This window comes from Kogia breviceps (genome assembly GCF_026419965.1).
Source record: "Kogia breviceps isolate mKogBre1 chromosome 9 unlocalized genomic scaffold, mKogBre1 haplotype 1 SUPER_9_unloc_2, whole genome shotgun sequence".
NCBI lineage: Eukaryota > Metazoa > Chordata > Mammalia > Artiodactyla > Physeteridae > Kogia > Kogia breviceps.
This window is the reverse complement of record NW_026711556.1, coordinates 3,765-147,943: the sequence shown is the minus strand read 5'-3', so window position 1 is coordinate 147,943 and position 144,179 is coordinate 3,765. Positions and strand designations below refer to the sequence as shown.

At 50.2% G+C, this 144,179-nt stretch overlaps 1 protein-coding gene across 1 annotated transcript; it reads left to right on the top strand.

The window, feature by feature from the left end:
* The first annotated feature begins 132,941 nt into the window (after positions 1-132,941).
* Positions 132,942-133,425, top strand: LOC131749177 (small ubiquitin-related modifier 1-like). Its single transcript, XM_059051533.2, has one exon. It carries the CDS (start codon positions 133,057-133,059, stop codon positions 133,423-133,425), a length of 369 nt encoding a protein of 122 aa, XP_058907516.1. The 5' UTR covers positions 132,942-133,056.
* Positions 133,426-144,179: the final 10,754 nt, after the last annotated feature.

Here is a 144,179-nt window from a genome sequence, read left to right as displayed (position 1 = left end):
TCACCATTAGCACTGTCACCATGAGCACTGTTACCATGGGCACTGTCACCATGAGCCCTCTCACCAAGGGAACTGTCACCGTGAACTCTGTCCCAATGGGTACTATTACCATGCGTACTGTCAGCATGGTATATTTCACTAAGAGCATTATCACTGTGAGCATTGTGACCATGAGCACGGGCACCTTGAACACTGTGAGAAAGTACACTGGCTCCATGAACACTCTCACCATGAGCACTGTCACCATGGGCTCTGTCACCATCAGAACTGTCACCATGGGCACTGTCAGCATTGCCGCTGTCACCATGAGCACTGTCACCATGGGCCCATTTACCATGGGCACTATCAACTTGAGCATGGTCACCATGAGCACTTTCGCCATGGGCACTGTGACCATGAGCACTATCACCATGAGAACTGTCACCAAAGGCATTGTCATCATTGGAACTCTCACCATGGGCACTGTCACCATGAGCACTGTCACCATGGACACTGTCACCATGGGCACTGTCACCATGGGAACTGTCACCGTGAAAAGGGTCACAAAGGGTACTATCACTATGGGTACTGTCACCACAGTATATTTCACTAAGAGCACTTGCACTGTGAGCATTGTGACCATGAGCACTGTCACCATGAATACTGTCACTATGGGCACTATCACCATGAACACTGTTGACAGGGGCACTCTCACTATGGGCACGGTCGCCAAGAGCACTTTCACCATTGCCACTGTTACCATGAGCACTGTCACCATGAGCACGGTCACCATGGGCACTATTTCTGTGATTGCGGTTACCATGGAGACTATAGGCATGGGAATGTCACAATGGGCACCATCACAAAGGGCACTGTGACCATGAGCATTGTAACCATAGTCACTGTCACCAAGAGCACTGTCACATTGGGCAGTGTAACAATGGACCCTGTCACCATGGGCTCTGTCACCATGAGCAATGTCAACATGGGCAATGTTACCATGAGCACTACCACCATTAGAACTGTCACCATGGGCACTGTCCGCCTTGGAACTATCACCATGGGCTCTGTCACCATGAGCACTGTCACCATGATCACAGTCACCATGGCCACTCTAACTGTGATTGCGGTCACCATGGAGACTATAACCATGTGCAGTGTCACAAGAGGCAGTATCACCATGAGCACTGTCACCATGGACACTTTCACCATGGGCATTGTCACCATGGGCATTCTCAACATGGGTACTATCACCATGAGCAGTTTCACCATGGGCACTATCACCATGAGCACTGTTGCCATGGGCACTGTCGCCATGAGCACTGTCACCATGGGCACTATTTCCGTGATTCCACTTACCATGGAGACTATAAGCATGGGAATGTCACAATGGGCACTATCACCATGAGCACTGTGAGCCTGGTCACTGTCACCATGAGCACTGTGACATTGGGCAGTGTCACAATGGAAACTGTCACCATGGGCACTGTCACCATGAGCACTATCAGCATGAGCAATGTCACCATGGCCACTTAACCATGAGCACTGTCACCATTGGCACTGTCACCATGACCACAGTCACCATGAACACTATTACCATGTGCATTGTCACCATGACCACAGTCACCATGAGCACTATTACCATGAGCATTGTCACCATGGGAATTGTCAACAGAGCACTGTCACCATGAGCACGGTCACCATGGGCATTATTACCGTGGTAGCGGTTACCATGGAGACTATAACCATGGGACTGTCACAATGGGCACTATCACCATGGGTACGGTTACGATGGGCACTATTACCGTGATTGCAGTGACCATGGAGATTATAACCATGGGACTCTCACACCGGGCACTATCAGCATGAGCACTGTCACCATGGGCACTTTCACCCTGAGTACTGTCTCCATGGACACGATCACCATGAGCACTGTCACCGTGGCCACTGTCACCATGGTTAGTGTCACCATTCGCACTACCACCATGAGCACGGTCACCGTGTGCACTATAACAGTGAATGTGGTCACCATGGACAGTATAAACATGGACACTGTCACAATGGGCACTGTCACCTTGAGAACTGTCACTATGGGCACTGTCGCCATGAGCACTGTAACCATGAGCACGATCACCATGGGCACTATTTCCGTGGTTGCGGTTACCATGGAGAATCTAAGCATGGGAATGTCACAATGGGAACTATCACCAGGAGCACTGTGACCATGATCACTGTGACTATGGTCATTGTCACCATGAGCACTGTCACATTGGGCAGTGTCACAATCGGCCCTATCACCATGGGCTCTGTCACCATGAGCACTGTCACCATGGGCACTGTCACCATGGGCACTGTCAGCATTGGAACTGTCACCATGGGCTCTGTCAGCATGACCACTGTCACCATGATCACAGTCACCATGCGCACTATTACTGTGATTGCGGTCACCATGGAGACTATAACCATGGGCAGTGTCACAAGAGGCAGTATCACCGTGAGCCCTGTCACCATGGACACTGTCACCATGGACACTGTCACCATGGGAACTGTCACCGTGAAAAGTGTCACAAAGGGTACTATCACTATGGGTACTGTCACCACAGTATATTTCACTAAGAGCACTTTCACTTTGAGCATTATGATGATGAGCACTCTCACCAAGTACACTGTCACCATGAACACTCTCAGCATGAGCACGGTCACCATGGCCATTGTCACCATGAGCACAGTCACCGTGTGCACTATTACCTTGATTGCGGTCACCATGGAGACTATAACCATGGGACTGTCAAAATCGGCACTATATCCTTGAGCACTGTCACCATGAGAACTGTCACCAAGGGCACTGTCACCATGGGAACTATCACTATGAGCAATATCACCATGAGAACTGTCACCATGGGCAGTGTCAGCATTGCCACTGTCAACATGGGGTCTGTCACCTGGAGCACTGTCACCATGGGCCCAGTCACCATGGGCAATATCACCTTGAGCAGTGTCACCATGACCACAGTCACCATGAGCACTATTACCATGAGCATTGCCACCATGGGAATTGTCACCATGAGCACTGTCACCATGAGCACGGTCACCATGGGCACTATTCCCGTGGTAGCGGTCAACATGGAGACTATAACCTTGGGACTGTCACAATGGGCACTATCACCATGGGTACGGTTACGATGGGCACTATTACCGTGATTGCAGTGACCTTTCAGATTATAACCATGGGACTCTCACATCGGGCACTATCAGCATTAGCACTGTCACCATGGGCACTGTCACCCTTAGCACTGTCACCATGGACACTATCACCATGAGCACTGTTACCATGGGAACTGTCACCATGAGCACTATCACCATGGGCACTGTCACTATGAGCAATATCACCATGAGAACTGTCATCATGGGCACTGTCAGCCTTGCCACTGTCACCATGGGCCCTGTCACCATGGGCACTATCACCTTGATCAGTGTCACCATGATCAGTGTCGCCATGGGCACAGTCAGCATTGGAACTGTCACCATGGGCTCTGTCACCATGAACACTGTCACCATGATCACGGTCACCATGGGAACTATTACTTTGATTGCGGTCACCATGGAGACTATAACCATGGGCAGTGTCACACTGTGCAGTATCACCATGAGCACTATCACAATGAGCACTGTCACCATGAGCAATCTTTCCATGAGCACTGTCACCATGAGCACTGTCACCATGGACACTGTCACCCTGGGCACTGTCACCATGGGAACTGTCACCGTGAAAAGTGTCACAAAGGATAATATCACTATGGGTACTCTCACCACCGTATATTTCGCAAAGACCACTTTCACTGTGAGCATTGTGACTATGGGCACTGTCGCCATGCGCTCTGTCACTATGAGCACTGTCACCATGGGCAATATCACCATGAGCACTGTGACCATGGTCACTGTCACCATGAGCACTGTCACACTGGGCAGTGTCACAATGGGAACTGTCACCATGGGCACTGTCACCATGAGCACTATCAGCATGAGCAATGTCACCATGGGTACTGAACGATGAGAACTGTCACCATTGGCACTGTCACCATGACCACAGTCACCATGAACACTATTACCATGAGGATTGTCACCATGGGAATTGTCACCATGAGCACTGTTACCATGAGCACGGTCACCATGGGCACTATTACCGTGGTAGCGGTCACCATGGAGACTATAACCATGGGACTGTCACAATGGGCACTATCACCCTGGGGACGGTTACAATGGGCCCTATTACCGTGATGGCAGTGACCATGTAGATTATAAGCATGGGACTCTCACATCGGGCACTATCAGCATGAGCACTGTCACCATGGGCACTGGCACCCTGAGCACTGTCACCATGGACACTATCACCATGAGCACTTTCACCGTGAACACTGTCACCATGGTTATTGTCACCATTAGCACTATCACCATGAGCACGGTCACCGTGTGCACTATAAGAGTGAAAGCGGTCACCATGGACAATATAAACATGGACACTGTCACAATGGGCACTGTCACCATGAGTACTGTCACTTTGGGCACTGTTGCCATGAGCACTGTCACCAGAGGCACTGTCACCATGAGCACTGTCACCATGAGCATGATCACCTTGGGCACTATTTCCGTGGTTACGGTTACCATGGAGAATATAAGCATGGGAATGTCACAATGGGAACTATCACCAGGAGCACTGTGACCATGACCACTGTGACCATGGTCATTGCCACCATGAGCACTGTCACATTGGGCAGTGTCACAATCGGCCCTGTCGCCATGGGCTCTGTCACCATGAGCACTGTCACCATGGGCACTGTCACCATGACCACTATCACCATGGGCACTGTCACTATGAGCACGATCAACTTGGGCACTATTTCCGTGGTTACGGTTACCATGGAGAATATAAGCATGGGAATGTCCCAATGGGAACTATCACCAGGAGCACTGTGACCATGAGCACTGTGACAATGGTCATTTTCACCATGAGCACTGTCACATTGGGCAGTGTCACAATCGGCCCTATCACCATGAGCTCTGTCACCATGAGCACTGTCACCATGGGCACTGTCACCATGAGCACTGTCACCATGTGCCCAGTCACCATGGGCACTATCACCATGAGCACTATCACAATGAGCACTGTCACCATGAGCACTGTTTCCATGGGCACTGTCACCATGAGCAGTGTCACCATGATAACGGTCACAATGGGCACTATTACCGTGATTGCGGTCACCATGGAGATTATAACCATGTGAACTGTCACAATGGACACGGTCACCATGGGCATTGTCACCATGGGCATTTTCACCTTGGGTACTGTCACCATGAGCAGGTTCACCATGGGGACTATCACCATGAGCACTGTTGCCATGGGCACTGTCGCCATGGGCACTCTCACTATGGGCACTGTCGCCATGAGCACTGTCACCATGGGCACTATTTCCATGACTGTGGTTACCATGGAGACTATAAGCATGGGAATGTCACAATGGGCACTATCACAATGAGCACTGTGACCATGAGCATTGTAACCATAGTCACTGTCACCATGAGCACTGTCACATTGGACATTGTAACAATGGACCCTGGCTCTGTCAGCATGACCACTGTCACCATGATCACAGTCACCATGCGCGCTATTACTGTGATTCCGGTCACCATGGAGACTATATCCATGGGCAGTGTCACAAGAGGCAGTATCACCATGAGCACTGTCACCATGGACACTGTCACCATGGGCACTGTCACCATGGGAACTGTCACCGTGAAAAGTGTCACAAAGTGTACTATCTCTATGGGTACTGTAACCACAGTATATTTCACTAAGAGCACTTTCACTTTGAGCATTATGACAATGAGCACAGTCACCATGAACACTGTCACCAAGTACACTGTCGCCATGAACACTCTCAGCATGGTCACGGTCACCATGGCCATTGTCACCATGAGCACAGTCACCGTGTGCACTATTACCTTGATTGCGGTCACCATGGAGACTATAACCATGGGACTGTCAAAATCGGCACTATATCCTTGAGCACTGTCACCATGAGAACTGTCACCAAGGGCACTGTCACCATGGGAACTATCACTATGAGCAATATCACCATGAGAACTGTCACCATGGGCAGTGTCAGCATTGCCACTGCCAACATGGGCTCTGTCACCTGGAGCACTGTCACCATGGGCCCAGTCACCATGGGCAATATCACCTTGAGCAGTGTCACCATGACCACAGTCACCATGAGCACTATTACCTTGAGCATTGCCACCATGGGAATTGTCACCATGAGCACTGTCACCATGAGCACGGTCACCATGGGCATTATTACCGTGGTAGCTGTTACCATGGAGACTATAACCATGGGACTGTCACAATGGGCAATATCACCATGGGTACGGTTATGATGGGCACTATTACCGTGATTGCAGTGACCATGGAGATTATAACCATGGGATTCTCACATCGGGCACTATCAGCATGAGCACTGTCACCATGGGCACTTTCACCCTGAGTACTGTCTCCATGGACACGATCACCATGAGCACTGTCACCGTGGCCACTGTCACCATGGTTAGTGTCACCATTCGCACTACCACCATGAGCACGGTCACCGTGTGCACTATAACAGTGAATGTGGTCACCATGGACAGTATAAACATGGACACTGTCACAATGGGCACTGTCACCTTGAGAACTGTCACTATGGTCACTGTCGCCATGAGCACTGTAACCATGAGCACGATCACCATGGGCACTATTTCCGTGGTTGCGGTTACCATGGAGAATCTAAGCATGGGAATGTCACAATGGGAACTATCACCAGGAGCACTATGACCATGAGCACTGTGACCGTGGACATTTTCACCATGAGCACTGTCACATTGGGCAGTGTCACAATCGGCCCTATCACCATGGGCTCTGTCACCATGAGCACTGTCACCATGGGCACTCTCACCAAGAGCACTATCACCATGGGCTCTGTCACTATGAGAAATATCAACATGAGAACTGTCACCATGGGCACTGTCACCATGAGCACTGTCAACATGTGCCCAGTCGCCATGGGCACTATCACCATGAGCACTATCACAATGAGCACTGTCACCATGAGCACTGTTTCCACGGGCACTGTCACCATGAGCATTGTCACCATGATAACGGTCACAATGGGCACTATTACCGTGATTGCGGTCACCATGGAGATTATAACCATGTGAACTGTCACAATGGACATTCTCACCATGGGCATTGTCACCATGGGCATTCTCACCATGGGTACTGTCACCATCAGCAGTTTCACCATGGGCACTCTCACCATGAGCACTGTCGCCATGGGCACTCTCACTATGGGCACTGTCGCCATGAGCACTGTCACCATGGGCACTATTTCCGTGATTCCACTTACCATGGAGACTATAAGCATGGGAATGTCACAATGGGCACTATCACAATGAGCACTGTGACCATGAGCATTGTGACCATAGTCACTGTCACCAAGAGCACTGTCACATTGGGCAGTGTAACAATGGACCCTGTCACCATGGGCTCTGTCACCATGAGCAATGTCACCATGGGCACTGTTACCATGAGCACTCTCACCATTAGAACTGTCACCATGGGCACTGTCAGCATTGGAACTGTCACCATGGGCTCTGTCACCATGAGCACTGTCACCATGATCACGGGCACCATGGGCAATATTACTGTGATTGCGGTCACCATGGAGACTATAACCATGGGCAGTGTCACAATGGGCAGTATCACCATGAGCACTATCACAATGAGCACTGTCACCATGAGCACTGTCACCATGGACACTGTCACCATGGGCACTGTCACCATGGGAACTGTCACCGTGAAAAGAGTCACAAAGGGTACTATCACTATGGGTAATATCACCACAGTATATTTCACTAAGAGCACTTTCACTGTCAGCATTGTGACCATGCGCACTATCACCATGAACAGTTTCACCATGAGTACTGTCACCATGGGCACTATCACCATGAGCACTGTTGCCAGGGGAACTCTCACTATGGGAACTGTCGCCATGAGCACTGTCACTGTGAATACTATCACCATGGGCACTGTTACCATGAGAACTGTCACCATGAGCACGGTCACCATGGGCCCTATTTCGGTGACTGTGGTTATCATGGAGAGTATATACATGGGAATGTCACAATGGGCACTATCCCCAATGAGCACTGTGACCATGAGCACTGTGACCATGGACACTGTTACCATGAGCACTGTCACATTGGGCAGTGTCACAATGGGAACTGTCACCATGGGAACTGTCACCAAGAGCACTGTCACCATGAGCACTGTCAGCATGAGCAATGTCACCATGGGCACTTAACGAGGAGCACTGTCACCATTGGCACTGTCACCATGACAACAGTCACCATGAGCACTATTACCATGAGCATTGTCTCAATGGGCACTGTCACCATGGGAACTGTCACCGTGAAAAGTGTCACAAAGGATAATATCACTATGGGTACTGTCACCACAGTATATTTCACAAAGAGCACTTTCACTGTGAGCATTGTGACCATGAGCACTATCACCATGAACACACTCCCCATGAGCACTGTTTCCATGGGCACTGTCACCACGAGCACTGTCACCATGGGCATTGTCACCACGGGCACTATTACCATGATTGCGGTCAACATGGTGAATATAACCATGGACACTGTCACAACGGGCACTCTCACCATGAGCACTGTCACCGTGGGCACTGTCACCATGAGCACTCTAACCATGAGCACTATCAAAAGGGGAACTATCACTGTGATAATTGTCACCATGGGCACTGTCACCGTAGGCAATATAACCATGGGTAATGTCACCATGAGCACTGTCACCTTGGGAACCGTCACCATTGGTACTATTACCATGAGCACTATCACCATGAGCATGGTCTCCATGGGCATTTTCACCGAGATTGCGGTCACCATGGTGACTATAACCATCGGCACTCTCACAAAGGGCTTTATCACGAGAACTATCACCATTAGCACTGTCACCATGAGCACTGTTACCATGGGCACTGTCACCATGAGCCCTCTCACCAAGGGAACTGTCACCGTGAACTCTGTCCCAATGGGTACTATTACCATGCGTACTGTCAGCATGGTATATTTCACTAAGAGCATTATCACTGTGAGCATTGTGACCATGAGCACGGGCACCTTGAACACTGTGAGAAAGTACACTGGCTCCATGAACACTCTCACCATGAGCACTGTCACCATGGGCTCTGTCACCATCAGAACTGTCACCATGGGCACTGTCAGCATTGCCGCTGTCACCATGAGCACTGTCACCGTGGGCCCATTTACCATGGGCACTATCAACTTGAGCATGGTCACCATGAGCACTTTCGCCATGGGCACTGTGACCATGAGCACTATCACCATGAGAACTGTCACCAAAGGCATTGTCATCATTGGAACTCTCACCATGGGCACTGTCACCATGAGCACTGTCACCATGGACACTGTCACCATGGGCACTGTCACCATGGGAACTGTCACCGTGAAAAGGGTCACAAAGGGTACTATCACTATGGGTACTGTCACCACAGTATATTTCACTAAGAGCACTTGCACTGTGAGCATTGTGACCATGAGCACTGTCACCATGAATACTGTCACTATGGGCACTATCACCATGAACACTGTTGCCAGGGGCACTCTCACTATGGGCACGGTCGCCAAGAGCACTTTCACCATTGCCACTGTTACCATGAGCACTGTCACCATGAGCACGGTCACCATGGGCACTATTTCTGTGATTGCGGTTACCATGGAGACTATAGGCATGGGAATGTCACAATGGGCACCATCACAAAGGGCACTGTGACCATGAGCATTGTAACCATAGTCACTGTCACCAAGAGCACTGTCACATTGGGCAGTGTAACAATGGACCCTGTCACCATGGGCTCTGTCACCATGAGCAATGTCACCATGGGCAATGTTACCATGAGCACTACCACCATTAGAACTGTCACCATGGGCACTGTCCGCCTTGGAACTATCACCATGGGCTCTGTCACCATGAGCACTGTCACCATGATCACAGTCACCATGGCCACTCTAACTGTGATTGCGGTCACCATGGAGACTATAACCATGTGCAGTGTCACAAGAGGCAGTATCACGATGAGCACTGTCACCATGGACACTTTCACCATGGGCATTGTCACCATGGGCATTCTCAACATGGGTACTATCACCATGAGCAGTTTCACCATGGGCACTATCACCATGAGCACTGTTGCCATGGGCACTGTCGCCATGGGCACTCTCACTATGGGCACTGTCGCCATGAGCACTGTCACCATGGGCACTATTTCCGTGATTCCACTTACCATGGAGACTATAAGCATGGGAATGTCACAATGGGCACTATCACCATGAGCACTGTGAGCCTGTTCACTGTCACCATGAGCACTGTGACATTGGGCAGTGTCACAATGGAAACTGTCACCATGGGCAGTGTCTCCATGAGCACTATCAGCATGAGCAATGTCACCATGGCCACTTAACCATGAGCACTGTCACCATTGGCACTGTCACCATGACCACAGTCACCATGAACACTATTACCATGTGCATTGTCACCATGACCACAGTCACCATGAGCACTATTACCATGAGCATTGTCACCATGGGAATTGTCAACAGAGCACTGTCACCATGAGCACGGTCACCATGGGCATTATTACCGTGGTAGCGGTTACCATGGAGACTATAACCATGGGACTGTCACAATGGGCACTATCACCATGGGTACGGTTACGATGGGCACTATTACCGTGATTGCAGTGACCATGGAGATTATAACCATGGGACTCTCACACCGGGCACTATCAGCATGAGCACTGTCACCATGGGCACTTTCACCCTGAGTACTGTCTCCATGGACACGATCACCATGAGCACTGTCACCGTGGCCACTGTCACCATGGTTAGTGTCACCATTCGCACTACCACCATGAGCACGGTCACCGTGTGCACTATAACAGTGAATGTGGTCACCATGGACAGTATAAACATGGACACTGTCACAATGGGCACTGTCACCTTGAGAACTGTCACTATGGGCACTGTCGCCATGAGCACTGTAACCATGAGCACGATCACCATGGGCACTATTTCCGTGGTTGCGGTTACCATGGAGAATCTAAGCATGGGAATGTCACAATGGGAACTATCACCAGGAGCACTGTGACCATGATCACTGTGACCATGGTCATTGTCACCATGAGCACTGTCACATTGGGCAGTGTCACAATCGGCCCTATCACCATGGGCTCTGTCACCATGAGCACTGTCACCATGGGCACTGTCACCATGGGCACTGTCAGCATTGGAACTGTCACCATGGGCCCTGTCAGCATGACCACTGTCACCATGATCACAGTCACCATGCGCACTATTACTGTGATTGCGGTCACCATGGAGACTATAACCATGGGCAGTGTCACAAGAGGCAGTATCACCGTGAGCCCTGTCACCATGGACACTGTCACCATGGACACTGTCACCATGGGAACTGTCACCGTGAAAAGTGTCACAAAGGGTACTACCACTATGGGTACTGTCACCACAGTATATTTCACTAAGAGCACTTTCACTTTGAGCATTATGATGATGAGCACTCTCACCAAGTACACTGTCACCATGAACACTCTCAGCATGAGCACGGTCACCATGGCCATTGTCACCATGAGCACAGTCACCGTGTGCACTATTACCTTGATTGCGGTCACCATGGAGACTATAACCATGGGACTGTCAAAATCGGCACTATATCCTTGAGCACTGTCACCATGAGAACTGTCACCAAGGGCACTCTCACCATGGGAACTATCACTATGAGCAATATCACCATGAGAACTGTCACCATGGGCAGTGTCAGCATTGCCACTGTCAACATGGGGTCTGTCACCTGGAGCACTGTCACCATGGGCCCAGTCACCATGGGCAATATCACCTTGAGCAGTGTCACCATGACCACAGTCACCATGAGCACTATTACCATGAGCATTGCCACCATGGGAATTGTCACCATGAGCACTGTCACCATGAGCACGGTCACCATGGGCACTATTCCCGTGGTAGCGGTCAACATGGAGACTATAAACTTGGGACTGTCACAATGGGCACTATCACCATGGGTACGGTTACGATGGGCACTATTACCGTGATTGCAGTGACCTTTCAGATTATAACCATGGGACTCTCACATCGGGCACTATCAGCATGAGCACTGTCACCATGGGCACTGTCACCCTTAGCACTGTCACCATGGACACTATCACCATGAGCACTGTTACCATGGGAACTGTCACCATGAGCACTATCACCATGGGCACTGTCACTATGAGCAATATCACCATGAGAACTGTCATCATGGGCACTGTCAGCCTTGCCACTGTCACCATGGGCCCTGTCACCATGGGCACTATCACCTTGATCAGTGTCACCATGATCAGTGTCGCCATGGGCACAGTCAGCATTGGAACTGTCACCATGGGCTCTGTCACCATGAACACTGTCACCATGATCACGGTCACCATGGGAACTATTACTTTGATTGCGGTCACCATGGAGACTATAACCATGGGCAGTGTCACACTGTGCAGTATCACCATGAGCACTATCACAATGAGCACTGTCACCATGAGCAATCTTTCCATGAGCACTGTCACCATGAGCACTGTCACCATGGACACTGTCACCCTGGGCACTGTCACCATGGGAACTGTCACCGTGAAAAGTGTCACAAAGGATAATATCACTATGGGTACTCTCACCACCGTATATTTCGCAAAGACCACTTTCACTGTGAGCATTGTGACTATGGGCACTGTCGCCATGCGCTCTGTCACTATGAGCACTGTCACCATGGGCACTATCACCATGAGCACTGTGACCATGGTCACTGTCACCATGAGCACTGTCACACTGGGCAGTGTCACAATGGGAACTGTCACCATGGGCACTGTCACCATGAGCACTATCAGCATGAGCAATGTCACCATGGGTACTGAACGATGAGCACTGTCACCATTGGCACTGGCACCATGGACACTATCACCATGGACACTATCACCATGAGCACTGTCACCGTGGACACTGTCACCATGGTTATTGTCACCATTAGCACTATCACCATGAGCACGCTCACGGTGTGCACTATAAGAGTGAAAGCGGTCACCATGGACAATATAAACATGGACACTGTCACAATGGGCACTGTCACCATGAGTACTGTCACTTTGGGCACTGTTCCCATGAGCACTGTCACCAGAGGCACTGTCACCATGAGCACTGTCACCATGAGCACGATCACCTTGGGCACTATTTCCGTGGTTACGGTTACCATGGAGAATATAAGCATTGGAATGTCACAATGGGAACTATCACCAGGAGCACTGTGACCATGACCACTGTGACCATGGTCATTGTCACCATGAGCACTGTCACATTGGGCAGTGTCACAATCGGCCCTGTCGCCATGGGCTCTGTCACCATGAGCACTGTCACCATGGGCACTGTCACCATGACCACTATCACCATGGGCACTGTCACTATGAACAATATCACCATGAGTACTGTCACCATGAGCACGATCAACATGGGCACTATTTCCGTGGTTGCGGTTACCATGGAGAATATAAGCATGGGAATGTCACACTGGGAAATATCACCAGGAGCACTGTGACCACGGTCATTGTCATCATGAGCACTGTCACATTGGGCAGTGTCACTATGAGCAATATTACCATGAGAACTGTCTCCATCGGCACTGTCAGCATTGCCACTGTCAACATGAACACTGTCACCATGTGCCCAGTCACCATGAGCAGTATCACCATGAGCAATATTACAATGAGCTCTGTCACCATGAGCAGTTTCCATGGGCACTGTCACCGTGAGCATTGTCACCATGATAACGGTCACAATGGGCACTATTACCGTGATTGCGGTCACCAATGAGATTATAACCATGTGAACTGTCACAATGGACACGGTCACCATGGGCATTGTCACCATGGGCATTTTCACCTTGGGTACTGTCACCATGAGCAGGTTCACCATGGGGACTATCACCATGAGCACTGTTGCCATGGGCACTGTCGCCATGGGCACTCTCACTATGGGCACTGTCTCCATGAGCACTGTCACCATGGGCACTATTTCCATGACTGTGGTTACCATGGAGACTATAAGCATGGGAATGTCACAATGGGCACTATCACAATGAGCACTGTGACCATGAGCATTGTAACCATAGTCACTGTCACCATGAGCACTGTCACATTGGACATTGTAACAATGGACCCTGGCTCTGTCAGCATGACCACTGTCACCATGATCACACTCACCATGCGCGCTATTACTGTGATTCCGGTCACCATGGAGACTATATCCATGGGCAGTGTCACAAGAGGCAGTATCACCATGAGCACTATCACAATGAGCACTGTCACCATGAGCAATCTTTCCATGAGCACTCTCACCATGAGCACTGTCACCATGGACACTGTCACCCTGGGCACTGTCACCATGGGAACTGTCACCGTGAAAAGTGTAACAAAGGATAATACCACTATGGGTACTGTCACCACTGTATATTTCACAAAGACCACTTTCACTGTGAGCATTGTGACTATGGGCACTGTCGCCATGAGCTCTGTCACTATGAGCACTGTCACCATGGGCACTATCACCATGAGCACTGTGACCATGGTCACTGTCACCATGGGCACTGTCACACTGAGCACTGTCACCATGGAAATGATCGCTATGAGCACTGTAACCGTGGACACTGTCACGATGGTAATTGTCACCATTAACACTATCACCATGAGCACGGTCACCGTGTGCACTCTAACAGTGATGGCGGTCACCATGGACAATATAAACATGGACACTGTCACAATGGGCAATGTCGCTATGAGCACTGTCACTATGGGCACTGTCGCCATGAGCAATGTCACCATGAGCACTGTCACCATGAGCATGATCACCATGGACACTATTTCCGTGGTTACAGTTACCATGGAGAATATAAGCATGGGAATGTCACACTGGGAAATATCACCAGGAGCACTGTGACCACGGTCATTGTCATCATGAGCACTGTCACATTGGGCAGTGTCACTATGAGCAATATTACCATGAGAACTGTCTCCATCGGCACTGTCAGCATTGCCACTGTCACCATGAACACTGTCACCATGTGCCCAGTCACCATGGGCAGTATCACCATGAGCAATATTACAAAGAGCTCTGTCACCATGAGCACTGTTTCCATGGGCACTGTCACCGTGAGCATTGTCACCATGATAACGGTCACAATGGGCACTATTACCGTGATTGCGGTCACCAATGAGATTATAACCATGTGAACTGTCACAATGGACACGGTCACCATGGGCATTGTCACCATGGGCATTTTCACCTTGGGTACTGTCACCATGAGCAGGTTCACCATGGGGACTATCACCATGAGCACTGTTGCCATGGGCACTGTCGCCATGGGCACTCTCACTATGGGCACTGTCGCCATGAGCACTGTCACCATGGGCACTATTTCCATGACTGTGGTTACCATGGAGACTATAAGCATGGGAATGTCACAATGGGCACTATCACAATGAGCACTGTGACCATGAGCATTGTAACCATAGTCACTGTCACCATGAGCACTGTCACATTGGACATTGTAACAATGGACCCTGGCTCTGTCAGCATGACCACTGTCACCATGATCACAGTCACCATGCGCACTATTACTGTGATTGCGGTCACCATGGAGACTATATCCATGGGCAGTGTCACAAGAGGCAGTATCACCATGAGCACTGTCACCATGGACACTGTCACCATGGGCACTGTCACCATGGGAACTGTCACCGTGAAAAGTGTCACAAAGTGTACTATCACTATGGGTACTGTCACCACAGTATATTTCACTAAGAGCACTTTCACTTTGAGCATTATGACAATGAGCACAGTCACCATGAACACTGTCACCAAGTACACTGTCGCCATGAACACTCTCAGCATGGGCACGGTCACCATGGCCATTGTCACCATGAGCACAGTCACCGTGTGCACTATTACCTTGATTGCGGTCACCATGGAGACTATAACCATGGGACTGTCAAAATCGGCACTATATCCTTGAGCACTGTCACCATGAGAACTGTCACCAAGGGCACTGTCACCATGGGAACTATCACTATGAGCAATATCACCATGAGAACTGTCACCATGGGCAGTGTCAGCATTGCCACTGTCAACATGGGGTCTGTCACCTGGAGCACTGTCACCATGGGCCCAGTCACCATGGGCAATATCACCTTGAGCAGTGTCACCATGACCACAGTCACCATGAGCACTATTACCATGAGCATTGCCACCATGGGAATAGTCACCATGAGCACTGTCACCATGAGCATGGTCACCATGGGCACTATTCCCGTGGTAGCGGTCAACATGGAGACTATAACCTTGGGACTGTCACAATGGGCACTATCACCATGGGTACGGTTACAATGGGCACTATTACCGTGATTGGAGTGACCTTTCAGATTATAACCATGGGACTCTCACATCGGGCACTATCAGCATGAGCACTGTCACCATGGGCACTGTCACCCTTATCACTTTCACCATGGACACTATCACCATGAGCACTGTCACCATGGGAACTGTCACCATGAGCACTATCACCATGGGCACTGTCACTATGAGCAATATCACCATGAGAACTGTCATCATGGGCACTGTCAGGCTTGCCACTGTCACCATGGGCCCAGTCACCATGGGCACTATCACCTTGATCAGTGTCACCATGATCAGTGTCGCCATGGGCACAGTCAGCATTGGAACTGTCACCATGGGCTCTGTCACCATGAGCACTGTCACCATGATCACGGTCACCATGGGAACTATTACTTTGATTGCGGTCACCATGGAGACCATAACCATGGGCAGTGTCACAATGTGCAGTATCACCATGAGCACTATCACAATGAGCACTGTCACCATGAGCAATCTTTCCATGAGCACTCTCACCATGAGCACTGTCACCATGGACACTGTCACCCTGGGCACTGTCACCATGGGATCTGTCACCGTGAAAAGTGTAACAAAGGATAATACCACTATGGGTACTGTCACCACTGTATATTTCACAAAGACCACTTTCACTGTGAGCATTGTGACTATGGGCACTGTCGCCATGAGCTCTGTCACTATGATCACTGTCACCATGGGCACTGTTACCATGAGCACTGTCACCATGAGCACGGTCACCATGGGCACTATTTCCGTGATTGCGGTTACCTTGGAGACTATAAGGATGGGAATGTCACAATGGGCACTATCACCATGAGCACTGTGAGCCTGGTCACTGTCACCATGAGAACTGTGACATTGGGCAGTGTCACAATGGAAACTGTCACCATGGGCACTGTCACCATGAGCACTATCAGCATGAGCAATGTCACCATGGCCACTTAAGCATGAGCACTGTCACCATTGGCACTGTCACCATGACCACAGTCACCATGAACACTATTACCATGTGCATTGTCACCATGACCACAGTCACCATGAGCACTATTACCATGAGCATTGTCACCATGGGAATTGTCAACAGAGCACTGTCACCATGAGCACGGTCACCATGGGCATTATTACCGTGGTAGCGGTTACCATGGAGACTATAACCTTGGGATTGTCACAATGGGCACTATCACCATGGGTACGGTTACGATGGGCACTATTACCGTGATTGCAGTGACCTTTCAGATTATAACCATGGGACTCTCACATCGGGCACTATCAGCATGAGCACTGTCACCATGGGCACTGTCACCCTTAGCACTGTCACCATGGACACTATCACCATGAGCACTGTTACTATGGGAACTGTCACCATGAGCACTATCACCATGGGCACTGTCACTATGAGCAATATCACCATGAGATCTGTCATCATGGGCACTGTCAGCCTTGCCACTGTCACCATGGGCCCAGTCACCATGGGCACTATCACCTTGATCAGTGTCACCATGATCAGTGTCGCCATGGGCACAGTCAGCATTGGAACTGTCACCATGGGCTCTGTCGCCATGAACACTGTCACCATGATCACGGTCACCATGGGAACTATTACTTTGATTGCGGTCACCATGGAGACTATAACCATGGGCAGTGTCACACTGTGCAGTATCACCATGAGCACTATCACAATGAGCACTGTCACCATGAGCAATCTTTCCATGAGCACTGTCACCATGAGCACTGTCACCATGGACACTGTCACCCTGGGCACTGTCACCATGGGAACTGTCACCGTGAAAAGTGTCACAAAGGATAATATCACTATGGGTACTCTCACCACCGTATATTTTGCAAAGACCACTTTCACTGTGAGCATTGTGACTATGGGCACTGTCGCCATGCGCTCTGTCACTATGAGCACTGTCACCATGGGCACTATCAACATGAGCACTGTGACCATGGTCACTGTCACCATGAGCACTGTCACACTGGGCAGTGTCACAATGGGAACTGTCACCATGGGCACTGTCACCGAGAGCACTGTCACCATGAGCACTATCAGCATGAGCAATGTCACCATGGGTACTGAACGATGAGCACTGTCACCATTGGCACTGTCACCATGACCACAGTCACCATGAACACTATTACCATGAGGACTGTCACCATGGGAATTGTCACCATGAGCACTGTTACCATGAGCATGGTCACCATGGGCACTATTTCCGTGGTAGCGGTAACCATGGAGACTATAACCATAGGACTGTCACAATGGGCACTATCACCATGGGTATGGTTACGATGGGCACTATTACCGTGATTGCAGTGACCATGGAGATTATACGCAGGGGACTCTCACATCGGGCACTATCAGCATGAGCACTGTCACCATGGGCACTTAACGAGGAGCACTGTCACCATTGGCACTGTCACCATGACCACAGTCACCATGAGCACTATTACCATGAGCATTGTCACAATGGGCACTGTCACCATGGGAACTGTCACCGTGAAAAGTGTCACAAAGGATAATATCACTATGGGTACTGTCACCACAGTATATTTCACAAAGAGCACTTTCACTGTGAGCATTGTGACCATGAGCACTATCACCATGAACACACTCCCCATGAGCACTGTTTCCATGGGCACTGTCACCACGAGCACTGTCACCATGGGCATTGTCACCACGGGCACTATTACCATGATTGCGGTCAACATGGTGAATATAACCATGGACACTGTCACAACGGGCACTCTCACCATGAGCACTGTCACCGTGGGCACTGTCACCATGAGCACTCTAACCATGAGCACTATCAAAAGGGGAACTATCACTGTGATAATTGTCACCATGGGCACTGTCACCGTAGGCAATATAACCATGGGTAATGTCACCATGAGCACTGTCACCTTGGGAACCGTCACCATTGGTACTATTACCATGAGCACTATCACCATGAGCACGGTCTCCATGGGCATTTTCACCGAGATTGCGGTCACCATGGTGACTATAACCATCGGCACTCTCACAAAGGGCTTTATCACGAGAACTATCACCATTAGCACTGTCACCATGAGCACTGTTACCATGGGCACTGTCACCATGAGCCCTCTCACCAAGGGAACTGTCACCGTGAACTCTGTCCCAATGGGTACTATTACCATGCGTACTGTCAGCATGGTATATTTCACTAAGAGCATTATCACTGTGAGCATTGTGACCATGAGCACGGGCACCTTGAACACTGTGAGAAAGTACACTGGCTCCATGAACACTCTCACCATGAGCACTGTCACCATGGGCTCTGTCACCATCAGAACTGTCACCATGGGCACTGTCAGCATTGCCGCTGTCACCATGAGCACTGTCACCATGGGCCCATTTACCATGGGCACTATCAACTTGAGCATGGTCACCATGAGCACTTTCGCCATGGGCACTGTGACCATGAGCACTATCACCATGAGAACTGTCACCAAAGGCATTGTCATCATTGGAACTCTCACCATGGGCACTGTCACCATGAGCACTGTCACCATGGACACTGTCACCATGGGCACTGTCACCATGGGAACTGTCACCGTGAAAAGGGTCACAAAGGGTACTATCACTATGGGTACTGTCACCACAGTATATTTCACTAAGAGCACTTGCACTGTGAGCATTGTGACCATGAGCACTGTCACCATGAATACTGTCACTATGGGCACTATCACCATGAACACTGTTGACAGGGGCACTCTCACTATGGGCACGGTCGCCAAGAGCACTTTCACCATTGCCACTGTTACCATGAGCACTGTCACCATGAGCACGGTCACCATGGGCACTATTTCTGTGATTGCGGTTACCATGGAGACTATAGGCATGGGAATGTCACAATGGGCACCATCACAAAGGGCACTGTGACCATGAGCATTGTAACCATAGTCACTGTCACCAAGAGCACTGTCACATTGGGCAGTGTAACAATGGACCCTGTCACCATGGGCTCTGTCACCATGAGCAATGTCAACATGGGCAATGTTACCATGAGCACTACCACCATTAGAACTGTCACCATGGGCACTGTCCGCCTTGGAACTATCACCATGGGCTCTGTCACCATGAGCACTGTCACCATGATCACAGTCACCATGGCCACTCTAACTGTGATTGCGGTCACCATGGAGACTATAACCATGTGCAGTGTCACAAGAGGCAGTATCACCATGAGCACTGTCACCATGGACACTTTCACCATGGGCATTGTCACCATGGGCATTCTCAACATGGGTACTATCACCATGAGCAGTTTCACCATGGGCACTATCACCATGAGCACTGTTGCCATGGGCACTGTCGCCATGAGCACTGTCACCATGGGCACTATTTCCGTGATTCCACTTACCATGGAGACTATAAGCATGGGAATGTCACAATGGGCACTATCACCATGAGCACTGTGAGCCTGGTCACTGTCACCATGAGCACTGTGACATTGGGCAGTGTCACAATGGAAACTGTCACCATGGGCACTGTCACCATGAGCACTATCAGCATGAGCAATGTCACCATGGCCACTTAACCATGAGCACTGTCACCATTGGCACTGTCACCATGACCACAGTCACCATGAACACTATTACCATGTGCATTGTCACCATGACCACAGTCACCATGAGCACTATTACCATGAGCATTGTCACCATGGGAATTGTCAACAGAGCACTGTCACCATGAGCACGGTCACCATGGGCATTATTACCGTGGTAGCGGTTACCATGGAGACTATAACCATGGGACTGTCACAATGGGCACTATCACCATGGGTACGGTTACGATGGGCACTATTACCGTGATTGCAGTGACCATGGAGATTATAACCATGGGACTCTCACACCGGGCACTATCAGCATGAGCACTGTCACCATGGGCACTTTCACCCTGAGTACTGTCTCCATGGACACGATCACCATGAGCACTGTCACCGTGGCCACTGTCACCATGGTTAGTGTCACCATTCGCACTACCACCATGAGCACGGTCACCGTGTGCACTATACCAGTGAATGTGGTCACCATGGACAGTATAAACATGGACACTGTCACAATGGGCACTGTCACCTTGAGAACTGTCACTATGGCCACTGTCGCCATGAGCACTGTAACCATGAGCACGATCACCATGGGCACTATTTCCGTGGTTGCGGTTACCATGGAGAATCTAAGCATGGGAATGTCACAATGGGAACTATCACCAGGAGCACTGTGACCATGATCACTGTGACCATGGTCATTGTCACCATGAGCACTGTCACATTGGGCAGTGTCACTATCGGCCCTATCACCATGGGCTCTGTCACCATGAGCACTGTCACCATGGGCACTGTCACCATTGGCACTGTCAGCATTGGAACTGTCACCATGGGCTCTGTCAGCATGACCACTGTCACCATGATCACAGTCACCATGCGCACTATTACTGTGATTGCGGTCACCATGGAGACTATAACCATTGGCAGTGTCACAAGAGGCAGTATCACCTTGAGCCCTGTCACCATGGACACTGTCACCATGGACACTGTCACCATGGGAACTGTCACCGTGAAAAGTGTCACAAAGGGTACTATCACTATGGGTACTGTCACCACAGTATATTTCACTAAGAGCACTTTCACTTTGAGCATTATGATGATGAGCACTCTCACCAAGTACACTGTCACCATGAACACTCTCAGCATGAGCACGGTCACCATGGCCATTGTCACCATGAGCACAGTCACCGTGTGCACTATTACCTTGATTGCGGTCACCATGGAGACTATAACCATGGGACTGTCAAAATCGGCACTATATCCTTGAGCACTGTCACCATGAGAACTGTCACCAAGGGCACTGTCACCATGGGAACTATCACTATGAGCAATATCACCATGAGAACTGTCACCATGGGCAGTGTCAGCATTGCCACTGTCAACATGGGGTCTGTCACCTGGAGCACTGTCACCATGGGCCCAGTCACCATGGGCAATATGACCTTGAGCAGTGTCACCATGACCACAGTCACCATGAGCACTATTACCATGAGCATTGCCACCATGGGAATTGTCACCAAGAGCACTGTCACCATGAGCACGGTCACCATGGGCACTATTCCCGTGGTAGCGGTCAACATGGAGACTATAACCTTGGGACTGTCACAATGGGCACTATCACCATGGGTACGGTTACGATGGGCACTATTACCGTGATTGCAGTGACCTTTCAGATTATAACCATGGGACTCTCACATCGGGCACTATCAGCATGAGCACTGTCACCATGGGCATTGTCACCCTTAGCACTGTCACCATGGACACTATCACCATGAGCACTGTTACCATGGGAACTGTCACCATGAGCACTATCACCATGGGCACTGTCACTATGAGCAATATCACCATGAGAACTGTCATCATGGGCACTGTCAGCCTTGCCACTGTCACCATGGGCCCTGTCACCATGGGCACTATCACCTTGATCAGTGTCACCATGATCAGTGTCGCCATGGGCACAGTCAGCATTGGAACTGTCACCATGGGCTCTGTCACCATGAACACTGTCACCATGATCACGGTCACCATGGGAACTATTACTTTGATTGCGGTCACCATGGAGACTATAACCATGGGCAGTGTCACACTGTGCAGTATCACCATGAGCACTATCACAATGAGCACTGTCACCATGAGCAATCTTTCCATGAGCACTGTCACCATGAGCACTGTCACCATGGACACTGTCACCCTGGGCACTGTCACCATGGGAACTGTCACCGTGAAAAGTGTCACAAAGGATAATATCACTATGGGTACTCTCACCACCGTATATTTCGCAAAGACCACTTTCACTGTGAGCATTGTGACTATGGGCACTGTCGCCATGCGCTCTGTCACTATGAGCACTGTCACCATGGGCACTATCACCATGAGCACTGTGACCATGGTCACTGTCACCATGAGCACTGTCACACTGGGCAGTGTCACAATGGGAACTGTCACCATGGGCACTGTCACCATGAGCACTATCAGCATGAGCAATGTCACCATGGGTACTGAACCACGAGAACTTTCACCATTGGCACTGTCACCATGACCACAGTCACCATGAACACTATTACCATGAGGATTGTCACCATGGGAATTGTCACCATGAGCACTGTTACCATGAGCACGGTCACCATGGGCACTATTACCGTGGTAGCGGTCACCATGGAGACTATAACCATGGGACTGTCACAATGGGCACTATCACCCTGGGGACGGTTACAATGGGCCCTATTACCGTGATGGCAGTGACCATGTAGATTATAAGCATGGGACTCTCACATCGGGCACTATCAGCATGAGCACTGTCACCATGGGCACTGGCACCCTGAGCACTGTCACCATGGACACTATCACCATGAGCACTTTCACCGTGAACACTGTCACCATGGTTATTGTCACCATTAGCAGTATCACCATGAGCACAGTCACCGTGTGCACTATAAGAGTGAAAGCGGTCACCATGGACAATATAAACATGGACACTGTCACAATGGGCACTGTCACCATGAGTACTGTCACTTTGGGCACTGTTGCCATGAGCACTGTCACCAGAGGCACTGTCACCATGAGCACTGTCACCATGAGCATGATCACCTTGGGCACTATTTCCGTGGTTATGGTTACCATGGAGAATATAAGCATGGGAATGTCACAATGGGAACTATCACCAGGAGCACTGTGACCATGACCACTGTGACCATGGTCATTGCCACCATGAGCACTGTCACAATGGGCAGTGTCACAATCGGCCCTGTCGCCATGGGCTCTGTCACCATGAGCACTGTCACCATGGGCACTGTCACCATGACCACTATCACCATGGGCACTGTCACTATGAGCACGATCAACTTGGGCACTATTTCCGTGGTTACGGTTACCATGGAGAATATAAGCATGGGAATGTCCCAATGGGAACTATCACCAGGAGCACTGTGACCATGAGCACTGTGACCATGGTCATTTTCACCATGAGCACTGTCACATTGGGCAGTGTCACAATCGGCCCTATCACCATGAGCTCTGTCACCATGAGCACTGTCACCATGGGCACTGTCACCATGAGCACTGTCACCATGTGCCCAGTCACCATGGGCACTATCACCATGAGCACTATCACAATGAGCACTGTCACCATGAGCACTGTTTCCATGGGCACTGTCACCATGAGCAGTGTCACCATGATAACGGTCACAATGGGCACTATTACCGTGATTGCGGTCACCATGGAGATTATAACCATGTGAACTGTCACAATGGACACGGTCACCATGGGCATTGTCACCATGGGCATTTTCACCTTGGGTACTGTCACCATGAGCAGGTTCACCATGGGGACTATCACCATGAGCACTGTTGCCATGGGCACTGTCGCCATGGGCACTCTCACTATGGGCACTGTCGCCATGAGCACTGTCACCATGCGCACTATTTCCATGACTGTGGTTACCATGGAGACTATAAGCATGGGAATGTCACAATGGGCACTATCACAATGAGCACTGTGACCATGAGCATTGTAACCATAGTCACTGTCACCATGAGCACTGTCACATTGGACATTGTAACAATGGACCCTGGCTCTGTCAGCATGACCACTGTCACCATGATCACAGTCACCATGCGCACTATTACTGTGATTGCGGTCACCATGGAGACTATATCCATGGGCAGTGTCACAAGAGGCAGTATCACCATGAGCACTGTCACCATGGACACTGTCACCATGGGCACTGTCACCATGGGAACTGTCACCGTGAAAAGTGTCACAAAGTGTACTATCACTATGGGTACTGTCACCACAGTATATTTCACTAAGAGCACTTTCACTTTGAGCATTATGACAATGAGCACAGTCACCATGAACACTGTCACCAAGTACACTGTCGCCATGAACACTCTCAGCATGGTCACGGTCACCATGGCCATTGTCACCATGAGCACAGTCACCGTGTGCACTATTACCTTGATTGCGGTCACCATGGAGACTATAACCATGGGACTGTCAAAATCGGCACTATATCCTTGAGCACTGTCACCATGAGAACTGTCACCAAGGGCACTGTCACCATGGGAACTATCACTATGAGCAATATCACCATGAGAACTGTCACCATGGGCAGTGTCAGCATTGCCACTGCCAACATGGGCTCTGTCACCTGGAGCACTGTCACCATGGGCCCAGTCACCATGGGCAATATCACCTTGAGCAGTGTAACCATGACCACAGTCACCATGAGCACTATTACCTTGAGCATTGCCACCATGGGAATTGTCACCATGAGCACTGTCACCATGAGCACGGTCACCATGGGCATTATTACCGTGGTAGCTGTTACCATGGAGACTATAACCATGGGACTGTCACAATGGGCAATATCACCATGGGTACGGTTATGATGGGCACTATTACCGTGATTGCAGTGACCATGGAGATTATAACCATGGGACTCTCACATCGGGGACTATCAGCATGAGCACTGTCACCATGGGCACTTTCACCCTGAGTACTGTCTCCATGGACACGATCACCATGAGCACTGTCACCGTGGCCACTGTCACCATGGTTAGTGTCACCATTCGCACTACCACCATGAGCACGGTCACCGTGTGCACTATAACAGTGAATGTGGTCACCATGGACAGTATAAACATGGACACTGTCACAATGGGCACTGTCACCTTGAGAACTGTCACTATGGTCACTGTCGCCATGAGCACTGTAACCATGAGCACGATCACCATGGGCACTATTTCCGTGGTTGCGGTTACCATGGAGAATCTAAGCATGGGAATGTCACAATGGGAACTATCACCAGGAGCACTATGACCATGAGCACTGTGACCGTGGACATTTTCACCATGAGCACTGTCACATTGGGCAGTGTCACAATCGGCCCTATCACCATGGGCTCTGTCACCATGAGCACTGTCACCATGGGCACTCTCACCAAGAGCACTATCACCATGGGCTCTGTCACTATGAGAAATATCAACATGAGAACTGTCACCATGGGCACTGTCACCATGAGCACTGTCAACATGTGCCCAGTCGCCATGGGCACTATCACCATGAGCACTATCACAATGAGCACTGTCACCATGAGCACTGTTTCCACGGGCACTGTCACCATGAGCATTGTCACCATGATAACGGTCACAATGGGCACTATTACCGTGATTGCGGTCACCATGGAGATTATAACCATGTGAACTGTCACAATGGACATTCTCACCATGGGCATTGTCACCATGGGCATTCTCACCATGGGTACTGTCACCATCAGCAGTTTCACCATGGGCACTCTCACCATGAGCACTGTCGCCATGGGCACTCTCACTATGGGCACTGTCGCCATGAGCACTGTCACCATGGGCACTATTTCCGTGATTCCACTTACCATGGAGACTATAAGCATGGGAATGTCACAATGGGCACTATCACAATGAGCACTGTGACCATGAGCATTGTGACCATAGTCACTGTCACCAAGAGCACTGTCACATTGGGCAGTGTAACAATGGACCCTGTCACCATGGGCTCTGTCACCATGAGCAATGTCACCATGGGCACTGTTACCATGAGCACTCTCACCATTAGAACTGTCACCATGGGCACTGTCAGCATTGGAACTGTCACCATGGGCTCTGTCACCATGAGCACTGTCACCATGATCACGGGCACCATGGGCAATATTACTGTGATTGCGGTCACCATGGAGACTATAACCATGGGCAGTGTCACAATGGGCAGTATCACCATGAGCACTATCACAATGAGCACTGTCACCATGAGCACTGTCACCATGGACACTGTCACCATGGGCACTGTCACCATGGGAACTGTCACCGTGAAAAGAGTCACAAAGGGTACTATCACTATGGGTAATATCACCACAGTATATTTCACTAAGAGCACTTTCACTGTCAGCATTGTGACCATGCGCACTATCACCATGAACAGTTTCACCATGAGTACTGTCACCATGGGCACTATCACCATGAGCACTGTTGCCAGGGGAACTCTCACTATGGGAACTGTCGCCATGAGCACTGTCACTGTGAATACTATCACCATGGGCACTGTTACCATGAGAACTGTCACCATGAGCACGGTCACCATGGGCCCTATTTCGGTGACTGTGGTTATCATGGAGAGTATATACATGGGAATGTCACAATGGGCACTATCCCCAATGAGCACTGTGACCATGAGCACTGTGACCATGGACACTGTTACCATGAGCACTGTCACATTGGGCAGTGTCACAATGGGAACTGTCACCATGGGAACTGTCACCAAGAGCACTGTCACCATGAGCACTGTCAGCATGAGCAATGTCACCATGGGCACTTAACGAGGAGCACTGTCACCATTGGCACTGTCACCATGACAACAGTCACCATGAGCACTATTACCATGAGCATTGTCTCAATGGGCACTGTCACCATGGGAACTGTCACCGTGAAAAGTGTCACAAAGGATAATATCACTATGGGTACTGTCACCACAGTATATTTCACAAAGAGCACTTTCACTGTGAGCATTGTGACCATGAGCACTATCACCATGAACACACTCCCCATGAGCACTGTTTCCATGGGCACTGTCACCACGAGCACTGTCACCATGGGCATTGTCACCACGGGCACTATTACCATGATTGCGGTCAACATGGTGAATATAACCATGGACACTGTCACAACGGGCACTCTCACCATGAGCACTGTCACCGTGGGCACTGTCACCATGAGCACTCTAACCATGAGCACTATCAAAAGGGGAACTATCACTGTGATAATTGTCACCATGGGCACTGTCACCGTAGGCAATATAACCATGGGTAATGTCACCATGAGCACTGTCACCTTGGGAACCGTCACCATTGGTACTATTACCATGAGCACTATCACCATGAGCATGGTCTCCATTGGCATTTTCACCGAGATTGCGGTCACCATGGTGACTATAACCATCGGCACTCTCACAAAGGGCTTTATCACGAGAACTATCACCATTAGCACTGTCACCATGAGCACTGTTACCATGGGCACTGTCACCATGAGCCCTCTCACCAAGGGAACTGTCACCGTGAACTCTGTCCCAATGGGTACTATTACCATGCGTACTGTCAGCATGGTATATTTCACTAAGAGCATTATCACTGTGAGCATTGTGACCATGAGCACGGGCACCTTGAACACTGTGAGAAAGTACAATGGCTCCATGAACACTCTCACCATGAGCACTGTCACCATGGGCTCTGTCACCATCAGAACTGTCACCATGGGCACTGTCAGCATTGCCGCTGTCACCATGAGCACTGTCACCGTGGGCCCATTTACCATGGGCACTATCAACTTGAGCATGGTCACCATGAGCACTTTCGCCATGGGCACTGTGACCATGAGCACTATCACCATGAGAACTGTCACCAAAGGCATTGTCATCATTGGAACTCTCACCATGGGCACTGTCACCATGAGCACTGTCACCATGGACACTGTCACCATGGGCACTGTCACCATGGGAACTGTCACCGTGAAAAGGGTCACAAAGGGTACTATCACTATGGGTACTGTCACCACAGTATATTTCACTAAGAGCACTTGCACTGTGAGCATTGTGACCATGAGCACTGTCACCATGAATACTGTCACTATGGGCACTATCACCATGAACACTGTTGACAGGGGCACTCTCACTATGGGCACGGTCGCCAAGAGCACTTTCACCATTGCCACTGTTACCATGAGCACTGTCACCATGAGCACGGTCACCATGGGCACTATTTCTGTGATTGCGGTTACCATGGAGACTATAGGCATGGGAATGTCACAATGGGCACCATCACAAAGGGCACTGTGACCATGAGCATTGTAACCATAGTCACTGTCACCAAGAGCACTGTCACATTGGGCAGTGTAACAATGGACCCTGTCACCATGGGCTCTGTCACCATGAGCAATGTCACCATGGGCAATGTTACCATGAGCACTACCACCATTAGAACTGTCACCATGGGCACTGTCCGCCTTGGAACTATCACCATGGGCTCTGTCACCATGAGCACTGTCACCATGATCACAGTCACCATGGCCACTCTAACTGTGATTGCGGTCACCATGGAGACTATAACCATGTGCAGTGTCACAAGAGGCAGTATCACCATGAGCACTGTCACCATGGACACTTTCACCATGGGCATTGTCACCATGGGCATTCTCAACATGGGTACTATCACCATGAGCAGTTTCACCATGGGCACTATCACCATGAGCACTGTTGCCATGGGCACTGTCGCCATGGGCACTCTCACTATGGGCACTGTCGCCATGAGCACTGTCACCATGGGCACTATTTCCGTGATTCCACTTACCATGGAGACTATAAGCATGGGAATGTCACAATGGGCACTATCACCATGAGCACTGTGAGCCTGTTCACTGTCACCATGAGCACTGTGACATTGGGCAGTGTCACAATGGAAACTGTCACCATGGGCAGTGTCACCATGAGCACTATCAGCATGAGCAATGTCACCATGGCCACTTAACCATGAGCACTGTCACCATTGGCACTGTCACCATGACCACAGTCACCATGAACACTATTACCATGTGCATTGTCACCATGACCACAGTCACCATGAGCACTATTACCATGAGCATTGTCACCATGGGAATTGTCAACAGAGCACTGTCACCATGAGCACGGTCACCATGGGCATTATTACCGTGGTAGCGGTTACCATGGAGACTATAACCATGGGACTGTCACAATGGGCACTATCACCATGGGTACGGTTACGATGGGCACTATTACCGTGATTGCAGTGACCATGGAGATTATAACCATGGGACTCTCACACCGGGCACTATCAGCATGAGCACTGTCACCATGGGCACTTTCACCCTGAGTACTGTCTCCATGGACACGATCACCATGAGCACTGTCACCGTGGCCACTGTCACCATGGTTAGTGTCACCATTCGCACTACCACCATGAGCACGGTCACCGTGTGCACTATAACAGTGAATGTGGTCACCATGGACAGTATAAACATGGACACTGTCACAATGGGCACTGTCACCTTGAGAACTGTCACTATGGGCACTGTCGCCATGAGCACTGTAACCATGAGCACGATCACCATGGGCACTATTTCCGTGGTTGCGGTTACCATGGAGAATCTAAGCATGGGAATGTCACAATGGGAACTATCACCAGGAGCACTGTGACCATGATCACTGTGACCATGGTCATTGTCACCATGAGCACTGTCACATTGGGCAGTGTCACAATCGGCCCTATCACCATGGGCTCTGTCACCATGGGCACTGTCACCATTGGCACTGTCAGCATTGGAACTGTCACCATGGGCTCTGTCAGCATGACCACTGTCACCATGATCACAGTCACCATGCGCACTATTACTGTGATTGCGGTCACCATGGAGACTATAACCATGGGCAGTGTCACAAGAGGCAGTATCACCGTGAGCCCTGTCACCATGGACACTGTCACCATGGACACTGTCACCATGGGAACTGTCACCGTGAAAAGTGTCACAAAGGGTACTATCACTATGGGTACTGTCACCACAGTATATTTCATTAAGAGCACTTTCACTTTGAGCATTATGATGATGAGCACTCTCACCAAGTACACTGTCACCATGAACACTCTCAGCATGAGCACGGTCACCATGGCCATTGTCACCATGAGCACAGTCACCGTGTGCACTATTACCTTGATTGCGGTCACCATGGAGACTATAACCATGGGACTGTCAAAATCGGCACTATATCCTTGAGCACTGTCACCATGAGAACTGTCACCAAGGGCACTGTCACCATGGGAACTATCACTATGAGCAATATCACCATGAGAACTGTCACCATGGGCAGTGTCAGCATTGCCACTGTCAACATGGGGTCTGTCACCTGGAGCACTGTCACCATGGGCCCAGTCACCATGGGCAATATCACCTTGAGCAGTGTCACCATGACCACAGTCACCATGAGCACTATTACCATGAGCATTGCCACCATGGGAATTGTCACCATGAGCACTGTCACCATGAGCACGGTCACCATGGGCACTATTCCCGTGGTAGCGGTCAACATGGAGACTATAACCTTGGGACTGTCACAATGGGCACTATCACCATGGGTACGGTTACGATGGGCACTATTACCGTGATTGCAGTGACCTTTCAGATTATAACCATGGGACTCTCACATCGGGCACTATCAGCATGAGCACTGTCACCATGGGCACTGTCACCCTTAGCACTGTCACCATGGACACTATCACCATGAGCACTGTTACCATGGGAACTGTCACCATGAGCACTATCACCATGGGCACTGTCACTATGAGCAATATCACCATGAGAACTGTCATCATGGGCACTGTCAGCCTTGCCACTGTCACCATGGGCCCAGTCACCATGGGCACTATCACCTTGATCAGTGTCACCATGATCAGTGTCGCCATGGGCACAGTCAGCATTGGAACTGTCACCATGGGCTCTGTCACCATGAACACTGTCACCATGATCACGGTCACCATGGGTACTATTACTTTGATTGCGGTCACCATGGAGACTATAACCATGGGCAGTGTCACACTGTGCAGTATCACCATGAGCACTATCACAATGAGCACTGTCACCATGAGCAATCTTTCCATGAGCACTGTCACCATGAGCACTGTCACCATGGACACTGTCACCCTGGGCACTGTCACCATGGGAACTGTCACCGTGAAAAGTGTCACAAAGGATAATATCACTATGGGTACTCTCACCACCGTATATTTCGCAAAGACCACTTTCACTGTGAGCATTGTGACTATGGGCACTGTCGCCATGCGCTCTGTCACTATGAGCACTGTCACCATGGGCACTATCACCATGAGCACTGTGACCATGGTCACTGTCACCATGAGCACTGTCACACTGGGCAGTGTCACAATGGGAACTGTCACCATTGGCACTGTCACCATGACCACAGTCACCATGAACACTATTACCATGAGGATTGTCACCATGGGAATTGTCACCATGAGCACTGTTACCATGAGCACGGTCACCATGGGCAGGATTACCGTGGTAGCAGTCACCATGGAGACTATAACCATGGGACTGTCACAATGGGCACTATCACCCTGGGGACGGTTACAATGGGCCCTATTACCGTGATGGCAGTGACCATGTAGATTATAAGCATGGGACTCTCACATCGGGCACTATCAGCATGAGCACTGTCACCATGGGCACTGGCACCCTGAGCACTGTCACCATGGACACTATCACCATGAGCACTTTCACCGTGAACACTGTCACCATGGTTATTGTCACCTTTAGCACTATCACCATGAGCACGGTCACCGTGTGCACTATAAGAGTGAAAGCGGTCACCATGGACAATATAAACATGGACACTGTCACAATGGGCACTGTCACCATGAGTACTGTCACTTTGGGCACTGTTGCCATGAGCACTGTCACCAGAGGCACTGTCACCATGAGCACTGTCACCATGAGCATGATCACCTTGGGCACTATTTCCGTGGTTACGTTTACCATGGAGAATATAAGCATGGGAATGTCACAATGGGAACTATCACCAGGAGCACTGTGACCATGACCAATGTGACCATGGTCATTGCCATCATGAGCACTGTCACATTGGGCAGTGTCACAATCGGCCCTGTCGCCATGGGCTCTGTCACCATGAGCACTGTCACCATGGGCACTGTCACCATGACCACTATCACCATGGGCACTGTCACTATGAGCACGATCACCTTGGGCACTATTTCCGTGGTTACGGTTACCATGGAGAATATAAGCATGGGAATGTCACAATGGGAACTATCACCAGGAGCACTGTGACCATGAGCACTGTGACCATGGTCATTTTCACCATGAGCACTGTCACATTGGGCAGTGTCACAATCGGCCCTATCACCATGAGCTCTGTCACCATGAGCACTGTCACCATGGGCACTGTCACCATGAGCACTGTCACCATGTGCCCAGTCACCATGGGCACTATCACCATGAGCACTATCACAATGAGCACTGTCACCATGAGCACTGTTTCCATGGGCACTGTCACCATGAGCAGTGTCACCATGATAACGGTCACAATGGGCACTATTACCGTGATTGCGGTCACCATGGAGATTATAACCATGTGAACTGTCACAATGGACACGGTCACCATGGGCATTGTCACCATGGGCATTTTCACCTTGGGTACTGTCACCATGAGCAGGTTCACCATGGGGACTATCACCATGAGCACTGTTGCCATGGGCACTGTCACCATGGGCACTCTCACTATGGGCACTGTCGCCATGAGCACTGTCACCATGGGCAGTATTTCCATGACTGTGGTTACCATGGAGACTATAAGCATGGGAATGTCACAATGGGCACTATCACAATGAGCACTGTGACCATGAGCATTGTAACCATAGTCACTGTCACCATGAGCACTGTCACATTGGGCATTGTAACAATGGACCCTGGCTCTGTCAGCATGACCACTGTCACCATGATCACAGTCACCATGCGCACTATTACTGTGATTGCGGTCACCATGGAGACTATAACCATGTGCACTGTCACAAGAGGCAGTATAACCATGAGCACTGTCACCATGGACACGTTCACCATGGGCATTGTCACCATGGGCATTCTCAACATGGGTACTATCACCATGAGCAGTTTCACCATGGGCACTATCACCATCTGCACTGTTGCCATGGGCACTCTCGCCATGGGCACTCTCACTATGGGAACTGTCGCCATGAGCACTGTCACCATGGGCACTATTTCCGTGATTCCACTTACCATGGAGACTATAAGCATGGGAATGTCACAATGGGCACTATCACCATGAGCACTGTGAGCCTGGTCACTGTCACCATGAGCACTGTGACATTGGGCAGTGTCACAATGGAAACTGTCACCATGGGCACTGTCACCATGAGCACTATCAGCATGAGCAATGTCACCATGGCCACTTAACCATGAGCACTGTCACCATTGGCACTGTCACCATGACCACAGTCACCATGAACACTATTACCATGTGCATTGTCACCATGACCACAGTCACCATGAGCACTATTACCATGAGCATTGTCACCATGGGAATTGTCAACAGAGCACTGTCACCATGAGCACGGTCACCATGGGCATTATTACCGTGGTAGCGGTTACCATGGAGACTATAACCATGGGACTGTCACAATGGGCACTATCACCATGGGTACGGTTACGATGGGCACTATTACCGTGATTGCAGTGACCATGGAGATTATAACCATGGGACTCTCACACCGGGCACTATCAGCATGAGCACTGTCACCATGGGCACTTTCACCCTGAGTACTGTCTCCATGGACACGATCACCATGAGCACTGTCACCGTGGCCACTGTCACCATGGTTAGTGTCACCATTCGCACTACCACCATGAGCACGGTCACCGTGTGCACTATACCAGTGAATGTGGTCACCATGGACAGTATAAACATGGACACTGTCACAATGGGCACTGTCACCTTGAGAACTGTCACTATGGCCACTGTCGCCATGAGCACTGTAACCATGAGCACGATCACCATGGGCACTATTTCCGTGGTTGCGGTTACCATGGAGAATCTAAGCATGGGAATGTCACAATGGGAACTATCACCAGGAGCACTGTGACCATGATCACTGTGACCATGGTCATTGTCACCATGAGCACTGTCACATTGGGCAGTGTCACTATCGGCCCTATCACCATGGGCTCTGTCACCATGAGCACTGTCACCATGGGCACTGTCACCATTGGCACTGTCAGCATTGGAACTGTCACCATGGGCTCTGTCAGCATGACCACTGTCACCATGATCACAGTCACCATGCGCACTATTACTGTGATTGCGGTCACCATGGAGACTATAACCATTGGCAGTGTCACAAGAGGCAGTATCACCTTGAGCCCTGTCACCATGGACACTGTCACCATGGACACTGTCACCATGGGAACTGTCACCGTGAAAAGTGTCACAAAGGGTACTATCACTATGGGTACTGTCACCACAGTATATTTCACTAAGAGCACTTTCACTTTGAGCATTATGATGATGAGCACTCTCACCAAGTACACTGTCACCATGAACACTCTCAGCATGAGCACGGTCACCATGGCCATTGTCACCATGAGCACAGTCACCGTGTGCACTATTACCTTGATTGCGGTCACCATGGAGACTATAACCATGGGACTGTCAAAATCGGCACTATATCCTTGAGCACTGTCACCATGAGAACTGTCACCAAGGGCACTGTCACCATGGGAACTATCACTATGAGCAATATCACCATGAGAACTGTCACCATGGGCAGTGTCAGCATTGCCACTGTCAACATGGGGTCTGTCACCTGGAGCACTGTCACCATGGGCCCAGTCACCATGGGCAATATGACCTTGAGCAGTGTCACCATGACCACAGTCACCATGAGCACTATTACCATGAGCATTGCCACCATGGGAATTGTCACCAAGAGCACTGTCACCATGAGCACGGTCACCATGGGCACTATTCCCGTGGTAGCGGTCAACATGGAGACTATAACCTTGGGACTGTCACAATGGGCACTATCACCATGGGTACGGTTACGATGGGCACTATTACCGTGATTGCAGTGACCTTTCAGATTATAACCATGGGACTCTCACATCGGGCACTATCAGCATGAGCACTGTCACCATGGGCATTGTCACCCTTAGCACTGTCACCATGGACACTATCACCATGAGCACTGTTACCATGGGAACTGTCACCATGAGCACTATCACCATGGGCACTGTCACTATGAGCAATATCACCATGAGAACTGTCATCATGGGCACTGTCAGCCTTGCCACTGTCACCATGGGCCCTGTCACCATGGGCACTATCACCTTGATCAGTGTCACCATGATCAGTGTCGCCATGGGCACAGTCAGCATTGGAACTGTCACCATGGGCTCTGTCACCATGAACACTGTCACCATGATCACGGTCACCATGGGAACTATTACTTTGATTGCGGTCACCATGGAGACTATAACCATGGGCAGTGTCACACTGTGCAGTATCACCATGAGCACTATCACAATGAGCACTGTCACCATGAGCAATCTTTCCATGAGCACTGTCACCATGAGCACTGTCACCATGGACACTGTCACCCTGGGCACTGTCACCATGGGAACTGTCACCGTGAAAAGTGTCACAAAGGATAATATCACTATGGGTACTCTCACCACCGTATATTTCGCAAAGACCACTTTCACTGTGAGCATTGTGACTATGGGCACTGTCGCCATGCGCTCTGTCACTATGAGCACTGTCACCATGGGCACTATCACCATGAGCACTGTGACCATGGTCACTGTCACCATGAGCACTGTCACACTGGGCAGTGTCACAATGGGAACTGTCACCATGGGCACTGTCACCATGAGCACTATCAGCATGAGCAATGTCACCATGGGTACTGAACCACGAGAACTTTCACCATTGGCACTGTCACCATGACCACAGTCACCATGAACACTATTACCATGAGGATTGTCACCATGGGAATTGTCACCATGAGCACTGTTACCATGAGCACGGTCACCATGGGCACTATTACCGTGGTAGCGGTCACCATGGAGACTATAACCATGGGACTGTCACAATGGGCACTATCACCCTGGGGACGGTTACAATGGGCCCTATTACCGTGATGGCAGTGACCATGTAGATTATAAGCATGGGACTCTCACATCGGGCACTATCAGCATGAGCACTGTCACCATGGGCACTGGCACCCTGAGCACTGTCACCATGGACACTATCACCATGAGCACTTTCACCGTGAACACTGTCACCATGGTTATTGTCACCATTAGCAGTATCACCATGAGCACAGTCACCGTGTGCACTATAAGAGTGAAAGCGGTCACCATGGACAATATAAACATGGACACTGTCACAATGGGCACTGTCACCATGAGTACTGTCACTTTGGGCACTGTTGCCATGAGCACTGTCACCAGAGGCACTGTCACCATGAGCACTGTCACCATGAGCATGATCACCTTGGGCACTATTTCCGTGGTTATGGTTACCATGGAGAATATAAGCATGGGAATGTCACAATGGGAACTATCACCAGGAGCACTGTGACCATGACCACTGTGACCATGGTCATTGCCACCATGAGCACTGTCACAATGGGCAGTGTCACAATCGGCCCTGTCGCCATGGGCTCTGTCACCATGAGCACTGTCACCATGGGCACTGTCACCATGACCACTATCACCATGGGCACTGTCACTATGAGCACGATCAACTTGGGCACTATTTCCGTGGTTACGGTTACCATGGAGAATATAAGCATGGGAATGTCCCAATGGGAACTATCACCAGGAGCACTGTGACCATGAGCACTGTGACCATGGTCATTTTCACCATGAGCACTGTCACATTGGGCAGTGTCACAATCGGCCCTATCACCATGAGCTCTGTCACCATGAGCACTGTCACCATGGGCACTGTCACCATGAGCACTGTCACCATGTGCCCAGTCACCATGGGCACTATCACCATGAGCACTATCACAATGAGCACTGTCACCATGAGCACTGTTTCCATGGGCACTGTCACCATGAGCAGTGTCACCATGATAACGGTCACAATGGGCACTATTACCGTGATTGCGGTCACCATGGAGATTATAACCATGTGAACTGTCACAATGGACACGGTCACCATGGGCATTGTCACCATGGGCATTTTCACCTTGGGTACTGTCACCATGAGCAGGTTCACCATGGGGACTATCACCATGAGCACTGTTGCCATGGGCACTGTCGCCATGGGCACTCTCACTATGGGCACTGTCGCCATGAGCACTGTCACCATGCGCACTATTTCCATGACTGTGGTTACCATGGAGACTATAAGCATGGGAATGTCACAATGGGCACTATCACAATGAGCACTGTGACCATGAGCATTGTAACCATAGTCACTGTCACCATGAGCACTGTCACATTGGACATTGTAACAATGGACCCTGGCTCTGTCAGCATGACCACTGTCACCATGATCACAGTCACCATGCGCACTATTACTGTGATTGCGGTCACCATGGAGACTATATCCATGGGCAGTGTCACAAGAGGCAGTATCACCATGAGCACTGTCACCATGGACACTGTCACCATGGGCACTGTCACCATGGGAACTGTCACCGTGAAAAGTGTCACAAAGTGTACTATCACTATGGGTACTGTCACCACAGTATATTTCACTAAGAGCACTTTCACTTTGAGCATTATGACAATGAGCACAGTCACCATGAACACTGTCACCAAGTACACTGTCGCCATGAACACTCTCAGCATGGTCACGGTCACCATGGCCATTGTCACCATGAGCACAGTCACCGTGTGCACTATTACCTTGATTGCGGTCACCATGGAGACTATAACCATGGGACTGTCAAAATCGGCACTATATCCTTGAGCACTGTCACCATGAGAACTGTCACCAAGGGCACTGTCACCATGGGAACTATCACTATGAGCAATATCACCATGAGAACTGTCACCATGGGCAGTGTCAGCATTGCCACTGCCAACATGGGCTCTGTCACCTGGAGCACTGTCACCATGGGCCCAGTCACCATGGGCAATATCACCTTGAGCAGTGTCACCATGACCACAGTCACCATGAGCACTATTACCTTGAGCATTGCCACCATGGGAATTGTCACCATGAGCACTGTCACCATGAGCACGGTCACCATGGGCATTATTACCGTGGTAGCTGTTACCATGGAGACTATAACCATGGGACTGTCACAATGGGCAATATCACCATGGGTACGGTTATGATGGGCACTATTACCGTGATTGCAGTGACCATGGAGATTATAACCATGGGACTCTCACATCGGGGACTATCAGCATGAGCACTGTCACCATGGGCACTTTCACCCTGAGTACTGTCTCCATGGACACGATCACCATGAGCACTGTCACCGTGGCCACTGTCACCATGGTTAGTGTCACCATTCGCACTACCACCATGAGCACGGTCACCGTGTGCACTATAACAGTGAATGTGGTCACCATGGACAGTATAAACATGGACACTGTCACAATGGGCACTGTCACCTTGAGAACTGTCACTATGGGCACTGTCGCCATGAGCACTGTAACCATGAGCACGATCACCATGGGCACTATTTCCGTGGTTGCGGTTACCATGGAGAATCTAAGCATGGGAATGTCACAATGGGAACTATCACCAGGAGCACTATGACCATGAGCACTGTGACCGTGGACATTTTCACCATGAGCACTGTCACATTGGGCAGTGTCACAATCGGCCCTATCACCATGGGCTCTGTCACCATGAGCACTGTCACCATGGGCACTCTCACCAAGAGCACTATCACCATGGGCTCTGTCACTATGAGAAATATCAACATGAGAACTGTCACCATGGGCACTGTCACCATGAGCACTGTCAACATGTGCCCAGTCGCCATGGGCACTATCACCATGAGCACTATCACAATGAGCACTGTCACCATGAGCACTGTTTCCACGGGCACTGTCACCATGAGCATTGTCACCATGATAACGGTCACAATGGGCACTATTACCGTGATTGCGGTCACCATGGAGATTATAACCATGTGAACTGTCACAATGGACATTCTCACCATGGGCATTGTCACCATGGGCATTCTCACCATGGGTACTGTCACCATCAGCAGTTTCACCATGGGCACTCTCACCATGAGCACTGTCGCCATGGGCACTCTCACTATGGGCACTGTCGCCATGAGCACTGTCACCATGGGCACTATTTCCGTGATTCCACTTACCATGGAGACTATAAGCATGGGAATGTCACAATGGGCACTATCACAATGAGCACTGTGACCATGAGCATTGTGACCATAGTCACTGTCACCAAGAGCACTGTCACATTGGGCAGTGTAACAATGGACCCTGTCACCATGGGCTCTGTCACCATGAGCAATGTCACCATGGGCACTGTTACCATGAGCACTCTCACCATTAGAACTGTCACCATGGGCACTGTCAGCATTGGAACTGTCACCATGGGCTCTGTCACCATGAGCACTGTCACCATGATCACGGGCACCATGGGCAATATTACTGTGATTGCGGTCACCATGGAGACTATAACCATGGGCAGTGTCACAATGGGCAGTATCACCATGAGCACTATCACAATGAGCACTGTCACCATGAGCACTGTCACCATGGACACTGTCACCATGGGCACTGTCACCATGGGAACTGTCACCGTGAAAAGAGTCACAAAGGGTACTATCACTATGGGTAATATCACCACAGTATATTTCACTAAGAGCACTTTCACTGTCAGCATTGTGACCATGCGCACTATCACCATGAACAGTTTCACCATGAGTACTGTCACCATGGGCACTATCACCATGAGCACTGTTGCCAGGGGAACTCTCACTATGGGAACTGTCGCCATGAGCACTGTCACTGTGAATACTATCACCATGGGCACTGTTACCATGAGAACTGTCACCATGAGCACGGTCACCATGGGCCCTATTTCGGTGACTGTGGTTATCATGGAGAGTATATACATGGGAATGTCACAATGGGCACTATCCCCAATGAGCACTGTGACCATGAGCACTGTGACCATGGACACTGTTACCATGAGCACTGTCACATTGGGCAGTGTCACAATGGGAACTGTCACCATGGGAACTGTCACCAAGAGCACTGTCACCATGAGCACTGTCAGCATGAGCAATGTCACCATGGGCACTTAACGAGGAGCACTGTCACCATTGGCACTGTCACCATGACAACAGTCACCATGAGCACTATTACCATGAGCATTGTCTCAATGGGCACTGTCACCATGGGAACTGTCACCGTGAAAAGTGTCACAAAGGATAATATCACTATGGGTACTGTCACCACAGTATATTTCACAAAGAGCACTTTCACTGTGAGCATTGTGACCATGAGCACTATCACCATGAACACACTCCCCATGAGCACTGTTTCCATGGGCACTGTCACCACGAGCACTGTCACCATGGGCATTGTCACCACGGGCACTATTACCATGATTGCGGTCAACATGGTGAATATAACCATGGACACTGTCACAACGGGCACTCTCACCATGAGCACTGTCACCGTGGGCACTGTCACCATGAGCACTCTAACCATGAGCACTATCAAAAGGGGAACTATCACTGTGATAATTGTCACCATGGGCACTGTCACCGTAGGCAATATAACCATGGGTAATGTCACCATGAGCACTGTCACCTTGGGAACCGTCACCATTGGTACTATTACCATGAGCACTATCACCATGAGCATGGTCTCCATGGGCATTTTCACCGAGATTGCGGTCACCATGGTGACTATAACCATCGGCACTCTCACAAAGGGCTTTATCACGAGAACTATCACCATTAGCACTGTCACCATGAGCACTGTTACCATGGGCACTGTCACCATGAGCCCTCTCACCAAGGGAACTGTCACCGTGAACTCTGTCCCAATGGGTACTATTACCATGCGTACTGTCAGCATGGTATATTTCACTAAGAGCATTATCACTGTGAGCATTGTGACCATGAGCACGGGCACCTTGAACACTGTGAGAAAGTACAATGGCTCCATGAACACTCTCACCATGAGCACTGTCACCATGGGCTCTGTCACCATCAGAACTGTCACCATGGGCACTGTCAGCATTGCCGCTGTCACCATGAGCACTGTCACCGTGGGCCCATTTACCATGGGCACTATCAACTTGAGCATGGTCACCATGAGCACTTTCGCCATGGGCACTGTGACCATGAGCACTATCACCATGAGAACTGTCACCAAAGGCATTGTCATCATTGGAACTCTCACCATGGGCACTGTCACCATGAGCACTGTCACCATGGACACTGTCACCATGGGCACTGTCACCATGGGAACTGTCACCGTGAAAAGGGTCACAAAGGGTACTATCACTATGGGTACTGTCACCACAGTATATTTCACTAAGAGCACTTGCACTGTGAGCATTGTGACCATGAGCACTGTCACCATGAATACTGTCACTATGGGCACTATCACCATGAACACTGTTGACAGGGGCACTCTCACTATGGGCACGGTCGCCAAGAGCACTTTCACCATTGCCACTGTTACCATGAGCACTGTCACCATGAGCACGGTCACCATGGGCACTATTTCTGTGATTGCGGTTACCATGGAGACTATAGGCATGGGAATGTCACAATGGGCACCATCACAAAGGGCACTGTGACCATGAGCATTGTAACCATAGTCACTGTCACCAAGAGCACTGTCACATTGGGCAGTGTAACAATGGACCCTGTCACCATGGGCTCTGTCACCATGAGCAATGTCACCATGGGCAATGTTACCATGAGCACTACCACCATTAGAACTGTCACCATGGGCACTGTCCGCCTTGGAACTATCACCATGGGCTCTGTCACCATGAGCACTGTCACCATGATCACAGTCACCATGGCCACTCTAACTGTGATTGCGGTCACCATGGAGACTATAACCATGTGCAGTGTCACAAGAGGCAGTATCACCATGAGCACTGTCACCATGGACACTTTCACCATGGGCATTGTCACCATGGGCATTCTCAACATGGGTACTATCACCATGAGCAGTTTCACCATGGGCACTATCACCATGAGCACTGTTGCCATGGGCACTGTCGCCATGAGCACTGTCACCATGGGCACTATTTCCGTGATTCCACTTACCATGGAGACTATAAGCATGGGAATGTCACAATGGGCACTATCACCATGAGCACTGTGAGCCTGGTCACTGTCACCATGAGCACTGTGACATTGGGCAGTGTCACAATGGAAACTGTCACCATGGGCACTGTCACCATGAGCACTATCAGCATGAGCAATGTCACCATGGCCACTTAACCATGAGCACTGTCACCATTGGCACTGTCACCATGACCACAGTCACCATGAACACTATTACCATGTGCATTGTCACCATGACCACAGTCACCATGAGCACTATTACCATGAGCATTGTCACCATGGGAATTGTCAACAGAGCACTGTCACCATGAGCACGGTCACCATGGGCATTATTACCGTGGTAGCGGTTACCATGGAGACTATAACCATGGGACTGTCACAATGGGCACTATCACCATGGGTACGGTTACGATGGGCACTATTACCGTGATTGCAGTGACCATGGAGATTATAACCATGGGACTCTCACACCGGGCACTATCAGCATGAGCACTGTCACCATGGGCACTTTCACCCTGAGTACTGTCTCCATGGACACGATCACCATGAGCACTGTCACCGTGGCCACTGTCACCATGGTTAGTGTCACCATTCGCACTACCACCATGAGCACGGTCACCGTGTGCACTATACCAGTGAATGTGGTCACCATGGACAGTATAAACATGGACACTGTCACAATGGGCACTGTCACCTTGAGAACTGTCACTATGGCCACTGTCGCCATGAGCACTGTAACCATGAGCACGATCACCATGGGCACTATTTCCGTGGTTGCGGTTACCATGGAGAATCTAAGCATGGGAATGTCACAATGGGAACTATCACCAGGAGCACTGTGACCATGATCACTGTGACCATGGTCATTGTCACCATGAGCACTGTCACATTGGGCAGTGTCACTATCGGCCCTATCACCATGGGCTCTGTCACCATGAGCACTGTCACCATGGGCACTGTCACCATTGGCACTGTCAGCATTGGAACTGTCACCATGGGCTCTGTCAGCATGACCACTGTCACCATGATCACAGTCACCATGCGCACTATTACTGTGATTGCGGTCACCATGGAGACTATAACCATTGGCAGTGTCACAAGAGGCAGTATCACCTTGAGCCCTGTCACCATGGACACTGTCACCATGGACACTGTCACCATGGGAACTGTCACCGTGAAAAGTGTCACAAAGGGTACTATCACTATGGGTACTGTCACCACAGTATATTTCACTAAGAGCACTTTCACTTTGAGCATTATGATGATGAGCACTCTCACCAAGTACACTGTCACCATGAACACTCTCAGCATGAGCACGGTCACCATGGCCATTGTCACCATGAGCACAGTCACCGTGTGCACTATTACCTTGATTGCGGTCACCATGGAGACTATAACCATGGGACTGTCAAAATCGGCACTATATCCTTGAGCACTGTCACCATGAGAACTGTCACCAAGGGCACTGTCACCATGGGAACTATCACTATGAGCAATATCACCATGAGAACTGTCACCATGGGCAGTGTCAGCATTGCCACTGTCAACATGGGGTCTGTCACCTGGAGCACTGTCACCATGGGCCCAGTCACCATGGGCAATATGACCTTGAGCAGTGTCACCATGACCACAGTCACCATGAGCACTATTACCATGAGCATTGCCACCATGGGAATTGTCACCAAGAGCACTGTCACCATGAGCACGGTCACCATGGGCACTATTCCCGTGGTAGCGGTCAACATGGAGACTATAACCTTGGGACTGTCACAATGGGCACTATCACCATGGGTACGGTTACGATGGGCACTATTACCGTGATTGCAGTGACCTTTCAGATTATAACCATGGGACTCTCACATCGGGCACTATCAGCATGAGCACTGTCACCATGGGCATTGTCACCCTTAGCACTGTCACCATGGACACTATCACCATGAGCACTGTTACCATGGGAACTGTCACCATGAGCACTATCACCATGGGCACTGTCACTATGAGCAATATCACCATGAGAACTGTCATCATGGGCACTGTCAGCCTTGCCACTGTCACCATGGGCCCTGTCACCATGGGCACTATCACCTTGATCAGTGTCACCATGATCAGTGTCGCCATGGGCACAGTCAGCATTGGAACTGTCACCATGGGCTCTGTCACCATGAACACTGTCACCATGATCACGGTCACCATGGGAACTATTACTTTGATTGCGGTCACCATGGAGACTATAACCATGGGCAGTGTCACACTGTGCAGTATCACCATGAGCACTATCACAATGAGCACTGTCACCATGAGCAATCTTTCCATGAGCACTGTCACCATGAGCACTGTCACCATGGACACTGTCACCCTGGGCACTGTCACCATGGGAACTGTCACCGTGAAAAGTGTCACAAAGGATAATATCACTATGGGTACTCTCACCACCGTATATTTCGCAAAGACCACTTTCACTGTGAGCATTGTGACTATGGGCACTGTCGCCATGTGCTCTGTCACTATGAGCACTGTCACCATGGGCACTATCACCATGAGCACTGTGACCATGGTCACTGTCACCATGAGCACTGTCACACTGGGCAGTGTCACAATGGGAACTGTCACCATGGGCACTGTCACCATGAGCACTATCAGCATGAGCAATGTCACCATGGGTACTGAACCACGAGAACTGTCACCATTGGCACTGTCACCATGACCACAGTCACCATGAACACTATTACCATGAGGATTGTCACCATGGGAATTGTCACCATGAGCACTGTTACCATGAGCACGGTCACCATGGGCACTATTACCGTGGTAGCGGTCACCATGGAGACTATAACCATGGGACTGTCACAATGGGCACTATCACCCTGGGGACGGTTACAATGGGCCCTATTACCGTGATGGCAGTGACCATGTAGATTATAAGCATGGGACTCTCACATCGGGCACTATCAGCATGAGCACTGTCACCATGGGCACTGGCACCCTGAGCACTGTCACCATGGACACTATCACCATGAGCACTTTCACCGTGAACACTGTCACCATGGTTATTGTCACCATTAGCAGTATCACCATGAGCACAGTCACCGTGTGCACTATAAGAGTGAAAGCGGTCACCATGGACAATATAAACATGGACACTGTCACAATGGGCACTGTCACCATGAGTACTGTCACTTTGGGCACTGTTGCCATGAGCACTGTCACCAGAGGCACTGTCACCATGAGCACTGTCACCATGAGCATGATCACCTTGGGCACTATTTCCGTGGTTATGGTTACCATGGAGAATATAAGCATGGGAATGTCACAATGGGAACTATCACCAGGAGCACTGTGACCATGACCACTGTGACCATGGTCATTGCCACCATGAGCACTGTCACAATGGGCAGTGTCACAATCGGCCCTGTCGCCATGGGCTCTGTCACCATGAGCACTGTCACCATGGGCACTGTCACCATGACCACTATCACCATGGGCACTGTCACTATGAGCACGATCAACTTGGGCACTATTTCCGTGGTTACGGTTACCATGGAGAATATAAGCATGGGAATGTCCCAATGGGAACTATCACCAGGAGCACTGTGACCATGAGCACTGTGACCATGGTCATTTTCACCATGAGCACTGTCACATTGGGCAGTGTCACAATCGGCCCTATCACCATGAGCTCTGTCACCATGAGCACTGTCACCATGGGCACTGTCACCATGAGCACTGTCACCATGTGCCCAGTCACCATGGGCACTATCACCATGAGCACTATCACAATGAGCACTGTCACCATGAGCACTGTTTCCATGGGCACTGTCACCATGAGCAGTGTCACCATGATAACGGTCACAATGGGCACTATTACCGTGATTGCGGTCACCATGGAGATTATAACCATGTGAACTGTCACAATGGACACGGTCACCATGGGCATTGTCACCATGGGCATTTTCACCTTGGGTACTGTCACCATGAGCAGGTTCACCATGGGGACTATCACCATGAGCACTGTTGCCATGGGCACTGTCGCCATGGGCACTCTCACTATGGGCACTGTCGCCATGAGCACTGTCACCATGCGCACTATTTCCATGACTGTGGTTACCATGGAGACTATAAGCATGGGAATGTCACAATGGGCACTATCACAATGAGCACTGTGACCATGAGCATTGTAACCATAGTCACTGTCACCATGAGCACTGTCACATTGGACATTGTAACAATGGACCCTGGCTCTGTCAGCATGACCACTGTCACCATGATCACAGTCACCATGCGCACTATTACTGTGATTGCGGTCACCATGGAGACTATATCCATGGGCAGTGTCACAAGAGGCAGTATCACCATGAGCACTGTCACCATGGACACTGTCACCATGGGCACTGTCACCATGGGAACTGTCACCGTGAAAAGTGTCACAAAGTGTACTATCACTATGGGTACTGTCACCACAGTATATTTCACTAAGAGCACTTTCACTTTGAGCATTATGACAATGAGCACAGTCACCATGAACACTGTCACCAAGTACACTGTCGCCATGAACACTCTCAGCATGGTCACGGTCACCATGGCCATTGTCACCATGAGCACAGTCACCGTGTGCACTATTACCTTGATTGCGGTCACCATGGAGACTATAACCATGGGACTGTCAAAATCGGCACTATATCCTTGAGCACTGTCACCATGAGAACTGTCACCAAGGGCACTGTCACCATGGGAACTATCACTATGAGCAATATCACCATGAGAACTGTCACCATGGGCAGTGTCAGCATTGCCACTGCCAACATGGGCTCTGTCACCTGGAGCACTGTCACCATGGGCCCAGTCACCATGGGCAATATCACCTTGAGCAGTGTCACCATGACCACAGTCACCATGAGCACTATTACCTTGAGCATTGCCACCATGGGAATTGTCACCATGAGCACTGTCACCATGAGCACGGTCACCATGGGCATTATTACCGTGGTAGCTGTTACCATGGAGACTATAACCATGGGACTGTCACAATGGGCAATATCACCATGGGTACGGTTATGATGGGCACTATTACCGTGATTGCAGTGACCATGGAGATTATAACCATGGGACTCTCACATCGGGGACTATCAGCATGAGCACTGTCACCATGGGCACTTTCACCCTGAGTACTGTCTCCATGGACACGATCACCATGAGCACTGTCACCGTGGCCACTGTCACCATGGTTAGTGTCACCATTCGCACTACCACCATGAGCACGGTCACCGTGTGCACTATAACAGTGAATGTGGTCACCATGGACAGTATAAACATGGACACTGTCACAATGGGCACTGTCACCTTGAGAACTGTCACTATGGGCACTGTCGCCATGAGCACTGTAACCATGAGCACGATCACCATGGGCACTATTTCCGTGGTTGCGGTTACCATGGAGAATCTAAGCATGGGAATGTCACAATGGGAACTATCACCAGGAGCACTATGACCATGAGCACTGTGACCGTGGACATTTTCACCATGAGCACTGTCACATTGGGCAGTGTCACAATCGGCCCTATCACCATGGGCTCTGTCACCATGAGCACTGTCACCATGGGCACTCTCACCAAGAGCACTATCACCATGGGCTCTGTCACTATGAGAAATATCAACATGAGAACTGTCACCATGGGCACTGTCACCATGAGCACTGTCAACATGTGCCCAGTCGCCATGGGCACTATCACCATGAGCACTATCACAATGAGCACTGTCACCATGAGCACTGTTTCCACGGGCACTGTCACCATGAGCATTGTCACCATGATAACGGTCACAATGGGCACTATTACCGTGATTGCGGTCACCATGGAGATTATAACCATGTGAACTGTCACAATGGACATTCTCACCATGGGCATTGTCACCATGGGCATTCTCACCATGGGTACTGTCACCATCAGCAGTTTCACCATGGGCACTCTCACCATGAGCACTGTCGCCATGGGCACTCTCACTATGGGCACTGTCGCCATGAGCACTGTCACCATGGGCACTATTTCCGTGATTCCACTTACCATGGAGACTATAAGCATGGGAATGTCACAATGGGCACTATCACAATGAGCACTGTGACCATGAGCATTGTGACCATAGTCACTGTCACCAAGAGCACTGTCACATTGGGCAGTGTAACAATGGACCCTGTCACCATGGGCTCTGTCACCATGAGCAATGTCACCATGGGCACTGTTACCATGAGCACTCTCACCATTAGAACTGTCACCATGGGCACTGTCAGCATTGGAACTGTCACCATGGGCTCTGTCACCATGAGCACTGTCACCATGATCACGGGCACCATGGGCAATATTACTGTGATTGCGGTCACCATGGAGACTATAACCATGGGCAGTGTCACAATGGGCAGTATCACCATGAGCACTATCACAATGAGCACTGTCACCATGAGCACTGTCACCATGGACACTGTCACCATGGGCACTGTCACCATGGGAACTGTCACCGTGAAAAGAGTCACAAAGGGTACTATCACTATGGGTAATATCACCACAGTATATTTCACTAAGAGCACTTTCACTGTCAGCATTGTGACCATGCGCACTATCACCATGAACAGTTTCACCATGAGTACTGTCACCATGGGCACTATCACCATGAGCACTGTTGCCAGGGGAACTCTCACTATGGGAACTGTCGCCATGAGCACTGTCACTGTGAATACTATCACCATGGGCACTGTTACCATGAGAACTGTCACCATGAGCACGGTCACCATGGGCCCTATTTCGGTGACTGTGGTTATCATGGAGAGTATATACATGGGAATGTCACAATGGGCACTATCCCCAATGAGCACTGTGACCATGAGCACTGTGACCATGGACACTGTTACCATGAGCACTGTCACATTGGGCAGTGTCACAATGGGAACTGTCACCATGGGAACTGTCACCAAGAGCACTGTCACCATGAGCACTGTCAGCATGAGCAATGTCACCATGGGCACTTAACGAGGAGCACTGTCACCATTGGCACTGTCACCATGACAACAGTCACCATGAGCACTATTACCATGAGCATTGTCTCAATGGGCACTGTCACCATGGGAACTGTCACCGTGAAAAGTGTCACAAAGGATAATATCACTATGGGTACTGTCACCACAGTATATTTCACAAAGAGCACTTTCACTGTGAGCATTGTGACCATGAGCACTATCACCATGAACACACTCCCCATGAGCACTGTTTCCATGGGCACTGTCACCACGAGCACTGTCACCATGGGCATTGTCACCACGGGCACTATTACCATGATTGCGGTCAACATGGTGAATATAACCATGGACACTGTCACAACGGGCACTCTCACCATGAGCACTGTCACCGTGGGCACTGTCACCATGAGCACTCTAACCATGAGCACTATCAAAAGGGGAACTATCACTGTGATAATTGTCACCATGGGCACTGTCACCGTAGGCAATATAACCATGGGTAATGTCACCATGAGCACTGTCACCTTGGGAACCGTCACCATTGGTACTATTACCATGAGCACTATCACCATGAGCATGGTCTCCATGGGCATTTTCACCGAGATTGCGGTCACCATGGTGACTATAACCATCGGCACTCTCACAAAGGGCTTTATCACGAGAACTATCACCATTAGCACTGTCACCATGAGCACTGTTACCATGGGCACTGTCACCATGAGCCCTCTCACCAAGGGAACTGTCACCGTGAACTCTGTCCCAATGGGTACTATTACCATGCGTACTGTCAGCATGGTATATTTCACTAAGAGCATTATCACTGTGAGCATTGTGACCATGAGCACGGGCACCTTGAACACTGTGAGAAAGTACAATGGCTCCATGAACACTCTCACCATGAGCACTGTCACCATGGGCTCTGTCACCATCAGAACTGTCACCATGGGCACTGTCAGCATTGCCGCTGTCACCATGAGCACTGTCACCGTGGGCCCATTTACCATGGGCACTATCAACTTGAGCATGGTCACCATGAGCACTTTCGCCATGGGCACTGTGACCATGAGCACTATCACCATGAGAACTGTCACCAAAGGCATTGTCATCATTGGAACTCTCACCATGGGCACTGTCACCATGAGCACTGTCACCATGGACACTGTCACCATGGGCACTGTCACCATGGGAACTGTCACCGTGAAAAGGGTCACAAAGGGTACTATCACTATGGGTACTGTCACCACAGTATATTTCACTAAGAGCACTTGCACTGTGAGCATTGTGACCATGAGCACTGTCACCATGAATACTGTCACTATGGGCACTATCACCATGAACACTGTTGACAGGGGCACTCTCACTATGGGCACGGTCGCCAAGAGCACTTTCACCATTGCCACTGTTACCATGAGCACTGTCACCATGAGCACGGTCACCATGGGCACTATTTCTGTGATTGCGGTTACCATGGAGACTATAGGCATGGGAATGTCACAATGGGCACCATCACAAAGGGCACTGTGACCATGAGCATTGTAACCATAGTCACTGTCACCAAGAGCACTGTCACATTGGGCAGTGTAACAATGGACCCTGTCACCATGGGCTCTGTCACCATGAGCAATGTCACCATGGGCAATGTTACCATGAGCACTACCACCATTAGAACTGTCACCATGGGCACTGTCCGCCTTGGAACTATCACCATGGGCTCTGTCACCATGAGCACTGTCACCATGATCACAGTCACCATGGCCACTCTAACTGTGATTGCGGTCACCATGGAGACTATAACCATGTGCAGTGTCACAAGAGGCAGTATCACCATGAGCACTGTCACCATGGACACTTTCACCATGGGCATTGTCACCATGGGCATTCTCAACATGGGTACTATCACCATGAGCAGTTTCACCATGGGCACTATCACCATGAGCACTGTTGCCATGGGCACTGTCGCCATGGGCACTCTCACTATGGGCACTGTCGCCATGAGCACTGTCACCATGGGCACTATTTCCGTGATTCCACTTACCATGGAGACTATAAGCATGGGAATGTCACAATGGGCACTATCACCATGAGCACTGTGAGCCTGTTCACTGTCACCATGAGCACTGTGACATTGGGCAGTGTCACAATGGAAACTGTCACCATGGGCAGTGTCACCATGAGCACTATCAGCATGAGCAATGTCACCATGGCCACTTAACCATGAGCACTGTCACCATTGGCACTGTCACCATGACCACAGTCACCATGAACACTATTACCATGTGCATTGTCACCATGACCACAGTCACCATGAGCACTATTACCATGAGCATTGTCACCATGGGAATTGTCAACAGAGCACTGTCACCATGAGCACGGTCACCATGGGCATTATTACCGTGGTAGCGGTTACCATGGAGACTATAACCATGGGACTGTCACAATGGGCACTATCACCATGGGTACGGTTACGATGGGCACTATTACCGTGATTGCAGTGACCATGGAGATTATAACCATGGGACTCTCACACCGGGCACTATCAGCATGAGCACTGTCACCATGGGCACTTTCACCCTGAGTACTGTCTCCATGGACACGATCACCATGAGCACTGTCACCGTGGCCACTGTCACCATGGTTAGTGTCACCATTCGCACTACCACCATGAGCACGGTCACCGTGTGCACTATAACAGTGAATGTGGTCACCATGGACAGTATAAACATGGACACTGTCACAATGGGCACTGTCACCTTGAGAACTGTCACTATGGGCACTGTCGCCATGAGCACTGTAACCATGAGCACGATCACCATGGGCACTATTTCCGTGGTTGCGGTTACCATGGAGAATCTAAGCATGGGAATGTCACAATGGGAACTATCACCAGGAGCACTGTGACCATGATCACTGTGACCATGGTCATTGTCACCATGAGCACTGTCACATTGGGCAGTGTCACAATCGGCCCTATCACCATGGGCTCTGTCACCATGGGCACTGTCACCATTGGCACTGTCAGCATTGGAACTGTCACCATGGGCTCTGTCAGCATGACCACTGTCACCATGATCACAGTCACCATGCGCACTATTACTGTGATTGCGGTCACCATGGAGACTATAACCATGGGCAGTGTCACAAGAGGCAGTATCACCGTGAGCCCTGTCACCATGGACACTGTCACCATGGACACTGTCACCATGGGAACTGTCACCGTGAAAAGTGTCACAAAGGGTACTATCACTATGGGTACTGTCACCACAGTATATTTCATTAAGAGCACTTTCACTTTGAGCATTATGATGATGAGCACTCTCACCAAGTACACTGTCACCATGAACACTCTCAGCATGAGCACGGTCACCATGGCCATTGTCACCATGAGCACAGTCACCGTGTGCACTATTACCTTGATTGCGGTCACCATGGAGACTATAACCATGGGACTGTCAAAATCGGCACTATATCCTTGAGCACTGTCACCATGAGAACTGTCACCAAGGGCACTGTCACCATGGGAACTATCACTATGAGCAATATCACCATGAGAACTGTCACCATGGGCAGTGTCAGCATTGCCACTGTCAACATGGGGTCTGTCACCTGGAGCACTGTCACCATGGGCCCAGTCACCATGGGCAATATCACCTTGAGCAGTGTCACCATGACCACAGTCACCATGAGCACTATTACCATGAGCATTGCCACCATGGGAATTGTCACCATGAGCACTGTCACCATGAGCACGGTCACCATGGGCACTATTCCCGTGGTAGCGGTCAACATGGAGACTATAACCTTGGGACTGTCACAATGGGCACTATCACCATGGGTACGGTTACGATGGGCACTATTACCGTGATTGCAGTGACCTTTCAGATTATAACCATGGGACTCTCACATCGGGCACTATCAGCATGAGCACTGTCACCATGGGCACTGTCACCCTTAGCACTGTCACCATGGACACTATCACCATGAGCACTGTTACCATGGGAACTGTCACCATGAGCACTATCACCATGGGCACTGTCACTATGAGCAATATCACCATGAGAACTGTCATCATGGGCACTGTCAGCCTTGCCACTGTCACCATGGGCCCAGTCACCATGGGCACTATCACCTTGATCAGTGTCACCATGATCAGTGTCGCCATGGGCACAGTCAGCATTGGAACTGTCACCATGGGCTCTGTCACCATGAACACTGTCACCATGATCACGGTCACCATGGGTACTATTACTTTGATTGCGGTCACCATGGAGACTATAACCATGGGCAGTGTCACACTGTGCAGTATCACCATGAGCACTATCACAATGAGCACTGTCACCATGAGCAATCTTTCCATGAGCACTGTCACCATGAGCACTGTCACCATGGACACTGTCACCCTGGGCACTGTCACCATGGGAACTGTCACCGTGAAAAGTGTCACAAAGGATAATATCACTATGGGTACTCTCACCACCGTATATTTCGCAAAGACCACTTTCACTGTGAGCATTGTGACTATGGGCACTGTCGCCATGCGCTCTGTCACTATGAGCACTGTCACCATGGGCACTATCACCATGAGCACTGTGACCATGGTCACTGTCACCATGAGCACTGTCACACTGGGCAGTGTCACAATGGGAACTGTCACCATTGGCACTGTCACCATGACCACAGTCACCATGAACACTATTACCATGAGGATTGTCACCATGGGAATTGTCACCATGAGCACTGTTACCATGAGCACGGTCACCATGGGCAGGATTACCGTGGTAGCAGTCACCATGGAGACTATAACCATGGGACTGTCACAATGGGCACTATCACCCTGGGGACGGTTACAATGGGCCCTATTACCGTGATGGCAGTGACCATGTAGATTATAAGCATGGGACTCTCACATCGGGCACTATCAGCATGAGCACTGTCACCATGGGCACTGGCACCCTGAGCACTGTCACCATGGACACTATCACCATGAGCACTTTCACCGTGAACACTGTCACCATGGTTATTGTCACCTTTAGCACTATCACCATGAGCACGGTCACCGTGTGCACTATAAGAGTGAAAGCGGTCACCATGGACAATATAAACATGGACACTGTCACAATGGGCACTGTCACCATGAGTACTGTCACTTTGGGCACTGTTGCCATGAGCACTGTCACCAGAGGCACTGTCACCATGAGCACTGTCACCATGAGCATGATCACCTTGGGCACTATTTCCGTGGTTACGTTTACCATGGAGAATATAAGCATGGGAATGTCACAATGGGAACTATCACCAGGAGCACTGTGACCATGACCAATGTGACCATGGTCATTGCCATCATGAGCACTGTCACATTGGGCAGTGTCACAATCGGCCCTGTCGCCATGGGCTCTGTCACCATGAGCACTGTCACCATGGGCACTGTCACCATGACCACTATCACCATGGGCACTGTCACTATGAGCACGATCACCTTGGGCACTATTTCCGTGGTTACGGTTACCATGGAGAATATAAGCATGGGAATGTCACAATGGGAACTATCACCAGGAGCACTGTGACCATGAGCACTGTGACCATGGTCATTTTCACCATGAGCACTGTCACATTGGGCAGTGTCACAATCGGCCCTATCACCATGAGCTCTGTCACCATGAGCACTGTCACCATGGGCACTGTCACCATGCGCCCAGTCACCATGGGCACTATCACCATGAGCACTATCACAATGAGCACTGTCACCATGAGCACTGTTTCCATGGGCACTGTCACCATGAGCAGTGTCACCATGATAACGGTCACAATGGGCACTATTACCGTGATTGCGGTCACCATGGAGATTATAACCATGTGAACTGTCACAATGGACACGGTCACCATGGGCATTGTCACCATGGGCATTTTCACCTTGGGTACTGTCACCATGAGCAGGTTCACCATGGGGACTATCACCATGAGCACTGTTGCCATGGGCACTGTCACCATGGGCACTCTCACTATGGGCACTGTCGCCATGAGCACTGTCACCATGGGCAGTATTTCCATGACTGTGGTTACCATGGAGACTATAAGCATGGGAATGTCACAATGGGCACTATCACAATGAGCACTGTGACCATGAGCATTGTAACCATAGTCACTGTCACCATGAGCACTGTCACATTGGGCATTGTAACAATGGACCCTGGCTCTGTCAGCATGACCACTGTCACCATGATCACAGTCACCATGCGCACTATTACTGTGATTGCGGTCACCATGGAGACTATATCCATGGGCAGTGTCACAAGAGGCAGTATCACCATGAGCACTGTCACCATGGACACTGTCACCATGGGCACTGTCACCATGGGAACTGTCACCGTGAAAAGTGTCACAAAGGGTACTATCACTATGGGTACTGTCACCACAGTATATTTCACTAAGAGCACTTTCACTTTGAGCATTATGACGATGAGCACAGTCACCATGAACACTGTCACCAAGTACACTGTCGCCATGAACACTCTCAGCATGAGCACGGTCACCATGACAATTGTCACCATGAGCACAGTCACCGTGTGCACTATTACCTTGATTGCGGTCACCATGGAGACTATAACCATGGGACTGTCAAAATCGGCACTATATCCTTGAGCACTGTCACCATGGGAACTATCACTATGAGCAATATCACCATGAGAACTGTCACCATGGGCAGTAGCAGCATTGCCACTGCCAACATGGGCTCTGTCACCTGGAGCACTGTCACCATGGGACCAGTCACCATGGGCAATATCACCTTGAGCAGTGTCACCATGACCACAGTCACCATGAGCACTATTACCTTGAGCATTGCCACCATGGGAATTGTCACCATGAGCACTGTCACCATGAGCATGGTCACCATGGGCACTATTCCCGTGGTAGCGGTCAACATGGAGACTATAACCTTGGGACTGTCACAATGGGCACTATCACCATGGGTACGGTTACGATGGGCACTATTACCGTGATTCCAGTGACCTTTCAGATTATAACCATGGGACTCTCACATCGGGCACTATCAGCATGAGCACTGTCACCATGGGCACTGTCACCCTTAGCACTTTCACCATGGACACTATCACCATGAGCACTGTCACCATGGGAACTGTCACCATGAGCACTATCACCATGGGCACTGTCACTATGAGCAATATCACCATAAGAACTGTCATCATGGGCAATGTCAGCCTTGCCACTGTCACCATGGGCCCAGTCACCATGGGCACTATCACCTTGATCAGTGTCACCATGATCAGTGTCGCCATGGGCACAGTCAGCATTGGAACTGTCACCATGGGCTCTGTCACCATGAGCACTGTCACCATGATCACGGTCACCATGGGAACTATTACTTTGATTGCGGTCACCATGGAGACTATAACCATGGGCAGTGTCACAATGTGCAGTATCACCATGAGCACTATCACAATGAGCACTGTCACCATGAGCAATCTTTCCATGAGCACTCTCACCATGAGCACTGTCACCGTGGACACTGTCACCCTGGGCACTGTCACCATGGGAACTGTCACCGTGAAAAGTGTCACAAAGGATAATATCACTATGGGTACTGTCACCACCGTATATTTCACAAAGACCACTTTCACTGTGAGCATTGTGACTATGGGCACTGTCGCCATGCGCTCTGTCACTATGAGCACTGTCACCATGGGCACTATCACCATGAGCACTGTGACCATGGTCACTGTCACCATGAGCACTGTCACACTGGGCAGTGTCACAATGGGAACTGTCACCATGGGCACTGTCACCATGAGCACTATCAGCATGAGCAATGTCACCATGGGTACTGAACGATGAGCACTGTCACCATTGGCACTGTCACCATGACCACAGTCACCATGAACACTATTACCATGAGGATTGTCACCATGGGAATTGTCACCATGAGGACTGTTACCATGAGCACGGTCACCATGGGCACTATTACCGTGGTAGCGGTCACCATGGAGACTATAACCATGGGACTGTCACAATGGGCACTATCACCCTGGGGACGGTTACGATGGGCCCTATTACCGTGATGGCAGTGACCATGTAGATTATAAGCATGGGACTCTCCCATCGGGCACTATCAGCATGAGCACTGTCACCAAGGGCACTGGCACCATGGACACTATCACCATGGACACTATCACCATGAGCACTGTCACCGTGGACACTGTCACCATGGTTATTGTCACCATTAGCACTATCACCATGAGCACGGTCACCGTGTGCACTATAAGAGTGAAAGCGGTCACCATGGACAATATAAACATGGACACTGTCACAATGGGCACTGTCACCATGAGTACTGTCACTTTGGGCACTGTTGCCATGAGCACTGTCACCAGAGGCACTGTCACCATGAGCACTGTCACCATGAGCACGATCACCTTGGGCACTATTTCCGTGGTTACGGTTACCATGGAGAATATAAGCATGGGAATGTCACAGTGGGAACTATCACCAGGAGCACTGTGACCATGACCACTGTGACCATGGTCATTGTCACCATGAGCACTGTCACATTGGGCAGTGTCACAATCGGCCCTGTCTCCATGGGCTCTGTCACCATGAGCACTGTCACCATGGGCACTGTCACCATGACCACTATCACCATGGGCACTGTCACTATGAACAATATCACCATGAGTACTGTCACCATGAGCACGATCACCATGGGCACTATTTCCGTGGTTGCGGTTACCATGGAGAATATAAGCATGGGAATGTCACACTGGGAAATATCACCAGGAGCACTCTGACCACGGTCATTGTCACCATGAGCACTGTCACATTGGGCAGTGTCACAATCGGCCCTATCACCATGGGCTCTGTCACCATGAGCACTTTCACCATGGGCACTGTCACTATGAGCAATATTACCATGAGAACTGTCTCCTTCCGCACTGTCAGCATTGCCACTGTCACCATGAGCACTGTCACCATGTGCCCAGTCACCATGGGCAGTATCACCATGAGCAATATTACAATGATCTCTGTCACCATGAGCACTGTTTCCATGGGCACTGTCACCGTGAGCATTGTCACCATGATAACGGTCACAATGGGCACTATTACCGTGATTGCGGTCACCAATGAGATTATAACCATGTGAACTGTCACAATGGACACGGTCACTATGAGCACTGTCACCGTGGATACTGTCACGATGGTAACTGTCACCATAAACACTATCACCATGAGCACGGTCACCGTGTGCACCTTAACAGTGATGGCGGACACCATGGACAATATAACCATGGACACTGTCACAATGGGCACTGTCGCCATGAGCACTGTCACCATGAGCACTGTCACCGTGAGCATGATCACCATGGACACTATTTCCGTGGTTACAGTTACGATGGAGAATATAAGCATGGGAGTGTCACAATGGGAACTATCATTAGGAGCACTGTGACCATGACCAATGTGACCATGTCACATTGGGCAGTGTCACAATCGGGCCTGTCGCCATGGGCTCTGTCACCATGAGCCCTGTCACCATGGGCACTGTCACCATGACAACTATCACCATGGGCATTGTCACTATGAACAATATCACCATGAGATATGTCACCATGGGCACTGTCACCATGTGCCCAGTCCCCATGGGAACTATCACTTTGATTGCGGTCACCATGGAGACTATAACCCTCGGCAGTGTCACAATGTGCAGTATCACCATGAGCACTATCACAATGAGCACTGTCACCATGAGCAATCTTTCCGTGAGCACGGTCACCATGAGCACTGTCACCATGAGCACTGTCACCATGGACACTGTCACCATGGGCACTGTCACCATGGGAACTGTCACCGTGAAAAGTGTCACAAAGGGTCATATCACTATGGGTAATGTCACCACAGTATATTTCACAAAGAGAACTTTCACTGTGAGCATTGCGACCATGAGCACTATCACCATGAACACTGTCACCATGAGTACTGTCACCATGAGTACTATCACCATGAGCACTGTTTCCAGGGGCACTCTCACTATGGGCACTGTCGCCATGAGCACTGTCACTACGAGCACTGCCACCATGGGCACTGTTACCATGAGCACTGTAACCATGAGCACGGTCACCATGGGCACTATTTCCGTGATTGCGGTTACCTTGGAGACTATAAGGATGGGAATGTCACAATGGGCACTATCACTATGAGCACTGTGAGCCTGGTCACCATGAGAACTGTGACATTGGGCAGTGTCACAATGGAAACTGTCACCATGGGCACTGTCGCCATGAGCACTGTAACCATGAGCACGATCACCATGGGCATGATCACCATGGACACTATTTCCGTGGTTGCGGTTACCATGGAGAATCTAAGCATGGGAATGTCACAATGGGAACTATCACCAGGAGCACTGTGACCATGAGCACTGTGACCATGGTCATTGTCACCATGAGCACTGTCACATTGGGGAGTGTCACAATCGGCCCTATCACCATGGGCTCTGTCACCATGAGCACTGTCACCTTGGGGACTGTCACCATGAGCATTATCACCATGGGCACTGTCACTATGAGAAATATCACAATGAGAACTGTCACCATGGGCACTGTCATCATGAGCACTGTCAACATGTGCCCAGTCGCCATGGGCACTATCACCATGAGCACTATCACAATGAGCACTGTCACCATGAGCACTGTTTCCACGGGCACTGTCACCATGAGCATTGTCACCATGATAACGGTCACAATGGGCACTATTACCGTGATTGCGGTCACCATGGAGATTATAACCATGTGAACTGTCACAATGGACATTCTCACCATGGGCAGTGTCACCATGGGCATTCTCACCATGGGTACTGTCACCATGAGCAGTTTTACCATGGGCACTCTCACCATGAGCACTGTCGCCATGGGCACTCTCACTATGGGCACTGTCGCCATGAGCACTGTCACCATGGGCACTATTTCCGTGATTCCACTTACCATGGAGACTATAAGCATGGGAATGTCACAATGGGCACTATCACAATGAGCACTGTGACCATGAGCATTGTGACCATAGTCACTGTCACCAAGAGCACTGTCACATTGGGCAGTGTAACAATGGACCCTGTCACCATGGGCTATGTCACCATGAGCAATGTCACCATGGGCACTGTTACCATGAGCACTCTCACCATTAGAACTGTCACCATGGGCACTGTCAGCATTGGAAATGTCACCATGGGCTCTGTCACCATGAGCACTGTCACCATGATCACGGGCACCATGGGCAATATTACTGTGATTGCGGTCACCATGGAGACTATAACCATGGGCAGTGTCACAATGGGCAGTATCACCATGAGCACTATCACAATGAGCACTGTCACCATGAGCACTGTAACCGTGGACACTGTCACCATGGGCATTGTCACCATGGGAACTGTCACCGTGAAAAGAGTCACAAAGGGTACTATCACTATGGGTAATATCACCACAGTATATTTCACTAAGAGCACTTTCACTGTCAGCATTGTGACCATGCGCACTATCACCATGAACAGTTTCACCATGAGTACTGTCACCATGGGCACTATCACCATGAGCACTGTTGGCAGGGGAACTCTCACTATGGGAACTGTCGCCATGAGCACTGTCACTGTGAGTACTATCACCATGGGCACTGTTACCATGAGAACTGTCACCATGAGCACGGTCACCATGGGCCCTATTTCGGTGACTGTGGTTATCATGGAGAGTATATACATGGGAATGTCACAATGGGCACTATCCCCAATGAGCACTGTGACCATGAGCACTGTGACCATGGACACTGTTACCATGAGCACTGTCACTTTGTGCAGTGTCACAATTTGAACTGTCACCATGGGAACTGTCACCAAGAGCACTGTCACCATGAGCACTGTCAGCATGAGCAATATCACCATGGGAACTTAACGAGGAGCACTGTCACCATTGGCACTGTCACCATGACCACAGTCACCATGAGCACTATTACCATGAGAATTGTCACAATGGGCACTGTCACCATGGGAACTGTCACCGTGAAAAGTGTCACAAAGGATAATATCACTATGGGTACTGTCACCACAGTATATTTCACAAAGAGCACTTTCCCTGTGAGCATTGTGACCATGAGCACTATCACCATGAACACACTCCCCATGAGCACTGTTTCCATGGGCACTGTCACCACGAGCACTGTCACCATGGGCATTGTCACCACGGGCACTATTACCATGATTGCGGTCAACATGGTGAATATAACCATGGACACTGTCACAACGGGCACTCTCACCATGAGCACTGTCACCGTGGGCACTGTCACCATGAGCACTCTAACCCTGAGCACTATCAAAAGGGGAACTATCACTGTGATAATTGTCACCATGGGCACTGTCACCGTAGGCAATATAACCATGGGTACTGTCACCATGAGCACTGTCACCTTGGGAACCGTCACCATTGGTACTATTACCATGAGCACTATCACCATGAGCACGGTCTCCATGGGCATTTTCACCGAGATTGCGGTCACCATGGTGACTATAACCATCGGCACTCTCACAAAGGGCTTTATCACGAGAACTATCACCATTAGCACTGTCACCATGAGCACTGTTACCATGGGCACTGTCACCATGAGCCCTCTCACCAAGGGAACTGTCACCGTGAACTCTGTCCCAATGGGTACTATTACCATGCGTACTGTCAGCATGGTATATTTCACTAAGAGCATTATCACTGTGAGCATTGTGACCATGAGCACGGGCACCTTGAACACTGTGAGAAAGTACACTGGCTCCATGAACACTCTCACCATGAGCACTGTCACCATGGGCTCTGTCACCATCAGAACTGTCACCATGGGCACTGTCAGCATTGCCGCTGTCACCATGAGCACTGTCACCATGGGCCCATTTACCATGGGCACTATCAACTTGAGCATGGTCACCATGAGCACTTTCGCCATGGGCACTGTGACCATGAGCACTATCACCATGAGAACTGTCACCAAAGGCATTGTCATCATTGGAACTCTCACCATGGGCACTGGCACCATGAGCACTGACACCATGGACACTGTCACCATGGGCACTGTCACCATGGGAACTGTCACCGTGAAAAGGGTCACAAAGGGTACTATCACTATGGGTACTGTCACCACAGTATATTTCACTAAGAGCACTTGCACTGTGAGCATTGTGACCATGAGCACTGTCACCATGAATACTGTCACTATGGGCACTATCACCATGAACACTGTTGACAGGGGCACTCTCACTATGGGCACGGTCGCCAAGAGCACTTTCACCATTGCCACTGTCACCATGAGCACTGTCACCATGAGCACGGTCACCATGGGCACTATTTCTGTGATTGCGGTTACCATGGAGACTATAGGCATGGGAATGTCACAATGGGCACCATCACAAAGGGCACTGTGACCATGAGCATTGTAACCATAGTCACTGTCACCAAGAGCACTGTCACATTGGGCAGTGTAACAATGGACCCTGTCACCATGGGCTCTGTCACCATGAGCAATGTCACCATGGGCAATGTTACCATGAGCACTACCACCATTAGAACTGTCACCATGGGCACTGTCCGCCTTGGAACTATCACCATGGGCTCTGTCACCATGAGCACGGTCACCATGATCACAGTCACCATGGCCACTCTAACTGTGATTGCGGTCACCATGGAGAATATAACCATGTGCAGTGTCACAAGAGGCAGTATCACCATGAGCACTGTCACCATGGACACTTTCACCATGGGCATTGTCACCATGGGCATTCTCAACATGGGTACTATCACCATGAGCACTGTTGCCATGGGCACTGTCGCCATGGGCACTCTCACTATGGGCACCGTCGCCATGAGCACTGTCACCATGGGCACTATTTCCGTGATTCCACTTACCATGGAGACTATAAGCATGGGAATGTCACAATGGGCACTATCACCATGAGCACTGTGAGCCTGGTCACTGTCACCATGAGCACTGTGACATTGGGCAGTGTCACAATGGAAACTGTCACCATGGGCACTGTCACCATGAGCAGTATCAGCATGAGCAATGTCACCATGGCCACTTAACCATGAGCACTGTCACCATTGGCACTGTCACCATGACCACAGTCACCATGAACACTATTACCATGTGCATTGTCACCATGAACACAGTCACCATGAGCACTATTACCATGAGCATTGTCACCATGGGAATTGTCAACAGAGCACTGTCACCATGAGCACGGTCACCATGGGCATTATTACCGTGGTAGCGGTTACCATGGAGACTATAACCATGGGACTGTCACAATGGGCACTATCACCATGGGTACAGTTACGATGGGCACTATTACCGTGATTGCAGTGACCATGGAGATTATAACCATGGGACTCTCACACCGGGCACTATCAGCATGAGCACTGTCACCATGGGCACTTTCACCCTGAATACTGTCTCCATCGACACGATCACCATGAGCACTGTCACCGTGGCCACTGTCACCATGGTTAGTGTCACCATTCGCACTACCACCATGAGCACAGTCACCATGTGCACTATAACAGTGAATGTGGTCACCATGGACAGTATAAACATGGACACTGTCACAATGGGCACTGTCACTTTGAGAACTGTCACTATGGGCACTGTCGCCATGAGCACTGTAACCATGAGCACGATCACCATGGGCACTATTTCCGTGGTTGCGGTTACCATGGAGAATCTAAGCATGGGAATGTCACAATGGGAACTATCACCAGGAGCACTGTGACCATGATCACTGTGACCATGGTCATTGTCACCATGAGCACTGTCACATTGGGCAGTGTCACAATCGGCCCTATCACCATGGGCTCCGTCACCATGAGCACTGTCACCATGGGCACTGTCACCATTGGCACTGTCAGCATTGGAACTGTCACCATGGGCTCTGTCAGCATGACCACTGTCACCATGATCACAGTCACCATGCGCACTATTACTGTGATTGCGGTCACCATGGAGACTATAACCATGGTCAGTGTCACAAGAGGCAGTATCACCGTGAGCCCTGTCACCATGGACACTGTCACCATGGACACTGTCACCATGGGAACTGTCACCGTGAAAAGTGTCACAAAGGGTACTATCACTATGGGTACTGTCACCACAGTATATTTCACTAAGAGCACTTTCACTTTGAGCATTATGATGATGAGCACTCTCACCAAGTACACTGTCACCATGAACACTCTCAGCATGAGCACGGTCACCATGGCCATTGTCACCATGAGCACAGTCACCGTGTGCACTATTACCTTGATTGCGGTCACCATGGAGACTATAACCATGGGACTGTCAAAATCGGCACTATATCCTTGAGCACTGTCACCATGAGAACTGTCACCAAGGGCACTGTCACCATGGGAACTATCACTATGAGCAATATCACCATGAGAACTGTCACCATGGGCAGTGTCAGCATTGCCACTGTCAACATGGGGTCTGTCACCTGGAGCACTGTCACCATGGGCCCAGTCACCATGGGCAATATCACCTTGAGCAGTGTCACCATGACCACAGTCACCATGAGCACTATTACCATGAGCATTGCCACCATGGGAATTGTCACCATGAGCACTGTCACCATGAGCACGGTCACCATGGGCACTATTCCCGTGGTAGCGGTCAACATGGAGACTATAACCTTGGGACTGTCACAATGGGCACTATCACCATGGGTACGGTTACGATGGGCACTATTACCGTGATTGCAGTGACCTTTCAGATTATAACCATGGGACTCTCACATCGGGCACTATCAGCATGAGCACTGTCACCATGGGCACTGTCACCCTTAGCACTGTCACCATGGACACTATCACCATGAGCACTGTTACCATGGGAACTGTCACCATGAGCACTATCACCATGGGCACTGTCACTATGAGCAATATCACCATGAGAACTGTCATCATGGGCACTGTCAGCTTTGCCACTGTCACCATGGTCCCAGTCACCATGGGCACTATCACCTTAATCAGTGTCACCATGATCAGTGTCGCCATGGGCACAGTCAGCATTGGAACTGTCACCATGGGCTCTGTCACCATGAACACTGTCACCATGATCACGGTCACCATGGGAACTATTACTTTGATTGCGGTCACCATGGAGACTATAACCATGGGCAGTGTCACAATGTGCAGTATCACCATGAGCACTATCACAATGAGCACTGTCACCATGAGCAATCTTTCCATGAGCACTGTCACCATGAGCACTGTCACCGTGGACACTGTCACCCTGGGCACTGTCACCATGGGAACTGTCACCGTGAAAAGTGTCACAAAGGATAATATCACTATGGGTACTCTCACCACCGTATATTTCGCAAAGACCACTTTCACTGTGAGCATTGTGACTATGGGCACTGTCGCCATGCGCTCTGTCACTATGAGCACTGTCACCATGGGCACTATCACCATGAGCACTGTGACCATGGTCACTGTCACCATGAGCACTGTCACACTGGGCAGTGTCACAATGGGAACTGTCACCATGGGCACTGTCACCATGAGCACTATCAGCATGAGCAATGTCACCATGGGTAGTGAACGATGAGCACTGTCACGATTGGCACTGTCACCATGACCACAGTCACCATGAACACTATTACCATGAGGATTGTCACCATGGGAATTGTCACCATGAGCACTGTTACCATGAGCACGGTCACCATGGGCACTATTACCGTGGTAGCGGTCACCATGGAGACTATAACCATGGGACTGTCACAATGGGCACTATCACCCTGGGGACGGTTACAATGGGCCCTATTACCGTGATGGCAGTGACCATGTAGATTATAAGCATGGGACTCTCACATCGGGCACTATCAGCATGAGCACTGTCACCATGGGCACTGGCACCATGGACACTATCACCATGGACACTATCACCATGAGCACTGTCACCGTGGACACTGTCACCATGGTTATTGTCACCATTAGCACTATCACCATGAGCACGGTCACGGTGTGCACTATAAGAGTGAAAGCGGTCACCATGGACAATATAAACATGGACACTGTCACAATGGGCACTGTCACCATGAGTACTGTCACTTTGGGCACTGTTGCCATGAGCACTGTCACCAGAGGCACTGTCACCATGAGCACTGTCACCATGAGCACGATCACCTTGGGCACTATTTCCGTGGTTACTGTTACCATGGAGAATATAAGCATGGGAATGTCACAATGGGAACTATCACCAGGAGCACTGTGACCATGACCACTGTGACCATGGTCATTGTCACCATGAGCACTGTCACATTGGGCAGTGTCACAATCGGCCCTGTCGCCATGGGCTCTGTCACCATGAGCACTGTCACCATGGGCACTGTCACCATGACCACTATCACCATGGGCACTGTCACTATGAACAATATCACCATGAGTACTGTCACCATGAGCACGATCACCATGGGCACTATTTCCGTGGTTGCGGTTACCATGGAGAATATAAGCATGGGAATGTCACACTGGGAAATATCACCAGGAGCACTGTGACCACGGTCATTGTCATCATGAACACTGTCACATTGGGCAGTGTCACTATGAGCAATATTACCATGAGAACTGTCTCCATCGGCACTGTCAGCATTGCCACTGTCACCATGAACACTGTCACCATGTGCCCAGTCACCATGGGCAGTATCACCATGAGCAATATTACAATGAGCTCTGTCACCATGAGCACTGTTTCGATGGGCACTGTCACCGTGAGCATTGTCACCATGATAACGGTCACAATGGGCACTATTACCGTGATTGCGGTCACCAATGAGATTATAACCATGTGAACTGTCACAATGGACACGGTCACCATGGGCATTGTCACCATGGGCATTTTCACCTTGGGTACTGTCACCATGAGCAGGTTCACCATGGGGACTATCACCATGAGCACTGTTGCCATGGGCACTGTCGCCATGGGCACTCTCACTATGGGCACTGTCGCCATGAGCACTGTCACCATGGGCACTATTTCCATGACTGTGGTTACCATGGAGACTATAAGCATGGGAATGTCACAATGGGCACTATCACAATGAGCACTGTGACCATGAGCATTGTAACCATAGTCACTGTCACCATGAGCACTGTCACATTGGACATTGTAACAATGGACCCTGGCTCTGTCAGCATGACCACTGTCACCATGATCACAGTCACCATGCGCGCTATTACTGTGATTCCGGTCACCATGGAGACTATATCCATGGGCAGTGTCACAAGAGGCAGTATCACCATGAGCACTATCACAATGAGCACTGTCACCATGAGCAATCTTTCCATGAGCACTCTCACCATGAGCACTGTCACCATGGACACTGTCACCCTGGGCACTGTCACCATGGGAACTGTCACCGTGAAAAGTGTAACAAAGGATAATACCACTATGGGTACTGTCACCACTGTATATTTCACAAAGACCACTTTCACTGTGAGCATTGTGACTATGGGCACTGTCGCCATGAGCTCTGTCACTATGAGCACTGTCACCATGGGCACTATCACCATGAGCACTGTGACCATGGTCACTGTCACCATGGGCACTGTCACACTGAGCACTGTCACCATGGAAATGATCGCTATGAGCACTGTAACCGTGGACACTGTCACGATGGTAATTGTCACCATTAACACTATCACCATGAGCACAGTCACCGTGTGCACTCTAACAGTGATGGCGGTCACCATGGACAATATAAACATGGACACTGTCACAATTGGCACTGTCGCCATGATCACTGTCACTATGGGCACTGTCGCCATGAGCAATGTCACCATGAGCACTGTCACCATGAGCATGATCACCATGGACACTATTTCCGTGGTTACAGTTACCATGGAGAATATAAGCATGGGAATGTCACAATGGGAACTATCACTAGGAGCACTGTGACCATGACCAATGTGACCATGTCACATTGGGCAGTGTCACAATCGGGCCTGTCGCCATGGGCTCTGTCACCATGAGCACTGTCACCATGGGCACTGTCACCATGACAACTATCACCATGGGCATTGTCACTATGAACAATATCACCATGAGAAATGTCACCATGGGCACTGTCACCATGTGCCCAGTCCCCATGGGAACTATCACTTTGAATGCGGTCACCATGGAGACTATAACCCTCGGCAGTGTCACAATGTGCAGTATCACCATGAGCACTATCACAATGAGCACTGTCACCATGAGCAATCTTTCCGTGAGCACGGTCACCATGAGCACTGTCACCATGAGCACTGTCACCATGGGAACTGTCACCGTGAAAAGTGTCACAAAGGGTCATATCACTATGGGTAATGTCACCACAGTATATTTCACAAAGAGCACTTTCACTGTGAGCATTGCGACCATGAGCACTATCACCATGAACAGTGTGACCATGAGTACTGTCACCATGAGTACTATCACCATGAGCACTGTTTCCAGGGGCACTCTCACTATGGGCACTGTCGCCATGAGCACTGTCACTATGAGCACTGTCACCATGGGCACTGTTACCATGAGCACTTTCACCATGAGCACGGTCACCATGGGCACTATTTCCGTGATTGCGGTTACCTTGGAGACTATAAGGATGGGAATGTCACAATGAGCACTATCACCATGAGCACTGTGAGCCTGGTCACTGTCACCATGAGAACTGTGACATTGGGCAGTGTCACAATGGAAACTGTCACCATGGGCACTGTCACCATGAGCACTATCAGCATGAGCAATATCACCATGGCCACTTAATCATGAGCACTCTCACCATTGGCACTGTCACCATGACCACAGTCACCATGAACACTATTACCATGTGCATTGTCACCATGACCACAGTCACCATGAGCACTATTACCATGAGCATTGTCACCATGGGAATTGTCAACAGAGCACTGTCACCATGAGCACGGTCACCATGGGCATTATTACCGTGGTAGCGGTTACCATGGAGACTATAACCATGGGACTGTCACAATGGGCACTATCACCATGGGTACGGTTACGATGGGCACTATTACCGTGATTGCAGTGACCATGGAGATTATAACCATGGGACTCTCACACCGGGCACTATCACCATGAGCACTGTCACCGTGGCCACTGTCACCATGGTTAGTGTCACCATTCGCACTATCACCATGAGCACGGTCACCGTGTGCACTACAACAGTGAATGTGGCCACCATGGACAGTATAAACATGGACACTGTCACAATGGGCACTGTCACCTTGAGAACTGTCACTATGGGCACTGTCGCCTTGAGGACTGTAACCATGAGCATGATCACCATGGGCACTATTTCCGTGGTTGCGGTTACCATGGAGAATCTAAGCAAGGGAATGTCACAATGGGAACTATCACCAGGAGCACTGTGACCATGACCACTGTGACCATGGTCATTGTCACCATGAGCACTGTCACATTGGGCAGTGTCACAATCGGCCCTGTCGCCATGGGCTCTGTCACCATGAGCACTGTCACCATGGGCACTGTCACCATGACCACTATCACCATGGGCACTGTCACTATGAACAATATCACCATGAGTACTGTCACCATGAGCACGATCACCATGGGCACTATTTCCGTGGTTGCGGTTACCATGGAGAATATAACATGGGAATGTCACACTGGGAAATATCACCAGGAGCACTGTGACCACGATCATTGTCATCATGAGCACTGTTCACATTGGGCAGTGTCACTATGAGCAATATTACCATGAGAACTGTCTCCATCGGCACTGTCAGCATTGCCACTGTCACCATTAACACTGTCACCATGTGCCAAGTCACCATGGGCAGTATCACCATGAGCAATATTACAATGAGCTCTGTCACCATGAGCACTGTTTCCATGGGCACTGTCACCGTGAGCATTGTCACCATGATAACGGTCACAATGGGCACTATTACCGTGATTGCGGTCACCAATGAGAATATAACCATGTGAACTGTCACAATGGACACGGTCACCATGGGCATTGTCACCATGGGCATTTTCACCTTGGGTACTGTCACCATGAGCAGGTTCACCATGGGGACTATCACCATGAGCACTGTTGCCATGGGCACTGTCGCCATGGGCACTCTCACTATGGGCACTGTCGCCATGAGCACTGTCACCATGGGCACTATTTCCATGACTGTGGTTACCATGGAGACTATAAGCATGGGAATGTCACAATGGGCACTATCACAATGAGCACTGTGACCATGAGCATTGTAACCATAGTCACTGTCACCATGAGCACTGTCACATTGGACATTGTAACAATGGACCCTGGCTCTGTCAGCATGACCACTGTCACCATGATCACAGTCACCATGCGCACTATTACTGTGATTGCGGTCACCATGGAGACTATATCCATGGGCAGTGTCACAAGAGGCAGTATCACCATGAGCACTGTCACCATGGACACTGTCACCATGGGCAATGTCACCATGGGAACTGTCACCGTGAAAAGTGTCACAAAGGGTACTATCACTATGGGTACTGTCACCACAGTATATTTCACTAAGAGCACTTTCACTTTGAGCATTATGACAATGAGCACAGTCACCATGAACACTGTCACCAAGTCCACTGTCGCCATGAACACTCTCAGCATGGGCACGGTCACCATGACGATTGTCACCATGAGCACAGTCACCGTGTGCACTATTACCTTGATTGCGGTCACCATGGAGACTATAACCATGGGACTGTCAAAATCGGCACTATATCCTTGAGCACTGTCACCATGAAAACTGTCACCAAGGGCACTGTCACCATGGGAACTATCACTATGAGCAATATCACCATGAGAACTGTCACCATGGGCAGTGTCAGCATTGCCACTGTCAACATGGGGTCTGTCACCTGGAGCACTGTCACCATGGGCCCAGTCACCATGGGCAATATGACCTTGAGCAGTGTCACCATGACCACAGTCACCATGAGCACTATTACCATGAGCATTGCCACCATGGGAATAGTCACCATGAGCACTGTCACCATGAGCACGGTCACCATGGGCACTATTCCCGTGGTAGCGGTCAACATGGAGACTATAACCTTGGGACTGTCACAATGGGCACTATCACCATGGGTACGGTTACGATGGGCACTATTACCGTGATTGCAGTGACCTTTCAGATTATAACCATGGGACTCTCACATCGAGCACTATCAGCATGAGCACTGTCACCATGGGCACTGTCACCCTTAGCACTTTCACCATGGACACTATCACCATGAGCACTGTCACCATGGGAACTGTCACCATGAGCACTATCACCATGGGCACTGTCACTATGAGCAATATCACCATGAGAACTGTGATCATTGGCACTGTCAGCCTTGCCACTGTCACCATGGGCCCAGTCACCATGGGCACTATCACCTTGATCAGTGTCACAATGATCAGTGTCGCCATGGGCACAGTCAGCATTGGAACTGTGACCATGGGCTCTGTCACCATGAGCACTGTCACCATGATCACGGTCACCATGGGAACTATTACTTTGATTGCGGTCACCATGGAGACTATAACCATGGGCAGTGTCACAATGTGCAGTATCACCATGAGCACTATCACAATGAGCACTGTCACCATGAGCAATCTTTCCATGAGCACTCTCACCATGAGCACTGTAACCATGGACACTGTAACCCTGGGCACTGTCACCATGGGAACTGTCACCGTGAAATGTGTAACAAAGGATAATACCACTATGGGTACTGTCACCACTGTATATTTCACAAAGACCACTTTCACTGTGAGCATTGTGACTATGGGCACTGTCGCCATGAGCTCTGTCACTATGAGCACTGTCACCATGGGCACTGTTACCATGAGCACTGTCACCATGAGCACGGTCACCATGGGCACTATTTCCGTGATTGCGGTTACCTTGGAGACTATAAGGATGGGAATGTCACAATGGGCACTATCACCATGAGCACTGTGAGCCTGGTCACTGTCACCATGAGAACTGTGACATTGGGCATTGTCACAATGGAAACTGTCACCATGGGCACTGTCACCATGAGCACTATCAGCATGAGCAATGTCACCATGGCCACTTAACCATGAGCACTGTCACCATTGGCACTGTCACCATGACCACAGTCACCATGAACACTATTACCATGTGCATTGTCACCATGACCACAGTCACCATGAGCACTATTACCATGAGCATTGTCACCATGGGAATTGTCAACAGAGCACAGTCACCATGAGCACGGTCACCATGGGCATTATTACCGTGGTAGCGGTTACCATGGAGACTATAACCATGGGACTGTCACAATGGGCACTATCACCATGGGTACGGTTACGATGGGCACTATTACCGTGATTGCAGTGACCATGGAGATTATAACCATGGGACTCTCACACCGGGCACTATCAGCATGAGCACTGTCACCATGGGCACTTTCACCCTGAGTACTGTCTCCATGGACACGATCACCATGAGCACTGTCACCGTGGCCACTGTCACCATGGTTAGTGTCACCATTTGCACTATCACCATGAGCACGGTCACCGTGTGCACTACAACAGTGAATGTGGCCACCATGGACAGTATAAACATGGACACTGCCACAATGGGCACTGTCACCTTGAGAACTGTCACTATGGGCACTGTCGCCATGAGCACTGTAACCATGAGCACGATCACCATGGGCACTAGTTCCGTGGTTGCGGTTACCATGGAGAATCTAAGCATGGGAATGTCACAATGGGAACTATCACCAGGAGCACTGTGACCATGACCACTGTGACCATGGTCATTGTCACCATGAGCACTGTCACATTGGGCAGTGTCACAATCGGCCCTGTCGCCATGGGCTCTGTCACCATGAGCACTGTCACCATGGGCACTGTCACCATGACCACTATCACCATGGGCACTGTCACTATGAACAATATCACCATGAGTACTGTCACCATGAGCACGATCACCATGGGCACTATTTCCGTGGTTGCGGTTACCATGGAGAATATAAGCATGGGAATGTCACACTGGGAAATATCACCAGGAGCACTGTGACCACGGTCATTGTCATCATGAGCACTGTCACATTCGGCAGTGTCACTATGAGCAATATTACCATGAGAACTGTCTCCATCGGCACTGTCAGCATTGCCACTGTCACCATGAACACTGTCACCATGTGCCCAGTCACCATGGGCAGTATCACCATGAGCAATATTACAATGAGCACTGTCACCATGAGCACTATTTCCATGGGCACTGTCACCGTGAGCATTGTCACCATGATAACGGTCACAATGGGCACTATTACCGTGATTGCGGTCACCAATGAGATTATAACCATGTGAACTGTCACAATGGACACGGTCACCATGGGCATTGTCACCATGGGCATTTTCACCTTGGGTACTGTCACCATGAGCAGGTTCACCATGGGGACTATCACCATGAGCACTGTTGCCATGGGCACTGTCGCCATGGGCACTCTCACTATGGGAACTGTCGCCATGAGCACTGTCACCATGGGCACTATTTCCATGACTGTGTTTACCATGGAGACTATAAGCATGGGAATGTCACAATGGGCACTATCACCATGAGCACTGTGAGCCTGGTCACTGTCACCATGAGCACTGTGACATTGGGCAGTGTCACAATGGAAACTGTCACCATGGGCACTGTCACCATGAGCACTATCAGCATGAGCAATGTCACCATGGCCACTTAACCATGAGCACTGTCACCATTGGCACTGTCAACATGACCACAGTCACCATGAACACTATTACCATGTGCATTGTCACCATGACCACAGTCACCATGAGCACTATTACCATGAGCATTGTCACCATGGGAATTGTCAACAGAGCACTGTCACCATGAGCACGGTCACCATGGGCATTATTACCGTGGTAGCGGTTACCATGGAGACTATAACCATGGGACTGTCACAATGGGCACTATCACCATGGGTACGGTTACGATGGGCACTATTACCGTGATTGCAGTGACCATGGAGATTATAACCATGGGACTCTCACACCGGGCACTATCAGCATGAGCACTGTCACCATGGGCACTTTCACCCTGAGTACTGTCTCCATGGACACGATCACCATGAGCACTGTCACCGTGGCCACTGTCACCATGGTTAGTGTCACCATTCGCACTACCACCATGAGCACGGTCACCGTGTGCACTATAACAGTGAATGTGGTCACCATGGACAGTATAAACATGGACACTGTCACAATGGGCACTGTCACCTTGAGAACTGTAACCATGAGCACGATCACCATGGGCACTATTTCCGTGGTTGCGGTTACCATGGAGAATCTAAGCATGGGAATGTCACAATGGGAACTATCACCAGGAGCACTGTGACCATGATCACTGTGACCATGGTCATTGTCACCATGAGCACTGTCACATTGGGCAGTGTCACAATCGGCCCTATCACCATGGGCTCTGTCACCATGAGCACTGTCACCATGGGCACTGTCACCATTGGCACTGTCAGCATTGGAACTGTCACCATGGGCTCTGTCAGCATGACCACTGTCACCATGATCACAGTCACCATGCGCACTATTACTGTGATTGCGGTCACCATGGAGACTATAACCATGGGCAGTGTCACAAGAGGCAGTATCACCGTGAGCCCTGTCACCATGGACACTGTCACCATGGACACTGTCACCATGGGAACTGTCACTGTGAAAAGTGTCACAAAGGGTACTATCACTATGGGTACTGTCACCACAGTATATTTCACTAAGAGCACTTTCACTTTGAGCATTATGATGATGAGCACTCTCACCAAGTACACTGTCACCATGAACACTCTCAGCATGAGCACGGTCACCATGGCCATTGTCACCATGAGCACAGTCACCGTGTGCACTATTACCTTGATTGCGGTCACCATGGAGACTATAACCATGGGACTGTCAAAATCGGCACTATATCCTTGAGCACTGTCACCATGAGAACTGTCACCAAGGGCACTGTCACCATGGGAACTATCACTATGAGCAATATCACCATGAGAACTGTCACCATGGGCAGTGTCAGCATTGCCACTGTCAACATGGGGTCTGTCACCTGGAGCACTGTCACCATGGGCCCAGTCACCATGGGCAATATCACCTTGAGCAGTGTCACCATGACCACAGTCACCATGAGCACTATTACCATGAGCATTGCCACCATGGGAATTGTCACCAAGAGCACTGTCACCATGAGCACGGTCACCATGGGCACTATTCCCGTGGTAGCGGTCAACATGGAGACTATAACCTTGGGACTGTCACAATGGGCACTATCACCATGGGTACGGTTACGATGGGCACTATTACCGTGATTGCAGTGACCTTTCAGATTATAACCATGGGACTCTCACATCGGGCACTATCAGCATGAGCACTGTCACCATGGGCATTGTCACCCTTAGCACTGTCACCATGGACACTATCACCATGAGCACTGTTACCATGGGAACTGTCACCATGAGCACTATCACCATGGGCACTGTCACTATGAGCAATATCACCATGAGAACTGTCATCATGGGCACTGTCAGCCTTGCCACTGTCACCATGGGCCCTGTCACCATGGGCACTATCACCTTGATCAGTGTCACCATGATCAGTGTCGCCATGGGCACAGTCAGCATTGGAACTGTCACCATGGGCTCTGTCACCATGAGCACAGTCACCATGATCACGGGCACCATGGGCAATATTACTGTGATTGCGGTCACCATGGAGACTATAACCATGGGCAGTGTCACAATGGGCAGTATCACCATGAGCACTATCACAATGAGCACTGTCACCATGAGCACTGTCACCATGGACACTGTCACCATGGGCACTGTCACCATGGGAACTGTCACCGTGAAAAGAGTCACAAAGGGTACTATCACTATGGGTAATGTCACCACAGTATATTTCACTAAGAGCACTTTCACTGTCAGCATTGTGACCATGAGCACTATCACCATGAACAGTTTCACCATGAGTACTGTCACCATGGGCACTATCACCATGAGCACTGTTGCCAGGGGAACTCTCACTATGGGAACTGTCGCCATGAGCACTGTCACTGTGAGTACTGTCACCATGGGCACTATTACCATGAGAACTGTCACCATGAGCACGGTCACCATGGGCCCTATTTCGGTGACTGTGGTTATCATGGAGAGTATATACATGGGAATGTCACAATGGGCACTATCCCCATGAGCACTGTGACCATGAGCACTGTGACCATGGACACTGTTACCATGAGCACTGTCACATTGGGCAGTGTCACAATGTGAACTGTCACCATCGGCACTGTCACCAAGAGCACTGTCACCATGAGCACTGTCAGCATGAGCAATGTCACCATGGGCACTTCACCAGGAGCACTGTCACCATTGGCACTGTCACCATGACCACAGTCACCATGAGCACTATTACCATGAGCATTGTCACCATGGGCACTGTCACCATGGGAACTGTCACCGTGAAAAGTGTCACAAAGGATAATATCACTATGGATACTGTCACCACAGTATATTTCACAAAGAGCACTTTCACTGTGAGCATTGTGACCATGAGCACTATCACCATGAACACACTCCCCATGAGCACTGTTTCCATGGGCACTGTCACCACGAGCACTGTCACCATGGGCATTGTCACCACGGGCACTATTACCATGATTGCGGTCAACATGGTGAATATAACCATGGACACTGTCACAACGGGCACTCTCACCATGAGCACTCTCACCGTGGTCCCTGTCACCATGAGCACTCTAACCATGAGCACTATCAAAAGGGGAACTATCACTGTGATAATTGTCACCATGGGCACTGTCACCGTAGGCAATATAACCATGGGTACTGTCACCATGAGCACTGTCACCTTGGGAACCGTCACCATTGGTACTATTACCATGAGCACTATCACCATGAGAACGGTCTCCATGGGCATTTTCACCGAGATTGCGGTCACCATGGTGACTATAACCATCGGCACTCTCACAAAGGGCTTTATCACGAGAACTATCACCATTAGCACTGTCACCATGAGCACTGTTATCATGGGCACTGTCACCATGAGCCCTCTCACCAAGGGAACTGTCACCGTGAACTCTGTCCCAATGGGTACTATTACCATGCGTACTGTCAGCATGGTATATTTCACTAAGAGCATTATCACTGTGAGCATTGTGACCATGAGCACGGGCACCTTGAACACTGTGAGAAAGTACACTGGCTCCATGAACACTCTCACAATGAGCACTGTCACCATGGGCTCTGTCACCATCAGAACTGTCACCATGGGCACTGTCAGCATTGGAACTGTCACCATGGGCTCTGTCAGCATGACCACTGTCACCATGATCACAGTCACCATGCGCACTATTACTGTGATTGCTGTAACCATGGAGACTTTAACCATGGGCAGTGTCACAAGAGGCAGTATCACCGTGAGCCCTGTCACCATGGACACTGTTACCATGGACACTGTCACCATGGGAACTGTCACCGTGAAAAGTGTCACCAAGGGTACTATCACTATGGGTACTGTCACCACAGTATATTTCACTAAGAGCACTTTCACTTTGAGCATTATGACGATGAGCACAGTCACCATGAACACTGTCACCAAGTACACTGTCACCATGAACACTCTCAGCATGAGCACGGTCACCATGGCCATTGTCACCATGAGCACAGTCACTGTGTGCACTAATACCTTGATTGCGGTCACCATGGAGACTATAACCATGGGACTGTCAAAATCGGCACTATATCCTTGAGCACTGTCACCATGAGAACTGTCACCAAGGGCACTGTCACCATGGGAACTATCACTATGAGCAATATCACCATGAGAACTGTCACCATGGGCAGTGTCAGCATTGCCACTGTCAACATGGGGTCTGTCACCTGGAGCACTGTCACCATGGGCCCAGTCACCATGGGCAATATCACCTTGAGCAGTGTCACCATGACCACAGTCACCATGAGCACTATTACCATGAGCATTGCCACCATGGGAATTGTCACCAAGAGCACTGTCACCATGAGCACGGTCACCATGGGCACTATTCCCGTGGTAGCGGTCACCATGGAGACTATAACCATGGGACTGTCAAAATCGGCACTATATCCTTGAGCACTGTCACCATGAGAACTGTCACCAAGGGCACTGTCACCATGGGAACTATCACTATGAGCAATATCACCATGAGAACTGTCACCATGGGCAGTGTCAGCATTGCCACTGCCAACATGGGCTCTGTCACCTGGAGCACTGTCACCATGGGCCCAGTCACCATGGGCAATATCACCTTGAGCAGTGTCACCATGACCACAGTCACCATGAGCACTATTACCATGAGCATTGCCACCATGGGAATTGTCACCATGAGCACTGTCACCATGAGCACGGTCACCATGGGCACTATTCCCGTGGTAGCGGTCAACATGGAGACTATAACCTTGGGACTGTCACAATGGGCACTATCACCATGGGTACGGTTACGATGGGCACTATTCCCGTGATTGCAGTGACCTTTCAGATTATAACCATGGGACTCTCACATCGGGCACTATCAGCATGAGCACTGTCACCATGGGCATTGTCACCCTTAGCACTGTCACCATGGACACTATCACCATGTGCACTGTTACCATGGGAACTGTCACCATGAGCACTATCACCATGGGCACTGTCAGCCTTGCCACTGTCACCATGGGCCCTGTCACCATGGGCACTATCTCTTTGATGAGTGTCACCATGATCAGTGAAGCCATGGGCACAGTCAGCATTGGAACTGTCACCATGGGCTCTGTCACCATGAGCATTGTCACCATGATCACGGTCACCATGGGAACTATTACTTTGATTGCGGTCACCATGGAGACTATAACCATGGGCAGTGTCACAATGTGCAGTATCACCATGAGCACTATCACAATGAGCACTGTCACCATGAGCAATCTTTCCATGAGCACTCTCACCATGAGCACTGTCACCGTGGACACTGTCACCCTGGGCACTGTCACCATGGGAACTGTCACCGTGAAAAGTGTCACAAAGGATAATATCACTATGGGTACTGTCACCACCGTATATTTCACAAAGACCACTTTCACTGTGAGCATTGTGACTATGGGCACTGTCGCCATGCGCTCTGTCACTATGAGCACTGTCACCATGGGCACTATCACCATGAGCACTGTGACCATGGTCACTGTCACCATGAGCACTGTCACACTGGGCAGTGTCACAATGGGAACTGTCACCATGGGCACTGTCACCATGAGCACTATCAGCATGAGCAATGTCACCATGGGTACTGAACGATGAGCACTGTCACCATTGGCACTGTCACCATGACCACAGTCACAATGAACACTTTTACCATGAGGATTGTCACCATGGGAATTGTCACCATGAGCACTGTTACCATGAGCACGGTCACCATGGGCACTATTACCGTGGTAGCGGTCACCATGGAGACTATAACCATGGGACTGTCACAATGGGCACTATCACCCTGGGGACGGTTACGATGGGCCCTATTACCGTGATGGCAGTGACCATGTAGATTATAAGCATGGGACTCTCACATCGGGCACTACCAGCATGAGCACTGTCACCAAGGGCACTTGCACCATGGACACTATCACCATGGACACTATCACCATGAGCACTGTCACTGTGGACACTGTCACCATGGTTATTGTCACCATTAGCACTATCACCATGAGCACGGTCACCGTGTGCACTATAAGAGTGAAAGCGGTCACCATGGACAATATAAACATGGACACTGTCACAATGGGCACTGTCACCATGAGTACTGTCACTTTGGGCACTGTTGCCATGAGCACTGTCACCATGAGCACTGTCACCATGAGCACGATCACCTTGGGCACTATTTCCGTGGTTATGGTTACCATGGAGAATATAAGCATGGGAATGTCACAATGGGAACTATCACCAGGAGCACTGTGACCATGACCACTGTGACCATGGTCATTGTCACCATGAGCACTGTCACATTGGGCAGTGTCACAATCGGCCCTGTCGCCATGGGCTCTGTCACCATGAGCACTGTCACCATGGGCACTGTCACCATGACCACTATCACCATGGGCACTGTCACTATGAACAATATCACCATGAGTACTGTCACCATGAGCACGATCACCATGGGCACTATTTCTGTGGTTGCGGTTACCATGGAGAATATAAGCATGGGAATGTCACCCTGGGAAATATCACCAGGAGCACTCTGACCACGGTCATTGTCACCATGAGCTCTGTCACATTGGGCAGTGTCACAATCGGCCCTATCACCATGGGCTCTGTCACCATGAGCACTTTCACCATGGGCACTGTCACTATGAGCATAATTACCATGAGAACTGTCTCCATCGGCACTGTCGTCATTGCCACTGTCACCATGAGCACTGTCACCATGTGCCCAGTCACCATGGGCAGTATCACCATGAGCAATATTACAATGAGCTCTGTCACCATGAGCACTGTTTCCATGGGCACTGTCACCGTGAGCATTGTCACCATGATAACGGTCACAATGGGCACTATTACCGTGATTGCGGTCACCAATGAGATTATAACCATGTGAACTGTCACAATGGACACGGTCACCATGGGCATTGTCACCATGGGCATTTTCACCTTGGGTACTGTCACCATGAGCATTTTCACCATGGGCACTCTCACCATGAGCACTGTTGCCATGGGCACTGTCGCCATGGGCACTCTCACTATGGGCACTGTCTCCATGAGCACTGTCACCATGGGCACTATTTCCATGACTGTGGTTACCATGGAGACTATAAGCATGGGAATGTCACAATGGGCACTATCACAATGAGCACTGTGACCATGAGCATTGTAACCATAGTCACTGTCACCATGAGCACTGTCACATTGGGCATTGTAACAATGGACCCTGGCTCTGTCAGCATGACCACTGTCACCATGATCACAGTCACCATGCGCACTATTACTGTGATTGCGGTCACCATGGAGACTATATCCATGGGCAGTGTCACAAGAGGCAGTATCACCATGAGCACTGTCACCATGGACACTGTCACCATGTGCACTGTCACCATGGGAACTGTCACCGTGAAAAGTGTCACAAAGGGTACTATCACTATGGGTACTGTCACCACAGTATATTTCACTAAGAGCACTTTCACTTTGAGCATTATGACGATGAGCACAGTCACCATGAACACTGTCACCAAGTACACTGTCGCCATGAACACTCTCAGCATGAGCACGGTCACCATGAGCACAGTCACCGTGTGCACTATTACCTTGATTGCGGTCACCATGGAGACTATAACCATGGGACTGTCAAAATCGGCACTATATCCTTGAGCACTGTCACCATGAGAACTGTCACCAAGGGCACGGTCACCATGGGAACTATCACTATGAGCAATATCACCATGAGAACTGTCACCATGGGCAGTGTCAGCATTGCCACTGTCAACATGGGGTCTGTCACCTGGAGCACTGTCACCATGGGCCCAGTCACCATGGGCAATATCACCTTGAGCAGTGTCACCATGACCACAGTCACCATGAGCACTATTACCATGAGCATTGCCACCATGGGAATTGTCACCATGAGCACTGTCACCATGAGCACGGTCACCATGGGCACTATTCCCGTGGTAGCGGTCAACATGGAGACTATAACCTTGGGACTGTCACACTGGGCACTATCACCATGGGTACGGTTACGATGGGCACTATTACCGTGATTGCAGTGACCTTTCAGATTATAACCATGGGACTCTCACATCGGGCACTATCACCATGAGCACTGTCACCATGGGCACTGTCACCCTTAGCACTTTCACCATGGACACTATCACCATGAGCACTGTCACCATGGGAACTGTCACCATGAGCACTATCACCATGGGCACTGTCACTATGAGCAATATCACCATGAGAACTGTCATCATGGGCACTGTCAGCCTTGCCACTGTCACCATGGGCCCAGTCACCATGGGCACTATCACCTTGATCAGTGTCACCATGATCAGTGTCGCCATGGGCACAGTCAGCATTGGAACTGTCACCATGGGCTCTGTCACCATGAGCACTGTCACCATGATCACGGTCACCATGGGAACTATTACTTTGATTGCGGTCACCATGGAGACTATAACCATGGGCAGTGTCACAATGTGCAGTATCACCATGAGCACTATCACAATGAGCACTGTCACCATGAGCAATGTTTCCATGAGCACTCTCACCATGAGCACTGTCACCGTGAACACTGTCACCCTGGGCACTGTCACCATGGGAACTGTCACCGTGAAAAGTGTCACAAAGGATAATATCACTATGGGTACTGTCACCACCGTATATTTCACAAAGACCACTTTCACTGTGAGCATTGTGACTATGGGCACTGTCGCCATGAGCTCTGTCACTATGAGCACTGTCACCATGGGCACTATCACCATGAGCACTGTGACCATGGTCACTGTCACCATGAGCACTGTCACACTGGGCAGTGTCCAATGGGAACTGTCACCATGGGCACTGTCACCGAGAGCACTGTCACCATGAGCACTATCAGCATGAGCAATGTCACCATGGGTACTGAACGATGAGCACTGTCACCATTGGCACTGTCACCATGACCACAGTCACCATGAACACTATTACCATGAGGACTGTCACCATGGGAATTGTCACCATGAGCACTGTTACCATGAGCATGATCACCATGGGCACTGTCACCATGGGAACTGTCACCGTGAAAAGTGTCACAAAGGGTCATATCACTATGGGTACTGTCACCACAGTATATTTCACTAAGAGCACTTTCACTGTCAGCATTGTGACCATGCGCACTATCACCATGAACAGTTTCACCATGAGTACTGTCACCATGGGCACTATCACCATGAGCACTGTTGCCAGGGGAACTCTCACTATGGTAACTGTCGCCATGAGCACTGTCACTGTGAATACTATCACCATGGGCACTGTTACCATGAGAACTGTCACCATGAGCACGGTCACCATGGGCCCTATTTCGGTGACTGTGGTTATCATGGAGAGTATATACATGGGAATGTCACAATGGGCACTATCCCCAATGAGCACTGTGACCATGAGCAATGTGACCATGGACACTGTTACCATGAGCACTGTCACATTGGGCAGTGTCACAATGTGAACTGTCACCATGGGAACTGTCACCAAGAGCACTGTCACCATGAGCACTGTCAGCATGAGCAATGTCACCATGGGCACTTAACGAGGAGCACTGTCACCATTGGCACTGTCACCATGACCACAGTCACCATGAGCACTATTACCATGAGCATTGTCACAATGGGCACTGTCACCATGGGAACTGTCACCGTGAAAAGTGTCACAAAGGATAATATCACTATGGGTACTGTCACCACAGTATATTTCACAAAGAGCACTTTCACTGTGAGCATTGTGACCATGAGCACTATCACCATGAACACACTCCCCATGAGCACTGTTTCCATGGGCACTGTCACCACGAGCACTGTCACCATGGGCATTGTCACCACGGGCACTATTACCATGATTGCGGTCAACATGGTGAATATAACCATGGACACTGTCACAACGGGCACTCTCACCATGAGCACTGTCCCCGTGGGCACTGTCACCATGAGCACTCTAACCATGAGCACTATCAAAAGGGGAACTATCACTGTGATATTTGTCACCATGGGCACTGTCACCGTAGGCAATATAACCATGGGTACTGTCACCATGAGCACTGTCACCTTGGGAACCGTCACCATTGGTACTATAACCATGAGCACTATCACCATGAGCACGGTCTCCATGGGCATTTTCACCGAGATTGCGGTCACCATGGTGACTATAACCATCGGCACTCTCACAAAGGGCTTTATCACGAGAACTCTCACCATTAGCACTGTCACCATGAGCACTGTTACCATGGGCACTGTCACCATGAGCCCTCTCACCAAGGGAACTGTCACCGTGAACTCTGTCCCAATGGGTACTATTACCATGCGTACTGTCAGCATGGTATATTTCACTAAGAGCATTATCACTGTGAGCATTGTGACCATGAGCACGGGCACCTTGAACACTGTGAGAAAGTACACTGGCTCCATGAACACTCTCACAATGAGCACTGTCACCATGGGCTCTGTCACCATCAGAACTGTCACCATGGGCACTGTCAGCATTGCCGCTGTCACCATGAGCACTGTCACCATGGGCCCATTTACCATGGGCACTATCAACTTGAGCATGGTCACCATGAGCACTTTCGCCATGGGCACTGTGACCATGAGCACTATCACCATGAGAACTGTCACCAAAGGCATTGTCATCATTGGAACTCTCACCATGGGCACTGTCACCATGAGCACTGTCACCATGGACACTGTCACCATGGGCACTGTCACCATGGGAACTGTCACCGTGAATAGGGTCACAAAGGGTACTATCACTATGGGTACTGTCACCACAGTATATTTCACTAAGAGCACTTGCACTGTGAGCATTGTGACCATGAGCACTGTCACCATGAATACTGTCACTATGGGCACTATCACCATGAACACTGTTGACAGGGGCACTCTCACTATGGGCACGGACGCCAAGAGCACTTTCACCATTGCCACTGTTACCATGAGCACTGTCACCATGAGCACGGTCACCATGGGCACTATTTCTGTGATTGCGGTTACCATGGAGACTATAGGCATGGGAATGTCACAATGGGCACCATCACAAAGGGCACTGTGACCATGAGCATTGTAACCATAGTCACTGTCACCAAGAGCACTGTCACATTGGGCAGTGTAACAATGGACCCTGTCACCATGGGCTCTGTCACCATGAGCAATGTCACCATGGGCAATGTTACCATGAGCACTACCACCATTAGAACTGTCACCATGGGCACTGTCCGCCTTGGAACTATCACCATGGGCTCTGTCACCATGAGCACTGTCACCATGATCACAGTCACCATGGCCACTCTAACTGTGATTGCGGTCACCATGGAGACTATAACCATGTGCAGTGTCACAAGAGGCAGTATCACCATGAGCACTGTCACCATGGACACTTTCACCATGGCCATTGTCACCATGGGCATTCTCAACATAGGTACTATCACCATGAGCAGTTTCACCATGGGCACTATCACCATGAGCACTGTCACCATGGGCACTGTCGCCATGGGCACTGTCAGCATTGGAACTGTCACCATGGGCTCTGTCAGCATGACCACTGTCACCATGATCACAGTCACCATGCGCACTATTACTGTGATTGCTGTCACCATGGAGACTTTAACCATGGGCAGTGTCACAAGAGGCAGTATCACCGTGAGCCCTGTCACCATGGACACTGTCACCATGGACACTGTCACCATGGGAACTGTCACCGTGAAAAGTGTCACAAAGGGTACTATCACTATGGGTACTGTCACCACAGTATATTTCACTAAGAGCACTTTCACTTTGAGCATTATGATGATGAGCACTCTCACCAAGTACACTGTCACCATGAACACTCTCAGCATGAGCACGGTCACCATGGCCATTGTCACCATGAGCACAGTCACCGTGTGCACTATTACCTTGATTGCGGTCACCATGGAGACTATAACCATGGGATTGTCCAAATCGGCACTATATCCTTGAGCACTGTCACCATGAGAACTGTCACCAAGGGCACTCTCACCATGGGAACTATCACTATGAGCAATATCACCATGAGAACTGTCACCATGGGCAGTGTCAGCATTGCCACTGTCAACATGGGTTCTGTCACCTGGAGCACTGTCACCATGGGCCCAGTCACCATGGGCAATATCACCTTGAGCAGTGTCACCATGACCACAGTCACCATGAGCACTATTACCATGAGCATTGCCACCATGGGAATAGTCACCATGAGCACTCTCACCATGAGCACGGTCACCATGGGCACTATTCCCGTGGTAGCGGTCAACATGGAGACTATAACCTTGGGACTGTCACAATGGGCACTATCACCATGGGTACGGTTACGATGGGCACTATTACCGTGATTGCAGTGACCTTTCAGATTATAACCATGGGACTCTCACATCGGGCACTATCAGCATGAGCACTGTCACCATGGGCACTGTCACCCTTAGCACTTTCACCATGGACACTATCACCATGAGCACTGTCACCATGGGAACTGTCACCATGAGCACTATAACCATGGGCACTGTCACTATGAGCAATATCACCATGAGAACTGTCATCATGGGCACTGTCAGCCTTGCCACTGTCACCATGGGCCCAGTCACCATGGGCACTATCACCTTGATCAGTGTCACCATGATCAGTGTCGCCATGGGCACAGTCAGCATTGGAACTGTCACCATGGGCTCTGTCACCATGAGCACTGTCACCATGATCACGGTCACCATGGGAACAATTACTTTGATTGCGGTCACCATGGAGACTATAACCATGGGCAGTGTCACAATGTGCAGTATCACCATGAGCACTATCACAATGAGCACTGTCACCATGAGCAATCTTTCCATGAGCACTCTCACCATGAGCACTGTCACCATGGACACTGTCACCCTGGGCACTGTCACCATGGGAACTGTCACCGTGAAAAGTGTAACAAAGGATAATATCACTATGGGTACTGTCACCACTGTATATTTCACAAAGACCACTTTCACTGTGAGCATTGTGACTATGGGCACTGTCGCCATGAGCTCTGTCACTATGAGCACTGTCACCATCGGCACTATCACCATGAGCACTGTGACCATGGTCACTGTCACCATGGGCACTGTCACACTGAGCACTGTCACCATGGAAATGATCGCTATGAGCACTTTCACCGTGGACACTGTCACGATGGTAATTGTCACCATTAACACTATCACCATGAGCACGGTCACCGTGTGCACTCTAACAGTGATCGCGGTCACCATGGACAATATAAACATGGACACTGTCACAATGGGCACTGTCGCCATGAGCACTGTCACTATGGGCACTGTCGCCATGGGCCCATTTACCATGGGCACTATCAACTTGAGCATGGTCACCATGAGCACTTTCGCCATGGGCACTGTGACCATGAGCACTATCACCATGAGAACTGTCACCAAAGGCATTGTCATCATTGGAACTCTCACCATGGGCACTGTCACCATGAGCACTGTCACCAAGGACACTGTCACCATGGGCACTGTCACCATGGGAACTGTCACCGTGAAAAGGGTCACAAAGGGTACTATCACTATGGGTACTGTCACCACAGTATATTTCACTAAGAGCACTTGCACTGTGAGCATTGTGACCATGAGCACTGTCACCATGAATACGGTCACTATGGGCACTATCACCATGAACACTGTTGCCAGGGGCACTCTCACTATGGGCACGGTCGCTAAGAGCACTTTCACCATTGCCACTGTTACCATGAGCACTTTCACCATGAGCACGGTCACCATGGGCACTATTTCTGTGATTGCGGTTACCATGGAGACTGTAGGCATGGGAATGTCACAATGGGCACCATCACAAAGGGCACTGTGACCATGAGCATTGTAACCATACTCACTGTCACCAAGAGCACTGTCACATTGGGCAGTGTAACAATGCACCCTGTCACCATGGGCTCTGTCACCATGAGCAATGTCACCATGGGCAATGTTACCATGAGCACTACCACCATTAGAACTGTCACCATGGGCAGTGTCCGCCTTTGAACTATCACCATGGTCTCTGTCACCATGAACACTGTCACCATGATCACGTTCACCATGGCCACTCTAACTGTGATTGCGGTCACCATGGAGACTATAACCATGTGCAGTGTCACAAGAGGCAGTATCACCATGAGCACTGTCACCATGTACACTTTCACCATGGGCATTGTCACCATGGGCATTCTCAACATGGGTACTATCACCATGAGCAGTTTCACCATGGGCACTATCACCATGAGCACTGTTGCCATGGGCACTGTCGCCATGGGCACTCTCACTATGGGCACTGTCGCCATGAGCACTGTCACCATGGGCACTATTTCCGTGATTCCACTTACCATGGAGACTATAAGCATGGGAATGTCACAATGGGCACTATCACCATGAGCACTGTGAGCCTGGTCACTGTCACCATGAGCACTGTGACATTGGGCAGTGTCACAATGGAAACTGTCACCATGGGCACTGTCACCATGAGCACTATCAGCATGAGCAATGTCCCCATGGCCACTTAACCATGAGCACTATCACCATTGGCACTGTCACCATGAACACAGTCACCATGAACACTATTACCATGTGCATTGTCACCATGACCACAGTCACCATGAGCACTATTACCATGAGCATTGTCACCATGGGAATTGTCAACAGAGCACTGTCACCATGAGCACGGTCACCATGGGCATTATTACCGTGGTAGCGGTTACCATGGAGACTATAACCATGGGACTGTCACAATGGGCACTATCACCATGGGTACGGTTACGATGGGCACTATTACCGTGATTGCAGTGACCATGGAGATTATAACCATGGGACTCTCACATCGGGCACTATCAGCATGAGCACTCTCACCATGAGCACTGTTGCCATGGGCACTCTCAGTATGGGCACTGTCGCCATCAGCACTGTCACCATGGGCACTATTTCTGTGATTGCGGTTACCATGGAGACTATAAGCATGGGAATATCACAATGGGCACTATTACAATGAGCACTGTGACCATGTGCATTGTGACCATAGTCATTGTCACCAAGAGCACTGTCACATTGGGCAGTGTAACAATGGACCCTTTCACCATGGGTTCTGTCACCATGAGCAATGTCACCATGGGCACTGTCAGCATTGGAACTGTCACTATGGGCTGTGTCACCATGAGCACTGTCACCATGAGCACTGTCACAATGAGCACGATCACCATGGGCACTATTTCCGTGGTTACAGTTACCATGGAGAATATAAGCATGGGAATGTCACAATGGGAACTATCACCAGGAGCACTGTGACCATGACGACTGTGACCATGGTCATTGTCACCATGAGCACTTTCGCCATGGGCACTGTCACCATGAGCACTATCACCATGGGCACTGTCACTATGAACAATATCAACATGAGAATTGTCACCATGGGCACTGTCAGCATTGCCACTATCACCATGGGCTCTGTCACCATGAGCACTGTCACCATGATCACGGTCACCATGGGCACTATTACTGTGATTGCGGTCACCATGGAGACTATAACTATGGGCAGTGTCACAATGGGCAGTATCACCATGAGCACTATCACAATGAGCACTGTCACCATGAGCACTGTCACCATGGACACTGTCACCATAGGCACTGTCACCATGGGAAGTGTCACCGTGAAAAGTGTCACAAAGGGTAATACCACTATGGGTACTGTCACCACAGTATATTTCACAAAGAGCACTTTCACTGTGAGCATTGTGACCATGAGCACTATCACCATGAACACTGTCACCATGAGTACTGTCACCATGGGCACTATCACCATGAGCACTGTTGCCAGGGGCACTCTCACTATGGGCACTGTCGCCATGAGCACTGTCACCATGAGCACGGTCACCATGGGCACTATTTCCGTGATTGCGGTTACCATGGAGACTATAAGCATGGGAATGTCACAATGGGCACGATCACCATGAGCACTGTGACCATGTTCACTGTCACCATGAGCATTGTCACATTGGGGAGTGTCACAGTGGGAACTATCACCATGGGCACTGTCAGCAAGAGCACTGTCACCATGAGCACTCTCAACATGAGCATTGTCACCATGGGCACATAACCATGAGCACTGTCACCAGTTGCACTGTCACCATGACCACAGTCACCATGAGCACTATTACCATGAGCATTGTCACCATGGGAATTGTCACCATGAGCACTGTCACCATGAGCACCTTCACCATGAGCAATATTACTGTGGTAGCGGTCACCATGGAGCCTATAACCATGGGACTGCCACAATGGGCACTATCACCTTGGGTATGGTTTACGATGGGCACTATTACCATGATTGCAGTGACCATGGAGATTATAAGCAGGGGACTCTCACATCGGGCACTATCAGCATGAGCACAGTCACCATGGGCACTGTTACACTGAGCACTGTTACCATGGACACGATCACCATGAGCACTGTCACTGTGGACACTGTCACGATGGTAATTGTCACCATTAACACTATCACCATGAGCACGGTCACCGTGTGCACTCTAACAGTGATGGCGGTCACCATGGACAATATAAACATGGGCATTGTCACAATGGGCACTGTCGCCATGAGCACTGTCACTATGGGCACTGTCGCCATGAGCACTGTCACCATGAGCACTGTCACCATGAGCATGATCACCATGGACACTATTTCCGTGGTTAAAGTTACCATGGAGAATATAAGCATGGGAATGTCACAATGGGAACTATCACTAGGAGCACTGTGACCATGACCAATGTGACCATGTCACATTGGGCAGTGTCACAATCGGGCCTATCGCCATGGGCTCTGTCACCATGAGCACTGTCACCATGGGCACTGTCACCATGACAACTATCACCATGGGCATTGTCACTATGAACAATATCACCATGAGAAATGTCACCATGGGCACTGTCACCATGTGCCCAGTCCCCATGGGAACTATCACTTTGATTGTGGTCACCATGGAGACTATAACCCTCGTCAATGTCACAATGTGCAGAATCACCGTGAGCACTATCACAATGAGCACTGTCACCATGAGAAATCTTTCCATGAGAACGGTCACCATGAGCACTGTCACCATGAGCAGTGTCACCATGGACACTGTCACCATGGGCACTGTCACCATGGGAACTGTCACCGTGAAAAGTTTCACAAAGGGTAATATCACTATGGGTAATGTCACCACAGTATATTTCACAAAGAGCACTTTCACGGTGAGCATTGTGACCATGAGCACTATCACCAAGAACACTCACCATGAGAACTGTCACCATGAGTACTATCACCATGAGAACTGTTTCCAGGGGCACTCTCACTATGGGCACTGTCGCCATGAGCACTGTCACTATGAGCACTGTCACCATGGGCACTGTTCCCATGAGCACTGTCACCATGAGCATGGTCACCATGGGCACTATTTCCATGATTGCGGTTACCTTGGATACTATAAGGATGGGAATGTCACAATGGGCACTATCACCATGAGAACTGTGAGGCTGGTCACTGTCACCATGAGCACTGTGACATTGGGCAGTGTCACAATGGAAACGGTCACCATGGGCACTGGCACCATGAGCACTATCAGCATGAGCATTGTCACCATGGGCACTTAAGCATGAGCACTGTCACCATTGGCACTGTCACAATGACCACAGTCACCATGAACACTATTACCATGTGCATTGTCACCATGACCACAGTCACCATGAGCACTATTACCATGAGCATTGTCACCATGGGAATTGTCAACAGAGCACTGTCACCATGAGCACGGTCACCATGGGCATTATTACCGTGGTAGCTGTTACCATGGAGACTATAACCATGGGACTGTCACAATGGGCAATATCAACATGGGTACGGTTATGATGGGCACTATTACCATGATTGCAGTGACCATGGAGATTATAACCATGGGATTCTCACATCGGGCACTATCAGCATGAGCACTGTCACCATGGGCACTTTCACCCTGAGTACTGTCTCCATGGACACGATCACCATGAGCACTGTCACCGTGGCCACTGTCACCATGTTTAATGTCACCATTCGCACTATCACCATGAGCACGGTCACCGTGTGCACTATAACAGTGAATGTGGTCACCATGGACAGTATAAACATGGACACTGTCACAATGGGCACTGTCACCTTGAGAACTGTCACTGTGGGCACTGTCGCCATGAGCACTGTAACCATGAGCACGATCACCATGGGCACTATTTCCGTGGTTGCGGTTACCATGGAGAATCTAAGCATGGGAATGTCACAATGGGAACTATCACCAGGAGCACTGTGACCATGAGCACTGTGACCATGGACATTTTCACCATGAGCACTGTCACATTGGGCAGTATCACAATCGGCCCTATCACCATGGGCTCTGTCACCATGAGCACTGTCACCATGGGGACTGTCACCATGAGCACTATCACCATGGGCACTGTCACTATGAGAAATATCACCATGAGAACTGTCACCATGGGCACTGTCACCATGAGCACTGTCAACATGTGCCCAGTCGCCATGGGCACTCTCACCATGAGCACTATCACAATGAGCACTGTCACCATGAGCACTGTTTCCACGGGCACTGTCACCATGAGCATTGTCACCATGATAACGGTCACAATGGGCACTATTACCGTGATTGCGGTCACCATGGAGATTATAACCATGTGAACTGTCACAATGGACATTCTCACCATGGGCATTGTCACCATGGGCATTCTCACCATGGGTACTGTCACCATGAGCAGTTTCACCATGGGCACTCTCACCATGAGCCCTGTCGCCATGGGCACTCTCACTATGGGCACTGTCGCCATGAGCACTGTCACCATGGGCACTATTTCCGTGATTCCACTTACCATGGAGACTATAAGTATGGGAATGTCACAATGGGCACTATTACAATGAGCACTGTGACCATGAGCATTGTGACCATAGTCACTGTCACCAAGAGCAATGTCACATTAGGCAGTGTAACAATGGACCCTGTCACCATGGGCTCTGTCACCATGAGCAATGTCACCATGGGCACTGTTACCATGAGCACTCTCACCATTAGAACTGTCACCATGAGCACTGTCACCATGATCACGTGCACCATGGGCAATATTACTGTGATTGCGGTCACCATGGAGACTATAACCATGGGCAGTGTCACAATGGGCAGTATCACCATGAGCACTATCACAATGAGCACTGTCACCATGAGCACTGTCACCATGGACACTGTCACCATGGGCACTGTCACCATGGGAACTGTCACCGTGAAAAGAGTCACAAAGGGTACTATCACTATGGGTAATGTCACCACAGTATATTTCACTAAGAGCACTTTCACTGTCAGCATTGTGACCATGAGCACTATCACCATGAACAGTTTCACCATGAGTACTGTCACCATGGGCACTATCACCATGAGCACTGTTGCCAGGGGAACTCTCACTATGGGAACTGTCGCCATGAGCACTGTCACTGTGAGTACTGTCACCATGGGCAGTGTTAACATGAGAACTGTCACCATGAGCACGGTCACCATGGGCACTATTTCCGTGACTGTGGTTATCATTGAGAGTATATACATGGGAATGTCACAATGGGCACTATCCCCATGAGCACTGTGACCATGAGCAGTGTGACCATGGACACTGTTACCATGAGCACTGTCACATTGGGCAGTGTCACAGTGTGAACTGTCACCATGGGCACTGTCACCAAGAGCACTGTCACCATGAGCACTGTCAGCATGAGCAATGTCACCATGGGCACTTAACCAGGAGCACTGTCACCATTGGCACTGTCACCATGACCACAGTCACCATGAGCACTATTACCATGAGCATTGTCACCATGGGCACTGTCACCATGGGAACTGTCACCGTGAAAAGTGTCACAAAGGATAATATCACTATGGGTACTGTAACCACAGTATATTTCACAAAGAGCACTTTCACTGTGAGCATTGTGACCATGAGCACTATCACCATGAACACACTCCCCATGAGCACTGTTTCCATGGGCACTGTCACCACGAGCACTGTCACCATGGGCATTGTCACCACGGGCACTATTACCATGATTGCGGTCAACATGGTGAATATAACCATGGACACTGTCACAACGGGCACTCTCACCATGAGCACTGTCATCGTGGGCACTGTCACCTTGAGCACTCTAACCATGAGCACTATCAAAAGGGGAACTATCACTGTGATAATTGTCACCATGGGCACTGTCACCGTAGGCAATATAACCATGGGTACTGTCACCATGAGCACTGTCACCTTGGGAACCGTCACCATTGGTACTATTACCATGAGCACTATCACCATGAGCACGGTCTCCATGGGCATTTTCACCGAGATTGCGGTCACCATGGTGACTATAACCATCGGCACTCTCACAAAGGGCTTTATCACGAGAACTATCACCATTACCACTGTCACCATGCGCACTGTTACCATGGGCACTGTCACCATGAGCCCTCTCACCAAGGGAACTGTCACCGTGAACTCTGTCCCAATGGGTACTATTACCATGCGTACTGTCAGCATGGTATATTTCACTAAGAGCATTATCACTGTGAGCATTGTGACCATGAGCACGGGCACCTTGAACACTGTGAGAAAGTACACTGGATCCATGAACACTCTCACCATGAGCACTGTCACCATGCGCTCTGTCACCATCAGAACTGTCACCAAGGGCACTGTCAGCATTGTCGCTGTCACCATGAGCACTGTCACCATGGGCCCATTTACCATGGGCACTATCAACTTGAGCATGGTCACCATGAGCACTTTCACCATGGGCACTGTGACCATGAGCACTATCACCATGAGAACTGTCACCAAAGTCATTGTCATCATTGGAACTCTCACCATGGGCACTGTCACCATGAGCACTGTCACCATGGACACTGTCACCATGGGCACTGTCACCATGGGAACTGTCACCGTGAAAAGGGTCACAAAGGGTACTATCACTATGGGTACTGTCACCACAGTATATTTCACTAAGAGCACTTGCACTGTGAGCATTGTGACCATGAGCACTGTCACCATGAATACTGTCACTATGGGCACTATCACCATGAACACTGTTGACAGGGGCACTCTCACTATGGGCACGGTCGCCAAGAGCACTTTCACCATTGCCACTGTTACCATGAGCACTGTCACCATGAGCACGGTCACCATGGGCACTATTTCTGTGATTGCGGTTACCATGGAGACTATAGGCATGGGAATGTCACAATGGGCACCATCACAAAGGGCACTGTGACCATGAGCATTGTAACCATAGTCACTGTCACCAAGAGCACTGTCACATTGGGCAGTGTAACAATGGACCCTGTCACCATGGGCTCTGTCACCATGAGCAATGTCACCATGGGCAATGTTACCATGAGCACTACCACCATTAGAACTGTCACCATGGGCACTGTCCGCCTTGGAACTATCACCATGGGCTCTGTCACCATGAGCACTGTCACCATGATCACAGTCACCATGGCCACTCTAACTGTGATTGCGGTCACCATGGAGACTATAACCATGTGCAGTGTCACAAGAGGCAGTATCACCATGAGCACTGTCACCATGGACACTTTCACCATGGGCATTGTCACCATGGGCATTCTCAACATGGGTACAATCACCATGAGCAGTTTCACCATGGGCACTATCACCATGAGCACTGTTGCCATGGGCACTGTCGCCATGGGCACTCTCACTATGGGTACTGTCGCCATGAGCACTGTCACCATGGGCACTATTTCCGTGATTCCACTTACCATGGAGACTATAAGCATGGGAATGTCACAATGGGCACTATCACCATGAGCACTGTGAGCCTGGTCACTGTCACCATGAGCACTGTGACATTGGGCAGTGTCACAATGGAAACTGTCACCATGGGCACTGTCACCATGAGCACTATCAGCATGAGCAATGTCACCATGGCCACTTAACCATGAGCACTGTCACCATTGGCACTGTCACCATGACCACAGTCACCATGAACACTATTACCATGTGCATTGTCACCATGACCACAGTCACCATGAGCACTATTACCATGAGCATTGTCATCATGGGAATTGTCAACAGAGCACTGTCACCATGAGCACGGTCACCATGGGCATTATTACCGTGGTAGCGGTTACCATGGAGACTATAACCATGGGACTGTCACAATGGGCACTATCACCATGGGTACGGTTACGATGGGCACTATTACCGTGATTGCAGTGACCATGGAGATTATAACCATGGGACTCTCACACCGGGCACTATCAGCATGAGCACTGTCACCATGGGCACTTTCACCCTGAGTGCTCTCTCCATGGACACGATCACCATGAGCACTGTCACCGTGGCCACTGTCACCATGGTTAGTGTCACCATTCGCACTATCACCATGAGCACGGTCACCATGTGCACTACAACAGTGAATGTGGTCACCATGGACAGTATAAACATGGACACTGTCACAATGGGCACTGTCACCTTGAGAACTGTCACTATGGGCACTGTCGCCATGAGCACTGTAACCATGAGCACGATCACCATGGGCACTATTTCCGTGGTTGCGGTTACCATGGAGAATCTAAGCATGGGAATGTCACAATGGGAACTATCACCAGGAGCACTGTGACCATGATCACTGTGACCATGGTCATTGTCACCATGAGCACTGTCACATTGGGCAGTGTCACAATCGGCCCTATCACCATGGGCTCTGTCACCATGAGCACTGTCACCATGGGCACTGTCACCATGGGCACTGTCAGCATTGGAACTGTCACCATGGGCTCTGTCAGCATGACCACTGTCACCATGATCACAGTCACCATGCGCACTATTACTGTGATTGCGGTCACCATGGACACTGTCACCATGGGCAGTGTCACCATGGGAACTGTCACCGTGAAAAGTGTCACAAAGGGTACTATCACTATGGGTACTGTCACCACAGTATATTTCACTAAGAGCACTTTCACTTTGAGCATTATGATGATGAGCACAGTCACCATGAACACTGTCACCAAGTACACTGTCACCATGAACACTCTCACCATGAGCACGGTCACCATAGCCATTGTCACCATGAGCACAGTCACCGTGTTGACTATTACCTTGATTGCGGTCACCATGGAGACTATAACCATGGGACTGTCAAAATCGGCACTATATCCTTGAGCACTGTCACCATGAGAACTGTCACCAAGGGCACTGTCACCATGGGAACTATCAGTATGAGCAATATCACCATGACAACTGTCACCATGGGCAGTGTCAGCATTGCCACTGTCAACATGGGGTCTGTCACCTGGAGCACTGTCACCATGGGCCCAGTCACCATGGGCAATATCACCTTGAGCAGTGTCACCATGACCACAGTCACCATGAGCACTATTACCATGAGCATTGCCACCATGGGAATTGTCACCATGAGCACTGTCACCATGAGCACGGTCACCATGGGCACTATTCCCGTGGTAGCGGTCAACATGGAGACTATAACCTTGGGACTGTCACAATGGGCACTATCACCATGGGTACGGTTACGATGGGCACTATTACCGTGATTGCAGTGACCTTTCAGATTATAACCAAGGGACTCTCACATCGGGCACTATCAGCATGAGCACTGTCACCATGGGCACTGTCACCCTTAGCACTGTCACCATGGACACTATCACCATGAGCACTGTTACCATGGGAACTGTCACCATGAGCACTATCACCATGGGCACTGTCACTATGAGCAATATCACCATGAGAACTGTCTCCATCGGCACTGTCAGCATTGCCACTGTCACCATGAGCACTGTCACCATGTGCCCAGTCACCATGGGCCGTATCACCATGAGCAATATTACAATGAGCTCTGTCACCATGAGCACTGTTTCCATGGGCACTGTCACCGTGAGGAGTGTCACCATGATAACGGTCACAATGGGCACTATTACCGTGATTGCGGTCACCAATGAGATTATAACCATGTGAAATGTCACAATGGACACGGTCACCATGGGCATTGTCACCATGGGCATTTTCACCTTGGGTACTGTCACCATGAGCAGGTTCACCATGGGGACTATCACCATGAGCACTGTTGCCATGGGCACTGTCGCCATGGGCACTCTCACTATGGGCACTGTCGCCATGAGCACTGTCACCATGGGCACTATTTCCATGACTGTGGTTACCATGGAGACTATAAGCATGGGAATGTCACAATGGGCACTATCACAATGAGCACTGTGACCATGAGCATTGTAACCATAGTCACTGTCACCATGAGCACTGTCACATTGGGCATTGTAACAATGGACCCTGGCTCTGTCAGCATGATCACTGTCACCATGATCACAGTCACCATGCGCACTATTACTGTGATTGCGGTCACCATGGAGACTATATCCATGGGCAGTGTCACAAGAGGCAGTATCACCATGAGCACTGTCACCATGGACCCTGTCACCATGGGCACTGTCACCTTGAGAAATGTCACTATGGGCACTGTCACCATGAGCACTGTAACCATGAGCACTATCACCATGGGCACTATTTCCGTGGTTGCCGTTACCATGGAGAATCTAAGCATGGGAATGTCACAATGGGAACTATCACCAGGAGCACTGTGACCATGATCACTGTGACCATGGTCATTGTCACCATGAGCACTGTCACATTGGGCAGTGTCACAATCGGCCCTATCACCATGGGCTCTGTCACCATGAGCACTGTCACCATGGGCAATGTCACCATGGGCACTGTCAGCATTGGAACTGTCACCATGGGCTCTGTCAGCATGACCACTGTCACCATGATCACAGTCACCATGCGCACTATTACTGTGATTGCGGTCACCATGGAGACTATAACCATGGGCAGTGTCACAAGAGGCAGTATCACCGTGAGCCCTGTCACCAAGGACACTGTCACCATGGGCACTGTCACCATGGGAACTGTCACCGTGAAAAGTGTCACAAAGGGTACTATCACTATGGGTACTGTCACCACAGTATATTTCACTAAGAGCACTTTCACTTTGAGCATTATGATGATGAGCACAGTCACCATGAACACTGTCACCAAGTACACTGTCACCATGAACACTCTCAGCATGAGCACGGTCACCATAGCCATTGTCACCATGAGCACAGTCACCGTGTTGACTATTACCTTGATTGCGGTCACCATGGAGACTATAACCATGGGACTGTCAAAATCGGCACTATATCCTTGAGCACTGTCACCATGAGAACTGTCACCAAGGGCACTGTCACCATGGGAACTATCAGTATGAGCAATATCACCATGACAACTGTCACCATGGGCAGTGTCAGCATTGCCACTGTCAACATGGGGTCTGTCACCTGGAGCACTGTCACCATGGGCCCAGTCACCATGGGCAATATCACCTTGAGCAGTGTCACCATGACCACAGTCACCATGAGCACTATTACCATGAGCATTGCCACCATGGGAATTGTCACCATGAGCACTGTCACCATGAGCACGGTCACCATGGGCACTATTCCCGTGGTAGCGGTCAACATGGAGACTATAACCTTGGGACTGTCACAATGGGCACTATCACCATGGGTACGGTTACGATGGGCACTATTACCGTGATTGCAGTGACCTTTCAGATTATAACCAAGGGACTCTCACATCGGGCACTATCAGCATGAGCACTGTCACCATGGGCATTGTCACCCTTAGCACTGTCACCATGGACACTATCACCATGAGCACTGTTACCATGGGAACTGTCACCATGAGCACTATCACCATGGGCACTGTCACTATGAGCAATATCACCATGAGAACTGTCTCCATCGGCACTGTCAGCATTGCCACTGTCACCATGAGCACTGTCACCATGTGCCCAGTCACCATGGGCAGTATCACCATGAGCAATATTACAATGAGCTCTGTCACCATGACCACTGTTTCCATGGGCACTGTCACCGTGAGCAGTGTCACCATGATAACGGTCACAATGGGCACTATTACCGTGATTGCGGTCACCAATGAGATTATAACCATGTGAAATGTCACAATGGACACGGTCACCATGGGCATTGTCACCATGGGCATTTTCACCTTGGGTACTGTCACCATGAGCAAGTTCACCATGGGGACTATCACCATGAGCACTGTTGCCATGGGCACTGTCGCCATGGGCACTCTCACTATGGGCACTGTCGCCATGAGCACTGTCACCATGGGCACTATTTCCATGACTGTGGTTACCATGGAGACTATAAGCATGGGAATGTCACAATGGGCACTATCACAATGAGCACTGTGACCATGAGCATTGTAACCATAGTCACTGTCACCATGAGCACTGTCACATTGGGCATTGTAACAATGGACCCTGGCTCTGTCAGCATGATCACTGTCACCATGATCACAGTCACCATGCGCACTATTACTGTGATTGCGGTCACCATGGAGACTATAACCATGGGCAGTGTCACAAGAGGCAGTATCACCGTGAGCCCTGTCACCAAGGACACTGTCACCATGGGCACTGTCACCATGGGAACTGTCACCGTGAAAAGTGTCACAAAGGGTACTATCACTATGGGTACTGTCACCACAGTATATTTCACTAAGAGCCCTTTCACTTTGAGCATTATGACGATGAGCGCAGTCACCATGAACACTGTCACCAAGTACACTGTCACCATGAACACTCTCAGCATGAGCACGGTCACCATGTCCATTGTCACCATGAGCACAGTCACCGTGTGCACTATTACCTTGATTGCGGTCACCATGGAGACTATAACCATGGGACTGTCAAAATCGGCACTATATTCTTGAGCACTGTCACCATGATAACTGTCACCAAGGGCACTGTCACCATGGGAACTATCACTATGAGCAATATCACCATGAGAACTGTCACCATGGGCAGTGTCGGCATTGCCACTGCCAACATGGGATCTGTCGCCTGGAGCACTGTCACCATGGGCCCAGTCACCATGGGCAATATCACCTTGAGCAGTGTCACCATGACCACAGTCAGCATGAGCACTATTACCATGAGCATTGCCACCATGGGAATTGTCACCAAGAGCACTGTCACCATGAGCACGGTCACCATGGGCACTATTCCCGTGGTAGCGGTCAACATGGAGACTATAACCTTGGGACTGTCACAATGGGCACTATCACCATGGGTACGGTTACGATGGGCACTATTACTGTGATTCCAGTGACCTTTCAGATTATAACCATGGGACTCTCACATCGGGCACTATCAGCATGAGCACTGTTACCATGGGCACTGTCACCCTTAGCCCTTTCACCATGGACACTATCACCATGAGCACTGTCACCATGGGAACTGTCACCATGAGCACTATCACCATGGGCACTGTCACTATGAGCAGTATCACCATGAGAACTGTCATCATGGGCACTGTCAGCCTTGCCACTGTCACCATGGGCCCAGTCACCATGGGCACTATCACCTTGATCAGTGTCACCATGATCAGTGTCGCCATGGGCACAGTCAGCATTGGAACTGTCACCATGGGCTCTGTCACCATGAGCACTGTCACCATGATCACGGTCACCATGGGAACTATTACTTTGATTGCGGTCACCATGGAAACTATAACCATGGGCAGTGTCACAATGTGCAGTATCACCATGAGCACTATCACAATGAGCACTGTCACCATGAGCAATCTTTCCATGAGCACTCTCACCATGAGCACTGTCACATTGGACACTGTCACCCTGAGCACTGTCACCATGGGAACTGTCACCGTGAAAAGTGTCACAAAGGATAATATCACTATGGGTACTGTCACCACCGTATATTTCACAAAGACCACTTTCACTGTGAGCATTGTGACTATGGGCACTGTCGCCATGAGCTCTGTCACTATGAGCACTGTCACCATGGGCACTATCACCATGAGCACTGTGACCATGGTCACTGTCACCATGAGCACTGTCACACTGGGCAGTGTCACAATGGGAACTGTCACCATGGGCACTGTCACCGAGAGCACTGTCACCATGAGCACTATCAGCATGAGCAATGTCACCATGGGTACTGAACGATGAGCACTGTCACCATTGGCACTGTCACCATGACCACAGTCACCATGAACACTATTACCATGAGGACTGTCACCATGGGAATTGTCACCATGAGCACTGTTACCATGAGCATGGTCACCATGGGCACTATTACCGTGGTAGCGGTAACCATGGAGACTATAACCATAGGACTGTCACAATGGTCACTATCACCATGGGTATGGTTACGATGGGCACTATTACCCTGATTGCAGTGACCATGGATATTATACGCAGGGGACTCTCACATCGGGCACTATCAGCATGAGCACAGTCATCATGGGCACTGTCACACTGAGCACTGTCACCATGGAAACGATCACTATGTGCACTGTCACCGTGGACACTGTTACGATGGTAACTGTCACCATTAACACTATCACCATGAGCACGGTCACCGTGTGCACTCTAACAGTGATGGCGGTCACCATGGACAATATAAACATGGACACTGTCACAATGGGCACTGTCGCCATGAGTACTGTCACTATGGGCACTGTCGCCATGAGCACTGTCACCATGAGCACTGTCACCATGAGCATGATCACCATGGACACTATTTCCGTGGTTACAGTTACCATGGAGAATATAAGCATGGGAATGTCACAATGGGAACTATCACTAGGAGCACTGTGACCATGACCAATGTGACCATGTCACATTGGGCAGTGTCACAATCGGGCCTGTCGCCATGGGCTCTGTCACCATAAGCACTGTCACCATGGGCACTGTCACCATGACAACTATCACCATGGGCATTGTCACTATGAACAATATCACCATGAGAAATGTCACCATGGGCACTGTCACCATGTGCCCAGTCCCCATGGGAACTATCACTTTGATTGCGGTCACCATGGAGACTATAACCCTCTTCAGTGTCAAATTGTGCAGTGTCACCATGAGCACTATCACAATGAGCACTGTCACCATGAGCAATCTTTCCATGAGCACGGTCACCATGAGCACTGTCACCATGAGCACTGTCACCATGGACACTGTCACCATGGGCACTGTCACCATGGGAACTGTCAACGTGAAAAGTGTCACAAAGGGTCATATCACTATGGGTAATGTCACCACAGTATATTTCACAAAGAGCACTTTCACTGTGAGCATTGCGACCATGAGCACTATCACCATGAACACTGTCACCATGAGTACTGTCACCATGAGTACTATCACCATGAGCACTGTTTCCAGGGGCACTCTCACTATGGGCACTGTCGCCATGAGCAGTGCCACTATGAGCACTGTCACCATGGGCACTGTTACCATGAGCACTGTCACCATGAGCACGGTCACCATGGGCACTATTTCCGTGATTGCGGTTACCTTGGAGACTATAAGGATGGGAATGTCACAATGGGCACTATCACCATGAGCACTGTGAGCCTGGTCACTGTCACCATGAGAACTGTGACATTGGGCAGTGTCACAATGGAAACTGTCAACATGGGCACTGTCACCATGAGCAGTATCAGCATGAGCATGGTCACCATGGTCACTTAACCATGAGCACTCTCACCATTGGCACTGTCACAATGACCACAGTCACCATGAACACTATTACCATGTGCATTGTCACCATGACCACAGTCACCATGAGCACTATTACCATGAGAATTGTCACCATGGGAATTGTCAACAGAGCACTGTCACCATGAGCACGGTCACCATGGGCATTATTACCGTGGTAGCTGTTACCATGGAGACTATAACCATGGGACTGTCACAATGGGCAATATCACCATGGGTACGGTTATGATGGGCACTATTACCATGATTGCAGTGACCATGGAGATTATAACCATGGGATTCTCACATCCGGCACTATCAGCATGAGCACTGTCACCATGGGCACTTTCACCCTGAGTACTGTCTCCATGGACACGATCACCATGAGCACTGTCACCGTGGCCACTGTCACCATGGTTAATGTCACCATTCGCACTATCACCATGAGCACGGTCACCGTGTGCACTATAACAGAGAATGTGGTCACCATGGACAGTATAAACATGGTCACTGTCACAATGGGCACTGTCACCTTGAGAACTGTCACTGTGGGCACTTTCACCATGAGCACTGTAACCATGAGCACGATCACCATGGGCACTATTTCCGTGGTTGTGGTTACCATGGAGAATCTAAGCATGGGAATGTCACAATGGGAACTATCACCAGGAGCACTGTGACCATGAGCACTGTGACCATGGACATTTTCACCATGAGCACTGTCACATTGGGCAGTGTCACAATCGGCCCTATCACCATGGGCTCTGTCACCATGAGCACTGTCACCATGGGGACTGTCACCATGAGCACTATCACCATGGGCACTGTCACTATGAGAAATATCACCATGAGAACTGTCACCATGGGCACTGTCACCATGAGCACTGTCAACATGTGCCCAGTCGCCATGGGCACTATCACCATGAGCACTATCACAATGAGCACTGTCACCATGAGCACTGTTTCCACGGGCACTATCACCATGAGCATTGTCACCATGATAACGGTCACAATGGGCACTATTACCGTGATTGCGGTCACCATGGAGATTATAACCATGTGAACTGTCACAATGGACATTCTCACCATGGGCATTGTCACCATGGGCATTCTCACCATGGGTACTGTCACCATGAGCAGTTTCACCAAGGGCACTCTCACCATGAGCACTGTCGCCATGGGCACTCTCACTATGGGCACTGTCGCCATGAGCACTGTCACCATGGGCACTATTTCCGTGATTCCACTTACCATGGAGACTATAAGCATGGGAATGTCACAATGGGCACTATCACAATGAGCACTGTGACCATGAGCATTGTGACCATAGTCACTGTCACCAAGAGCACTGTCACATTGGGCAGTGTAACAATGGAACCTGTCACCATGGGCTCTGTCACCATGAGCAATGTCACCATGGGCACTGTTACCATGAGCACTCTCACCATTAGAACTGTCACCATGGGCACTTTCAGCATTGGAACTGTCACCATGGGCTCTGTCACCATGAGCACTGTAACCATGATCACGGGCACCATGGGCAATATTACTGTGATTGCGGTCACCATGGAGACTATAACCATGGGCAGTGTCACAATGGGCAGTATCACCATGAGCACTATCACAATGAGCACTTTCACCATGAGCACTGTCACCATGGACACTGTCACCATGGGCACTGTCACCATGGGAACTGTCACCGTGAAAAGAGTCACAAAGGGTACTATCACTATGGGTAATGTCACCACAGTATATTTCACTAAGAGCACTTTCACTGTCAGCATTGTGACCATGAGCACTATCACCATGAACAGTTTCACCATGAGTACTGTCACCATGGGCACTATCACCATGAGCACTGTTGCCAGGGGAACTCTCACAATGGAAACTGTCACCATGGGCACTGGCACCATGAGCACTATCAGCATGAGCAATGTCACCATGGCCACTTAACCATGAGCACTCTCACCATTGGCACTGTCACCATGACCACAGTCACCATGAACACTATTACCATGTGCATTGTCACCATGACCACAGTCACCATGAGCACTATTACCATGAGCATTGTCACCATGGGAATTGTCAACAGAGCACTGTCACCATGAGCACGGTCACCATGGGCATTATTACCATGGTAGCGGTTACCATGGAGACTATAACCATGGGACTGTCACAATGGGCACTATCACCATGGGTACGGTTACGATGGGCACTATTACCGTGATTGCAGTGACCATGGAGATTATAACCATGGGACTCTCACATCGGGCACTATCAGCATGAGCACTCTCACCATGAGCACTGTTGCCATGGGCACTCTCAGTATGGGCACTGTTGCCATGAGCACTGTCACCATGGGCACTATTTCTGTGATTGCGGTTACCATGGAGACTATAGGCATGGGAATGTCACAATGGGCACCATCACAAAGGGCACTGTGACCATGAGCATTGTAACCATAGTCACTGTCACCAAGAGCACTGTCACATTGGGCAGTGTAACAATGGACCCTGTCACCATGGGCTCTGTCACCATGAGCAATGTCACCATGGGCAATGTTACCATGAGCACTACCACCATTAGAACTGTCACCATGGGCACTGTCCGCCTTGGAACTATCACCATGGGCTCTGTCACCATGAGCACTGTCACCATGATCACAGTCACCATGGCCACTCTAACTGTGATTGCGGTCACCATGGAGACTATAACCATGTGCAGTGTCACAAGGGGCAGTATCACCATGAGCACTGTCACCATGTACACTTTCACCATGGGCATTGTCACCATGGGCATTCTCAACATGGGTACTATCACCATGAGCAGTTTCACCATGGGCACTATCACCATGAGCACTGTTGCCATGGGCACTGTCGCCATGGGCACTCTCACTATGGGTACTGTCGCCATGAGCACTGTCACCATGGGCACTATTTCCGTGATTCCACTTACCATGGAGACTATAAGCATGGGAATGTCACAATGGGCACTATCACCATGAGCACTGTGAGCCTGGTCACTGTCACCATGAGCACTGTGACATTGGGCAGTGTCACAATGGAAACTGTCACCATGGGCACTGTCACCATGAGCACTATCAGCATGAGCAATGTCACCATGGCCACTTAACCATGAGCACTGTCACCATTGGCACTGTCACCATGACCACAGTCACCATAACACTATTACCATGTGCATTGTCACCATGACCACAGTCACCATGAGCACTATTACAATGAGCATTGTCATCATGGGAATTGTCAACAGAGCACTGTCACCATGAGCACGGTCACCATGGGCATTATTACCGTGGTAGCGGTTACCATGGAGACTATAACCATGGGACTGTCACAATGGGCACTATCACCATGGGTACGGTTACGATGGGCACTATTACCGTGATTGCAGTGACCATGGAGATTATAACCATGGGACTCTCACACCGGGCACTATCAGCATGAGCACTGTCACCATGGGCACTTTCACCCTGAGTGCTCTCTCCATGGACACGATCACCATGAGCACTGTCACCGTGGCCACTGTCACCATGGTTAGTGTCACCATTCGCACTATCACCATGAGCACGGTCACCGTGTGCACTACAACAGTGAATGTGGTCACCATGGACAGTATAAACATGGACACTGTCACAATGGGCACTGTCACCTTGAGAACTGTCACTATGGGCACTGTCGCCATGAGCACTGTAACCATGAGCACGATCACCATGGGCACTATTTCCGTGGTTGCGGTTACCATGGAGAATCTAAGCATGGGAATGTCACAATGGGAACTATCACCAGGAGCAGTGTGACCATGAGCACAGTGACCATGGTCATTGTCACCATGAGCACTGTCACATTGGGCAGTGTCACAATCGGCCCTATCACCATGGGCTCTGTCACCATGAGCACTGTCACCATGGGCACTGTCACCATGGGCACTGTCAGCATTGGAACTGTCACCATGGGCTCTGTCAGCATGACCACTGTCACCATGATCACAGTCACCATGCGCACTATTACTGTGATTGCGGTCACCATGGAGACTATAACCATGGGCAGTGTCACAAGAGGCAGTATCACCGTGAGCCCTGTCACCATGGACACTGTCACCATGGGCACTGTCACCATGGGAACTGTCACCGTGAAAAGTGTCACAAAGGGTACTATCACTATGGGTACTGTCACCACAGTATATTTCACTAAGAGCACTTTCACTTTGAGCATTATGATGATGAGCACAGTCACCATGAACACTGTCACCAAGTACACTGTCACCATGAACACTCTCACCATGAGCACGGTCACCATAGCCATTGTCACCATGAGTACAGTCACCGTGTTGACTATTACCTTGATTGCGGTCACCATGGAGACTATAACCATGGGACTGTCAAAATCGGCACTATATCCTTGAGCACTGTCACCATGAGAACTGTCACCAAGGGCACTGTCACCATGGGAACTATCAGTATGAGCAATATCACCATGACAACTGTCACCATGGGCAGTGTCAGCATTGCCACTGTCAACATGGGGTCTGTCACCTGGAGCACTGTCACCATGGGCCCAGTCACCATGGGCAATATCACCTTGAGCAGTGTCACCATGACCACAGTCACCATGAGCACTATTACCATGAGCATTGCCACCATGGGAATTGTCACCATGAGCACTGTCACCATGAGCACGGTCACCATGGGCACTATTCCCGTGGTAGCGGTCAACATGGAGACTATAACCTTGGGACTGTCACAATGGGCACTATCACCATGGGTACGGTTACGATGGGCACTATTACCGTGATTGCAGTGACCTTTCAGATTATAACCAAGGGACTCTCACATCGGGCACTATCAGCATGAGCACTGTCACCATGGGCATTGTCACCCTTAGCACTGTCACCATGGACACTATCACCATGAGCACTGTCACCATGGGAACTGTCACCATGAGCACTATCACCATGGGCACTGTCACTATGAGCAATATCACCATGAGAACTGTCATCATGGGCACTGTCAGCCTTGCCACTGTCACCATGGGCCCAGTCACCATGGGCACTATCACCTTGATCAGTGTCACCATGATCAGTGTCGCCATGGGCACAGTCAGCATTGGAACTGTCACCATGGGCTCTGTCACCATGAGCACTGTCACCATGATCACGGTCACCATGGGAACTATTACTTTGATTGCGGTCACCATGGAAACTATAACCATGGGCAGTGTCACAATGTGCAGTATCACCATGAGCACTATCACAATGAGCACTGTCACCATGAGCAATCTGTCCATGAGCACTCTCACCATGAGCACTGTCACATTGAACACTGTCACCCTGGGCACTGTCACCATGGGAACTGTCACCGTGAAAAGTGTCACAAAGGATAATATCACTATGGGTACTGTCACCACTGTATATTTCACAAAGACCACTTTCACTGTGAGCATTGTGACTATGGGCACTGTCGCCATGAGCTCTGTCACTATGAGCACTGTCACCATGGGCACTATCACCATGAGCACTGTGACCATGGTCACTGTCACCATGAGCATTGTCACACTGGGCAGTGTCACAATGGGAACTGTCACCATGGGCACTGTCACCATGAGCACTATCAGCATGAGCAATGTCACCATGGGTACTGAACGATGAGCACTGTCACCATTGGCACTGTCACCATGACCACAGTCACCATGAACACTATTACCATGAGGACTGTCACCATGGGAATTGTCACCATGAGCACTGTTACCATGAGCATGGTCACCATGGGCACTATTACCGTGGTAGCGGTAACCATGGAGACTATAACCATAGGACTGTCACAATGGGCACTATCACCATGGGTATGGTTACGATGGGCACTATTACCCTGATTGCAGTGACCATGGATATTATACGCAGGGGACTCTCACATCGGGCACTATCAGCATGAGCACAGTCATCATGGGCACTGTCACACTGAGCACTGTCACCATGGAAACGATCACTATGTGCACTGTCACCGTGGACACTGTTACGATGGTAACTGTCACCATTAACACTATCACCATGAGCACGGTCACCGTGTGCACTCTAACAGTGATGGCGGTCACCATGGACAATATAAACATGGACACTGTCACAATGGGCACTGTCGCCATGAGCACTGTCACTATGGGCACTGTCGCCATGAGCACTGTCACCATGAGCACTGTCACCATGAGCATGATCACCATGGACACTATTTCCGTGGTTACAGTTACCATGGAGAATATAAGCATGGGAATGTCACAATGGGAACTATCACTAGGAGCACTGTGACCATGACCAATGTGACCATGTCACATTGGGCAGTGTCACAATCGGGCCTGTCGCCATGGGCTCTGTCACCATGAGCACTGTCACCATGGGCACTGTCAACATGACAACTATCACCATGGGCATTGTCACTATGAACAATATCACCATGAGAAATGTCACCATGGGCACTGTCACCATGTGCCCAGTCCCCATGGGAACTATCACTTTGATTGCGGTCACCATGGAGACTATAACCCTCGGCAGTGTCACAATGTGCAGTGTCACCATGAGCACTATCACAATGAGCACTGTCACCATGAGCAATCTTTCCATGAGCACGGTCACCATGAGCACTGTCACCATGAGCACTGTCACCATGGACACTGTCACCATGGGCACTGTCACCATGGGAACTGTCACCGTGAAAAGTGTCACAAAGGGTCATATCACTATGGGTAATGTCACCACAGTATATTTCACAAAGAGCACTTTCACTGTGAGCATTGCAACCATGAGCACTATCACAATGAACACTGTCACCATGAGTACTGTCACCATGAGTACTATCACCATGAGCACTGTTTCCACGGGCACTCTCACTATGGGCACTGTCGCCATGAGTACTGCCACTATGAGCACTGTCACCATGGGCACTGTTACCATGAGCACTGTCACCATGAGCACGGTCACCATGGGCACTATTTCCGTGATTGCGGTTACCTTGGAGACTATAAGGATGGGAATGTCACAATGGGCACTATCACCATGAGCACTGTGAGGCTGGTCACTGTCACCATGAGAACTGTGACATTGGGCAGTGTCACAATGGAAACTGTCACCATGGGCACTGTCACCATGAGCAGTATCAGCATGAGCATTGTCACCATGGTCACTTAACCATGAGCACTCTCACCATTGGCACTGTCACAATGACCACAGTCACCATGAACACTATTACCATGTGCATTGTCACCATGACCACAGTCACCATGAGCACTATTACCATGAGAATTGTCACCATGGGAATTGTCAACAGAGCACTGTCACCATGAGCACGGTCACCATGGGCATTATTACCGTGGTAGCTGTTACCATGGAGACTATAACCATGGGACTGTCACAATGGGCAATATCACCATGGGTACGATTATGATGGGCACTATTACCATGATTGCAGTGACCATGGAGATTATAACCATGGGATTCTCACATCGGGCACTATCAGCATGAGCACTGTCACCATGGGCACTTTCACCCTGAGTACTGTCTCCATGGACACGATCACCATGAGCACTGTCACCGTGGCCACTGTCACCATGGTTAATGTCACCATTCGCACTATCACCATGAGCACGGTCACCGTGTGCACTATAACAGAGAATGTGGTCACCATGGACAGTATAAACATGGACACTGTCACAATGGGCACTGTCACCTTGAGAACTGTCACTGTGGGCACTTTCACCGTGAGCACTGTAACCATGAGCACGATCACCATGGGCACTATTTCCGTGGTTGTGGTTACCATGGAGAATCTAAGCATGGGAATGTCACAATGGGAACTATCACCAGGAGCACTGTGACCATGAGCACTGTGACCATGGACATTTTCACCATGAGCACTGTCACATTGGGCAGTGTCACAATCGGCCCTATCACCATGGGCTCTGTCACCATGAGCACTGTCACCATGGGGACTGTCACCATGAGCACTATCACCATGGGCACTGTCACTATGAGAAATATCACCATGAGAACTGTCACCATGGGCACTGTCACCATGAGCACTGTCAACATGTGCCCAGTCGCCATGGGCACTATCACCATGAGCACTATCATAATGAGCACTGTCACCATGAGCACTGTTTCCACGGGCACTATCACCATGAGCATTGTCACCATGATAACGGTCACAATGGGCACTATTACCGTGATTGCGGTCACCATGGAGATTATAACCATGTGAACTGTCACAATGGACATTCTCACCATGGGCATTGTCACCATGGGCATTCTCACCATGGGTACTGTCACCATGAGCAGTTTCACCAAGGGCACTCTCACCATGAGCACTGTCTCCATGGGCACTCTCACTATGGGCACTGTCGCCATGAGCACTGTCACCATGGGCACTATTTCCGTGATTCCACTTACCATGGAGACTATAAGCATGGGAATGTCACAATGGGCACTATCACAATGAGCACTGTGACCATGAGCATTGTGACCATAGTCACTGTCACCAAGAGCACTGTCACATTGGGCAGTGTAACAATGGACCCTGTCACCATGGGCTCTGTCACCATGAGCAATGTCACCATGGGCACTGTTACCATGAGCACTCTCACCATTAGAACTGTCACCATGGGCACTTTCAGCATTGGAACTGTCACCATGGGCTCTGTCACCATGAGCACTGTCACCATGATCACGGGCACCATGGGCAATATTACTGTGATTGCGGTCACCATGGAGACTATAACCATGGGCAGTGTCACAATGGGCAGTATCACCATGAGCACTATCACAATGAGCACTTTCACCATGAGCACTGTCACCATGGACACTGTCACCATGGGCACTGTCACCATGGGAACTGTCACCGTGAAAAGAGTCACAAAGGGTACTATCACTATGGGTAATGTCACCACAGTATATTTCACTAAGAGCACTTTCACTGTCAGTATTGTGACCATGAGCACTATCACCATGAACAGTTTCACCATGAGTACTGTCACCATGGGCACTATCACCATGAGCACTGTTGCCAGGGGAACTCTCACTATGGGAACTGTCGCCATGAGCACTGTCACTGTGAGTACTGTCACCATGGGCACTGTTACCATGAGAACTGTCACCATGAGCACGGTCACCCTGGGCACTATTTCCGTGACTGTGGTTATCATGGAGAGTATATACATGGGAATGTCACAATGAGCACTATCCCCATGAGCACTGTGACCATGGACACTGTTAACATGAGCACTGTCACATTGGGCAGTGTCACAATGTGAACTGTCACCATGGGCACTGTCACCAAGAGCACTGTCACCATGAGCACTGTCAGCATGAGCAATGTCACCATGGGCACTGAACCATGAGCACTGTCACCATTGGCACTGTCACCATGACCACAGTCATCATGAGCACTATTACCATGAGCATTGTCACCATGGGAATTGTCACCATGAGCACTGTCACCATGAGCATGGTCACCGTGGTCCATATTACCGTGGTTGCGGTCACCATGGAGACTATAACCATGGGACTGTCACAATGGGCACTATCACCATGGGTATGGTTACGATGGGCACTATTACCGTGATGGCAGTGACCATGTAGATTATAACCATGGGATTTTCACATCGGGCACTATCAGCATGAACACTGTCACGACGAGCACTGTCACCATGGACACTATCACCATGAGCACTGTCACCGTGGACATTGTCACCATGGGCATTGTCACCATTAGCACTAGCACCATGAGCACCGTCACCATGTGCACTATAACAGTGATTGCGGTCACAATGGACAATATAAACATGGACTCTGTCACAATGGGCACAGTCACCAAGGGCACTGTAACCATGAGCACCCTCACCATTGACTCTGTCACCATGGGGAGTGTCACCATGAGCACTCTCACCGTAGGCACTGTCACCTTGAGCACTGTCACCATGGGCACTGTCGCCATGAGAACTCTCACCATGGGCATTATCACCATGAGCACTGCCACAATGGGCACTGTCACCATAAGCACTATCAACATCGGCACTGTCACCATGAGCAATATCAAGATCACAAGGGTAACTAAGGGCAATATTAGTGTGATTACCATCACCATGGAGACTATAACCATGGGCACTGTCACAATGGGCACTATCACCATGAGCACGATCGCCATGAGCACTCTCACCATGGGCACTGTCACCATAAGCACTGTCACCATGGGTACTATCACTCTCATCACTCTCACCATGAACAGTATCACTATGAGCACGGTCACAATAGGCAGTATCACCATGAGCACTGTTGCCATGGCCACTGTTGCCATGGGCACTCTCACAAAGGGCACTGTCGCCATGAGCACTGTCTCCATGGGCACTATTTCCGTGATTGCGGTTACCATGGAGTGTATAAGCATGGGAATGTCTCAATGGGCACTATCACAATGAGCACTGTGACCATAGTCACTGTCACCATGAGCACTGTCACATTCGGCAGTGTAACAATGGGCCCTGTCACCATCGGCTCTGTCACCATGAGCACTGTCACCATGATCACAGTCACCATGAACACACTATTACTGTGATTGCGGTCACCATGGAGACTATAACCATGGGCAGTGTCGCAATGGGCAGTATCACCATGAGCACTATCACAATGAGCACTGTCACCAGAGCACTGTCACCATGGACACTGTCACCATGGGAACTGTCACCATGGGAACTGTCACCATGAAAAGAGTCACAAAGGGTACTATCACTATGGGTAATGTGGTAATGTCACCACAGTATATTTCACTAAGAGCACTTTCACTGTCAGCATTGTGACCATGAGCACTATCACCATGAACAGTTTCACTATGAGTACTGTCACCATGGGCACTATCACCATGAGCACTGCTGCCAGGGGAACTCTCACTATGGGAACTGTCGCCATGAGCACTGTCACTGTGAGTACTGTCACCATGGGCACTGTTACCATGAGAACTGTCACCATGAGCATGGTCACCATGGGCACTATTTCCGTGACTGTGGTTATCATGGAGAGTATATACATGGGAATGTCACAATGGGCACTATCCCCGTGAGCACTGTGACCATGAGCACTGTGACCATGGACACTGTTACCATGAGCACTGTCACATTGGGCAGTGTCACAATGGGAACTATCACCATGGGCACTGTCACCAAGAGCACTGTCACCATGAGCACTGTCAGCATGAGCAATGTCACCATGGGCACTTAACCAGGAGCACTGTCACCATTGGCACTGTCACCATGACCACAGTCACCATGAGCACTATTACCATGAGCATTGTCACCATGGGCACTGTCACCATGGGAACTGTCACCGTGAAAAGTGTCACAAAGGATAATATCACTATGGGTACTGTCACCACAGTATATTTCACAAAGAGCACTTTCACTGTGAGCATTGTGACCATGAGCACTTTCACCATGAACTCACTCCCCATGAGCACTGATTCCATGGGCACTGTCAACACGAGCACTGTCACCATGGGCATTGTCACCACGGGCACTATTACCATGATTGCAGTCAACATGGTGAATATAACCATGGACACTGTCACAACGGGCACTCTCACCATGAGCACTGTCACCGTGGGCACTGTCACCATGAGCACTCTAACCATGAGCACTATCAAAAGGGGAACTATCACTGTGATAATTGTCACCATGGGCACTGTCACCGTAGGCAATATAACCATGGGCACTGTCACCATGAGCACTGTCACCTTGTGAACCGTCACCATTGGTACTATTACCATGAGCACTATCACCATGAGCACGGTCTCCATGGGCATTTTCACCGAGATTGCAGTCACCATGGTGACTATAACCATCAGCACTCTCACAAAGGGCTTTATCACGAGAACTCTCACCATTAGCACTGTCACCATGAGCACTGTTACCATGGGCACTGTCACCATGAGCCCTCTCACCAAGGGAACTGTCACCGTGAACTCTGTCCCAATGGGTACTATTGCCATGCATACTGTCACCATGGTATATTTCACTAAGAGCATTATCACTGTGAGCATTGTGACCATGAGCAGGGGCACCTTGAACACTGTGAGAAAGTACACTGGCTCCATGAACACTCTCACCATGAGCACTGTGACCATGGGCTCTGTCACCATCAGATCTGTCACCATGGGCACTGTCAGCATTGCCGCTGTCACCATGAGCACTGTCACCATGGGCCCATTTACCATGGGCACTATCAACTTGAGCATGGTCACCATGAGCACTTTCGCCATGGGCACTGTGATCATGAGCACTATCACCATGAGAACTGTCACCAAAGGCATTGTCATCATTGGAACTCTCACCATGGGCACTGTCACCATGAGCACTGTCACCAAGGACACTGTCACCATGGGCACTGTCACCATGGGAACTGTCACCGTGAAAAGGGTCACAAAGGGTACTATCACTATGGGTACTGTCACCACAGTATATTTCACAAAGAGCACTTGCACTGTGAGCATTGTGACCATGAGCACTGTCACCATGAATACGGTCACTATGGGCACTATCACCATGAACACTGTTGCCAGGGGCACTCTCACTATGGGCACGGTCGCTAAGAGCACTTTCACCATTGCCACTGTTACCATGAGCACTGTCACCATGAGCACGGTCACCATGGGCACTATTTCTGTGATTGTGGTTACCATGGAGACTGTAGGCATGGGAATGTCACAATGGGCACCATCACAAAGGGCACTGTGACCATGAGCATTGTAACCATAGTCACTGTCACCAAGAGCACTGTCACATTGGGCAGTGTAACAATGGACCCTGTCACCATGGGCTCTGTCACCATGAGCACTGTCACCATGAGCACGGTCACCATGGGCACTATTACCGTGGTAGCGGTCACCATAGAGACTATAACCATGGGACTGTCACAATGGGCACTATCACCATGGGTATGGTTACGATGGGCACTATTACCGTGATGGCAGTGACCATGTAGATTATAACCATGGGAATTTCACATCGGGCACTATCAGCATGAACACTGTCACGATGGGCACTGTCACCATGGACACTATCACCATGAGCATTGTCACTGTGGACATTGTCACCATGGGCATTGTCACCATTAGCACTAGCACCATGAGCACCGTCACCATGTGCACTATAACAGTGATTGCGGTCACAATGGACATTATAAACATGGACTGTGTCACAATGGGCACAGTCACCAAGGGCACTGTAACCATGAGCACCCTCACCATTGACTCTGTCACCATGGGGAGTGTCACCATGAGCACTCTCACAGTAGGCACTGTCACCTTGAGCACTGTCACCATGGGCACTGTCGCCATGAGAACTCTCACCATGGGCACTGTCACCATGGACACTGTCACCCTGGGCACTGTCACCATGGGAACTGTCACCGTGAAAAGTGTCACAAAGGATAATATCACTATGGGTACTGTCACCACCGTATATTTCACAAAGACCACTTTCACTGTGAGCATTGTGACTCTGGGCACTGTCGCCATGAGATCTGTCACTATGAGCACTGTCACCATGGGCACTATCACCATGAGCACTGTGACCATGGTCACTGTCACCATGAGCACTGTCACACTGGGCAGTGTCACAATGGGAACTGTCACCATGGGCACTGTCACCATGAGCACTATCAGCATGAGCAATGTCACCATGGGTACTGAACGATGAGCACTGTCACCATTGGCACTGTCACCATGACCACAGTCACCATGAACACTATTACCATGAGGACTGTCACCATGGGAATTGTCACCATGAGCACTGTTACCATGAGCATGGTCACCATGGGCACTATTACCGTGGTAGCGGTAACCATGGAGACTATAACCATAGGACTGTCACAATGGGCACTATCACCCTGCGTATGGTTACGATGGGCACTATTACCGTGATTGCAGTGACCATGGAGATTATACGCAGGGGACTCTCACATCGGGCACTATCAGCATGAGCACAGTCACCATGGGCACTGTCACACTGAGCACTGTCACCATGGAAACGATCACTATGAGCACTGTCACCGTGGATACTGTCACGATGGTAACTGTCACCATTAACACTATCACCATAAGCACGGTCACCGTGTGCACTCTAACAGTGATGGCGGTCACCATGGACAATATAAACATGGACACTGTCACAATGGGCACTGTCGCCATGAGCACTGTCACTATGGGCACTGTCGCCATGAGCACTGTCACCATGAGCACTGTCACCATGAGCATGATCACCATGGACACTATTTCCGTGGTTACATTTACCATGGAGAATATAAGCATGGGAATGTCACAATGGGAACTATCACTAGGAGCACTGTGACCATGACCAATGTGACCATGTCACATTGGGCAGTGTCACAATCGGGCCTGTCGCCATGGGCTCTGTCACCATGAGCACTGTCACCATGGGCACTGTCACCATGACAACTATCACCATGGGCATTGTCACTATGAACAATATCACCATGAGAAATATCACCATGGGCACTGTCACCATGTGCCCAGTCCCCATGGGAACTATCACTTTGATTGCGGTCACCATGGAGACTATAACCCTCGGCAGTGTCACAATGTGCAGTATCACCATGAGCACTATCACAATGAGCACTGCCACCATGAGCAATCTTTCCATGAGCACGGTCACCATGAGCACTGTCACCATGAGCACTGTCACCATGGACACTGTCACCATGGGCACTGTCACCATGGGAACTGTCACCGTGAAAAGTGTCACAAAGGGTCATATCACTATGGGTAATGTCACCACAGTATATTTCACAAAGAGCACTTTCACTGTGAGCATTGCGACCATGAGCACTATCACCATGAACACTATCACCATGAGTACTGTCACCATGAGTACTATCACCATGAGCACTGTTTCCAGGGGCACTCTCACTATGGGCACTGTCGCCATGGGCACTGTTACCATGAGCACTGTCACCATGAGCACGGTCACCATGGGCACTATTTCCGTGATTGCGGTTACCTTGGAGACTATAAGGATGGGAATGTCACAATGGGCACTATCACCATGAGCACTGTGAGCCTGGTCACTGTCACCATGAGAACTGTGACATTGGGCAGTGTCACAATGGAAACTGTCACCATGGGCACTGTCACCATGAGCAGTATCAGCATGAGCATTGTCACCATGGGAACTTAACCATGAGCACTCTCACCATTGGCACTGTCACCATGACCACAGTCACCATGAACACTATTACCATGTGCATTGTCACCATGACCACAGTCACCATGAGCACTATTACCATGAGCATTGTCACCATGGGAATTGTCAACAGAGCACTGTCACCATGAGCACGGTCACCATGGGCATTATTACCGTGGTAGCTGTTACCATGGAGACTATAACCATGGGACTGTCACAATGGGCAATATCACCATGGGTACGGTTATGATGGGAACTATTACCGTGATTGCAGTGACCATGGAGATTATAACCATGGGTCTCTCACATCGGGCACTATCAGCATGAGCACTGTCACCATGGGCACTTTCACCCTGAGTACTGTCTCCATGGACACGATCACCATGAGCACTGTCACCGTGGCCACTATCATCATGGTTAATGTCACCATTCGCACTATCACCATGAGCACGGTCACCGTGTGCACCATAACAGTGAATGTGGTCACCATGGACAGTATAAACATGGACACTGTCACAATGGGCACTGTCACCTTGAGAACTGTCACTATGGGCACTGTCGCCATGAGCACTGTAACCATGAGCACGATCACCATGGGCACTATTTCCGTGGTTGCGGTTACCATGGAGAATCTAAGCATGGGAATGTCACAATGGGAACTATCACCAGGAGCACTGTGACCATGAGCACTGTGACCATGGACATTTTCACCATGAGCACTGTCACATTGGGCAGTGTCACAATCGGCCCTATCACCATGGGCTCTGTCACCATGAGCACTGTCACCATGGGGACTGTCACCATGAGCACTATCACCATGGGCACTGTCACTATGAGAAATATCACCATGAGAACTGTCACCATGGGCACTGTCACCATGAGCACTGTCAACATGTGCCCAGTCGCCATGGGCACTATCACCATGAGCACTATCACAATGAGCACTGTCACCATGAGCACTGTTTCCACGGGCACTGTCACCATGAGCATTGTCACCATGATAACGGTCACAATGGGCACTATTACCGTGATTGCGGTCACCATGGAGATTATAACCATGTGAACTGTCACAATGGACATTCTCACCATGGGCAGTGTCACCATGGGCATTCTCACCATGGGTACTGTCACCATGAGCAGTTTCACCATGGGCACTCTCACCATGAGCACTGTCACCATGGGCACTATTTCCGTGATTCCACTTACCATGGAGACTATAAGTATGGGAATGTCACAATGGGCACTATTACAATGAGCACTGTGACCATGAGCATTGTGACCATAGTCACTGTCACCAAGAGCACTGTCACATTGGGCAGTGTAACAATGGACCCTGTCACCATGGGCTCTGTCACCATGAGCAATGTCACCATGGGCACTGTTACCATGAGCACTATCACCATTAGAACTGTCACCATGGGCACTGTCAGCATTGGAACTGTCACCATGGGCTCTGTCACCATGAGCACTGTCACCATGATCACGGGCACCATGGGCAATATTACTGTGATTGCGGTCACCATGGAGACTATAACCATGGGCAGTGTCACAATGGGCAGTATCACCATGAGCACTATCACAGTGAGCACTGTCACCATGAGCTCTGTCACCATGGACACTGTCACCATGGGCACTGTCACCATGGGAACTGTCACCGTGAAAAGGGTCACAAAGGGTACTATCACTATGGGTAATATCACCACAGTATATTTCACTAAGAGCACTTTCACTGTCAGCATTGTGACCATGAGCACTATCACCATGAACAGTTTCACCATGAGTACTGTCACCATGGGTACTATCACCATGAGCACTGTTTCCAGGGGCACTCTCACTATGGGCACTGTCGCCATGAGCACTGTCACGATGAGCACTATCACCATGGGCACTGTCACTATGAGCAGTATCACCATGACAACTGTCACCATCGGCACTGTTAGCATTGCCACTGTCACCATGAGCACTGTCACCATTTTCCCAGTCACCATGAGCACTATCACCTTGATCAGTGTCACCATGAGCAGTGTCGCCATGGGCATAGTCAGCATTGGAACTGTCACCATGGGCTCTGTCACCGTGAGCACTGTCACCATGATCACCGTCACCATGGGAACTATTACTTTGATTGCGGTCACCATGGATTCTATAACCATGGGCAGTGTCACAATGGGCAGTATCACCATGAGCAGTATCACAATGAGCACTGTCACCATGAGCAATCTTTCCATGAGCACTCTCACCATGGACACTGTCACCATGTGCACTGTCACCATGGGAACTGTCACCATGGGAACTGTCACCGTGAAAAGTGTCACAAAGGATAATATCACTATGGGTACTGTCACCACAGTATATTTCACAAGGAGCACTTTCACTGTGAGCATTGTGACCATGGGCACTCTCACCATGAGCACTATCACCATGGGAACTGTCACTATGAGCAATATCACCATGAGAACTCTCACCATGGGCACTGTCAGCATTGCCACTGTCACCATGAGCACTGTCACCATGTGCCCAGTCACCATGGACACTATCACCATGAGCACTATCACAATGAGCACTGTCACCATGAGCACTGTTTTCATGGGCACTGTCACCATGAGCATTGTCAGCATGATAACGGACACAATGGGCACTATTACCGTGATTGCGGTCACCATGGAGATTATAACCATGGGACTCTCACATCGGGCACTATGAGCATGAGCACTGTTTCCATGGGCACTGTCACCCTGAGCACTGTCACCATGGACACGATCACCATGAGCACTGTCACCGTGGACACTGTCACCATCGTTATTGTCACCATTCACACTATCACCATGAGCACGGTCACCGTGTGCACTATAACAGTGAATGCGGTCACCATGGACAATATAAACATGGACACTCTCACAATGGGCACTGTCACCATGAGCACGATCACCATGGGCACTATTTCCGTGGATGCGGTTACCATGGAGAATATAAGCATGGGAATGTCACAATGTGAACTATCACCAGGAGCACTTTAACCATGAGCACTGTGACCATGGTCATTGTCACCATGAACACTGTTTCCAAAGCAGTGTCGCCATGTACACAGTCACCATGAGCACTATCACCATGAGCACAGTCACCATGGGCACTATTACCATGATTGCTGTCACCATGGTGAGTATAACCATGGGCACTGTCACTATGAACGATATCACGATGAGCATTATCACCATGGCCACTGTCACCATGAGCACTAGCACCATGAGCAGGGTCATCAAGTGCAGTATTACCGTGATTGCAGTCAACATTTAGTCTATAACCATGGGCACTGTCACAATGGGCGCTATCACTGTGAGCACAGTCACCATGAGCATTATTACCATGATCAGTGTCACCATGGGGATTGTCACCATGATCACTGTCACCATGAGCACGGTCACCATGGGCACTATTCCCGTGGTAGCGGTCACCATGGAGACTATAACCCTGGGACTGTCACAATGGGCACTATCACCATGGGTACAGTCACAATGGGCACTATTAACGTGATTGCGGTCACCATGGTGATTATAATCATGGCGTGTGTTCTCATGGCAGCTCAGACAAGGCCCTTCCACGACAGCCATGAAAGCACCAGGTGTAGCTAGAGAAAACCCATTTTCCTCCCAGACCCTTGCATACGGTGGCTAGAGGCCAGTCAAGAGCACGTTATTCATTGGTTTCAAGGCAGCATGAATGCAGCTTTCACACGGGTAAGGCATAGTACCGTCAGGACCCCGATTCCACTGGCAAACACAACATATATCCCTGAGGTTTCTCACAAGTCAAAAGAGACACTTATTCCATGGTGGTTCCTTCCCTGAATCAACTTCTCAAAGCAGGGTGTTCGGCATCTAGCGAACTGCCTCAAACATGAAATGACCTTTATAACGATCCGGGCCAGTGCCTCTTCAAAACCCTCCTGTGCTACATGAAGAAAAGGGCTTTTGTTGCAGTAGGTGTGCAAGCCAGCTTTCTCCTCAGGTAGTAGGTCCTAGATGGAATGCGAAACCGAGTGTTTTTCTAAGAGCAGCTCAGAGTAGGTCAAAGAGTCCGACTTCCACAGCATGTTGGAACTGCCTAGAACGGTGTTCCTGAAGTGGTGAGTGGGCTGGGGAAATCAAGCTCTCCCAGCGAACAGGGTAACGTGTTCCCCTAAACTCGACATACACAGAGTGACTCGGCAGGCTACGGGCCTGGATGATGCTTAGCAGACCCAGGGGAGCCAGGCGGTACGCAGTGTTCTTTCAGGGAATACGGGGCCCAGGCGAGGCTCCTCGGAGTCCTGAGAAGACATGCAGAGCAGTGACTAAGGCCTCGTGGAAACTGCTGCCGCCTCCGCCTCTGCATAGGAATTCAGGGCCTTACCTCCAGGTCAATGGTCACGCTGGCTTGCCCGTGAGCGCACACCACGTTAGTATGCTGAATTTCACCTGAAGTAGAGTGACTTCAGGTACGAGACCCTCGATGAATTGTAAGCAGCGTGTCTTCTCATGGCAGCTCCGATGAGGGCCTTCCACGACAGCCATGGAAGCACCGGGTGTAGCTAGAGAAAACCCATTTTCCACCCAGAGCCATGCCTACAGTGCCTAGAGGCCTGTCAAAAGCACGGATTTCAGTAGGTTTCAAGGCAGCATGAATGCAGCTTTCACACGGGTAAGGCATAGTACCGTCAGGACCCCGTTTCCACTGGCAAACGCAACATATATCCCTCAGGTTTCTCACAAGTCAAAAGAGACACTGATTCCACGGTGGTTCCTTCCCTGAATCAACTTCTCGAAGCAGGGTGTGCGGCATCTAGCAAACTGCCTCAAACATGGAACGCCCTGGACAGGGCTCCGGGCCAGTGCCTCTTCAAAAGCCTGCTGTGCTCCATGAAGAAACGGGCTTTCGTTGCAGTAGGAACGCAAGCCACCTTTCTCCTCCTAGAGGCAGGGTCACTTCAGGTAGTAGGTCCTAGATGGAATGCGAAACCGTGTGTTTTTCTCAGAGTAGCTCAGACTAGGTCTAAGAGTCCGACTTCCTCGGCGTGTTGGAACTGCCTAGAACAGTGTTCTGCAAGCGGTGAGTGGGCTGGGGAAACAAGCTCTCCCAGTGAAAAGTGTAACGTGCTCCCCTAAACTCGGCATACACAGAGTGACTCGGAAGGCTACGGGCCTGGATGTTGCTTAGCGGACCCAGGGGAGCCAGGGGCTGTGCAGTGTTCTTTCAGGGAATACGGGGCCCAGGCGAGGCTCCTCGGAGTCCTGAGAAGACATGCAGAGCAGTGACTAAGGCCTCGTGGAAACTGCTGCCGCCTCCGCCTCTGCATAGGAATTCAGGGCCTTACCTCCAGGTCAATGGTCACCTTGGCTTGCCCGTGAGCGCCACACCATGTTAGTACGCTGAATTTCACCTGAAGTAGAGTGACTTCAGGTACGAGGTCCTCAAAGAATTGTAAGCAGCGTGTGTTCTCATGGCAGCTCAGACGAGGGCCTTACACGACAGCCATGCAAGCACCTCGTGTAGCTAGAGAAAACCCATCAGCTCCACACTCCCTCACCTCCACAATCACCTCAAACCTCACTCACCTCCATATTCATCTCCACCCTCCATCCCCTCCTCCCTCACCTCTACCCTCCCTCTTCTCCACACTAACCTCCACACTCACTCACCTCCACCCTACCACATCTCAATCCTCACCTCCAATCTCACTCACACCCACACTCACCTCCACCCTCACACTTCCATACTCCCCTCCACACTATGTCACCTCCAACCTCACCTCTATCCTCACTCACTTCCATATTAACCTCCACCGTCACTCACCTCCGTCCTCACCTCCACCCTCCCTCACCAAACCCATTAAACTCCTTACTCACCTACACACAACCTCAAACCCACCCTCACCTCCACGATCACCTGAAGCCTCACACCTCCATAATCACCTACATCGTACCTCACTTCCACAATCACCTACAGCCACACTCACCTACACCCTCACCTCCAACTTCACTCACCTCCATACTCACATCCAACCACCCTCACCCCCACACTCAGCTCCACCGTCGCACTTCCATACTCACCTCCAACCTCCGACACCTTCACCCTCACTTCTACCCTCACTCACCTCCAACGTCACCTCCACCTTCCCTCACCAGCCTCACTCTACTCCATACTCACCTCTACCCAACCTCACCGTCACCACCCCTCACCTCCATCCTCACCTCTACCCTCACTCACCTCGATACTCACCTCCACACTCACACCTCCATACTCACCTCCACCCTCTGACACCTCCACACTCACCCCCACCCTCACTCACCACCCTCCAGAACCTCCACACTCATTTCCACCATCACACACCTCCATTCTCACCTCTACCCTCAGTCACTTCCATACTCACCTCCACCCTCTCTCACCTCAACACTCACCTCCACCAGTACATTTCCATACTCACCTACACCCTCCCTCACTTCCACAATCACCTCCACCCTCCCTCACCTCCACCCTTGTCTTCACACTCCCTCCCCTCCCCCTTCACCCGCACCCTCACTCACCCACATACTCACCTCCAACTTCCCTCACATCCACCCTCAGCTTCACCGTCCCTCACCTCCACCCTCAGCTCCATCCTCACTCACCTCCATACTCACCTCGATCCTCACCTCCACACTCACCCACCTCCATACACATCACCAACCACACTCACCTCGATATTCACCTCCACCCTCAAACCTCGACATTCACCTTCACCTCACACACCACCACACTCACCACCAGTCTCACCCCTCCACACTCACGGCCACCCTCACTCATATCCATACTTACCTCCACCCTCACTCACATCCACCATAACGTTCATCCTCACACCTCCAAACTCACCTCCACACTTCGTCACCTCCTCTCTCATCTCCATCCTCCCTCAACTCCACCCACAACTCGACTCTCACTCACCTCCATACTCACCTGGACCCTCCCTCACCTCCACCCTCACCTTCACACTCCCCACCTCAATAGTCACCTCCACCCTCCCTCACCTACACCCTCACCTTCACACTCCCTAACCTCCACCCTCACCTCCACCCTTCCTCACCTCCACCCTCACCTCCTCCCTGACTCACCTCCGTAGTATCCTACAACCTCACACACCACCACACGCACCTCCAACCTGTCTCAGTTCTACCGACACCTCCAGCTTCACACCTCCATATAAACCTACATCCTCACCCCCCAACTCCATGAACTCCACACTCAACTCCACCATCACTCACCTCCATATTCACCTGCACCCTCCATCCCCTCCACCCTCACTCACCTCTGTACTCACGTCCATCCTGACTTCCACCTTCCCTCACTTCCACAATCACCTCCACCCTCCCTCACCTCCACAATCACCTCCACCCTCCCTCACTTCTACAATCACCTCAAACCTCACTCACCTCCGTATTTACCTCCACCCTCCATCCCCTCCTCCCTCACCTCCACCCTCCCTCTTCTCCACACTAACCTCCACACTCACTCACCTCCACCCTACCTCACCTCAATACTCACCTCCAATCTCACTCACCCCCACACTCACCTCCACCCTCACACGTCCATACTCCCCTCCACACTACCTCACCTCCAACCTCACCTCTACCCTCACTCACTTCAGTATTAACCTCCACTGTCACTCACCTCCACCCTCACCTCCACCCTCCCTCACCAGCCCCATTAAACTCCATACTCACCTACACCCAACCTCAACCCCACCCTCACCATCACCATCCTTCACATCCACACTCACCTCCACGCTCACTCACTTCCGTACTCACCTCCAACCTCCCTCACCTCCACGATCACCTGAAGCCTCACACCTCCATAATCACCTACACCTTACCTCAATTCCACATTCACCTCCACCCTCACTCACCTCCACCTCATCTCCAACTTCACTCACCTCCATACTCACCTCCAACCCCCCTCACCTCCACACTCAGCTCCACTGTCGCACTTCCATACTCATTTCCACCCTCTGACACCTTCACCCTCACTTCTACCCTCACTCACCTCCAACCTCACCTCCACCCTCCCTCACCAGCCTCACTCAACTCCATACTCACCTCCACCCAACCTCACCTCCACCCTCACATTCACCATCCCTCACCTCCATCCTCACCTCCATGCTCACTCACCTCCGTACTAACCTCCACCCTCCCTCACCTCCACGATCACCTCCACCCTCACTCACCGTGATACTCCCCTCACCCTCCCAAACCTCCATACTCATTTGCACCACCCCACACCTCTATCCTCACCGCCAATCTCACTCACCTCCATACTCATCTCCACCTTCTCTCACCTCCACCCTCACACTTCCATAGTCACCTCCACCTTCACTCACCACTACCCTCACCTCCACCCTCCCTCACCAGCCTCACTAAACTCCGTACTCTTCTCCACCCAACCTCACCTCCACCGTCACCTTCAGCATCCCTCACCTCCATTCTCACCTCCACGCTCACTCACCTCCGTACTCACCTCCACCCTCCCTCACCTCCACGATCATATCACCCTCACACCTCCATAATCACATACAACTTCCCTCACCTCCAAAAGCATCTCCTCAGTCACTCAGCTCCATACGCACCACCACCCCTCCACCCTCACTCACCTGCATACTCATCACCAGCCTCACTCACCTTGATATTCACCTAAACCCTCACACCTCGACATTCACCTTCACCTCACTCACCACCTCATTTACCTCCACCCTCACACCTCCACACTCACGGCCACCCTCACTCATCTCCATATGTACCTCCACCCTCACTCACATCCACCGTAACGTCCACCCTCACACCTCCATACTCACCTCCACCCTCCCGCACCTCCACAATCACCTCCAAATTCCCTCACCTCCACAATCACCTCAAACCACACTCACCTCCATATTCACCTCCACCCTCCATCCCCTCCTCCCTCACCTCCACCCTCCCTGTTCTCCACACTCTCCTCCACACTCACTCACCTCCACACTCACCTCCACCTTTCCTCACCTCCACCCACACCTTGACTCTCACTCACCTCCGTACTCACCTGCACCCTGCATCACCTCCACCCTCCCTCAACTCCACCCTCAACTTCACCCCCCCTCACCTCCACACTCCCTCACCTCCACCCTTGTCTTCACACTACCTCACCCCCCCTCACCTGCACCCTCACTCATCCCCATCCTCACCTCCAACTTCCCTCACCTCCACCCTCAGCTTCACTGTCCCTCAACTCCACCCTCAGCTCCATCCTCACTCACCTCCATATTCATCTCGATCCTCACCTCCACCATCACTCACCTCCAAACTCATCTCTGCCCTCCCTCACCTCCACGCTCACATCTACCCACACTCACCTCTATTTTCATCTCGACCTTCACTCACCTCTACCCTCAACTCCATCCTCAGTCACATCGACACTCATCTCCAAACTCACTCACCTCGATATTCCCCTCCACCCTCACACCTCCGCACTCACGGGCACCATCTCTCATCTCCATACTTCCCTCCACCCTCACTCAAATCCACCGTAATGTCAACCCACACACCTCTATACTCACCTCCACCCTCACTCACCTCTATACTCACCTCCACCCTCCTTCTCCTCCACCCTCATCTCCACCCTCCCTCACCTCCACCCACACCTCGACTCTCACTCACCTCCATACTCAATTGCACCCTCCCTCACCTTCACCATCACCTCTACCCCCCCCACCTCCACATTCACCTCCACCCTCCCTCACATCCATGATCACCGTCACATTCCCTCACCTCCATCCTCACCTCCACCCTTCCTCAACACCTCCCTCACCTCCTACCTCACTCACCTCTATACTATCCTACAACCTCACCTACCTCCATACTCACCTCCACCATCTCCCTCTTTTACACATACCTCCACCGTCACACCTCCATACTCACCTACACCCTCACCACCACACTCCCTCAACTCCACAGTCGCCTCAATTCTCACTCACCTCTGTATTCACCTCCATCCTCCCTCACCTCCACGCTCATCTCCACCCTCCCTCACCACCCTTCTCATCTCCACCTTCCCTCACCTGCACACTCACCTCCACCCTCACACTTCCATACTCACCTCCACCATCCCTCACCTCCACCCTCACCTCTACCCTCAATCACCTCCATACTCACTTCTGCCCTCACTCACCTCCACCCTCACCTCCACCCTCCCTCACCAGCCTAACTCAAATTCATATTCACCTCCACCCAACCTCACCTACACCCTCAATTTCACCCTCCCTCACTTCCACCCTCAGCTCCACCCTCACCCACCTCCATACTCACATCCATCCTCACCTCCATCCTCACTCACCTCCATACTCCCCTCCAACCTGCCGATCTTCCACCCTCACCGTCACCCTCCCTCACCTGAAGTCTCACCTCCACCCTCACTCACCTCCACCTTCACCTCCACCTTACCTCAGCGGCCTCACTAATCTCCATAATAACCTCCACCCCACCTCATCTCCACCCTCACCTTCACCCTCCCTCACCTCAACACTCACCTCCAACCTCACTCACCTCCATACTCACCTCCATCTTCATCTCCACCCTCACTCACCTCCGTACTTACCTCTGACCTCCCTCACCTACAACCTCACATTCACACTCCCTAAACTCCATCCTCCCTCACCTCCAAGATCACCTCCACCCTCACACCTCCATAATCACCTACACCCTCACTCACCTCCATACTCACCTTCATCCTCCCCTCCAACCTCACTCACTTCCATATTCACCTCCACCCTCCCTCCCCTCCACCCTCACCTTCACCCTCCCTAACCTCCACCCTCACCTCCTCCCTCACTCACCTCCATACTATCCTACAACCTCACGCACCTCCATACTTACCTCCACCATCTCCCTCTTCTACACACACCTCTACCGTGACACCTCCATAGTCAACTACACCCTCACCTCCCCACTCCCTTAACTCCACACTCGCCTCAACTCTCACTCACCTCCCTATTCACCTCCACCCTCCCTCCCCTCCACCCTCACCTCCAACCTCCTTCCCCTCCACACTCACTTCCACCCTCACACTTCCATACCCACCTCCACCATCCCTCACCTCCACCCTCACCTCTACCCTCAATCACCACCATACTCACTTCCGCCCTCACTCACCTCCACCCTCCCTCACCAGCCTAACTCAAATCCATATTCACCTCCTCCCAACCTCACCTACACCCTCACCATCACCCTCCCTCACTTCTACCCTCAGCTCCACCCTCACCCACCTCCATACTCACATCCATCCTCACCTCCATCCTCACTCACCTCCATACTCCCCTCCATCCTCCCTTACCTCCACGATCACCACCACCCTCACACCTACATAATCACCTACACCCTCACTCCCCTCCATACTCACCTCCATCCTCCCCTCCAACATCACTCACCTCCACCCTCACCTCCACCCTCTCTCACCTCCATACTCACCTTCAACCTCTCTCACCTGCACCCTCACCTCCACCTTCCCTCAACTCCACCTTCACCCCCACCATCACTCTCCTCCATACTCACCTCCAACCTCACTCACCTCCATAATCACCTTCACCCTCCCTCACCTACACACTCACCTCCACCCTCCCTCACCTCCACCCTCACACTTCCATATTCACCTACAGTCTCCTTCCCCTCCACAATCACCTCCACCCTCACTCACCTCGATATTCACCTCCAGCCTCACAACTCCACACTCAAGGTCACCCTCACTCATCTCCATACTTACCTCCACCCTCACTCACATACACCGTAAGGTCCACCCTCACATCTCCAGCCTCACCTCCACCCTCCCTCGCCTTCACCGACACCTCGACCCTCACTCACCTCCATACTTACCTGCACCCTCCCTCACCTCCACCCTCCCTCACCTCCACCCTCCCTCACCTCAGTAGTCACCTCCACCCTCTCTCACCTCCACCCTCACCTCCTCCCTCACTCAACTCCATACTATACTACAACCTCATGCACCTCCATACTCACCTCCACCTCTCTCACTTCTAACCACACCTCCAGCGTCACACTTCCATAAAACCTAGTCTCACCTACACACTCCCTCAACTCCACACTCACCTCCACTATCACTCACCTCCATATTCATCTCCACCCTCCATCCCCTCCACCCTCACCACCACTCTCACTCACCTCTGTACTCACCTCCATCCTGACCTCCACACTCCCTCACCTCCACACTCACCTGCACCGTCACACCTCCATAATCACTTACACCTTCCCTCACTTCCAAAATCACCTCCACCCTCACTCACCTCCACCTTACCTCACCTTCATCCTCACCTCCAACCTCACTCACGTCAATACACACCTCCACCCTCATACCTCCCTACTCAACTCCACCCTCTCATCCACCCTTCCTCACCTGCACACTAAGCTCCACCGTCACACCTCAATTCCCACCTCCACCCACCCTCACCTCCACCCTCACTCACTTCAATACTTACCTCCAGCGGAAGTTCCTCCAGCCGCGGTGCTGTGCTGTGGGGAAGGGAGACGGATTTGTAAACCTCGGAGCGAGGTTCTGCATACCCGAGGCCGCTGCTGTGCGGAGACCCCAGGGGAAACCACCGTCACCATGTCTGACCAGGAGGCAAAACCTTCAACTGAGGACTTGGGGGATAAGAAGGAAGGAGACTATGTTAAACTCAAAGTCATCGGACAGGATAGCAGTGAGATTCACTTCAAAGTGAAAATGACAACACATCTCAAGAAACTCAAAGAATCATACTGTCAAAGACAGGGAGTTCCCATGAATTCACTCAGGTTTCTCTTTGAAGGTCAGAGAATTGCTGATAATCACACTCCAAAAGAATTGGGAATGGAGGAAGAAGATGTGATTGAAGTTTATCAGGAACAAACAGGGGGTCGTTCAACAACTCAGATATTTTTATTTTTTTTCTTTTCCCTTAATCCTTTTTTATTTTTTAAAATAGTTCTTTTGTAATGTGGTGTTCAAAACAGAATTGAAAACTGGCATCCCATCTCTTTAGAACATCTGGTAATTTGAATTCTAGTGCTCATTTTTCATTATTGTTTGTTTTCATTGTGCTGATTTTTGGTGATCAAACCTCAGCCCCATTCATATCACCCTCTCCTTTTTAAAAATTACGTGTGTGCACAGAAAGCCCGCCTTTTCCAGGACTGTGCATTTATAGGCTTGTGATAAATAAGATTGACTAATGTGAGTGTTCATAATGACTTTCCAATTGGCCCTGAAGTTCTAGCATGTGATCGCTTCACTCCTGGACTGTGACTTTCAGTGGGAGATGGAAGTGTTTCAGAGAACTGAACTGTGGAAAAATGACCTTTCCTTAACTTGAAGCTACTTTTAGAATCTGAGCGTCTGGACCAAAAGAAGAGGAATATCAGGTTGGAGCCAAGGTGACAGAGGTGGTGAAAATAATGACTAACTCCAAAGATGGCTTCACTGAAGAGAAAGCATTTTAAGATGAAACAAAAATCTTGTCAGAAGATCTCAGAAAAGTTCTAATTTTCATTAGCAGTTAAAGTTATTCATGCAGAGGTGTATACAGCAGAACGCTGCTCTTTTTGACATTATTTGTACTTTTTGGCCTGGGATATGGGTTTTAAATGGACATTGTCTGTACCAGCTTCATTAAAATAAACAAAATATTTGTAAAAAAAAATAATAATACTTACCTCCACCCTCCCTCACCTCCACCCTCCCTCACCTCCACCCTCCCTCACCTCCATCCTCCCTCACCTCAATAGTCACCTCCACTCTCCCTCACCTGCACCCTCAACTTCACCCTCCCCCACCTCCACCCTCACCTCCACCCTTTCTCACCTCCACACTAACCTCCACCCTCACACCTCCATTCCCACATTCACCCTCGCTCACCTCCACACTCATTTCCACCCTCACACTTCCATACTCACCTCCACCCTCCCTCAACTCCATACTCACCTCCACTCTCACCTCCATCCTCTCACCTCCACCCTCACCTCTACCCTCCCTCACCTCCATACTCACTTCCACCCTCACTCACATCCACCCTCACCTCCACCCTCCCTCAACACTCTCACTCACCTCTATACTTATCTCCACCCACCCTCACCTTCACCCTCCATCACCTCCACCCTCACCTCCATCCTCACTCACCACCATACTCACCTCCAACCTCCCTCACCCCCACTCTCACCTCCACCATCACTCCTCCATACTTACCCTACCCTCCCTCACCCCCACACTCAACTCTATCCTCACTCACCTCATTATTCACCTCCACCCTCACCTGCACCCTCCCTCACTTCCACCATCACCTCCACCCACACTCTCAATACTCATCTCCAACCTCACTCACCTCAATACTCACCTCCACCCTCACCTCTACCCTCACTCACATCCACCCTCACCTCCACCTTCACTCACCAGCACCCTCCCTCTCCCCCACCCTCACCTCCACCCTCACTATACGCAATTAGAGTAAGCCCGCGCGCAGCAATAAAGAGCCAATGAAGCCACAAATAAATAAATTTATTTTTAAAAAAGTTTAATGTTTGTTAAAATATAATATTTGTTTAAAAGACTTTTGAAAGATGCCTTTGTTACATTCCCTGGGCCCAGATATGAACTGATGCAAAAATAATAATAATCAATAGAAGTTACAAGATTTGAACTTACTGCACTAAAGTCATAGGGCAGGCTGCCCAGTGCGGGAGTCCAGCTCCTGCAGGTCCAGGAATACCCGAGGGATGGACAGCGTCGGCGAGGGGAAGTTAAATAAATCAACAACACTGTGTATGTACAAGCATGATCTCTCTCTATTTTCTCACGGTCAGATTTATATACCCTAAGTGATTACATCATCAGGTGTTTAACTAAAACCTCAGAAGATATTCACAATAGGTTGTACCTAATATTTCTAGATGTACTTTTAAAGTAATTCTAAAGGTTCTCAAAACATCATTGTTTTTTCTTAGGGTAGGTTCAATCCATACTGATAACAAAGCCAAGCTAATATGTAACAAGCCATTAAAAGAAACTATGGAGGAGGAAGTTTCCTGAACTTTCCTATGTGTCCCAGAGGTCCGCATGAACAATACCCATAATCATTTATTACTCCCATGTAGGGCCATTGTTTTTTTTTATTATTGGTGTTTTCCATAGAAACAACCCTACATTTCCAGGTTGTTTGTTTTTTCTTCCACCAGTCAGGGGCTGTTGTTAAAAGTCCCAATTCGTAGGTTTTGGTTTGGGAGGGGTTAGGGGATGTTTGACACAGTTAAGCTTGGGACGGGAGGCAAATCCCCCGTGTACTTTTTCAAGGCAGAAGCACAAAATTACAAAACAGATCAGAAGAGATGTAGTCAGCTTCCTGGGCACAGCACTGCCCTGCAGCGCTGTCTTGGTGTTGTTCCATGACCCTGTCATGGCACAGAGGCTCCAGGTTGGCTTCCAACAGCCCAGCCTCTCTTCATGTAATAGCTCCCAGTCTCGGAAAGATTGATTCTAAATAAATAGCTCACTGCCTTGCCCAAAGGCTCACAAAAGGCCGTTTGTCCTCAACTAGAAAAGCCATGAGAAGAAAATGTGGAGATTCAAGGTCTTCATTTGGTCTCCTCCAAACAATCCATCAAGCACGATCTCCCTTCTTTTGAAACTTCTGTTGCACTTACACTCTGTGTCACTCACTCTCACAGTAAACCATACCGTCTTCTCTTTCTCTTGCTTTGTCTTCCTGTCTCCTGTTTGTCTTCCTGCCACCGTCTTCTGTGGAAATGGCTAGCGGCGGGGACCATGACTCTATTCTCTGCTCATTTCAGCATTGGTGCCAGGCGAATGGGAGGAACATGAATTCATTCAACAAACATCACATCTGTGGCATATCTACTATGCTCCAGCACTGTAACCAGAGATACAGTGGTAAACAAGACAAGGTCTTGCCCCCAGAGAACTGAAATCTGCAGGGAGAGAGACTGGCAAGCAAACAGGCAAGTACCATCAAATGTGATGTGTGATCCTTGAAGCCATCAGTGAGGCCATGAGAGCACATCTGGCGGGATTCGAGCTGGTTGTGAAGAGTCCAGGAAGAGCTCTGGATGAAGTGACTTCTAACAAACAATCTGGAGGCGAATAGGACTCAGCCCAGTGAACAAGGGTTGGGGGCGCGGAGGAGTTTTCCCCAGAGTTTAAATTGCATCCCAGAGATGAGAAATAGCAGAGCACATGAAAAGAACAAGAAATCCTCCAGTAGACTTGGAAAACTCACCTCGTGGTGAGGATTGGAGATGGGAGATGAAGCTCTAACCATGAGCCGAGACCCAGAGACACAGGAGGATATTTGGTCTTGCATCTTCAGGGTCACGGAGGGCTGGGGAAAGTTCTGAGAAAGCGTGTGACTAACTGTGGCTGAGCTTCGAGAAGGCGCTGCGGAGAGACGGCGGGAGGTGGGCTGCGGCGGGGATCCGGGTGAGGGCGGGGATCCGGGTGAGGGCGGGGCTGCGGCGGGGATCCGGGTGAGGGCGGGGCTGCGGCGGGGATTCGGTGAGGGAGGGGCTGCGGCGGGGATTCGGGTGAGGGCGGGGCTGCGGCGGGGATTCGGTGAGGGAGGGGCTGCGGCGGGGATCCGGGTGAGGGCGCGGCTGCGGCGGAGATCCGGGTGAGGGCGGGGATCGGGGTGAGGGCGGGGCTGCGGCGGGGATCCGGGGGAGGGCGGGGCTGCGGCGGGGATTCGGGTGAGGGAGGGGCTGCGGCGGGGATTCGGGTGAGGGCGGGGATCCGTGTGAGGGCGGGGCTGCGGCGGGGATCCGGGTGAGGGTGGGGCTGCGGCGGGGATCCGGGTGAGGGCGGGGCTGCGGCGGGGATCCGGGTGAGGGCGGGGCTGCGGCGGGGATTCGGGGGAGGGAGGGGCTGCGGCGGGGATCCGGGGGAGAGCGGGGCTGCGGCGGGGATTCGCTTGAGGGCGGGGCTGCGGCGGGGATTCGCTTGAGGGCGGGGCTGCGGCGGGGATTCGGGTGAGGGCTGGGTTGCGCTGGACCAGGGCAAGGGATACGGAGGTGGAGGGGCAGGAGGGTACCCGTGTTTCCAGGTTAGTCAACTGCACGTAGGCTAGTAATTCTAGAGCAGGACTGCGGTCCTCAGGGTGTGGGCCTGCAGCGTTCGCACCACCTGGACCTGATGAAAAATGCAAATTCCCCAGCTCCAGTCCGGACCCAGTGAGTGAGAAATGTATGCGGAGAAGACCGGCGACCTGCTTTTTAACCACCTTCCAGGGATTCTGGTGCGTGCTTAGGCTTGAAAACCAATGTTCTAGCTCATGGGTCTTCAAACTGTTTTGCTCAATACCCTAAAAAATGTTTGAAAAAATATGTACAATTCACACTTTTTTTGGTAATTTTTTGAATTTTATTTTTTTATACAGCAGGTAATTCACACATTTAAAATTTGACATCCAAACATTCTTTTTATATGTAAATAGTTGCAAAGGACGTAATTTCTAGCATATTAAAAAATATTGTATCTTTGAAATACAGTCAATGAAATCCACATACTCTTTCCCTAACTGAACTTTATACTGTATTCTATTAATCAACGTGCCATACCTATCTGCAACAAAAATATGAATGTAATCAAATATTCATCCTAAATATAGATATAATTATTTTAGTACATAATTGATAAAATAGCATAACGTTTTAAAATTTTGATAACTATTAACATAAAAAGTAAAATATTATTGAAATATCCTTATGAGACGACTAGGGCCTTTAAAATTTAATTCATATATCTGTGGATATGTTAGACCTGAACGGTCTCTGAGGGATCCCAGCTCGCCCAAGAACCGCCAAGAGTCGAGAGTCGCTGCAACACGCAAGAGGTTTATTAGGAGCCGGTGCACCGGGGTTCCTTGGTCCTCACGCAGGAGGCCGAAGAGGAACCCCTTAAAGCGGAATTACACATATTTTATAGTTTTCTTTATCTAATTATGCAAAGTGTGGATACATCGAGGGTTTTCTTCTGATTGGGCTCGTTTGGTCCGGAGTGGGGACTTGGTATTTCTTGATTGGTTAGCTGTTGGATGCCTATTTTACATTCTGGTGTTTTTGTGGTGGGGGGTTGAGTCACATGAGTTATGGTTGGCTAGGGCGACCTTTAAACTCTGGCTTAATCATTCTTATCACCCGCCATACTGGTTTGCTCGAGGTTTCATCCCCCGCCATACCTGTTTGCTCGGAACGGTTAGGGACCTGCGGGGGAAGGGGGGAGGCTTACTCTCGGGTGAGGGTCTGGCAGAATATGATTGGCCCTTCAACAATGAGGAGACTAGGGTGACTAAGGTAGGCATCTTGAACAATGCAGTTGCATCAGCCTTTTCTTCCAAAGGTTTGTTCTAACCTTTGGCCTGTGGCAACACACCTTCCTAGAACAATCTGGCCATTTTGGGTTCCTGGAATTGTTCGCCGTTGGGGTGGGTCACCTGCGCAGGCCTGCGGTTTCTGCTAACTTACATTTTAATCTTACATTCCCCCCTTTTTGTTTTGAGTAATTTCAATCATGGAATTTCAGTTGGGATACCTCGGTAATGCTGTCGCAGCATCAATACCTGTACGGTACTTATCCGCTGTCTAATGAATGCTATCAAGCGATTTAAAATGCATGGTCCAAAGGTCAAGAGTAGCAGCAGTAAAATGAGAGGTCCGAGTAGTGTGGAAATTAAGGTAGTTAGCCAAGGGGATTTATCAAACCACGATTGAAACCAGCCCTTCTGATTCTCTCTTTCTTGTTGCCTTTTGTCAAGGCGCTCTCTCAGCCTGTCCATTGTCTTAGTGATCGCCCCTGAATGATCAATATAAAAACAACATTCTTCTTTTAATGCGGCACAGAGTCCTCCTTCTTTAAGAAATAGTAGATCTAATCCCCTCCGGTTTTGCATCACTACCTCAGAGAGTGAAGTAAGTGACTCCTTTAACTGAGTTATAGAGCTTTCTAATGCCCGGAGATCAACATCCACAGCCTGTCTCAGGCTATCATAATAGTGAGGTTGCTGGATAAGGGCTGTTGCGCCTGTCCCTATTCCAGCCGCCATTCCCAACCCTAAAAGCACAGCCAGGGTAAGAGTCACAGGTTCTCTTTTGAATTTCCCTTTCCCTTCATATTCATCTAGGAAGGATGAATCCGAGTAGTAAATAAGTCTGGGGACTAGCTGGACTAGCACACAAAAGTCGGCTGAAGCATTGAGGACATCTAGAGAAACACAAGGGGTCAACCCTGTACTGCATGCCCACCATCCATCTTGGGGGGGAAGGAGATAACCTGAGCCCTGTGGAAGACTCGAGTTGGCACAGAGATGTCGATGGGACGAAGGGGGAGTCCCTACACAAGTACCGTTTCCTGACACCGAAGATAAAGTCAATTTAGTATTTCCTTTTTGTTTCCATCGACATTGATCTGAAGAACTGACTTTACTGAAATTAAAATTATAACCTATAGCATCATAATAAGGAGGTGGAGCTGCATAACAAAGCCAGCAGGACTTAGTAGCGTTTGGGTTAGTTGCATTGAGCACTCCAAATGCCGCCTGAACCAGGGAGAGCATTCGATCCCTGGGGGTTTTTGGTGCTGGGAGTTCTGTGGATCCCGCTGTTGCACCAGGGGTGTTAATAATGGTATTGGGCCTCTGGCTCCTTTCTGGCAATTTCGTAGGCGGTGCCTGGGGCAAAAGGGGGTACCCAATCTCAGAATTTGGTCCCATAGGAACCGGCGTAGGAGTTTCAATTTTTAGTTTAATTTTTAACATTAGTCCATCATCATATCCTTTTTTTATAAAATCTGATACCCCAATAATGGCCATTTACCCAATCTTTATCTTTTTTCCCTGACTCAGTGAAAGAGATTCTAAGAGGATGACACCAGGTCGAACATTCACCGCTCTCTTGGTGAGTATAATTAGCCACTATTATAATAAAGTCCCAGCCTGAGGTGGGTTTCCAGTAGGTGTCCCCTGTGGTTTCACATCCCCAACTTTGACAATAAAAACTCTCTGTTCCGCCACATTTGTAATTCAGGGTTCTGGGCCGGTGTGGTCCAGGGCACGCATAAAAGGAGAGAGCCCTAAGCTTGAGTCTTTGACTTAAGCCTTTACATCCCGGTTCATGGTGAAGGTCGCCTTGTGGCCCCGGCCCAAATTTGAGGAAAATTTTATCCGAGTTATCATGTGGGGTGTTAGCTAGGTCATAATGATCAGACATGCCCCATGCTGACATCCCAATTGCCAACTTACATACATCAGGAAACAGATCAGGCCACCAAGTCCAAGGGGGTGAGGTGTGACTAACCGACCAGATCACATCTCCAGTCTGGGAGATGACTTGCCAGGTCAGCCGCTGGGGCATGTGAGGGCTAAAGTCACTCACGATTAGCTGAGGCAGCAGAGTCAGGATTATGAGCCGGATGATCGCAGGAGCTTGAGCTTGAGCGGGTTGCTGGTTTTCTGGACTTTCCATTCTGGTGTTGCTGAAGTTGGGAATGGGGTCAAGCCTCCGGTGGATGTTGGGGCCGCCTTAACGTGCGAGGCGTGGATCCAGGCGGCTATGCCGTCTACCTTGACTGCAGTTGGAGTGGTGAGCAGCACGATGTAGGGGCCCTTCCAACGGGGTTCTAGGGTCTGGGTCCGGTGCCGACGGACGTATACGGAGTCCCCGACTTGGAAGGGATGGGCTTCTGCAGGGGTCCCCGGCCGGTATGCCTCTGCCAACTGAGACCACACTTCCTTCTGGACCAGCTGGAGCCCCAACAGCCTGGCATACAGATCAGTGTTATTTTGACAGTCGGGGCTGATACCTTCCCCCAGTGTGAGCAGAGGGGGAGGTGCCCCGTACAGAATTTCAAAAGGAGTGAGGTGATAGCGAGAAGGAGTGTTTCTGGCCCGAAACAGGGCCAGGGGAAGGAGCACCGTCCAATCAGTACCGCCAGTCTCTATGGACAATTTAGTCAAGGTCTCTTTTAGAGTCCTATTCATCCTTTCTACCTGTCCTGAACTTTGGGGCCTATAAGCACAATGTAATTTCCAATCAGTCCCCAAGTATTTGGCCACCCCCTGACTTACCTGGGCAACGAAGGCAGGTCCATTATCAGATCCTATTACCTTAGGAGCTCCAAACCTGGGGAAAATTTCTTCTAATATCTTCTTGGCTACCACATTCGCTGTCTCCTTTTTGGTGGGGAAGGCTTCTATCCATCCTGAGAAAGTATCTATAAAGACTAAGAGATATCTGTTACCGTATCTTCCTGGACGGATTTCAGTGAAGTCGACTTCCCAGTAAGCTCCAGGTCGGTCTCCTCGGAGCCTCTTACCGCTAGCCACATTTCCTTTGTTTGTGTTCACCTGCTGGCATGGAATACATTCCCGAGCAATGTGCTCGGCTAATTTAGTTAGTCCCGGGACATCATATCCTGTTTTCTGCATCAGAGATACCATTTTCTTAGTTCCCAAATGAGTCCATCTATGAATTTGCTGTAGCATAGATTTGGCTTGCTGGGGGGACAAAGTTTCTTTAGTTATGGCTGGGGGTGTTACCTCTTTACCCTTTGGTGTTTCTGAGCCTGTTAATTCTAGGATGATTTCCCCCAGAGCTACTTCTCGTGCCACTCGATCAGCCATATTATTGCCAGTTATTATTGGTGAATTCCCTCTTTGGTGTCCGGGACAATGGATGATGCTAACTTTTGTAGGGAGCATCAGGGCTGCCAGCAGGGCTACAATTTCTTCCTTATTTTTGATTTCTTTTCCTGCCGAGGTCAATAAGCCCCTCTGCTGGTAAATGGCACCGTGGACATGTGCAGTGGCAAAAGCATACCTGCTGTCCGTATAAATGTTAACCTTTTTATTCTCTGCTAACTCTAAGGCCTTTGTCATGGCTATCAGTTCAGCCCGTTGAGCGGATGTTCCTTGTGGCAATGCAGCCGCCCATATGACTTCTTTTCCGTCTACCACCGCAGCTCCCGCCCGCCGCTTACCTTCATCCAGAAAACTGCTTCCATCCGTGAACCAAGTGAAGGCGGCGTCAGAGAGGGGCTGGTCCATCAGGTCGGGCCTTGTTCCATGGGCTGCCGCTAGTACCTCCTGACAATCATGGATAATTGTGGTGCCTTCTAGGTCAGGGTCAGGCAGCAAAGTAGCTGGGTTCAGCCCCGTGGCTGAAGTAAATTTAATGCGGTCCGAATTCAGGAGCAGAGTCTGATAATGTGTCATTCTGGCGTTGGTGAGCCATCTATCAGGCGGTTGGCGAATTACACTTTCTAGTGCATGAGGTGCAGTTATTGTCAGATTTTGTCCCAAAGTCAGTTTATCTGCGTCTTTTACCAGTGTGGCCACGGCAGCAATTATTTTCAGACAGGCAGGCCAGCCAGCTGCCACAGGGTCTAATTTCTTTGATAGGTATGCAACAGGGCGATTCCGAGGGCCCAGCTTTTGAGTCAGTACTCCCTTTGCAATACCTTTGTTTTCTGCCACATATAGATGAAAAGGTTTAGTTACATCGGGTAGCCCTAGGGCCGGGGCTGATAGCAAGGCTCTCTTAATTTGGTCAAAAGCCCGTTGTTCCTTGTCACCCCATGTGAATGGGGTGCCGCTCTTGGTTAGGGGGTACAGAGGGGCTGCCAGTTCAGCAAACCCCGGAATCCATAGTCTGCAGAATCCAGCCGTCCCCAAGAATTCTCTGACCTGTTTGGGACTCTTAGGGGCAGGTATTCGGGCCACAGTGTCTTTTCTGCTTTCTGAGAGCCATCTCTGTCCTTCTTTTAGTAAATACCCCAGGTAACTGACCTGTCGCTGACAGATTTGGGCTTTCTTCGCTGATGCCCGGTATCCCAATGTTTCAAGTTCCGTCAGCAGTCTTTCAGTCCCCTTGATGCAGTCCTCTCGGGTTTCCGCAGCTAAAAGAATATCATCAACATATTGAAGCAGAGTTACCTGGGGGTTAGATTCTCTGTACGATGCCAGGTCCTGATGCAGCGCTTCATCGAAGATGGTAGGAGAATTTTTAAATCCTTGAGGCAGGCGTGTCCAAGTCAGCTGGCCTGCCATTCCCGAGGCAGGGTCCTTCCACTCGAAAGCAAAGTAGGGCTGGCTGAGGGAGGAAAGTCTCAAACAAAAGAAAGCATCCTTAAGATCCAAGACAGTGTACCAAGTATGTTGAGGTGGGAGAGTACTCAAGAGGTTATAAGGATTTGGCACAGTGGGGTGCAAGTCTGTTACCTGCTTGTTTACCTCTCGTAGATCCTGTACTGGCCTGTAGTCATTAGTCCCTGGCTTCTTAACAGGCAGGAGAGGCGTGTTCCATGCTGATTGGCATCTCACCAGGATTCCTAATTCCAGCAGTCTCTGTATATGCGGACGGATGCCGTCCCGAGCCTCTTTGCTCATAGGGTATTGGCGGATTGTTACTGGTGTGGCAGTAGCCTTAAGTTCCACTACCACCGGGGGGCGGTATTTTGCCATCCCCATCCCAGCAGTCTCAGCCCAGGCCTGAGGGAACCTAGTCATCCAGTCCTGCATATCAGTTTGTGGAGGTGAGGGTTTCTCATAGATCCTGTGTTCATCTTCTAATTTCATAGTTAAAATCTGGAGGAGCCTTCCCTGGCTATCCGTTATGGTGGGTCCCTCGGGCTGGAAGTGAATCTGTGCCCCGACTTTGGAGAGTAGGTCTCTCCCCAACAGCGGATAGGGGCATTCT

Excerpts from the sequence above, each read along its gene's own strand:
- LOC131749177 (XM_059051533.2), top strand. The coding sequence starts at position 133,057 with ATGTCTGACCAGGAGGCAAAACCTTCAACTGAGGACTTGGGGGATAAG.